The sequence below is a fragment of the Pelophylax lessonae genome, assembly GCF_965119305.1.
Source record: "Pelophylax lessonae genome assembly, chromosome: 4".
NCBI lineage: Eukaryota > Metazoa > Chordata > Amphibia > Anura > Ranidae > Pelophylax > Pelophylax lessonae.
This window is the reverse complement of record NC_138771.1, coordinates 123,854,168-123,998,346: the sequence shown is the minus strand read 5'-3', so window position 1 is coordinate 123,998,346 and position 144,179 is coordinate 123,854,168. Positions and strand designations below refer to the sequence as shown.

General features: G+C 44.2%; 1 protein-coding gene across 5 annotated transcripts; it reads left to right on the top strand.

Moving 5' to 3' along the window:
- Nucleotides 1–27,011: 27,011 nt before the first annotated feature.
- On the top strand, nt 27,012–140,713 carry CSNK1G1 (casein kinase 1 gamma 1). Of its 5 annotated transcripts, none has more exons than XM_082255645.1 (13): nt 27,012–27,398; nt 38,489–38,524; nt 49,442–49,511; nt 49,627–49,778; nt 50,556–50,790; nt 97,966–98,051; nt 98,531–98,615; nt 102,746–102,891; nt 103,386–103,493; nt 119,034–119,144; nt 124,484–124,590; nt 126,661–126,684; nt 138,723–140,713. In XM_082255645.1, the coding sequence occupies exons 1-13, from the start codon at nt 27,213–27,215 to the stop codon at nt 138,778–138,780; spliced, it is 1,404 nt and encodes a 467-aa protein (XP_082111771.1). In that variant the 5' UTR covers nt 27,012–27,212; the 3' UTR covers nt 138,781–140,713. The 5 variants fall into 5 exon arrangements, with proteins under 5 accessions (XP_082111771.1, XP_082111770.1, XP_082111773.1 ...); XM_082255644.1 differs by having other exon boundaries at nt 102,743–102,891; XM_082255647.1 differs by lacking the exon at nt 119,034–119,144 and having other exon boundaries at nt 102,743–102,891.
- The last annotated feature ends 3,466 nt before the right edge of the window (nt 140,714–144,179 follow it).

Genomic DNA, 144,179 nt, shown 5'->3' with positions numbered 1-144,179 from the left:
GGTTATGATTCGGAAGATTGGCTGCCTGTAGCAAGGTAATACCCTCTAGAACAGGGGTCTCCAAACTGCACCCTGTATGCCAAATGCTGCCCTTTGCTTGCCTTATCCAACCATTGAGGCACTATTCTTCCCACTCACTGAGTGGGTAAGAATTCCTGCCACTGACACCAGTGATGAGGCACTATTACTCCCATGATATCAATGATGGGGGCACTATTCCTTTTACTGACTAAAGGCACTGTGTAAATTCTATACTGCCACTGACCACAAGGCCTGAGGCATTATTTATTCCCACTAAATCCAGGATATTTTCTACACGCACTGGCCACAATCTGGGCCCCCTAAAGTCTGAAGGACAGTAAACTGGCCCTTTATTTAGAAAGTTTTGAGACCTTTGCTGTGGAGCAGGGCTTGTCAAAACCCAGGCGCCAGGTCACTATGGTGGCTAGAAGTTTCGATCTGGCACCTGGGCCCAAATGATTTCTGCACGTGCCCATCCTGCGATATATGCTAGGCTCAGTTTGCCTATCAGTGGGCCCGCGACCAGCATAGCGGGTGCCGCCGAGTAGAGAGGAGAAGCGGACGCACGTCTGCTCTCCTCCCCTTCTAGTTCTTGACCCAGAAGTGATGTGATTTCTGCATTCCAATTGACAGTTTCCATGGCCATCAAGGCTGGCAAAGAATGTAATGCAGTGCAATGTGCATTGCATTACATTACCCTGGATGTCTTAGTAAAGGGAATCTGTCACCTATGTGATGGGGGGGAAGGGAAAAAGTTAAGGAGAGAATTAATTATATATATATATATATATATATATATATATATATATATATATATATATATATATATATATATATATATATATATATATATAATATATTTTTTTTTAATTGTATAAAAAAAAAAATTAAGGCTGCACCCAAGCACGTAAAATCCTCCCAGCCCCACATTCGCACGTACAAACGTAAATGCCTATGCCTGATTTTCTGATTGCGATACATATGTTGCATATTGTCGCGCATGCCGGAATGAGAGCAATATTTCTAGCACCAGACCTCCTTGGTAACACTAAACTAATGACTTATAGGGGGCTTTTAAAGCATCGACTATGGAAAATATATGGTACTGAACATGTTTAAGATTTGACAAGTTGAGTATCTATTTATTTGGTGCAACCTCGGCTTTCATATTTTACCAAAAATTTGGGTTATTTATTGCGTTTTTTTTTTTTTGCGCACCCTAAAATGCACTTTTGCTGTGTTTTTTTTTTTTTTTTTTTTTTTTTTTTGCCTTTATCTCGTGTGACATAAAAAATTGGAACTACCACCATTTTGTTCCCTGAAGAGTCTGCTTTCAGAAAATGTATGTTTTGGTTTTATGTAATCTTCAGGCCTAAATTATTATTTTTCTTTTTTAAACGTGTGCAAAAAAGGCAGCTTTTAGCTGTGAAAGGGTTAAAGGATAAGTTCACCTTCGGGAACATGTTACTTGTTTCACCTGTAAGATTTATTAAGAAAAGCTCCTAAATTCAAAGCAAATTTGTTGAACCCTGCTCTACAGCAAGGATGGTCAGCTTACTTGGTAAGGGTGACAAAGGTCCACTTAGTGATTTAGTGAATGTAATGTTACAGATAGCGGCCAGAGACAGCAGACATGCAGCAAAGTCTGCAAGTATACTGGGGCAGTTTGAGAATAGGGACTTAGTTCAGGAGACAGCCAAAGATTGGAGATGCATGACATGAGATTGTTAGAGATCTCTGCTTTATCAGTCCCTTTTCAAATCTGTAATTCCACATTTAGGCTCCCAATACCCCCCCCCCCCCTTAAAATTACTTATGCCACCTGTGAGTACTTGGAAAGCTTTGTGTCCAGGGGGCCTTGGACTCTAAAAGAGTCCATATTTCCGATCAGTATTCTAGAACTCGTTATAAAGCTTTGCTTGAGTTACTGGACAAATCGTCTGCAGGGCTGTCCAGTTCAGATTCAATCAGACAATGCCACGGCTGTGGTTTATTTCAATAATCAAGGGGGCACCAAGAGTGTCCTGGTGGCCGAGACCTTAATATGGGCAGAAAATTTTGTTCCTGCCCTCTCTGCCATGCATATACCCGGAGTGGAGAACTGACAGGCGGATTACTTGATTTGTTAGGTGTTGGATCAGGGGGGAAGGTCCCTGCACCTGAAGGGGGTGTTTCACCTGTTGTGTGTCCAGTGGGGGAAACTCGATGTAGACCTGTTAGTTTCTCAGCTCAACAAGAAGGTACATAGGTTTGTAGCCAAGTCTCGGGATCCTCTGGCCGACACCACAGACACACTGGTGGCTCCTTGGGGTCAGCTCCGGCTGATCTATGTATTTCCTCCGCTGAAACTTCTGCGCTGAATAGTGGTTGGAAGGGATTACAGTCATTCTGGTGGCCCCAGACTGGCCTCGCCGGTCTTGGTATGCAGATCTGGTAAGGTTGGTCGCTGATGTTCCTTGGAGACTTCATCTCAGGGAAGATCTGCTCTCCCAAGGGCCAATCTTCCATCCTGCCTTACGGTCGCTGGTTGTAACGGCATGGCTGTTGGAAGCCAGGTATTGAAGGATAAGGTTCTTTCTGACTCAGTGATTCCTACACTGTTGAAGGCTAGAAAATCTACCTCCAGGAAGATTGATCAGTGTACGTGGAAATCGTGCATCCATGCTCCTTTTTAGGATGTTTGGCTTTCCTCCAAAGAGGGTTTGAGCAGTGGTTAGCCTTGGGTACTATTAAAGTCCAGGTGTCGGCTTTGTTGGTGTTTTTTCAATGCCCTTTATCTACGCAGTCTTTGATTCGCACTTTTATCCAGGGAGTTTGTCGTGGCTCCTCTGATAAGGTCCCCGTTACCTCCGTGGGATGTTAACTTGGTACTGTCCAACAACCTCCCTTTGAAAACTTAGGGAGATTCCTCTGCTTGCACTGTCACAGAAGGTAGCCTTTTTGGTGGCTATTACCTCTGCCCGCAGAGTGTCTGAATTGGTGGCGCTGTCCTGCCGTTCTTTTCTGGTGGTCCACAGAGATTAAGTGGTACTTTGACCTAATCCAGTCGTTCTTCCTAAGGTAGATTCTGATTTCCATTGACTGAAGACATTTTGCTGCCTTCACAGGAAAATGCCTTGCATTCTTTGGCTGTAGTTCGGGCAATAAAGGTTTGCCTGGCTCTCCTGAGTCTTTCAGGAAATCAGACTCCTTTTTGTCCTCACGGAAGGACCTCGGAAGGGATTGACTGTCTGCTGCAACCATATCCAGATGGATCAGGCAGACGGTGGCACAGGCGTATTCACTTAAGGTTCCACCTTTCCCTGTGAAGGATCATTCTGCTAGGGCGCTGAGTGCCTCTTGGGCCTTTCTCCATCAGGCGTCAGTAATACACGTTTGCAAGGCGGCAACTTGGTTGTCTCTGCACACGTTCATTAAATTCTACAAAGTAGATGTGTTTGGTATCCTCAGATGCTTCTTTTGGCCACAAGGTTTTTAAAAGAGCATTTTTTTTTTTCTCTTTGAGGGTGTATGTTTCTAGGTGAGCCCCAGTTGTTCCTGGTTGAGCTCCATTTTGCCTGTTTGGCTAAGTTTAGCCTTTGGGGTATGCTGTTCTTTCCCACCCCTCATGCAAATACTGCTTTGGGACGTCCCAGTGGTTAAGAATATAGAGCTGCGTCTGTCCTATAGCATAGTGAGTGATTGTATGCCTTCAGGGGCTGCCCCATAGGTGTGTGTGTGTGTGGTTTTTTTTTTTTTTTCTTCATTATTGCGGCGGACAAATTTTGACACTTAACATATTTTGCGGATCAGTGACACCAATACTCAGTGCTAGAGAAAAAAATGTACTGTTAATGTATAAATGACACTGGCAGGGAAGGGTTTAACACTAGGGGGATCAATGGGTTAAGTGTGCTCCTAGGGAATGCTTTCTAACTGTATGGGGGATGGATGTGCTAGAGGAAAAATTGAGATCTGTGTTTCAGTTTAGCTGAAACACAAGATCTCTCTGCCTCTGTGACAGGACAGCCGTCTGCCTTGTTTACATAGACAGATGGCCGTTCTGTCATTACCCTGCATGATCGCGGGCACAATTGCCTCCCACTGCGTCTGATCACAGCGGGAGCTGAACATACCCTCGAGAGTCCCTGCACAAAATCGCGTACCTATATGTGATTTTGTGCAGCTGGGCCGCCCTGCCGCAGTAATATATGCGGTGGGTGGTCCAGAAGTGGTAATGCATAACTTTACTAGTTCTTTTTTCCAGGGAGCAGGGTACCTATTTTTTTACAAGTACCCACTTCCTATTGCCTCTCGCCTGCAACCTCCTGGGGGAAATGTCCCCTGTCCTAGCAGACTGGAGGCCCATTCAGTCACAAAACGCACCAAGTCTAATATATGTGCAGTGGGTAGCTTGCTGTGAAACATCGGGAAGTCAGTCGGCTTTCGCCAGTCAGGATGGCGGCGCCAGGGACATGAAGGCCAGCCAACAATTGGCCCAGTTGCAGACAGCGCTAGATTCCTGCGCTGCTAAGTGTCTGTATATTAAAAGTCAGCAGCTAAACTATATTTGTAGCTGCTAACTTTTTATACTGTTGCTCTTGAAGTCCTTGCTGTCAGGTCTTGTGATCACAACTAAAGCGGTAAACCAGTTTTTAAAACATTTTTTTTTTTTTTTTTTTCTAATCACTTGTGTAGCTTTGGCCTATGTCAAAAGTATTAGAGTGGTTCCACACATCACAGATTTTGCCAATGGGCATGGCATCTGTAATTTTCTGTGGGTTGTGAAAGGTTTCGATGTTAGTCTTAAGGTGTTACTAAACCCACAACCGTAAAATCACTTTGTATATGCAGTAAAGCATGCTTGTTATACTCACTGGGGAACCTAAGGGGTTAATCCTTAGCTTTGTGTAAAAAGGCTGTTTGATCCTGTCTTCCCTGATCCTCCCCTTCCACTCTCCCCCTCTTCCACTGCCCCAATCTATCTTCCCTTCCCCCTGCTATGTGAAATAGAATTTCAGAGCTACCCTGATCCTCCCTTTTCTTGGGTCCCCGCCAGTGGTTCTGGCTCCTCCTCCTCTTGCTGATGCCCATGGGGGCACTTATGCGGGCTTGCTTTTTGCTCCATTGACACAGACAGCAGGACTCAGCCCTGCCCCCTTGTCATTGAAGTTGATTGACAGGCTCCCTCTTCTATTGATCTGCCCAGGGAGGAGGGACAAAGCCAGGAGAGCTGTAGCCCTCATGCACAGCCATTGATTGCGGTGGGGCTCAGGTAAGTATAAGGATCCATTGAAGGATAAGTCCAGGAAAAACCTAACTAACGCTAAACCTGCTCTATGCCACATCGCTCTAACCCTGTAAAGCAAAAATTACTGTGCGTAGCTTTTCTGCACCCAATCTGGGTCCGGTCCCACGCTGAGCTGTCAGCGGCGGCTTCATCTTGGTGGCGGTGCAAGAGAGGCACTCTTCAACGGAAGCCCCATAGTAAGTCTTTGGGCGATGTCATTTTCCATTCCTTTCACAGCTGTTGTTGGTCCTCTCATGTGCAGAGTTCCTGTCGCTGGAGACCAGACCGAATCGGGTGCACAAAAGGTAAGTACAGAGATTTTTTGCTTTACAGGGTTGGATAGATTAGGTTTAGAATGTGGCAAAGAGCAGGTTTAGCAGTAGTTGGGTTTTCCTGGACTTATCCTTTTAAGCTTTTTTTAAAAAAAAAAAAAACACCTTGAGGCTTTAGAACCACTTGAGGCAGATGTAACGGGTAACGATTAATGCAGCTCTATTTATTACTGCATCATTTGAACGCAGATAGCGGAATTCGGTTTGGTACCTCTACAAGTTGAGTTTAGGCTGGGGGAAGAAGAACCTACACAACAACCCAAAGTGGTGTACTCCACTGCTCATGTGATAAGAGAGAAGGTTCGAACAGATTGACATAGAAATGAGCCCAACGGTCTATTGGTTCTCTTTTTCTTATGCAGCCACAGGCTGGCAAACGAGCAAGGCCTGGAATTGCTACTTTAGTGCAGCACGTGAAAATTGGGTTTCCTGCCCTGCCGTGGAGGAATTGTGGTGTGGCAGGGCTGCGTAAATTTTAGGACTGGATGGATGGCAGTCCATATCTTTTGGCTGGTAATCCGCTTTGCTAATGGGTATTTAATCTGTGTATTTTAGCAGTTTGCCTGAAGTTGAGCTTTTAACAAAACACTGAAGCTTATACTTGATGCCCGTTCTAGCAGAAATACTGTACTGTTACAAGCTGCATAGTACCTGCCATATAAGCCTTTTTTTTTTTTTTTTTTTTTTTTTTTTTTCGTATGTCTGCATTAGATTTGTAGAAACTAATAGTAGTAATAGCATTTATGAATATTTTATAGCAGACTGTGTGTCTCCATGGAACTGAGTTAAACCTGTCCTTTGTAAGGAATTTCCCAAGATGGCCTTGCTTTTGGACTGGCTCTGGAGAAAAGTCACTGATGATGGCATCGGCAGTAATGGATTTTACTGGAAATTTGCATTGACCCCCCAGTTGGTATGAAATGCAGGCGGTCCCTGGGTTACAAACAAGATAGGGACTGTTGGTTGGTTCTCAAATTTGTTTGCAATTCAGAACCAGTACATTTAGTGTAGCCCCAGCCAAAAGAATAATTACGTTTTTTTGGATAGCATAGGGAAGGGTTAACACCCCTGTACCTTTTTGTTTTGCTGTCTGTACCCCTGTTCAGAAGATTTCACCTCACTTTCTGTCCCTATGACAACTGGATTTTGGAAATTTTGGGTGGTTGTGGAAACAAGGATTGGTGAAGCTCCAGTGGAGACACCTTTTTCCCATGAGAACTCTTACAGGAATGAATTTCCCTTCCTAGGGCTGGATTTCTCCTCGCATCCTGTTGTCTCCTTCCGTTTTGTAAGTAGGAGTCGTTTGTAAGTCGGACGTTTGGCTGGTAGGATTAGTTGCTTTGATTGCTTTGATTGCAAATGCCGTGTAATGCCATTATATGTAGATCTTTCCCCTGCTAATGTTAGCGGGTTTGTGTTTACAGGGGAGTTAGAGTGGCACAGGCTTTATGTGTGCGCCATTTTTTTTTCCTAAGCTGAGAAAATGGACAGATGCTGCTCATAAGTAACAAAGTAGCAAGCACCCTAATTAGGAGTGGTCTGTTACGGGTTCTTTGGCATTTCTGTCCCAGAATATGTCAGCAGCAACCGCATGCTCCCGTCCCTCTGCCAGCCTGCTAAGCAGAGTACAGGAGAATGGTAGGTAACTTTGCACTCTGCAGACCACTCGCATCATTCTCTCTGCTTTATATGAGCAGACATTTCACATCCTTATGCCTGCTCTCTATGCTTAAAACTGACACAATTCCTTTTGGAATTACTGCAAGGTCTGCTCCTAATTAACATCTTCTGTTTTAATAATAGAAACGGGTGTACAAATGGAACTTGCATAAGTCTAGAAGCTTAGTTAATGTAGTGCATACCACAAACGCAAGGTTGCTGCGCTGCTAAAATTGGCAATTCCCCTTTTAGGCCTCCTTCACACCTGAGTGTTCCAGAAATGCATGAAAAACGCAAACTGCGCTTGCAGTGCTATCAATTCCTAATAGCACCCCAAATGTGGCTAGCGGATACGTTTTTGTCGCATGAAAAATGGCATAATGCATGGTAAATAAAAAACACTCAACAATAGTGGTTGTTTGTCTCGCATAGGACAGCCCATTCTAGTAAATGAGCTGTATTCTGCTGTTGCACAAGAAAAAACGCATTAGCACGACTCGCAGATGTAAATGAGGCCTTATGTGTAACTTTTTTTTTTTTTTTTTTTTTTTTCTTTTTTTTGATTTTGCACAGGAAGTTTTTCTCAAGACATTTAAAGCATTTGCCCAAAAAAAAAAAAATCCTGTTTTCTTTAAAGCATGAATAACGGCACAGTGCTTGGGCTGTGTAATTTGGCCCCTTGTATCATATTAAAAAAAAAAAAAAACCTGGCTGATCCAGCCAGTTTCTGCCCTTCCCTCTGTAAACTGACCACGATTAATCATGACTGCTGAGCCCTGACACTGTGGTCAGTTTGCGTGCCTCCCTCTGCAGCTCTCCTATCTCTCCTTGGTTGTCCTCTTCCCCCCCCCTCCCTGCCTGTCAGCTCTGTGTGTGAGCCGCCCCTCCCCTCCCCTTGTAACGCCGTTCCAAGCGGTGAAAACATTACTGCTCACAATCTCTGCCAGCCCCGCTGCCAATATAACATGTATAACAGGCATCACTAAATGGCGGACCGAGGGCTGGATTTGGATCGAGTCACTGTCTCATCCGGACCTGCGGTTGCGCCATTTAGGAGCTGCTTCTATTACCCAGCCTCGGCAGCTGTAATTCTCCACATCTCGGGAGGCACGAATATTTCAGGTGAGGGAGGTACAGCTCTGCATTGGGGGCCAGGTAATAGGCTGAGTGCTGGTATTAAGCTTATTTCGGGAGTCATGGCTCTGCATTGGATGGGAGCGATAGCTTTTCATATTAACCAGCAAGTGATTGGTGGATAGGACCGCCCTGCATCCTAACCACCAGTCACTTGCTGGTTAATATGAAAAGCAGCAGCCATTGCTTCCGTCCAATGCAGAGCTGTGCCTCACGAAATAGGCTGAGTGCTGGTATTAAGCCAATTACCTGACCCCCAATGCAGAGCTGTGCCTCCCTTGCCCAGCATAATAGCAATGTGCCTTCCACCCTTTGCTCGATATAAGGTAGGAGAGTGAGGGCAGAGGACACTACAGGATGGAGGGAGGTGATGTGAGGGGAGGCTGTCCCGGAGGGGTGAGGCTGGCTGGATACCCAGAGCAGAGCGTGGGTGGGGGGGTGCTGTGAGGAGGAGGGGTTGTGATTTGAGAGGGGACAGTGCTGTAGGGGTGTTCAGAGGGCAGATCACACTACTGTGCGGGGGGGGGGATTTGTGCTGTGGGGGGGTTAATGTAAAAGGGGCCTGTGTGTGTGTGTGGGGGGGGGGGAGTTAATGTAAAGGGGGCCAGTGATGAGAAGAGGGGCAGTTCTGTAGGGGGAGGGTTGATGTGAAGGGTTTTGGGGGCAGGTGATATGAAGGGGGGCAATGCTGTGTGGGGGGAGGGGGTGATGTGGAGGGGGGTTGGGGCAGGGGCATGTGAAGGAGAGCAGTGCTCTGGGGGGGGGGGGCAAATGATGTGAAGGGGGCAGAGCACAGTACTGTGTAGAGGGGGGGCATTTGTGATGTGGGGGGGTCATGAAAGGAGGACAGTACGGTGGGGGGGTTGATGGTGCACACTACTCTGAAGGGGGTCTGAACGCTACATTGAAGGGAAAACTGTGATGTGAAGTGGGAGAATGTGATGTGCAAAGGACTGAGGACACTGATGTAAGAACGGGATTGTGATATAGGGGGGGGGGGGGATAAGGTTCTGTGATGTACAGGAGTCTTCGCACAAACGTCTGATTCGGACCTCTGCAAAATTGAATTCAATACCCTTGTTTTATAATATACTACATGCTGTTTTTTTTTTAAATTCATATTCTAAATACCTTATTTTTCCTCCCCAATCAGTGGTCACGTGACCACTCCTTGCTCTTTTCCTCTTAGGTTTACACTACCGAGAAAAGTTGCAGGGTCTACAATGCTTTGTGTTGAGATACTCCCTAAAGGTTATTAATTCCAAATTGAAATTTCTGTTGCAGCAGAGACCTAAAAATTTGACTTGTGTTTTTTAGTACTGACTTCTGGGGAAAGTCAGTGAGCAAATCACACAAGCATGGAATAACCAGTTTAGTTTCCATATTTCATAGAATTTTAAAGAAAATTACACCATTGCAGATTGAAATGGAAAAGTAATTTAGGGTAAATTTTCTTTATTTTCTATTAAAGTAGAATTACCCTTTAGGTGTTAAAGTGCCTCACTTTTTTTTTTTTTTTTTTTGCCTCCCCATTTTTGAAGCCTTTACCACACTATACACAATTTTGGTGGGAGCTGCTCTTTTAACACGGCATTCAGTGTCCCCTTTGTAGAAGAAAAAAAAAAGCATGAATTTATTTTTTTCCTTTTTAAGTAAATTGTTCCCTGGGTGAGCCTTTGCTTTTCTGTACTTGCACATCATTGTAGGTCATGGATTGGTAATTTTAGAATCCGTTTTTGGTTCAGCCACCCTGCCCTTTAGAAGCTTTTCAAAAGTTGGGCTTTAGTTTATTTTGCAGGTTTCTTTTTTGTCGGGGGGGGTCTGGTGATTACGCAAATTTTAAAACAGGATTTTCAAGAACTCCAGGATGTGTTTGTTGACCATGTGGTTTCATGTTAATCTGAGCTGTTCTTACTAGATGTTTCTCTTTCCTGTAGATTTTTTTTTTTTTTTTTTTTTTTTTTTTACACTGAATTTCTTTCTTTGCAATGTGTGATTTAGAATTGAAATAAACAGTAATAAATTCAGCGTTGGCACAATTACCCTTTTAAAAGTACAAATCTCTGGAAAGCAGATGAGACTGCTGATCTCCAGACAAATGTATATACAATGCAATTATATTGTCTTGAGTTAGGGATTCAAAAACTGTAGAGACCTGTGAGCATGTTCCAAACATGTAGGTAGTGATATTTCTGTTAAAATTACAGGTTGGTCCCAATGTCAAAAAGGGACAATAGAAAAAATTTCCTCAGCATGCGATTAAACCAATCGGTACGAATGACTATTTTAGACAGTTTTGAAATTAAAGAATATGTAAACCCAACATTTCATATTCCTGATATGTAGCTGCTGTACCATGTACTTGTATGAGAATGTATCTTGTTCTTGTATTACTTTGTGTAAAATCCCTGGTGTTCCTGCCAGTCCCTCTGCACTCCAGTAAAAACTGACCATACTAGGTCACACAGCATGGTCAGTTCTCTAGCTGTGCTGGGAAATAGGTATGCTCTCTTCCAATGATCAGTCTGGTGCTGACACGCCCTAAGCCAAATCCCTTCCCCCCCACATAACCATTCACTGGGAAGATCATTGTGCTGCTGATTTCCTCCCCCCAGGTTTCTGAGCTCCTTATGCAGCTAACGGGGCATTTGATCACACTTTTTTTTTTTTTTTGTACACAAAAATGTTTGCCTTTCATTTTTATTTTAAAGTGATTGTAAAGTCTCCTTTTGTTATGCTTACCTGCTATATACAGTTGGTTTTCCACAGAGCAGCCCGGATCCTCCTCCTCCTCCTCTTCTCAGAGCCCTCTTCGGCTCTCCTGACCCCTCCCTCCTATTGAGTGCCCCAACGGAAAGCAGCTTTCTCTGGGGGCACTCAAGCCGAATCACCGCTCCCAGTGTCCATTCAGACATGGGGCCGCGACCTGGCCCTGCCCCTCTCTCCCCTGATTGGTTGATTTTGATAGCAGCGATTGCCAGTTGCACTGAGCAGCTGTCTCGGCAAATGAGGGCAGTCCCGGGCAGCTTGGACACTCCTGCAACATCGCTGGATGAAGACGGGCTCTTGAAGGGGGGCTGCTGTACAGTTTTTTTTTTTGTTTTTTTTTTATCTTAATGCATAAAATGCATTAGGATAAAAAAAAATACACCTTCCTTTTTATAAACTTATAAATTAATGGGTTCACATAGAAGTTAATAAGTTCACCTAGGTTACATGTTACACTCAGGATGTAACATGTTACGGACAGATCAGCCCCTGAACCTCCCTGATACCCGCTGTGACGGCTCCCTCTCCGCAAGCTGTCACAATTTACTAAGCAGTAAACACTGATTGGTCGTCCGAAAGTTAGAGGCAGTAAAGTTACCTCTGTAACATGTACCTATAGGTAAGCCTATGATCAGGCTTACCTATAGGTAGTGTAAATCCTAAACATGTACAGTTTAGGAGATATTTACTTTGCATGCAGCCAATGACATCACTGGCACACGCGTCTGAACGGCTGTCCGTGCCGTTTAATTTTTATTTGTATTTTTTACCAAAAACGTAGCAGAATGCATATTGGTCCAAACTGATTAAGAAATTTGGTTTTCTTTTTCGTTCATTGATGGACACAGTTCTCCATTATGCAGAACCATAGGGTTATATTGCCCCCTACTGGAGTAGGACACGGCAGAAAAAAAGAGACTTGGCTACACCTATGGGCAGTCCTAGGTGGTATACATCCCCCTCTCTGCTATAGGCCTTCATTTTTTTTTTTTTTATGTCTAGTTAGGACCTAGTTCCCTGCTGCTTTTTTACTGGCCTTTTTTTCCTCCTGGTTTTTCCTGCGAGATCTACAATCAACTGCCGGACTGGGCGACGGGCTGAAAATCTAGATCCAGTGGTCCCCCCCCCCCCCCCCCAGTCTGGCCAGCGAGCACGCACAGACCAGAGCTCCGCGTTAGGCACCATCCTGGACCGGGGCGACCAGCGAGTTAAACGTCTCGCGGGGACACATGACCGGGCGCTTGTAGTCCATGTCAGTGTTATTTTGGCCGACAGCCCCCACTTCGGTGGTGAGGAGGTTCTGTCGTGGATTGCCCCTTCCCTCCTTCCTGGACGGTGTGGGGCGCGGGTTGTTAAATGTACTAGTGGATTTAGATGAACTAACAAACTGAAGCCCAACCTAGGCTTGCACTGCAGTTATCCAAATGGTTAAAGCAAACTGTTTTTCTTACGGTATGAAGATTTTACATAAAAGCTGATCGTTCAAAAACACCGCTAGGTGTTCCTGTTGAAAACACTCACTGGCCAGGTCACCAGGTGAAAATAATGGAAAGGGAGCCTAAAGAAAAACAAATGCAGCCATCACATTTTAAGATTTGGTAACCTGCAATATAATGTTTGCTTTTGGGATTAATACTGCTTTAATGTGCAGAACAACAATTGTTGATGCAGTGCACAGGAACCGAATGGACGAGTGTGAATGGGCCATCTCTGTGTTGTGGTTCCCAGAAGAGTGTGTTGGGCACAAGTAGATTAGGATATTGGAACTCAGTCTGGTGTTTGTTTGGTGGGTGGTAGGGCTAGGCATGGTGTCCCATGGTAGGATTGAAGTCCGTTACAGTCTGCATACTTGATAATGTATGTCATTGCATAGTGGTTTAAGATAGTGTGACTGCAATGCTTGAGATGGTTTCCAGATTCTTGGCTTGTGATCTGTACAAGCCAGAGAAAATTTGAGTAGTTGTAAAGGGCAGTTCTTCTATGAGACATAGAGGAAAGACCTAAAGCGCCGACTGCTTTGGGACAGAGGTTTAAGGTAAGTCTTTGAACACTGGGCCGGGGTCTCCAAATTTTGGCCCTCCAGTTGTTCAGGAACTACAATTCTCATCATGCCTAGTCATGTCTGTGAATGTCCGTTTTACAATGGCTCATGGGATGTGGAGTTCCGCAACAGCTGGAGGGCCGTGGTTTGGAGATCCCCAGACAAAACCAGGGTTCTATTGGGGAAGAGTGGTGTTCAACTCTCAAATACTCTTAGCTGCATGTGTGAATTTCAGCTTTAATATTGAGATTCTATGAAAAGACCAGTTGTATTTTGTTAGTGCAGGGATTAGCATATGTTATGTGACTGAATCGGTTTAGTTTTTTTTTGTTTTTTAAGGGTTTGTTCACACCACATGCGTTGGGACTATGCGGGCAGTTTTTTTTTTTTTACAGGCAGGCCCAACCCAAGGCAAACCCAAAACAAATTCTTTTGTTTCAGTTCATACCACGATGTTGCGGTGATGTGCATTGAGAAAACGTACTCTTTTTTTTTTTTTTTTTTATTTCTGTGGATTTTTTTACAAATTGAACCAGCAGATTGAAGCGCCGCTGCAGTGAATGCAACAGTTTTTTTGAAATGCCACTCGTGACATTTTAACCACTTGCCGACTGCCGCAAGTACATATACGTTCATATACTGCGGCGGTCAGCCCCTCACAGGCAAAGTGACGTGTGTGTATATATATATATATATATACACGTCACTAGCCTGTGAGACCCGGAGGTCACTCTGCGATAGTCGGTGGAGCGGATGAAAGGCAGGCGGCTAGTGTAAACAAGCCGCCTGTCATTCTCCCCTGTGTAGAAACAGTGATCATACGGTTCTACTATGTAGGACCGTTGATCACTGTTCCTACAGCTCAAGCCACAGCCAATCACAGTTAGAATCACGCCCCTAGGGACACACACCACCCCTCCCTCTCAAAGTTAACCCCTTCACTGCCAGTGTAATTTTACACTAACCGTGCATATGTATAGCACTGATTACCGTAGAAATGTCACTGGTAACCCCAAAAGTGTCCAATGTCAGTCAAGGGTCCGATCTGTCCGCCGCAATGTCGCAGTACTGCAAAAAAAATCGCGGATCGCCGCCATTACGCGTTAAAAAAACAAACCACAAAAATCTTTCCCTTTTTGTTAGTAAACGTGATAACTTTTGCGCAAACCAATCAAAATACGCTTTTTGCGTTTTTTTTTTTTTTTTTACCAAACATATGTAGCCTAAAACAAATTGGCCGAAAATGTTAAAAAAAATTTTGATTTTTACATTTTTTTGGGGGGGAATTTCATATAAAAAAAATGTGAAAAATATTATTTTTGCAAAATTGACGCTCTTTTTTTGTTTATAGCGCATGATCAAAAAATCGCACAGGTGATCAAATACCACCAATAGAAAGCTCTGTTTGTGGGGGAAAAAAGGACATCAAATTCGTTTAGGTACAGCGTTGCGCGACCGCGCAATTGTCCGTTAAAGTCACGCAGTGCTGAATCGCAAAATACGATGAAGGGGGTAAAATCTTCCGGGGCTTAAGTGGTTAATAAAGTTCTGTGAATAAAGTAAACCATGCAATATGCCATCATTGGCGCATTAAAAATATTTCCCAGTGGACATGCTTCCAATGTTGATTGCTGATGTGATGTGAATAAGTTTTATCTATTGCTTGTATAGACATATCAACATCTACTTTTAAAATCCTAAAGTTCATTCCAAAGTTGACGTCAAACAACCGTGTTTGTAAAATTCAATGACACAGCAGTATGTGCCTAATTATGGCATACACACATGATAATGTGTCCAAGTGTGGTTGGTTTATTGTCTTCTGTTATTTACAGTGGCAATATGTTCAATAGCTTACTTGGGATTTGAAAGCAACGTGTCATTGTATTGCATCTTGTTCATTATCTTAGCTCTGCATTTTAAATGAAGGATTTTATTAGATGTACTTGTTTATGTTCTCCTCACGGCTTTTGGTAATTTCAGAATAAATCCTTATATGGCTGCAAAAAAAAAAGTAATATGAAAGTGTGTGGGTTTTGTTGTTTTGAAGTCTGCTCATTGAATGATGGCGGCTGCTGCTGCTAGTTTGCAGGGCTGGGACAGCCATCAAGGAAACAGATAGATCTGGGAAACCACCACCCAGGTTAATAAGTGCTTTGATCTGTGGAATCAGTGAGCAGCCTGCAGGGGTAAGATGCAGTGGATATTTATAGCAACATGAATGGGAGGGATAAAGAGATTCTGGCTTGACTGCAGAAAGCTTATGAAAGTGAAAGCTGAATGTTCACACACCTTTCTCTGATCAGCAGACTGTTCGCCAAGGAAGACAATTGACACTTTTGCAAAGGCATTGACAGTACTCCTACTAAGAATCTGCAGTTAAAGGCTTACAGCAAAGGGGGGACACCCACTATAATTTAGGTCTATTATTTTAACAGCTTCTAGAATCTAGAACAATTCCTCCCTTATTAGACCAATTCAGTCTCGCTCACTTTTTTCCTCCTGTAATAATAATGCTGTACTTTTGTATAGATACAGCTTTTACATTTCTAATAAAATAGTAATGCCACCAATGTTCTAAAGGGAGGGAAAATGGTTCAATGGTCAGATGGCTTTTAATTATTTTTTCACCATTTGTAATCATGCCTCATTTTTTGCGCCATCACGTGTGCGTGTGTGCCATTTATATTTATCGGCTCTCCTCGCCACTGATCAGCTCTCCTCACACTGTTAGTGTGAGGCATCTCCTTGCAGGGGTGACTTGTACAGGTAATCAAGGCCCTGATAATCAGTGCAGCCCCAGCAGTGATGCCAATATGTGCCCTTCAGTGCTGGTTCACACTTCCGCGTGTGCGGCGATCGCATGTAATATCGGAGCGCACTGCTCCTTCATTACATGCGATCGGATGTGCAGTGCGAATTCAGCCATACACTTTGTATGGCTAAATTCGCACTGCACCCGCACAAAAGTCGCACATGAGGCATTTTTCAGCCGCATCAGGATCGGATCGCACAGTGGTTCACACTTGTGCGATCCGATCCTGTGTGAACTGTCAGATCGCACTGTGATATGCGATCAAACTGGGGGTGTCGTTAACATTTCATTGACACCCCCAGCGTATCGCATATGGCAGTGTGAACTGCCAGATGTGCGTTTGCGATGCGGGAACAGGCTGCGAATTCGCAGCCTTCCCGCATCGCACAAGTGTGACCCGGCACTTAGTGCTGCATTTCAGTGCTCAACAATGCCACCTATCATTGCCCATCAGTGCGGCATATTGGTACCCACCAGTGTGGCATATTAGTGCCACCTCATCAGTTCCTGTCAGTGCCCCCTCAACAGTGTCCATCCGTGCAGTTTATCAGCGCACATCAAAGAAGAAGAAATATGACTTATTTACAATTTTCTGACAAACTTTTTTTTTTAGAAGGAAAAAATAAAAAGCCCACTGGTGATTACCACCAAAAGAGAGGTCCTATTTGTGTGGGGGGAAAAAAATGATAAAAATTGAATTTGGGTACGGCGTTGCATGACCGCGCAATTTCCATTCAAATTGTGACGGCAATGAAAATTAACCTGTGCAGGAAGGGGGTGATAGTGCTCTGTATTGAAGTGGTTAAACTCTATTTTAGGCTAAAAACGTGGCACAGCTAAACACAAATAGCCAACCAGCGTAGAGATGTGAACAGCCACAATAGAACAGAATAGGGTTCTTGAAGTTGAGCATTTTCACATGTAGAGAAATCCATGAAAACGTGCCAGGTTCACTTTAACAAAGGATGGAAGAAAATATTAAACAACTGGTTGTGGATTTTATAAATGAGGATCTAACTGGAAGTTGTTTAGGTCGGAAATAATGCAGAAACATTTGGCTGGTTGTCGGTGTGCGTTCCAAACATTGTGCAGCTGCTTCTCACATCCCCTGGGTATGAAATGACTTGTAAAGTGAACCCTGTCTTCCTGTGTTTAAGTTCACGGTCACAGGCTACAAGTTTGGAATAGACAAATGGTATTCCTATTAGGTTAGTCTTTTTTTCTTTTTTGGTTTTAGCACTGTACTCAATGACCAGTACACAAATTTTGTTTGACTATTTTCAATGTTTGGCTATTAATGAATCTCTTTAGATTATCAAATACTAACTGCATAGTTCTTTGCTGTACCAATCCAGTGTCCACCATTATTTAGAGATCTTAATTTGTTCTGAATTGTATAGGTCTTGGAGACCAGCTACAAATGAAATTGTTTATCACTCATTTGCAACACTTGGGACTTGGTATTGCTGATGCGACACTTAACAAGGGGATAGTATTGTGTTACTAAGTGATTTCAGCTATTCTCTGTACAATAGTCTAGTTTAAAGTGAACGTATAGTCTTCTCTTACGTTCATTGAGGGACACAGCTTCTGATCTCCTTACCCGTTGCGTTATACTGCCAACCACAGGAGTAGGACACTAGGCAGAAAAAGTCTGACTACGCCCATGGGCAGTCCCAGGGGGGTATACTCACTCTTTCTGCTATAGGCACTCCTTTTTTTTTTTTTTTTTCTGCCTAGTCAGGAGTAAGGACCTAGTTCCTTGCTGGGATCTTTGGTCCTGGCACTTTTTTCTTTACTTTTTTTTTCCAATAAAAGTTTTATTTTATTTAAAATAAGTGCACAAGATACAGCGATGATCAACATTCATAGAAGTCGTGGTACATAAACTTTTGAAGTTATTAACAAAGGTTTATAAAACTTAAAGCGGAGTTCCACCCTGGGAATACTTTTTTAATAAAAATACCCCTGGGACAGTCAGGGCTAGTACATTCCACAATGGCTAGCCTCTGATCTGTCCCGGGTTGCACTTACCTTTTAGGACAAATACTTACCTTGAAAAAGTATTGTCCAGCGCCGTCACTTCCGGTGCGCGCGCGTCATCCCTCCACAGCTTCTGGGCATGCCCAGAACCTGTTTAGAAGGGAATGACGTGCGCGCCGCGGAACTGACGTCGGGGCCGGTGCAGGCGCAATGATTCCTGGGAGCAATGACGTTCAGCTCCCAGGAATCATTGCAAAGCCAGGAAGTGACGACGGGCCGTGGCCGCCGAGGGGAGGAAGAAGGAAGTAAGGTAAGTATATTTTCTTCTATACGAAATTATCCATTGTTTTTCAGGTGACCCGGAGCGAGAAGATGGAGGTAAGTATAAATTTAGGGTGGAACTCCACTTTAATACATGTTGGGAGGATGGGGGGGGGTAAAAGGGAAAAACATGTAGATGTACAGAATCAATTTAGACAATCGTTTATCGGTTAAAGGTACAACATATCTCTTTAGGAAACAACTTGGATCGAAGATGTTTATATCTGTATAGCCAATTTGAGGAGAGACCTCCCTTTTTTCTTTTTAAATGGAAATTTTTTTTTTTTTTCCTCCTGGGGATTTTTTTTTTTTTTTTCCTGTGAGATTTACAATCAATTGCCGGACTGGCCGACAAGCTGGATAAGCTAGATCCAGTCTGGCCAGTGAGCACGCGCAGACCTCAGCTTTGCGCTAGGTCGGCCGCGACATAGCCCCACCTGATGGGGGCTGGCCTGCGAGTTAAATGTTTCGCTAGGTCGCATATGACCAGGTCTCGGCCCCAGTCGCAGCGTTACTCCTGGCTGACAGACCCCCCATTTCGATGGAGAGGGGTTCTGTCTTTAGCGGTGCCAGCTTGTTTCCTGGCATGGTGAATAGCTGTCCCCCTCACCCCCGGGAGAGTTTGAGGTGGATGTGGGCCCTTCCTTGGGGCGGTTGGAAAGAGTAGCTTTCTTCCGCAAACTATTAAGGCCAAGGAACCTCATTGTTGTGGGCCCTCCTCCTTGGCTCATAGGTTTTTTGTTTTTTTTCGTCCCTCAGGCTCAACTGACAAGGGCTTGAAGCCTTTCAGGGCCTCCTCTGGAGGATCCAAATGAACCTGGTCTGGCAGGTTGAGAGCGGGCTTCCCTAGACCCGCAGACGAGGCTTTTTCAGCACGAAGGTTCGCCCTCACCCGTATCGGGGGTGGGCGGACGTCTTCGCTTGTTTCTGGACCCGTGGACTTCCCTGGTACAAGACAAGTGGGTACACAGTCATTCGGTTCGGCAACAAGATCGAGTTTCACTATTGTCCCTGGCAAGGTTTTTATCCTTCCAACTTGCACCTGTCCCGGGACAGCTTACAGCAGTGGTTCTCAACTCCGGTCCTCGGGACCCACCAACAGGCCAGGTTTGCAAGATAACTAAATTACATCACTGGTGATCTCATTTGCTGCTCAGTGAGTGCAGTATTTTAGTCTGCATCTCCCCAAAGTAATACTTAAAATCTGGCCTGTTAGTGGCTTCCGAGGACCGGAGTTGAGAACCACTGGCTTACAGGGTCTGTTTGGGGCGGTACAAGACCTGTTGCTTCAAGCGTTGATTGTCCCGGTTCCGACTTCTCAATTTTTTCAGGGTTTTTCCTCAAACCTGTCTACAATTCACAAGAAGGAAGGCAAACTGCATCCAATCCTGGACCTCAAGGCGCTGAACTGCTTTGTACGAGTGCAGAAGTTCAGAATAGAGGCCATTCGCACGGTGGTGACATCCCTGCGTTAGGTGGATTTTCTTGCCTCTATTGACCTCAAGGATGCTTACCTTCACATTCCTATATGTGCCAGTCACTAGCACTTCCTCTGCTTTACCGTGGAAGCATTATCAGTTTGTGGCAATACCTTTTGGTCTCGCCTCTGCTCCTCGGGTTTCCACAAAAGGGTTAATCCCCGGGTCTAGCTTTTACACCAATGGGGCATTGCGGTACTGGGCTACTTGGACTATCACCCTTCTGCGAGTGGACTCTCCTACTGCTCTGGTGGAAAACCTGGAGATCACCATATGAACTCTGCGGGAGTTCGGCTGGATTCTGAATTTTCAGAAGTCTGCTCTGGCTCCATCCACAAAGCTGGACTATCTGGGTCTGACTCGGGACTCTTCTTAGCCAGAGTGCTCCTTCCTCTGGACAAACTCCAGAAATTGCAGGCTGCAATTTGCCTCCTGCTGTCCAACAGATGGTCGTCCCTCCGGACTTGCATGCCAGTGCTGGGCCTGATGGTTTCTACCTTTTTTGAGGCGCTTCTGTTAGTCTAGCACCATATGAGGTCCCTGCAAAGGGAGATTCAGACAAAATGGGACAAGTTGCCTTCCCTGTGTCCCAGGCTGAAACATCTAAAGGAAATTGCCTTGGATGTGTTCCAAGCAATTAGGGGTGTACCTGGCAGCTACGGAGTCTATTAGGAAGTCAGACTCACTATTTGTGCTCACAGATTGGTCTCGGAAAGGGTTGTCCACTTCCTGTGACCATTTCCAGGTGGATCAGACAGTGTGTCAGGCCTTTTCCATCAAGGGTCAGGTTCCTCCTTTCCCTGTTAAGGCACGCTCTCTACTAGGGCGCTTAGTGCTTCCTGGGCCTTCCGTCCTCAGGCGCCAGTGATGCAGGTTTGCAAGGCGGCCACCTGGTCATCGGTGCACACTTTGACAAAGTTTTATAAAGTGGATGTGTTGGCATCTGCCGATGCTTTTTTGGCTGCAAGGTTTTGCAGGCTGCGGTTTAGAGGATGTGATCCTTTTTGAGGGTGTATTTTGTTTTTTCAGGTGGGCATCCATTTTTGGTTGTGCTCCTGTAGCCTGATTTGGTTATGGTTTAGCCTTGGGCATTTTTTTTTTTTTTTTTTTTGCTGTTCCTACCCCTTATGTTAAACACCGCTTCGGGATGGTTATGGAGATCAGAAGATGTGTCCGTCAATGAACGAAAGAGAAATAATGGATATTTTTCTTGGGGGACACAGAACCATAAATCATAACATATGGGTTATATAGCCACCTCCTATGTGAAGGACACTGGCAACCAATCAGAAAGTATGTCCCCCTATATAAGCCCTCCCATACATGAAGTTTAGTAGAACGCAATAAAGACCCATAGAAGAGGGGAGGGACGACCTCTGTGTCCAATGATGTACTTGAAGAAATGGATTTTACAGGTAAGTCTTTTTTAAAAAAATCTATTTTTCTCTTTGTACATCACTTGACAGAGCCATAAATCATAACATATGGGATGTCCCAAAGCAATGCATCTGAGGGGAGGGGACACCAAAAACTACTGCCATGTAATCACCAAAAGTATCACACAGCTGTCTGCAGAACTGTGGCCAATTGCAGATTCCTCCTGGGACCTAACATCCACTTGATAGACACGAGTAAATGTATGCTCCAACGACCAGGTCGCAGCCTTGCAAATCTGAGCAATAGAAGCTTGATGCCGATGTGCCCAAGAGGCACCTACTCCACTGATAGAATGTGCCCTTAAACGAAAATGTGGAACCTTCCCTACTATACGCCTGGGTAATAGCCTGGCGAATCTAAAGAGAAATCGTAGACTTGGATGCTGCCAACCCTTTCTTGGGCCTTCTGGCAGCACAAACAAGCTCTCGGTCTTACGAATCCAAGCTGATTCCTCCAAGTAAAACTTAAGTGCACGCATTACATCAAGGGAATGCAAATAACTTTCCTCAGTGGGGACCTGGAAAAAAGGAAGGTAGTACAATGTCCGGGTTCAAATGAAACGTGTACACCATCTTGGGCAATAAAACCTGTGTGTGGACATAGAAGCACCCTATCTATGGCTACAAGAAAGAGCTGCTAGTTCCGATACCCTTCTGGCCGAAGTTATCGCAATCCAAAAGACCAGTTTTCTGGTCAAAAGAACCAGGGGAACCTGTCCCAGAGGTTCAGAAGGCTGTTTTTGCAAAACTGCCAGCACCAAATTTATGTACCAAGGACACAATGGTGGCTTCACAGGTGGAAGCAAACCCAATATTACCCGGATGAAGGTCTGGACCTAGGAATCAGAAGAGATCTGTTCCTGGAAAAAAGATAAAGCTGAAATCTGCCCTTTAATAGTGCTCATGACTAATTTCATATCTACCCCTACTTGCAGGAAAGTTGGAATTCTCCCGATGATATATTTGCAGGGATGCTATTTCCTGGCTTCACACCCAGATGCTGAACCCGCTGTAATGCTGACTTTGCTAAGTTCAGTATCCAACCTAGACGTTCTAGAAATTGTACTGTCTGAAGGACATTCTGGCTTAGAGCCGGCGCAGATCAATCTACTAGTAATAGATCGTCCAGATATCCTATTACTGATATCCCTCGGAACCTTAGAACGGCCAATACTGGAGCTGGAATCTGTGTACACTCTTGGAGCTGTGGCAAACCTGAAGGGCAGGGCCACCAATGGTTTCCAAAACGTAGAAACCTTTGACGGGCCTGAAATATAGGCATGTGAAGATATGCATCTTTGATGTCTATGGATGCAAGAAATTCCTTTCCCTGCAGGGAGGCTATGACTTAACAAATTGACTCCACTCCATGCGGAAAGTACGAATGCTCAGAAACCGGTTTAAAGCTTTGAGATCCAGAATAGGTCTCGCATCCCTTCTTAGTTTGGGAATTATTATAAGGTTTGAGTAAAAACCCCTGAACCTTTTCGTTCTCTGGAACCACTGCTATCGCCTTTTGAGCCCTCAGCTGGTCAATGCCAGAAAGAGATGCCTTCTTTTTAGGGGATCTGTTGGTATACGTGACCTTACAAACCGAGGAAACGGGAACACACGAAACTCCACCCAAACCCCTGAGATCTGCCGCAGCCTTGCCCTCCACCCAAGTGAGTGGGAGCGCCCCTTCAGAGTGGGCTTAGAGGAAGACTTGGCTGATCTCTTGGCCCAGGGCTTTTTCTGACCCTGTCCTGAATGCTTGGTCCTGGCTCCTGGTGTTTGAGGCCGTCACCAATGTCTGGAATTCGAAGCACTGGTAGTATGAGTGCTGGGGTCTTAAAGGACACCTGCTCTTCCTTCTTTTTACAAGTAGCAACGTACTCTTGGAAACAGTTCCTTCAAAATCGCGCCTTTTTATGCTGTATGCTGTATGATGCATATGCGGTGTGGTACGTGGCATCCACGTGCACGCCAGTATTCAAACCCGCCTTCCATGCAACGTATGCCTGTTTTAAAATGCGAAGATTCTCGCATGCGTGAACGGCCCTTCGCCACAGACATGCCAGCAAGGCAGGAGATGAACATTCGGGCGCTTAAGTGCCAAAGCGAAAACCGCAACCACATGGGGTGAGAGCAACTTAGGCTGAATATTGTTTGTCACAGCTGATACCCTTTCAGGTGATCAGCCCAGGGTAAGAAACGGTGTAACATCAATAGGCAATTAGTGCTTTAAACTTACTTTTGCATAAAACCTGCCACATCAGATATATTCATAGTCCCAAGCAGAGACACACATTGCACTAGTCTCTGTAATCTTATTAAAGGGAACGGTGCATAAAATAGTTACAATTTGCAATTTTTTACATTTTTTTTTTTGGCTTGCTTGTATGTGTAAATTTTTTTTTAAAAAGGTCTCGTCACATGATTCTGCTTTAAAACTGGAATCCAATCTTCACCCATCATGGCGAGCTTGGTCTCGGCGACCTTAAAGGACTGGGTCCCCTTATTTTAGAGGGGCCATGGCCTTGGACCTGTAGAGCTTCTTTAGCACCTTTTGGGGTTTGGTATTCCAAGGGTCCGTATTCCAGGGTTCTGCTCCCCGAGGCTCAGGTACCATCTTTTTATTCTCTTGACTTTTTAGGATGGATCTGATAACTAAACCCTTAGATTCTTTGATCGGGGTATGTAGCATAATCTTCCTTCTTCTTTAAAACCTAAAAAATATGTGGAGTGACTATCACCTTTAGACACTGGCGAAAAAACTGAAGTACTGCCTGTATGGGAGGGGTTATATAGGGGGACATCCTTTCTGATTAGTTGCCAGTGTCCTTCACCTATAGGTGGCTATATAACCCATATGTTATGGCTCTGTGTGCCGTGATGTACGAAGAGAAATGGGATTTTGACTTACCGTAACAATCAGTTTCTCTTATCATTGAGGAACATAGCACCCACCCCTCTGTGGAGTTGTAATTCTTCTGACACTGCTTCTAACTAAACTGAGTGCCTATAGCAGAGAGAGGGAGTATACCCCCCCCCCCCCGAAACTGCCCATATACGTATTCAGACTTTTTTATTGCCTAGTGTCCTACTCCTGTATAACCCAGCGGTTATGGGGAGCGGAAGCTGTGTCCGTCAATGAACATGAGCGGAATTGATTTTGCGGTAAGTCAAAAATCTATTTTTTTTCCAGGTTTTTTTTTATTTTTTGTTATGTCTAAAATATTTTAAATTGGAATTCAAGGCTATTAAGCTTAAAACTGCTCCCACCTTTTTTTAATCCCTATACGAACTACCCTGTAGAAGGAAGATGCTTTTACTTGCCTATTTTTTAAGGCGCTCTGGACTGGTCATGTGATCGGTTCCCAGCAGCAACTTAAGGAGAGAGGGACAGCCCACAATGGGCACCCCAATGTAAGCCGATCAGTGACGAGTGTTTGTAGGCAGCCATATTTGGTCATACTGTATATTTACGCTCTGATCAGTGCAATGTAATGGTTTGTGCTTTACTGTTCCTTCTCGCAAGGTAATGCATTGGCTAATTCTTTGAAATCTTCCTATGTGGTTAAAACTGGTGTCCAGGTTTACTTTCACTCTAAATAGTTTGCTTGGGCCAAGCTGGCCCATACAAACCATTTCATTCTCTAACCTGCACCTGCTGGGCCTCCGCTGTATACATAGAGTATACAGCACTGTGTTAGTGAGTTGAGTTGAGACCTTTTTGGCTCACAACTGAAACAAAACAACATTGTTGGTCTGGGAGGCACTCAGCCATTCATAGGCGGCTTTGTTTTATATCAATGAATACAAACTTTTCTCTTATTGGCTGCTGTTCTGCGAGGAATCTGTCTGCTGATCCCCGCTGAGCAGGCGGATGGCTAGTCTGTCAGCTCCGCTTATGCTGAGCAGACAGAGACAGCCCACTTTCCTCTATGGGCGATCAGTCGTAAACGGATCGCCTGTCCATTGACACCAGACTGCCATGTGATCCAATCCACTAGACAGAAGGGAAACTGATCCCCTTCTGTTTTTTGTTGTTGCTGGATCGGATTGCGGATAGGTGGGTGTAGACGAACTCAAGTCCATTCATATCCTCTGCTCCATGGAGTAGAATGGAGGGTCTAATCTGGTCCACCTGCAGAGTCCCTAGTCCATTCTGGGAGTGTGTAAGAGAGGGACGCTATTTTCCTACATACAGTGAGACCATGTAGAAGAAACATAGCCACCCTAACAGGTAGTCAGATTACAGCAGCAAAAATAAGGAATTTTAGTTTTTGGAGGAGGCTGGAAGCATTAGAAGGTACTTTTTCGGGCTAAGAAAATCTGAGTTTAGTGTTTACTCTTTCAATACATAGTTTAGGTAAATCTGATATTGTAAAGCCAGTCTTCAGTGTTTGAATGCCTTGTGAGTGTAGTTGGCACGGTAGGGAGAGTACCCGGAGCAAAGTGTCAATATCTTATTGAAGTGTGTATTGTTGGTGTTTCTGGTAAAAAAGGACCACTAGATTTTTTTTTTTTTTCTGCATCTCACTTTGAAAATGAACTATGCAACTCCACTTTTAACCAACGTATGTGTGACTACTTTATAGATCTCATTGTTTACACTTGTCTTTTTATAAAGAAAGCCTAACCCAGTCTCTACAGTTGTTTAACTTGCTCTAGGCTACTGTATAACATCTGACATTTATTTAAATAATGCATAAGCCAAAGGAATGCCAGCACAAGGAAGGCAGAATTTATTACTAGTGCTTAAAGCAGAAGTAACCCATCACAGCAAAATTAAAAATGTTGAGCCTACATGAACGGTTTGCCATAATGTGCTAGCATGCACTTCATATTAGCACATAATGGGAAACTACATTGCAAGCTATCCTCCCCAATGCTGCTATATATTTTTATGCTTTAATTTTCTGTCTTTTGGATTTGAAGTAAATGGCCTCTGGATTGACCTTGATAACAAACCTCTTTTTTTTATTTATTTTTTTTAATGAAAAATGTGTCCTTGATCTTTTTGAATGCTGATGCCTTCATAAAACATTTAATAGTGGTATAAGACATTGAGTACCGATGGATAGATAGTATTCAAACTATGTAGAGTTTAAGACCCCATTCACACTAGCGTGACTTGTCAGGCTGACAAGTCGCTGTAGGTCGCCTGCCATTGATTAGCACAGGACCCGTTCTAATAGGAGCAACACAAGTCGCTCCGACTTAGAAAAAGGGTCCTGTACTACTTTGGGGCGACCTGGAGGCGACTTGCATTTACTTCAATTATATGAAGTCCGTGCATGTCGCGCAGCGTGCACCGCGACTTCACAGGTCGCCCCAGCAAGTCGTGTCGCCCCTGTGTGAATGGGCGTTAAGCTTCAACCGTAAACTATTTTTTTTTTTTTTTTTTTTGGTATGTAAGCAGATTTTACCAACATCCCAAAGTGAATGTTGGTAAATAAAGTAAAGCTGTGACTACCCAAGGTAGGTATATAGGAGGGATGGTAAAAAAAAATAAAAAATTAGGGTGTGGCTTCAAAGGTGAACCCAGCATCACCTAATTGATTAACATTAACTTGGCAAAGGGTAACAGCCTTTACTTTCATAAATTGCTTTTCTACAAGCCACTTGTGTAGAATGTGGATTATGTTCCACTTCTCACCTAGCATTTTCTGTTGTGCTGGTATTGTGTCTAGCATTCATTAACACTCGCCTAACTTTTTTTTTTTTTTTTACCTTTCTATCTCTGCTTTAGGAACCTTTCTGGATACCATGGGAAAACTTCATCATGGACTTGCCAATTGGTGGTGAAATGGTACCTTGGCAGCACTGTGCGGTGATGTGATCCGTCGTTTTGGCCCCTGAGGATACTCGGCTGGATATTAAGGCCCCGTTGTTTTTGTGGGTTTGTTGATTGGGAATCCCTTAGCATCTGCTGGGATCCCTAGGCCTGGCTCTTATGGTATAGGAACATGGACCATAGCAACAGGGAGAAGGATGACAGGCCACGAGCAGCCAAAGCTTTGCCAGTGCGGACCGGCCATAGCTCCCGGCCATCCAGCTCGACCACCTCCTCAGGGGTCCTTATGGTGGGACCCAACTTTAGGGTGGGAAAGAAGATTGGCTGTGGCAACTTTGGGGAGCTACGGTTAGGTAAGGTTAATAACTTTTATTTTTTTTGCCCCTGTTGAACAGATAATCTGGGTTTTGAGAGGCTGCAAATGTGATACATAATATATATCCCTACACACCTTTGCACTGGCATATTCTATTCTCTCCTCACCCATCACAGCAGCTGTACATGTACAGTGCTCAGCATAAATGAGTACACTTTTTTTTTTAATTTTTTAAAAGATTTTAATCAATATCTTAATGAACACAAGAACAATTTCCAAAATTTTGAAAAATTTGTTTTATAGAACATTTGTTTCTCATTACATTAAAGTAAGTTTAATAATATAACCTGGATTCCAAAATCTTCAGTTTTCCTCAAATTAGTTGATGCAAAAAATGAATACACCCCATAAAAAAAAGACTACATCTAGTATTTTGTATGACTTCTGATTTGTAAAGACAGCACAAAGTTTTCTAGGCATGAAATAACAAGTTGGCGACCTATTGCAACATCTATCTTTTTCCATTCTTCAAGAACGACCCCCTTTTTTTTTTTTTTTTTTTTTTAATTAGCTGGATGCAGAGTGATGCTCATTTTGTTTATTCACCCATGGGTGTTCAACTGGTTTCAGATCAGGAGACGTGCAGTACTTGGCCACTGAATCACTTTCACCCTGTTCCGATTCAGAAATGCAACAGTGGCCTTAGATGTGTGTTTTGGATCATTGTCATGTTGGAAAAGTGCACGAAGACCAAGAACACGGAGTGATAGTAGCACCTTTACTATTGATATTGAGCAGTACATCTGTGAATTCATGGTACCATCAATAAAATGCAGCTCCCCGACACCAGCAGCACTCATGCAGCCCCACAGAAGCACACTGCCACCACAATGCTTCGCTGTAGGCACCATGCATTTTTCTTTGTACTCCTCACCTTTGTGATTCCATACAATTTTGAAGCCATCAGTTCCAAAAACATTGATCTTGGTATCATCAGTACAGAGTCCTAGTAGTATTCTTTTTCAAAAACGACAAACAAACACAAGGGCGCACCGGCCTAGTGCATTATCCTTTAAAAGGTTTATTTAAAATAATAAAATAAAAATACTCACAAACGAGTTCTTGACAAAAGCATATCAGACAAGATACAAAGTCCTCAGCATCGAGATCGGGAATGAATGGTCTCCCCCAAGCTGTATAGACTTGCGCGTTTCGAGGCTGCGCCGCCTCTTCATATCTTGTCTGATATGCTTTTATCAAGAACTCGTTTGTGAGTATTTTTATTCTATTATTTTAAATAAACCTTTTAAAGGATAATGCACTAGGCCGGTGCGCCCTTGTGTGTGTTTGTCGTTTTTAGTGGTCCCAGACTACCCTGGTCTTGTAAGGGGCTGCAATGCTGAAGCTTTTCAGAGTTGCCGTGTCAATAGTTCTCAACATCTGCAAGTTTGCAGCTGAGGTGGATAGAGGATTGCACCACTCAGAGCGCAGGGGACAGGTGTTTTGCACCAACATTTTACTTGTTAGTATTCTTTTTCAGCATGGGCCCTGGCAAATTCTAGGTTGGCTTTTCTGTGTATGGGCTTTAGGAGAGGCTTCCTTCGTGGTTGGCACCCATGCATGGCATTCCTCTGCAGTGTACGCTGTATTGTCACGGGAAACAATCACCCCAGTTTGACTTTCTACTACTTTAGCTAACTTCATTGAACTTGCATGGCAATTGTTTTTTTTTTTTTTTTTTTTTTTTATAACCCTTATCAAAAGACGCTCCTGTCGAGGAGATAACTTCCGTGGACGTCTGTGCGATGGTTGCAGTTCCATCTTTGTTAAATTTTTGTGTCCATTTTTCTACAGTATTCTGATGGACAAGTAAAGCTTTGCTGATCATCTTGTAACCTTCACCTTTCTTGTGTAAAGAAAGGATTTTCTGGATTTTCCTTCTCAGGCCTTGTGACATTTCTCTTCTTCCATGTGGTGCCATTGCTGACAGCGTGAAATGGCAAGGGCATTTTTTTTATGTAATGCCCTGTTATAATCAACTGTCTGCTGGACACCGGTTCAATGAATAACTAGACTCACCTGCAGTTGAATGCTTGTGAATTAGGATTTTGTTGTCTAAAATTTTAGCTTTGCTCCTAAGACTTTCATTGGGGTGTATTCATTTTTGCAACATGGTCTTAAATCAATTTGTTAGGGGGCAAAAAAATTGTTAAAAATAAATGTTTCTCATTCATATTTCCTAAATATGAAGCGTTACCCAATTTCTTTGAACCATATGATTAAAAAATGACCTGTGCTAACCAACTTCTGTAAATCCTAGTAGCCTGTCTAGGAAAATTGGAGTATGTTCCATAGCAATGTGACCCATGGGGAGTGAAGTAAAGCTCTCTGTGTATATTGGCTCTCATGCACATCATGAAGTACAGCTGCATGCCACAAACATCTGTGGTGTATACAGTCAGTAATGCATATGTAGATACTGTCCTGCGTAGGCCACTCCACATCAAAGCACCAGGTGTAAAGCCGCCCCCCCCCCCCCTTCTTGACTCGGTACGCATGAGTGATTACTTGTAAGCTTACTGTTTGAAATCGCTAAAAGTATCAGAGATGAGACACTAACAGATTTTCCAAACTAGATCTCTTTTCAGACCTAAATGCAATTACTGTACATTAAAGAAGTCTGGAGCGTCTCACACCTCCTTTTTTTGTTTTTCTATAGAACTATGCAAAGGGCAACCTTCAAGTTTTTTTTGAAAAATTAATATTTCTGCCCTAAACCTTAAGGCTCCATTCACACCTGATCGTAACATTTTTTTTATGGGCTTTTTTTCAGGCCTTTTTTTTTTTTTTATTTTTTTTTTTTTTTTAGGGGGGGTGGGGGTTTTTTATTAGGCCTTTTTTGGGGCCATGTTAAAAACTGTTATATAAACTGTTATTAATGTTGCAGAAATGTTAGGTTACCTTCATCATTATGAGCTAGTGTAGTGCCGAACAGGTTAGTTTCTCAAGACTGGTATTGCCATTTAGATGTCGACAGCCATCAAATATTTGTTCTAGCGCTTAAGGAACCAGCCCAGATTTCAAAACATTATCTTTGCCGATAGCTGCAGTTATCATAGAGCAGGATCCCAGCTTGATCACGGTTATGCAGTGGAAGAGTTTGCTCTTCATATACTGGCTGATTATCAGCAGATTCTGTTTACAGCAAACTTACTAATTAGAATATGAACTCATGCATTTATAGCCAGAGGCAGCGTCAAAGGTACACTCCAGTCCAAATTGAGCAGCCTAACTGCTTGCCTACTGGGCAATTTTTTTAGTTTTCATAATTAATGTTAATCTGCATTTTTTTACTAAAAATAGAAGCCCCAAATATTATCTATTTCATGAAAGCAGAGGCTCTGGAGAATAAAATGGTGGCTGTTGCAGTTGGTCATTGTATCAAATTTGGGAACAACAAAATTTATAATGAAGGTATACTGGACAGCCACTGGAAAATCTAGTGAATATTTAAAATGAACAAAGACCCCAAGAACAGTTTTGATAAAAAGCATGAAACAAAACTTTACTTTACATAAAAATACATAAGGTTTCTTACACCTAAGTTACCATAAACATTACACCAAATAACGAGACTTCAACATATACTCCTAGTCTCAATATCCCAAAGATAGGTCAAATATTTAACTCTGGAAACCGCTTACACTGGAACAGGACAATGTGGAGTTTTTGCTGCATGCTTTCCTTCCACAGCTCTAAAGTGAACCTTCCTCCCCCATTCTAGTGACTCTTTTCAAGTCGTCTATACCAGAGACCACCTGGTGGTATTAAGGGATTCCTATTGACCACTCAAAGGTAGTTTTGTGAGTGATGTCTGCAACACATGGTCAATTGGATATGCAGGAGCCATCTTTACACACCATCCGTTTGCGGATGATAAACGGAGATAATGTATGTCAATGGGATTGCGGATGTTAGCGGATGACACCCCTGACATCCGTTTTTGCGTCCATTCCTTTTTTTAAACGGAAGAAAAATGGGGTTCTCTTCCGTTCAAAAAAACTGATCGGAAAGGACGCTAATCGGATGTCAGCGGATGGTCATCCGCTGACATCCGCAATCCCATTGACATGCATTATGTCCGTTTTTCATCTGCAAAAAAATGGGATGAAATACGGACATACGGAGCTCCGCCTGTGTGAAAGGACCCTTATGCAGAAATACAATTTTTTGAAAAAAAAAAATAGTTTTTTTTTAGCGCACACAAAAACAATGTTACTTAATTTTTGGTACACTATAAAATCTGATGTTGCATTGAGTGAATAGATACCAAACACAGAGCAGCACAGTGGCTAAGTGGTTAGCACTTTCCTATAGCAGCACGAGGGTCGTCAATTTGAATCCCAGCTACAGCACTGCCTGCCTGGAGTTTGCATGTTTTCCCTGTGCCTGTGTGGGTTTCCTCCTGGGTACACTGGTTTCCTCTCACACTCCTAAAGAATAATCCTGTGTAAATTTGTCTTATGTGTATGTATGAATGTAAGTTAGGAACCTTATATCAGAAGCTCCTTGAGGGCATGGACTGATGTAAATGTACTATATATTCAAGATTTATAATTGCACACCCTTTGAAATGACAACTACATTACTAAAGATGTCCATAGGTGATCCTCTCAGCCTTTTAAAGGTTTATCAGTTTAGAATTAAACATGAGTCATAGTGCTAGAATTAGGCCCCTTTCACACGATTGGATAGATCCGGTCCACATGTCTGTTTTTCAGGCGGACCTGATCAGGCCACCCATTCTCCTCTATGGATTGGTGGATGTCAGTGGAAATGTGTCTGGTGACACCCGTAATCCAATCCGACAAGATCTGCTTAAAACAATGAGTTCGCTATCCATCCAGCAGAAGGGATCGGATGTGAACAGACATGCTGTCTGTCTTCATCCGATCTCCCTATAGAGGAGAGCAGGACTCTTGACAGGTCAGAGCAATGTGGTTTTTTTTTTTTTTTTTCTTTTAATTTAATCTTCATTGAAAACAAATTCTTTGCAAAAACATGGATGGCATAAGATAGATGGAGTAAGAGAATCATTAACTGTAGCTTACCTGACTGGCTTTCTTCTGCGCTGGTACTAAGAATGGATCCAGTGGGTTAACTCATGTCACCTAAACTTTCTAGAGTATTTCCTCAGATGATTCTCTTCTTATCCGGTTCTAAGCTTCCTTCAGAGGTGTGAACAGTCTGTCAATTTGAAATTTGAGCTGTGTCGCTAAATTAGTTATAAACACACACACACTTGGCAAAGACTCCGAAGAATAAAATGGCGTTGCAATATTTTGTGTCGCGCGGTATTTGCGCAGCAGTCTTTCAAATGCAATTTATTTTATTTTTTTTAAATACATTGCACTACATTTAAAAAAACTAAACAGGAAAGTTAGCCCATTTTTTTGTATAGTGTGAAAGATGTCACGCCAAGTAAATAGATACTGAACATCTTACTGTTTAAAATTGCGCACTCATTACTTAAATTTTTTTTTAATGGTTACAAATTTAGAGTTACAGAGGAGGTATTTTTCTAGAACTATTGCTCTCCCTTTTGGCAATCGCGGCGATGCCTCACGTGTGATTTGAACACCGGTTTCATTTGCGGGCACCAGTTACGTATGCGTTTTCTTTCGTGCGGTAGCTCACGGGGAATTTTTTCCCTTTTTTATCTTTAACACTTTTTATTTTTAACACTTTTTTTAAGAAAAAAAAAAAAAAAAAATCTGATCATTTTAATTGCTGTCACAAGGAATGTAAACATCCCTTGTGACAGGTACTCTTTACCTAAAAGACCCCTCCACTGCACTTCAAAGTATGCCTAAATCTGCTTTTTTGAATACTGAATTTTTTTTTTTTTTTTTTTTTAAATCACCACCATTAGCAGCCAAGTAAACAAAGTGACATTGTGACGTCGCTTCCGGGTTACATGATCGGAAACGTGATCAGAGCTGAATCTGGCTTTGTTCCAGACTCCAACCAGCCATTGCTTCCGGACTCCAACCCGCTGGGTGCTTGGGTCTCCCAGTGGGACAGGAGACCCAGGCAGATCCGCTGAAGGGGGCCGGATGGGGGGGGGCATCCCCTCCTGCTAGCTGGAATAACGGCTGGGCAGCAGTTATCTCCTTAAAGCCGACCACCGGATCTAAAAGGGGAAAAAATTTTTTTTTATCTGGTTGATGCCTGAAGCTGCAAGCATCCTCCCGGTACAACCACTTCTGCAAGCCGACGTACAGGTACGTCGGTTTGCGGGAAATTGTTAAACAAACCAACACACTACTTTTTTAATTTCTCTGTCGCTCATTGACAGACGTAGTCCTCGTTGATTCATAACAACTCGGTTATGCTGCCCTCTACAGGAGTAGGACTAGACAGGAAAGAAAACATTCTGGCCACACCTTAGGGGCAGTCCCAGAGGGTATATCCTCTCTCTCTGCTACAGCAAATCAGTTTTTTTCTGTCTAGTTAGGAGTAAGGACCTAGATGCCTTGCTAGGATCTTCGGTCCTGGCAGGATTTTTTTCTTAGATTTTTTAGACAGCTTTTTTCTCCAGTGTTCCTGTGAGATCTTAAAGCAAGAAAGCTGGAACTGGGCGACGGGCTGGATGTTGAGATCCAGTGGTCACCCCAGTTCAGCCTACGAGCGCGTGCAGGCCATAGCTCCGTGCTGGGTCGGCCGCGACATAGTCCCACTGGACGGGGACTGACCCTGCGAGTTGAACGTCTCGCTTAAACGCCAATGACCATGAGTCACGGCGTCCGTATTGGTCGACAGCCCTCCCACCCCGGTGGAGAGGGGTACTGTCAGGAGTTGGCGCCCGCCTGGTTCCGGTAGGGTGAGTAGTATGTTCCCCCTTTCCCCCTGACAGGTCTTGTGGTGAACGCGGGCCCCTCTCTGTAATGGTAAGGATGGGTCTCCCCTCTATCCTATAACATGTCACAGATCCCCCTATTGGAGTGTGATTTTTGTGAACCAGAAACCAGGAGGCTTGGTTTGGGAGCTGACAATCTAATTGCAAAAATGTTTAAATGATTGTAGTCAGTGGCAGTATTAGAACATTACTGTGATAGTATAAGGTATCCTACCTGTCAGAAGCCACAGGGCGATGTCTATACATGTATACTGCATTCCAGATCATATTCCTCCAGCTAAGCAGATGCCTCCCGACTGCCACGGACCGCATACGGCCCGCCAGGGTCCGGTACCGCCGGCCACGCTGATCACCATGAGGGTGAAGGTTTGTGAGGCCGAGATACTCCCGCAAACATGCCGTTATTCTGTACAGGCCGCCGCCATTGTCTGGTAGATCGCACGAGGCCGCCATTTTGGCGTAGCCTCGTGTCTCCAGCATGGGGCGGCCATGTTTGAGGTGACCCAAACACCTCGTGGAGCTAGGGGAGGCGCCGGAAGGCGTACAGAGGGGCGGAGCCGCCTCCTTTTTTCCCGGGAAGCCAGCCAAAAGACTTCCTGTCTGTTCTAGACAGCGCTGAGACAAGTTGCATTTGAAACTCTGAGCATCAAGTGGTGAGCCTTGGGGTCTATCTCTCTCTCTCGCTCTGTAGGGGTCCCTAAGCAGGTAACACTGAGGGGCTTTGTGGCGCTGGGGGTCGGGAAAAAAAGTTTTATTTTTTGGCAAATTGAATTTTTCCGGGTAGTATCTGGAATTATCATGGACCCTGCCACACAGGTACCCCCACCTGTTTCCCTCGAGGGGGCCGCGGGACCCGCCAGTGCACAGAGTATGGATGCATTTACAGCAGTTTTGGAGTCTTTGGTGGCTCGGGTGGAGACGGCCTGTCAGGAACGGGGGTCAAGAAAGCGACCCCCGCCTACCCCTATATCATCTGATACTTCAGATTCAGATTCTGAGATAGTCATTGCAGCTGCAGGTCCCTCTGCAGGGGCTGTTGTCTCAGGTAAAGTTCCCTCAGACAGTGAGGAGGACGTTCATGCTTCCGCCATAATTCAGGAAGAAGCATTGGTGGACGCACTAGTTGTGGCGGTTCGGGAAACCTTAAGACTTGAGGTTTTACCGGCAGAGGCAACTGAAATAGAGATTCCCTTTGGTACTAGCAAACCCACCAAGACGGTGAAGGTTTTTCCTTTACCCAAGTGTTTTGGTAATAAGATTAAAGAGGAATGGGAGCATTCTAAGCGTACCTTTACTATTTCCAAGCGCATTGCTAGACGCTATCCGTTTGAGGAATCCCTCATTAAGAAATGGACGGTACCACCAGTGGTGGATCCACCTATTTCCAGACTGAATAAAGCCACCGTTATTCCAGTGGAGGACGCTTCGTCCTTTAAGGATTCGGTGGATCGGAAGGTAGAAGCGGAGTCCCGCACTATCCTTTCCCTGATAGGGTCAGCCTTTAGACCAGTAATTGTCATTGGTCTAGTTTCTCAGACATTAACGGAATGGGCGAGATTGGTGCGCCAGGACCTGAAGGGGAAAGATATCCCCCAGGCAACATCTGATTTGATGGAACAGATTATACAATGACTACAGTTTGTCTGTGACGCAGCCTTGGATGCTACCCCCCTATTAGGGCATGCATCTATGTCAGCGGTAATCCTCAGACGTGTGCTGTGGTTAAAATGCTGGTCAGCGGAGCTAGGTTCCAAAAAGACCTTGGCGAATCTCCCCTTTCAGGGGAATCGCCTATTTGGGGCCACCCTAGATGAGATCATTAAGGATGCCACTGGGGGCAAAAGCACTTTTTTGCCACAGGCTGCTAAAGCTAAAGGACCTCGTAACAAGCGGGGACCTTTCTTTACCGCCCATAAAGGGTTCGTTCGCTCTGCTGGAGCAAGCGGGAAGGGCAAAACTCCTCTAGGAGGGTTCAAGAAGGGCTGGTCGGACAAACAAGACAGACTCAGCCAAACCTGAAGCAAAGGATTACACAGCCTGAAGGTGCGCCCCCACTCGGCTTGAGGGTGGGGGGACGTCTTCACCGGTATTCAGAGCATTAGATCGAGCATCGACCACTGCTACCGGTGCGATTCTTCCCTTCCAACATTTAAGTACTACAGGGAGCGGTAGTTACCGTTCCCTGAACAGATCTTTTTCTTTACCTTTTCCAAAGATTAGCCTCAGTTCCCCACAAGAATCTGATCCGGTTGAACAGACAGACCAAGGAGCCTCTAGCCGGGTGACTTCGGTCCCTAATGTTCAACCAGGAGAAATCACCACTCCTGATAGGAATCAGGTGTCTGATAAATGTGTGGGAACAGAGAACGATCAGACTTTGTCGGATTGCCGGGGCCAGATAGCTCTAGGGCAGCCTGGTTCGGATCCAGTCAGCTCCAGTTGTCCTGGAAATTCTAGGCTGGCCTCGTCAAGCCGGTCTGGCCGACTTGGACATGCTGGTCGCGAACGCTCCTTGGGAACTTCTTCTCAGGGAGTGTCTGCGGTCTCAAGGACCGATCTTCCATTGTGCTTTACAGTCGCTGGGTTTAATGGCCTGCCCATTGAGACCCAGGTACTGAAGGACAGAGGGTTGTCAGCTTCAGTTATTCCTACGCTAATTAAGGCAAGGAAAGCGACTTCCAGCAAGGTCTATTATCGCACATGGAAGACGTATATGGTGCGTGGTGCAAATCTTTAGGATTTCCTCCACGTACCTATTCGGTGACCCGAATATTGGCCTTTCTGCAAAAGGGGGTTGAGCAGAAACTAGCCTTGAGCACCATCAAGGGTCAGGTTTCAGCATTAGCAATCTTCTTTCAGAAGCCTTTGGCTACTAAGTCCTTGGTGCGGAATTTTATCCAGGGGGTGCGGCACCTGGCTCCACCAGTCTGCGCGCCCTTACCGCCCTGGGATCTTAATTTGGTTTTGTCGGTTCTGCAGAAACCTCCCTTTGAAAACATCAGGGAGATTCCCTTGCTTACTTTATCCCAGAAGGTGGCCTTCTTGGTGGCTATCACTTCTGCACGCAGGGTGTCAGAACTGGCTGCATTGTCATGCCAGTCCCCATATTTAGTGATTCATAGGGATAAGGTAGTTCTTCATCCTAAGCCATCCTTTCTTCCAAAGGTGGTTTCAGACTTTCATCTGAATGAAGATATTGTATTACCTTCCTTGTGTCCTCAGCCCAATCATCATCGGGAACATGCGTTGCATTCCTTGGATGTGGTTCGGGCAATCGGGGTATACCTGAAGGCTACGGAATCGTTCCGTAAGACGGATTCACTTTTTGTGATCACGGCTGGCCCCAGAAAGGGGTTGCCTGCATCTGCCGCGACTATTGCCAAATGGATTAGACAGACGGTGGTACAGGCTTATTCTATTAAGGGTCGGAATCCTCCGTTCCCTGTTAAGGCGCACTCCACTCGAGCGCTCAGTACTTCCTGGGCCTTTCGCCATCAGGCGTCAGTGGTCCAGGTATGTAAGGCGGCCACCTGGTCGTCGGTACATACCTTTACAAAATTTTATAAGATTGATGTGATGGCATGGGCGGATGCCTCATTTGGCCGCAAGGTTTTGCAGGCCGCAATTTGGGGAGACCGGTGGTCTACCTCGAGGGTTTTTTTCTGTTGGAATTTTCTGTTGAGTCTCATCTTTGATTGATGAGCATTGAAAACTTCTAGTTGGCACCGGTTGGGCCTTCTAGATTGGATTTGATTTCCATTTCCCCACCCCTCATTTGTGGTACTGCTTTGGGACGTCCCGAGTTATGAATCAACGAGGACTACGTCTGTCAATGAGCGACAGAGAAAAATGGATTTTTGTAAAATCTTACCGTAAAATAGATCATTTGCCCTAGTTGCTTCATAGTTATCGCAAGCTCAGAGCAGTACTTAATTACTGCATGCATTTATTTATCGATTTTTCTTTTTAGTGAATTGACTTTAATTGCCTTTTTATTCGTTATTTACGAACCGTTTTTGGCGTTTCCTTTTAAATACTGCATACAAGCGATTAGTAAATTGACATTTTTGTTATCGTTTGTGTTACGATCACGTGACGGACATAATGCATGCGATAAGCTTTAGTGAATTGTGTGTGTGTGTGTGTGTGAGATTAGACCTAATTAGATGCTGGATTTTCATTTTTTTTTTTTTCCATCCCTGCTACAGGTAAGAATCTCTACACCAATGAATATGTGGCTATTAAACTGGTGAGTATTGATCAACCATGTTGGGTTTCTTACAGGATTACCGTTTTTGTCTATTGCTTCCTGACCTCAACTTTTGCTGGCTTCCTTTTTCCTGCTGTGTGTGTGTGTGTGTCTAAACTAGCTCATTTCCCGGTTCAAGATGTCAGAGTTCCTAGGTTCTTTGGAAATAGAGAAATGAGTATGGCGTATAACAACATTTGTGCATTTGTCTTTAAAGGAGAAGTATAGCCAAAACTCATTTGGCTGTACTTCTCCTATGGATCACAGCAGTGCAATTCGTTTTGCATTCCTGGGATCCATTTTCTTTTATTGTGGTAGGGAAACCCCCCTCCAATCCTGCTATTGCTAATGCGTGGCATCCTGCATTGAATACCCTGAAAAAAAATTATGATTAGGAATCTGCCAGTGTAAATGCCATCAACCTGCCGCTTGCATATTTACAGTGTATATGGGCAGCTTTGAAAGAATGCTTTTGTCCTTTTGCTAGTTCCACTTGCTTAGACACTTTAGATTTGCTGGTGTCACATGTGTCTTGAAGTGATCTCTGTATTGGTAGCCCCCATTTCCCACTAATTCATTTTCTCTTTCGTTCATTGATGGACACAGCTGTCATTCTTGACCATTGGGTTATGCTGCCCCCTACAGGAGTAGGACACTAGGCAGGAAAAAACTTCTGGCTACACCCATGGACAGAGTCCCAGGGGGTACAAGTCCCTCTTCTTGCTATAGTCGCTCAGTTTTTTTTTTTTTGTTGCCTAGTCAGGAGTAAGGACCTAGTTCCTTGCTGGGATCCTTGGTCCTGGCAACATTTTTTAGATAGAAAATCAACTGTCGGACTGGGCGATGGGCTGGATAATCTAGATCCAGTGGTCGCCCCAGTCTGGCCAGTGAGCACGCGCAGGCCTCAGCGCTAGGTGAGCTGTGACATAGATCCACTGGACAGGGGCTGGCCCTGCGAGTTAAGTCTCGCGAGGTCGCATACGACCGGGCCTCGGCATGAGTCGCAGTGTTCCTCCTGGTCGACAGCCCTCCATTTCAATGGAGAGGAGGATCTGTCTGGAGCAGTGCCCACCTGGTTCCTGGTATGGTAAGTAGCTCCCCCTCTACCCCTGGAGGATTTTGGGGTGGACGTGGGTCCCTCCTTGCGATTGGGTTCCCACTGTCCTACCTGAATCTGTCTTGAGGCCTGGTCTCCTAAATTTCCAAGTCCCTGTAGGCCTTGTGGTGTTGCCATTTTGTTGTAGCCTTGTGTATTCCTATACACGGTGGCCATGTTTGTGTAGTCTGGTGGCCATTTTCTTGTGGTTTGCATTGCAATTACCCCCTGGTGCTGGCTCCTGGATCATTTCCCTTCCTGATCGATGCACGTGTAGTTCAGATTCTCCTGGTGATTTCAGGTGCCTGTGTGTGTGTTGAGACTGGCGAGGTCCTCTCTCTTTGCTGAGGATCGCTCTGTGCCTTGTGCTTGGCAACCTGGTGGTGGTGCCAGCACGGTGGTGGTCTTCCTTTAGCAGTATTACACTTTTTTGTGGGGTCCCCCTGGTGACTCACGGGAGTCTTTGGAGCACGTTTCCCTACCTGATCCCCTGCCTGAGGCTGACCATCTATCATGCTCTGGCGGTGGCCCTGGAGTCCCTTGTGTCCTGGGTGGAGGTGACTTGTGGGCAACAGGCTAGCAAAAAGTGCCCCCTGCCTTCCCCTGCCTCATCTGTCTCAGATGCTGAATTTGATTCGGCGGACTTGGGTCACCCTGCTGGGTCTGCCACCACCCGCCCCGGAATCCTCTGATGGTGAGGATAATCCCTCACGTCTTTGACCGCGCACGAAAAGGCGCTGGTAGATGCACTGATTGTATCAGTGTGAGACCCTAAAGAAGGAGGACGCAGCTGAAGCTGCGACGGAGGCGCAGGTACCCTTTGGCACTCGCAAGCCATCCAGAGCAGCAAAGGTGTTTCCTTTCCCCGCCTATTTTGACAGAATTTTCGCAAAAGAGTGGGGACGTCCTAAGTGTTTTACTAGACGTTACCCCTATGAGGAGTCCCTTCTTAAGAAGTGGACTGTGCCACCAGTGATGGACCCTCCAATTTCCAGATTAAATAAGGAAACCATGACTCCGGGGGAAGAGTCCCGGCCTTGAACTTAAAGATCCAAGACTTTTTCTATTTACACAAAAAGCCTCAACTATTGTTCGCAAATCTGTATTAGTGAGCCCTTTCTCCTTTACCGAGATAATTCAGCCATCTCCACAGGTGTGGCAAATCAAGATGCTGATTAGACAGCATGATTACTACACAGGGCTGCCTTTGGCTGGCCATACACTATACAATTTTCTTGTTCAACTTTCCTTTAGATTTACCAAAACCATGTAATATAGGGTCAAACGTAAACACTTTAAATTTGTATGCAGTCAGGCAGGCCCTTGCACTACATAGTTTAAGGTAAATCTAAAGGAAATTGAATAAGAAAATTGTATAGTGTATGGCCAGCCTTTGGCTGACCACAATAAAAGGCCACTCTAAAATGTGCATTTTTATCACAGCACAATGCCACAGATGTTGCAAGTTTTGAGGGAGCGTTCTATTGGCATGCTGACTGCGGGAATGTCCACCAGAGCTGTTGCCTGTCAATTAAATGTTCACTTCTCTACCATAAGCCATTTCCAAAGATGTTTCAGGCAGGCTCAGAACCGCAGACCACGTGTAACCACACCAGCCCAGGACCTCCACATCCAGCATCTTCACCTCCAAGATCGTCTGAAACCAGCCACCCGGACAGCAGTTGCAACTATCGGTTTGCATACCCAAAGAATTTCTGCACAAACTGTCAGAAACCGTCTCGGGAAAAGCTTGTCTGTATACTCGTCGTCCTCCATCGTCGTCGTAACCGACTTGAGTGGGCAAATGCTCACATTCTGGCACTGTGGAGAAGTGTTATTTTGCCGGATGAAGCCCGGATTTCACTGTACAGGGCAGATGGCAGACCGCGTGTATGGCGTTGTGTGGGTGTGTGGTTTGCTGATGTCAACGTTGTGGATCTAGTGGCTCATGGTGGCGGTGGTGTTATGTTATGGACAACGAACACAGGTGCATTTTATTGATGGCATTTTGAATGCACAAATACCGTGACGAGATCCTGAGGCCCATTGTTGTGCCATTCATCCACGTCCATTACTTTTTGTTGCAGCATGATAATGCATGGCCCCATGTTGCAGGGATGTGTACACAATTCCTGGAAGCTGAAAACGTCCCAGTTCTTGCATGGCTAGCATACATTCTCACTGGACATGTCACCCATTGAGCATGTTTGGGATGCTCTGAATCGGCGTATACGACAGCGTGTTCAGCTCCTGCCAATATCCAGCAACTTTGCACAGCCATTGAAGTGGAGTGGACCAACACTCCACAGGCCACAATCAACAACCTGATCAGCTCTATGCGAAGGAGATGTGTTGCACTGCTTGAGGAAAATGGTGGTCACACCAGATACTGACTGATTTCCAGACCCCCCCCCCCCCCCCCAATACAGTAAAACTGCAAATTTTAGAGTGGCCTTTATTGTGGCCAGCCTAGGTCACACCAGTGCAATAATCATGCTGTCTAATCAGCATCTTGATATGCCACACCTGTGAGGTGGACGGATTATCTCGGCTAAAGTGGGGTACACACTAGTAGAAAATCTGCCGAAAATTCCCATCCGAGGTAAAATCGTACGATTTTCAGCTAGTGTGTACACAACTTTCAGCAGCCGATGCCGACCTTTTCAACGAAAAAAAAACGGAGGGACAAACGCCAAAATTTTTATTCTCCGTCCCCAGACGACCAATTGTCTAATGTGTATGCAGTACGTCCGTGAAAAATCGGATACGAAAGACCGCGCATGATCTGAAGTTGCTGACAACCCGGAAGTCTGGGAACAAATGTCCCAAAAAAAAAAATCTGACGAGAAATTTTGTGAATATTTATGCACTGTCAACTAAAAACGGTAATGACCGCTGAGCAAGAGAGAAAAATCGGAGGCTATTTAGTCCGATTTCCGTCAAGTGTGTACGGGCCTTAAGGAGAAATGCTCACTAGACAGTTTTGTGAACAATATTTGAGAGAAATAAACCTTTTGTGTAAGTCTTAGATCTGTGAGTTCAGCTCATGAAAAATGGGGGCAAAAACAAAAGTTTCTCTGTCGCTCATTGACAGACGTAGTCTTCTTGATTCACAAGAACTGGGTTATGTTGTCTCCGCAGGAGCAGGACTAGGCAGAAAGAAAAAACGTTCTGGCTCCACCTTAGGGGCAGTCCCTGAGGGTATATCCTCCCTCTCTCTGCTACAAGGCATCAGTTTTTTTCTGTCTAGTCAGGAGTAAGGACCTAAGTTCCTTGCTGGGATCTTTTTGGTCCTGGCAAGATTTTTTCTTTAGAAAAAATATTTTTTAGGTAGTTTTCTCCAGTGTTTTTTCCTGTGAGATCTTCAAGCAAATACGCCGGACTGGGCGACACTAGTGGTCACCCCAGCCGGCTTACGAGCGCGCGCAGACCATTGCATTGCGCTTGGTCGGCCGCGACACATTCAAGTAAGTATGCGGGGCCGGGCGACGGGCTGGATGTTGAGATCCAGTGGTCACCCCGGTTTCTGCCTACGAGCGCGTGCAGACCAGAGCTCCGCGCTGGGTCGGCCCCGACTGAGTCCCATTGGAGGGACTGACCTTGCGAGTTAAGTCTCGCTTGGACGCCAGGAACCAGAGAGTCGAGGCGTCCGGAATGGTCCACAACCCCCCACCCCGGTGGAGAGGGTATTGTGAAGAGAGGGTGCCTGTCGGTTCGGTATGGTGAGTAAACGTTCCCTTTTTTCCTCGTTATGAGGCAGTATGAATTATGGGCCCCTCCATACATGGTCAGTATATATCTGACACTAAAAGTCCCCCTTGTAAATACAGTATGTGTTTGGTGGGAAGTGGACTTGGTTTGAGAGCTAACACTCTACCCAGCAGACTGTAGTATTACAGCAGACATAGGAGGTATAATCCTAACTTAATTGTAGTGTACCTCCTGCAGATCAATAAACCGCCACTTAGCAGAGATGCAGGTGGATGTGCTGGGAAAAACGATTTCGGCAGTCCGCCGCCATTTTGCCGTAGACCGGGTGCATGAATGTCCTCAGGTCACGCCGGCCGCCATGTTTTTTGAAGTCTGTCTCCCGTATGGGGGCGGCCATGTTTGATGAGCCCAGCTACCTCGTGGAATGCCGGAAGGCGTACACAGGGGGCGGAGCCACGTCCTTCTACCCGGGAAAACGAACACAGCTCTTTCCAGTCTGTAAAAGACAGACGCTGACTGCAGTTGGTTGGAAACTTCTCTGCATCGGGTGGTGAGCCTTGGGGGTCCCTCTCTCTCTCTGTGGGGATCGAGAAGCAGGTACTCTGAGGGGCGCTATTGCGCTAGGGGGAGACACATAAAAAAAAAAAAAAAAAAAAAAGAGGTATTTTTTTATTTTATTTAAAAAAAAAAAAAAAGTTTTTTTTGTTTTTTCTGGCAGAGGTGTCCTGAATTAACATGGACCCTGCCACTCATGTATCTCCACCGGATCCCCTCGAGGTGTCTGCAGGATCCTCCAGCACCCCACTGACGGTTGAATCATTGTCAGCTATTATGGAAACTTTTGTGTCCCGGGTGGAAGTGGCTTGTCAGTGACAGGGCGCAAGAAAGCGACCCCCGCCTAACCCCTTATTATCTGAAACTTCGGATTCAGAATCCGAGCCTATTTCTGCAGTTGCAGGTACTTCATCTGGGATTGGTGTCTCGGGTACTGTCTCTTCAGACAGTGAGGAGGATGTTTCGGCATCAGCCATAGCCCGAGAGGAAGCGTTGGTAAACGCACTCATTGTATCTGTTCAAGAAACCTTAAGATTACAGGGTATTCCGTCGGAAATAGCTGAAACTGAAATCCCTTTTGGGACTAAAAAACGCATCAAAGTGGCGAAGGTTTTTCCATTGCCCAAATGTTTTGGCAATCCAATCAAAGAAGAATGGAGTCTGCCAAAACGCACCTCTGCTATTTCTAAACGCATTAACAGGCGTTATCCGTTTGAGGAAACCCTCATTAAGAAATGGACAGAACCACCTGTGGTGGATTCACCAATTGCTAGATTGAATAAAGCCACGATTATTCCTTTAGAAGACGCTCCGTCTTTTAAAGATCCAGTGGATCGCAAGATAGAAGCTATGTCTCGCACCATGTTTTCCTTGATTGGATCAGCTTTCAGACCAATAATTGCTATTGGTCTGGTTTCGCAGACTGTAACTGAATGGACCAAGTGGTTACGCCGGGACTTAGAAGAAGTCCCTCAGGCGGTATCAGATTTGTTGGAACAAATGATACAGGGGTTACAGTTTGTGTGTGATGTGGCGTTAGACGCCACTCCATTATTGGCGCGAGCATCAGTTTCAGCAGTGGTTCTCAGGCGTACACTGTGGCTAAAAGGTTGGTTAGCCGACCAAGGTTCCAAAAAAGCATTGGCTAATATCCCCTTTTTAGGAGAGCGTCTATTTGGAGCCAACTTAGATGAGATCATTAAGGATCTCACGGGTGGAAAGGGCACCTTTTTACCGCAAAATGTTAAGGGTAAAGGAACTCGTCAAAAACGAGGGCCTTCTTTCTCTGCTCACAAAGTTTTTTCGTCCCGCGGGTGAAAAAATTAAGTCCTCCAAAGCTCCTTCAGGAGGCTTCAGGGGACGTTGGTCGGGCAAGCAAAAGCCCGCCCCCTCCAGACCTGAAGATAAATCGTCCAAAGCCTGAAGGTGCGCCCCCACCCATAACTGGGGTGGGGGGACGTCTTCGCCGGTTCCCGGATCCATGGCTTTCCAGAATCCCGGACAAGTGGGTTTGCGAAGTCATAAGGTCGGGGTACAAGATCGAGTTTCGATCTCTCCCACCGGCGCGATTCTTCCCTTCCAATATCCGACTATCCCCGGATCGTTTAGAAGATCTGCGGAGAGCAGTCACGGATTTACTACAACAAGGAGTGGTAGTCCACGTTCCTTGGACAGAACATTTTCAAGGGTTTTATTCAAACCTATTTACAATACCCAGGAAAGAGGGCAAAGTGCGTCCAATTCTGGACTTAAGGGCACTCCATTCCTTTCTCAACATAAGGAAATTCAAGATGGAATCCATTCGCACAGTAGCAGCCTTCCTGCATCCAGGGGATGTCCTAGCGTCCATAGACATCAAGGACGCCTATCTTCACATTCCCATTTTCGCAGGACATCAGCGGTTTCTACGCTTTTCCGTAGAAGAGAACCACTATCAGTTTGTGGCGTTACCTTTCGGTCTCGCCACGGCTCCTCGGGTCTTCACGAAGGTGTTGGCCCCAATGTTGGCACTACTGCGCCAAAGAGGCGCATCGATTCTAGGTTACCTAGACGATCTCCTGCTTCATGCAGAGTCTCCTCAGACCCTGCTACAAAACATAGAAATTACTATAATTTCTTTACAGGAATTCGGGTGGCTGGTGAACCAGCAAAAGTCATTTCTGGTTCCCACCCAGAGGCTCGAATATCTAGGTCTAATTCTAGACACAGTCAGGTCAGAGTTTTCCTTCCGGTAGGGAAACTCCGGAAGATTCAATCAGCAGTCCAGTTGTTACTATCCAACAGCTGGTCTTCTCTTCGAACTTGCATGAGGGTTCTGGGGTTGATGGTGGCTTCCTTCGAAGCAGTCCCATTTGCCCAGTCCCATACCCAAATTCTTCAGCAAGAGATTCTTCTCAGATGGAATCGGAATCCGGAATCCCTGGACAATCGGATCCGATTGAGCAAACAGACCAGAGAGTCTCTGGTCTGGTGGCTTCGGTCTCCGATGCTCAGCCAGGGAAAGTCATTTCTGCCAATATATTGGACGATAGTGACCACGGATGCCAGTCTATCCGGATGGGGAGGAATTCTCGGTCAGTTATCTGTCCAGGGACTTTGGTCCCTGGAAGAATCCAGGTTGCCGATAAATGTATTGGAACTGAGTGCGATCAGACTTTGTCTGATTCACTGGACCGAGCAGCTCCAGGGCAGCCCGGTTCGGATCCAGTCGGACAAGGCCACGGCCGTGGCTTATGTCAATCACCAGGGGGGCACCAAGAGTGTCCGAGCGGCCAAAGAAGTGGCTTGCATTCTTCGCTGGGCGGAACGATTTGTTCCAGCTATCTCTGCGGTGTTCATTCCGGGGGTGGAGAATTGGCAGGCAGATTATCTCAGCCGTCAGACTCTGGATCAGGGGGAATGGTCCCTCCATCCAGAAATTTTCCACCAGTTGTGCCTACGGTGGGGCACCCCGGATGTGGATCTGTTGGCATCACGATTCAACAGGAAAGTACAGAGATTCGTGGCTCGCTCCCACGATCCTCTAGCAGAGACCGCAGACGCACTGATCGCCCCGTGGGGGCAATACCAGCTAATGTATGCCTTCCCTCCTCTCGGGTTACTGCCAAGACTTCTTCGCAGGATAGAGGAGGAAGGAATTCCAGTAATCCTAGTAGCTCCGGACTGGCCTCGCCGAGCTTGGTACGCCGACGTGGTCAGACTGGTGGCGGACGTCCCGTGGAGACTTCCTCTCAGGGAGGACCTATTGTCTCAGGGACCGATCTTCCATCCTGCTTTACGATCGCTGGCTTTAACGGCCTGGCTATTGAGACCCAGGTGCTGAAGGACAAGGGATTGTCAGCTTCAGTTATTCCTACTCTAGTTAAAGCAAGGAAAGCGACTTCCAGAAAGATTTATCATCGTACATTGAAGTCCTACATTGCATGGTGTGAACCTCTGGGGTTCCGTCCATGGTCTTATTCGGTTAGTCAAATATTAGCTTTTCTGCAACAAGGGGTTGAGCAGAAACTGGCCTTGAGCACTATCAAGGGTCAGGTCTCAGCATTAGCTATCTTCTTTCAGAAGCCTTTGGCTACTCATTCCTTGGTGCGGAATTTCATCCAGGGGGTGCGACATCTGGCTCCGCCAGTGCGCGCGCCGTTACCACCCTGGGATCTTAATTTAGTATTGTCGGTTCTTCAGAAACCTCCCTTTGAAGATATTAGGGAGATTCATCTACCTACGTTGTCCCAGAAGGTGGCCTTCTTGGTGGCTATCACTTCTGCACGCAGGGTGTCAGAACTGGCCGCATTATCTTGTCGTTCCCCATATCTGGTGGTTCATAGAGATAAGGTGGTTCTTCGTCCGAATCCATCCTTCCTACCAAAAGTGGTTTCAGAATTTCATCTGAATGAAGAAATTGTATTACCTTCCCTGTGTCCTAAGCCCAGTCATCCTCGGGAGTTTGTTTTGCACTCCTTGGATGTGGTCCGGGCGATCAGGGTATACTTGAAAACGACAGACTCGTTTCGCAAGACGGATTCACTTTTTGTGATCCCGGATGGACCCAAAAAGGGGTTGCCTGCATCTGCCGCGACTATTTCCAAATGGATCAGACAGACGGTGGTACAGGCTTATTCTATTAAGGGTCGGGAGCCCCCGTTCCCTGTTAAGGCGCACTCCACTCGGGCACTTAGTGGGTCATGGGCCTTTCGCCATCAGGCGTCAGTGGTCCAGGTGTGCAAGGCGGCTACCTGGTCGTCGGTGCATACCTTTACAAAACATTATAAAGTTAATGTAATGGCATCGTCTGATGCCTCGTTTGGCCGCAAGGTTTTGCAGGCTGCCATTTGAGGAGACCAGTGGTCTGCCTCGAGGGTTTTTTTCCGTTGGAAATTTTCATTTGAGTCTCATTCTTTGTTTATAATGAGCCTTTAAAACTTCTAGTTTGGCACCGGTTGGGCCTTCTAGATTGGATTTTGATTTCGGTCAATCCCACCCCTCATTTGTGGCACTGCTTCTGGATGTCCCAGTTCTTTTGAATCAAGAAGACTACGTCTGTCAATGAGCGACAGAGAAAATCGGATTTTTGTAAGATCTTACCGTAAAATCTTTTTCTCTTAGCTCATTGACAGACGTAGTACCCGCCCCTCTATCATTGAGTTGGGTTGGGTTAAATTCTCTGTTGCTGCTTTGTGACAGAACTGATGCCTTGTAGCAGAGAGAGGGAGGATATACCCTCAGGGACTGCCCCTAGGGTGGAGCCAGAACGTTTTGTCATTCTGCCTAGTCCTGCTCCTGCGGAGACAACATAACCCAGTTCTTGTGAATCAAGAAGACTACGTCTGTCAATGAGCTAAGAGAAAAGGATTTTACGGTAAGATCTTACAAAAATCCGATTATTGCATTTATAACTTTGTGTGTGTGTATACACAGTATCTTACAAAAGTGAGTACACCCCTCAAATTTTTGTAAATATTTTATTATATCTTTTCATGTGACAACACTGAAGAAATGACACTCCCACCACCATGCTTGCCTGTAGGCAAGACACACTTGTCTTTGTACTCCTCACCTGGTTGCAGCCTCACGCTTGACACCATCTGAACCAAATAAGTTTATCTTGGTCTCCTCAGACCACAGGACATGGTTCAAGTAATCCATCCATGTCCTTAGTCTGCTCGTCTTCAGCAAACTGTTTGCGGGCTTTCTTGTGCATCATCTTTCGAAGAGGCTTCCTTCTGGGATGACAGCCTTGCAGACCAATTTGATGCAGTGTGCGGCGTATGGTCTGAGCACTGACAGGCTAGCGTTTGCTAGCGGTTTAGACGTTAATGGCTGTGGTTTTTTTTTTTTTTTTATACAAGCTGTACACTCACTACTTTACATTGTAGCAAAGTGTCATTTCTTTAGTGTTGTCACATGAAAAGATATAATATTTTTACGAAAATGAGGGGTGTACTCACTTTTGTGAGATACTGTGTGTGTGAGTGAGTGAATATGTAAAGTATTTTTTTTTTTTTCTCACAATTTTTAAAGTAAGTTGAAAGTCCAATATATTTTTTTTTTTTTTTCAGGAACCAATCAAATCTCGTGCACCCCAACTTCATCTGGAATATCGATTTTACAAGCAACTTGGAAGTACAGGTATAAGATTTAAATGTGCCTTTTTCCATGTCTGTGAAGTTAGACTCATAGATATAGCAGTTAAAGATTCTGATGTCATGTTATTACATTTCTTACTATATTGTTTGTTTTACAGCGGATGGTCTTCCTCAGGTCTTCTACTTTGGCCCATGTGGAAAGTACAATGCCATGGTACTTGAGCTCCTAGGTCCAAGTTTGGAGGACTTGTTTGACCTTTGTGATCGGACATTCACTTTAAAGACTGTGCTAATGATAGCCATTCAGCTGGTAGGATTTTTTTTTTTTTTTTTCGAACTTTGCTAAAATGTGTTTTCTCTGAATATTTTTTTTTTTTTTTTTTTTTCCTTTAACACAGCTGTGATCTCCTCTTCATATATGTAAGGTCTGGAAATGGCTGAGATTCAAACCATGTATAGGCAGGTTGAATGTACCAAGTTGATTGATCAACTTGGGTACAACCAGCCTGCCAGATTTTACGTGCGACTGCTAGCGGCTAGTAATAATTACAATCTTCTCCTAATGAGGGAGACTTCCTGTGCCCCTGCCAGGGGATGGCTCTTTCTTTTTTCTTTTTTCTTTTTCTTTTTTCTTTCTCTTTCTTTCTTTCTTCATCTGTCATAGCATGTTTTCTCTAGCAGAAAAACAATGAACTTTCAGGTTCACTCTTTGGTTTTACATGCGGTCACAATCACCTGAAATTTTGTAGACTTCCTCTAGCACTGAAGAGTTTTTCAGACTAAGGCTCCATTCACACTACCGCGGCACGACTTCGGGGGCGACCTGTGAAGTCCCATGCACCGCGACTTCGGCGCGACTTGCACGGACTTCATATAATGAATGTCTATGCAAGTCGCTCCGAGGTCGCCCCGAAGTAGTACAGGACCCTTTTTCTAAGTCAGAGTGACTTGTGTCGCTCCTATTAGAACGGGTCCTATAGCACTGCAGGGACCGCGACTTCTCAGACTGACAAGTCGCCTGACAAGTCGCGGTAGTGTGAATGGAGCCTAATAGGTATCAATTTTGACAGTATTTTCGTATCTCTAGATAACAAGGATGGAATATGTTCACTCCAAGAACCTCATTTACAGAGATGTAAAACCAGAGAACTTTCTTATTGGTCGTCAAGGGAATAAGAAGGAGCATATTATCCACATCATTGACTTTGGACTGGCCAAGGAGTACATAGACCCAGAAACCAAAAAGCACATACCTTATCGGGAACACAAGAGCCTGACTGGAACAGCCAGATATATGTCCATAAACACCCACCTGGGAAAAGGTTTGTCCCTTTTTCATCTACATGAATTGATTTAATCGCACGCAAATTAAAGTTGTCAGAGTTGTAATAGGTTACAAAAATATTGTAGTGAACGACTTTATATTTAGAATGGAGTTGCAAGTAATAGCATGCTTATCACTGGTTTTTAATGTGTCTGTGTTTTTATGAAATACTGTATTACTTTAAATAGAAGACAAAGGTGACCAGCGCTATGGAGTATAAAGTGAACAGTGACAGAATGGTGGGTGTAAGCAGCCAACAACCAAACCCCGAAGGGTTAAGAATAGGGTGAATGTGCAAAGGGGTTGAGACGGCGCTACCCACAACAAGTGATCCAGTGCTATACAAGTGCAATCAGTGCAAAAAACCTCTCATATATTGAGGGAAAGTGGTATACACAAAATTATAAGATATGGATAAAATAGGACACTGTGGTGTCAAACCAAAAACGACCAATGTGATCTGTTAGTGTATGGTGAAAATGGTCCCAACCAAATAGTGCCGGAGGTGTAACAAATAAAACAAATTTCTATGTATCAGTGAAATTTATTCCATTATTCAATTACAGTGTGAAATAAATATATAAAAAAGATAAATAAATTGGTACAAATATATTGGTGATAAAAGGATTCCTGGTAGTGCAGTGATAAAAATAAGATGGTACAAATATAATGGTGGTAAAAGGATTCCTGGTGGTGCAGTGATAAAGGTGAAAAAAATATAATTCCGAAAGTGATATATCCCACAAAGGCTGGAGCGGCAGCAGACGTCCTCTGACGAAACGCGTAGGGCGGGTCCATTGCGTCACAGCGTCACTTCCGGTTTTCGGACCTCGCAGCCGTGGAACGCGGAAGCTTCCCGGCTCGACTCAACACTGATCCGAGGCAGCTTCACCGTGAGTTTTTACTATCTTTTGGCTGACATTCCTACTGTATATTGCTTCATGGGGCTCCCCTCTCTCTCCCCTATGTGAGACCGCCAGCCTGTGCCTTTGCTGGATTGTGGAGAGGGACCCCCGGAATCTTACTTCAGCCAGGACCATTTCATCCATCAGGTTGTATACGCTACACCCTAGTGGTCTTTTTGGGGACTGCAGCACAAGCAACCTTTGTGGGATAGATCACTTTCGGAATTATATTTTTTTCACCTTTTATCACTGCACCACTAGGAATCCTTTTACCACCATTATATTTGTACCATCTTATTTTTATCACTGCACTACCAGGAATCCTTCTATCACCAATATATTTGTACCATTTTATTTATCCTTTTTATATATTTATTTCACACTGTAATTGAATAATGGAATAAATTTCACTGATACATAGAAATTTGTTTTATTTGTTACACCTCCGGCACTATTTGGTTGGGACCATTTTCACCATACACTAACAGATCACATTGGTCGTTTTTGGTTTGACACCACAGTGTCCTATTTTATCCATATCTTCTAATTTTGTGTATACCACTTTCCCTCAATATATGAGAGGTTTTTTGCACTGATTGCACTTGTATAGCACTGGATCACTTGTTGTGGGTAGCGCCGTCTCAACCCCTTTGCACATTCACTGTATTACTTTGTTTATACCTGTGAGAACAGAAATTTCAGGGAAACGTTTTGTAATAAGAGAAACTTAGACTGCCATTGCAGACTTTCTCTTGAAAGTGATAGTTGCCTGGCTGTTAGACTTGGCCTCTTGTTTTTCACCTTTTGTAAAAGAAATGCTTATGCAATCAAGAAGCCCCAGCAGGCCACAGTGACAGGAGAGAAGGCACACTATGTGCATGCATGATACTGGGTGTGAAAACCCAATGGCTGCCTCTTCCTAGCAAAAGGACAGCTATGCAGAATATTGGGAGTTTTTTTTGTCTAGCAGTGCACAGGAGTAGATTACATGAACCGAACAAAGGGGGGTCATGGCAACTGTGCTCTGCTGCTGCCCAGCTACAGTACCAACCACAAAGAAAGTTTGAGTGGAAGAGCAGAGATGATGCCATTGATGGAAAAAAATATTTGGTTTGGGGGGGGGGGGGGGGCGTCTTTCACGAACTCTGAAAACTGTGAAAGTGATAAATGAAAACCTAAAAATTTCTCAATCTGGAGTTTTGTTCGAATTTCACCATTTTGCAAAAATACAATTTTAAAAGTTTTACAAATATTTGTTATTTATTAACTCAATACAGGTTAAGCTTTAATATTTAGTAAGAATTTTGTAAAAATTGCTGTTTTTATCTGTCAATGATTTTAGTGTATTTTTAGCAAAAGTATTGTTTTGATAAACATTTACGCAAATATGGGGGCCTTAAAAATCAGTAGCACCTTTTTTTTTATTTTTTTTTTTTTTATTCTACTGGTTCTGTGCTTTCAGAAAATGTGATTTTTGTACTTGGTAAAATCCATTTCACTTTAATTCATCGATGGACACCACTCTACATAAATCATAATTAGTGGGTTATACTGCCTCCTCCAGAAGTAGGACTAGGCAGAACAAAAAACACCTGGCTATGCCCATAGGCTGTCCTCCACTTGGTATAGAACACCCCTGCTCTAGGTAATCAGTTTAGTAGCAAGCAGTATTAGATATATCGGAACTCCATAGAGGGGTGGGTGCTGTGTCCGTCGAACACAAGAGCAATGGATTTTACAGTAAGTGCAAAAATCCAATTTTTTTCTTTCGTTCATCGACTGACACAGCACTTCATAAATCATAACTACTGAGATGTCCAAAAGCAGTGCCAAAAGGAAAATAAGGGGTAGGGAAAATAACCCAAGGCTAAACATAAGAGCCCTGAACCAGGGCACATGAGCCCTGTCTGAAAAATAAAATTTTAAAGAAAAACAACCCTCAAGAGGGAACAGCCCCTCTTAAACAGCAGCCTGCAAAACTTTGTGGCCAAAAGAAGCATCCGCAGATGCCAAAGTACTTTATAGAATTTTGTGAAGTGGCCACCTTGCAAACTTGCGATATTGATGCCTGATGACGGAAGGCCCAAGAAAGTCTCCGTGCCTGAGTAGAATGCGCCGTGACAGGGAAACGTGGAACCTGACCCTTAATAGGCCTGAGTCACCGTCTGATCCATCTAGAGATGGTAGCCGAAGAAGTGGCCAGCCCTTTTCTTGGTCCGTCGTAACCAAAAAAGCTAGTCTGACCTCCTAAAGGACTCGGTAGCTGCCAGATACACCCGAATCGCTTGAACCACATCCAAGGTTTGCAAAGCAAATTCCTTGGGATGAGCCAACTTGGGACACAAGGAAGGCAAAACAATGTCCTCATTCAAATGGACAACTTTGGGAAGGAATGATGGATAGGGACGAAGAACCACTTTATCGCTATGGACCACCAAATGGGGCTTGCAACAGAATAATGCCGTCAATTCAGATACCCTGAGGTAATAGCCACCAAGAATGTCACCTTCTGAGATGACGTTGACAAGGGAATGTTCCAAATATTCTCGAGGTTTCTGGATAGCCGAAAGCATTAAATTTAAATTCCATAGTAGTAAAAGAGACCTTACAGGTGGAGCCACATGTCGAACCCTCTGAATGAAGGCACGAACTAAAGAGTGCGTGGCTAGGGGTCGCTGAAAGAAGATTGCCAAGGCAGACACCTGGCCCTTGATGGTACCTAAGGCCAGCTTCTGATCAATGCCCTGTTTAAGAAAGGCTAAGATCCGAGCCACAGAAAAGGATCGAGTATGAGCGCCAACTGACTCAAACCAAGAAATGTAAGCTTTCCACATACAATGGTATATCTTGTGATCTCCTCGTCTTCACCATAGTAGGGATTACTGATCCAGACAAACATCTATCCCTCAGTACCTGACTTTCAATAGCTAAGCCTATAAAACCAGCGACTGTAAACCAGGATGGTAGATTAGCCCTTGGAACAACTGGTCTCTGAGAGGAAGCCCCCAAGGAACGTTTACAGCCACCAGGATGATTGGAAGATCTTAGCTTTTGATTCCTCGCAGAAACTGCAGAAGAATCCTGAGCCAAGGATGATACAGGCTTACCGTGGCCCTTGGACATCTGTCAGAGCACCCCGTAACATCGTCACGAACTTCGGTATCCTCCTGTGGAGCTGAATCTGCTAAAGGAGCTGCATGTAGGACTGTGCAAACAGAATTGTCTTGAAGGTGAATACCACCTGACTCAGAACCTGTTTGCAAATCAGTAGAGAGAACTGTCTGTGTGACAGCAGTCGGTGAATCGCAGCCTGTGGTTCATAAAATTTGTCCAGAGGAAAGGCCACCCTGGCCAGAATTTAAAAACCGACCTAGGTAAATCAATTCCCATGACATGGGGGACCTTGGGTAGTTCGGACATCATCTGTACTTCTGCAGGAATTAAATCCGCATGAGCAGACTCAGTACCTGAAAAGAATTAACTTCGTCCCCCTTTCTGGGTATCTCACAAAAGTCTGCGGGGCCGGAAACCAGCGATGATGTCCCCTCCCCCCCCACCCCAATAACTGGTGAGGGCAGACCTTCATGCTGAAGGGGTCTTGTCTGCTGGTCCAAAAATGCTAGCTCTAAGCTTGCCAGACCAAGGTTGCTTGGAACCTCCCGGGGAAGATTTCAAAGATCTATTTCCTTTTTATCTCCGTTCCAGAAGCACAGAATATTTTTATATGGTCTAAGGAGGGCCCCTGTCTGCGACGAGGCTCCTTCCATTTCCTTTGCTGTGGTAGGAAGGTACTCTTTCTCCCCCCTGCGATACTTTTAATGATGCTATCCAGGGTAGCCCCATACAGACAACCCCCTTGAAAGGGCAGATCAATGAAAGCTTTCTTAGAGGCTTGGTCTGCGGACCAATTCATAAGCCACACCACACACCTAATCACCACAGCTGAAACAGTTTGGACAGCTGCAACACAAACTGCAGCCCATGGACCAACTGGTCCGCTAAATCCACATAAGCAGCGGGGACCTGCTCGCTCCCCAGGCCCTGGCACAAAAGCTTGGCCCATTCAGTTAGGGGCTGAGGCAAAGACTTACCAAAATGCCAAACCAGCCATAGTAAACTTGCTGCATGCCACAGCCTCCGCTTTCCTGTCAGCCTGGCCCTTAAAGGACAGTGATTCCTGGACCAGGCTTATAGTTGCTTTATTCAACCTCCAAAACAGGAAGGTCCACCACTGGTGAACTAGTCAACGTTTCTAAAAGGGTAACATGTAGCAAAATGTTTGGGGAACAGTGTAATTTTGGTGGTTCCTGAAAACCTGTCAAAATAAGGCACATAAGGAAACCCTTTTGGAGTATGAGGCGACTTATGAATGCCAAAAGACAGAGCCACATCCATGGCTACATCAGCCGCATCCTCCATTTTTAAAGTCACGCACTGAAGTGATAAGTGCGTCTACCAGTTCTTTTTCATTCGCTGCTGTGACCATGGAGGAATCATCCTCACTATCAGGTGGATCTGGGGGTGTGATATTAAATCCCCCTGGGCGGGCTGTGTCCACTGCAGCATTTAATCTCAATATCCGATGAGACAGGCTGAGCAGGGGATGGCGGGGAACGTTTCCTTCTGGGCCTTTGCCCACACGCTACTTCCACCTGGGACACTAAGGACTGCAGGATCGCCGTCAGTGCAACCATGGGAAGCTGGGGTTCCAAGGGTCCTGCCACCTCCATGAGGGGGTCAGTTGGGGAGATGTGACCCTGAGACTCCATAAGGAAAGGAAGACCTTGCAGTACAAAAAAGATCTTTTGGCACCACTAAAGGATCCCCTCAAGGCTCAGGGTACCTATCAGCAGAGAAAGATAACAGGGATCCCAAGGACTCACCCTACTGACCAGAGGAGCGCCAAGAATTCAAACCCAGCATCCTGTTCATATGTCTAGGGCACAGGAAGAGGAAACTGAAGAGGAGGATCTTCGGCATTCCCACGAGGCTTCAGTTACCTCCAGCATTTCCCAGACGAAGGCAAAATGGCCCCCTCTGACATCATTAGGCTACACAAACGTGGCCGCCAACTGGAGACCAGCCAGACTAGGGGAAAATGGCCCTGCTGCATTCTCTGCCCTGGGACCCCCCACCAGACTCCAGGTCCAGACAGGGGGGAAAGGGAGTGGGGGAAGCCCAGCTCACTGAGGGATTTTGGGATGGGAGGAGGGAACCTACAGGCAGGTCTGGCCGTCCCCTGAAGGTTGCCTGCGTCCAGGCAAAAGGGTAGAGGGGGGACACTCTGGACAGAATCCTCGCCACCGAAGTAGGAGAGCTGTCAGCCAAGGAACCGCCAAGGACCTAAGCCTGGTCGTGTGCGAGACGTTTAGCTCGCGGGCCAGCCTCTGTCCCTGGGGCTATGTTGCGGCTGACCTAGTGCGTAGCTGCGGTCGGGCACGCGCTCGCTGGCTGGGCTGATGGGGACCACTGGATCGAAATTATCCAGCCCATCGTCAAGCCCGGCAGTTGATTAAACCCGGCAGTTGATTATAGATCTCCCAAGAAAAACAAAGATGTAAGAAAAGAGAAAAAATTGCTAGGACCAGAGATCTCAGCCAGGAGCCTAGGTCCTCAATCCTTAGTGGACTGCTTAAAACTGATTACCAAGAGCAGGGGGGGGGGGGAGTTTATGTACCGAGCTAAGAGCGGCCCATGGGTGTAGCCTGGTGTGGGTGTGCGTGTTTTTTTTTTTTTTTGCCTAGTCCTACTCCTGGAGGAGGCAATATAACCCAGTAGTTATGATTTATGGAGCGCTGCATCCGTTGATGAACGAAAGGGAAATATGATTTTTTTTTTTTTTTGGGGGGGGGGAGGGGTCTTTTACGAACTCTGAAAGCTATGGTCTTGCCAGCTAAGTTCAAAAGTGGAACGCAGGGTCTGGCAGAGATGTTTTTAAGGCCCCATTGACACGGGCCGAATCCGGGTTTTCTCAACAAAGGATCTGTCCGCCAATCGCAGCGGCTACATAAGTCTGTATCCGCTTCACTTCTGCGGAGCAGACACACAAGTCAGTTTAAATCAGACTGCCCACAGAGGAGAATGGAGAGTCTGATTGGGTTTGCATGCCTCTTTTTTCAGATTGCACCTCTCATGTGAAAGGGACCTAAAAACTTACCTTTACTTCAATGATCCACATCCCTCACTGATATCTTCTCCTGGGATAACTAACCATCTTCCATTTGCCAGCACGGGACATCACTCCTGTGTGTCTTCTTGGAGAAGACATCGGGCAAGTGGGTAGGTGTATTTTGTGCATGTCCCTTCTGCAATAACACGCTTGCCTGTTTGCAACGGTGAAACTTCTGTTCCACTTCAAGTGTACGAGCTGGTGTTTGTTTTGCTAGGAAGTGAGGGAAGGGATTATGCATTGTTTCAATGCTTTGCATCATTTTGCATTAAAGTTTACTGAGAGTACACAGTTATATTCCAATAAAGTGTAGCGAGTTGTACTTGATGACCTCTGGTGCCATTCGATGTGCTGTGGAAAAAAAACCCATGTCTGCAGTTTTCCACACCCAACATTTCTCACCAGCGTTTTGTTGTGACTGGGGCACAAATTTTCTATGTGCTTCTGCATTGTCTTGATCAAGTGCAGAACACCCCATTCAAAATCCCACTTTTTACTAATCCTTCAAAGTGAGACAAATAATGAAGTGTAAAGCCAGCCAGACATCTTTAATCTTGGCCAGTTCAGCAGGAACCAGCCGGGATGCAAATCATGTATGGGCAGGCTGAATGTGCAACCAGCTTGTCGGAGTTTACATGCATCTATTGCTAGCAGCTATTATAGCCGCTAGCAAGAATCGTGTTCTCCTGGCAGACGGCTTTCCCCACTGTGAGTACACAATGGCTCCATGGGAGGAATTCCCCAACCAACACTGACTGTGTATTGATGGGGTTATCAAGCAATTTTCTTTCCTGCAACCTGTGGTTGCAGGAAAGAAAAATGCTCCATCTGGCTAAGAATTCAAGTGGGGTAAGCCAGTTTGAAATTTTTTATGCCAAAGTCTGTGTTTAATAACCCTGGTTTCAAGGAATGCAAAGAGCTAAAGCAGAATACAGATGCTGTTAGTCACCTATGAATATCCGAGATTGGACATATCCAGGAATTTGAATATTCAGTCTGTATATGCGCAGGCTTAAAGAACCTATACACAGCTTTAAAAATACAATAGTGGTCTCTAAAATTATTCAATACCCTGTAGTATTTGCTTTAAAAACAGCATTATTTGTTTGAAAATCTATTTTTCTAAAAGTGTGTAGATGCATGGACCCAAACACTGACTGAATTCAGGGACATGCACTCGCATGGATGTCAAGTGTCCTTGCAGCTGCTGCATCTCAATTGACATGAATGGGACTGCCTGCAAAGGAATGCTTGAAACACCTGTACGTTTCCATGCAGCTGCTGTGTTCCAATTGACATCAACAGGACTGTCTACATGGGCAGTGCAGCTTAACATGGCCATGTTGTAGTATGTCCCACATGAACCAGGCCTTAGGATTTGTTAATACTTACAGTTGGGGGGGGGCAAAATGCACGATTGAGCTGCGTTGCTGTCACCCGCCAACCACACCCCCTCAAGCCGCATTAGGTAGCGGATGGGGGTGTTTACATGCTGGGGCACAATGCTTTCTGCGTCAGTGGCAAAATTGACTTGACTTGTAGCGATGCTGCCTGCCGAATGCTACACCTTCAAATAAATTGGGAAGCGCTGCAAAAATGGGGATATAAAAGGCAGTGAAGAGGCATTGCATCATTTCCTCACCGCCTGTTAGTAGCCTTTGGATGGCTGGTGGTCCTATTTTTTATTTTTTGTGGTGGTGCTTTGGAGAGACATCAGTGGTCTACTCTAAACCAGACCTCTAACGTACCCTTCTTTTTTTTTTTTTTTTTTTTTAGAACGAAAGGGACTGAAGAGATTTCAGTCCCTTTTTTTTTTTTTCTCTGCAGGCTACGCTGCAATAACATGTGCTCCCTTCTTTTTCTTATGGATGAAAGTCTCTCACTATGTTCACCTAGAAAAGGAAGGGAGCACATGTTTACCAGCTCCCCCTCTCCATCCTGACAGCCAGCGATCCAGAATCCCTCCCGAGCATCATCTGCAGCTGGCAGGAGGGAAAGCCAGCCGGCTGCAGTGCGGGGAGAGGTTCGGGAGATGCAGTGAAGTACCAGGGGGGTGTCGGGATCAGTTCAGGGGTGGTGGTTAGTGTAGAGCAGTGGTCCTCAACCCTGGCCTACAGACCCACTAACAGGCCAGATTTTCAAGATAACTGAAATACATCCCAGGTGATGTCATTTGCTGCTCAGTGATTGCAGTACTCTAGTCTGCATCTCCCCAAGGTAATACCTAAAATCTGGCCTGTTAGTGGGCCCTGTAGGCCAGGCTTGAGGACCACTGGTGTAGAGGGATATAGAGAGGTGCTGCAAAGATTTGTTAGGTAGGGGAGGGGTGTGCTTTGGGGTAAAGCAGGGACACCTCAGTGTAGCAGTGGTGGGAGGGTGGCACCTTTTTGGGGTAATGGCTCTAATCAGCAGAATGTGATCCTCTGATCAGAGCTATGGTTTTGTAAAATAGTCTGCTGAACCGTTTTAATCTAAGCTCATAACACAACACAAGGAGGAATGTAAGGTACATACGGACCTGGCCGGCTGAAAGCCGTTCTGTAGGGCCGTATAGACCTGTCAGTGAAAGGGTTAAACGGAGCATTCATTGTGCATCTCGTGTGTGAAGGAGGCCTTAATATAGTGTCTGGTAGGTCAATTTAGGAAGTGATGACAGATGATTTGAAACATTCTAATATACCAGAAACCCCTTTTACCACTTCGACAAATCTGTGATCGAAGTATAGTTCACTTCCACTAGACCAAATCGGTAAAATCTGAACTCCAACAAGGGAAGATCAAAGATTGTTTTTCTGTTGAGGATCTTGCAGATATTTTTGCTCAAGCATAAGCATGTATTGGGCCTCATGCACACATGGTGTTAGAAATAAACTGCAAAGCCACTACCTCCACCAGAAAAAAGCAGCTGTAAAAAACGTGCTTTTGGTAGCTTTTTCCATTGGCGTTAATGCGCATTTAGCCACGTTTTGCTTTTAGCAGCGTTTGTCTCTTTTCAAAATCAATAGTTGCCTATGAGAGCCGACTTTCAGCCCATTGATTTGAATAGAAGTCGCATCCAAGTCAGATCATAATGATCCGACTTGTGGTGCAAATTGTGCTCTGGGGATCTTGAAGGAGAACTCCATGGGGTTCCCTTTCAAGAACCACACCAGACTGTTATCCGAGCATGCAGCCCGGCAGGTCAGGAAAGGGGAGTGACCCCCCCCCCCCCCAAAGTACCTTGTCCCTATGTTGAGGACAAGGGCCTCTTCCCGACCAACCCTGGGCAGAGGTTGCCCCCAGATCCCCCCCCCCCCCCATGTAAAATGAGTAAGGGGTACATTGTACTGTTAACCATTCACCACAAAAAAGACAGTGTAGTGTAAATGACAACAGACAGTTTGGAGAAGTCTTTTTTTTTTTTTTTTTAAATCTTTTTTGAGTTTTCAACATAGAAAATAAAACAAAAACAAACTACGGTGCCAGGGTCCACACTGACCCGAACTACTAGGCATTACAGGCATTAAGGCACAGTACCCACGCAGAGGTCCAAATGGAAAACATTAGCAGCAAAGACATCATAAAGGGCAAACACTTCCCTCCCGTGAAACCCGACTTCTGCTCATGGGGCCATCTCGTGACAAGACATAGTGCAGAGGCACAAGAGGGCAATACCTCAAATAAGACCGACGCGAGCATCCCCGGCCGCCCTAGGATGACGGGACGAGGCCCGCATCAGCCGCTCGCAGCCGTAGAGGGATCGGCGAGCCACTTCTTCCACACCCTGTTATGCTTCTTTGGGCAGCCTCTATGTGTATACGTGTCCTTATAAAGAGGAAGTACCGAGTTCACCAGTATCTTCCATTGCAGTACCGTGGGTGGTGATCGTCGTCGCCAATGCAAAACAATGGCTTTCCTGGCATAATAAAGCAGAAGACCCAGCAACGTCCGATCAGCCACCCGGGGCACCAGGTCGTCCAGCAAACCCAGGATGCAGATTCTGGGGCTGGGGTCAAGTTTAACCTGGGAAACTTTGTCAATCAATTGCAGCACCCCGGACCAAAAGTCAGAGAGATGGGGGCAGGTCCAGAATATGTGGAAGAAATCACCCGGAGACTGGCCACACCGCCAGCACTCCGGGGAATGAGACGCATGCACCTTGTGGAGACGGTATGGGGTGAGAGAGGCTCTATGGACTATCTTAAATTGGATGAGTCTGTCCCTGAGAGAGACCAGCATTTTAAAGGGGACCTCCAACACATTAATCCAATCCTCCGAGTCCAAGTCCGGAACATCCCGGGCCCAGCGATCATGGAGGCCAGAGAGCTCCGGGGAGCGGACTCGGAGAAGGTGGGCATACAGAGCAGACGCCGCTCGTTCCGAGCAGTCGTGTCGCAGAACCCGTTCCAGGTCCGATTGCACCAGCTGAGCACCACCGGGCGGGAACTGGGCTTTGAAGGCATGAGAGAACTGCAGGTATCTGAACACTAGGGATGGCGGGACATTAAACGTATCGACAAAATGGCACAATAGAGGGAATGTGAGATCATGCGACACATCCGAGAGTTTCTTTATGTTAAATTTAGTCCACACCACCGGGTCAGGAAGGGAATAGAGATGCGGCAAATCAGGATTGTGCCTCAAAGGCGCGTTGGGGGGAGACCGCCGTGCCCGGATAACCCTCGAGCCGCAGCCCGAGTTTCCAGGCTCGCAGCACCGTGGACATGGAGGTAGTGAGCCCGTGCGGGGCCCCTAAACGGCATGTGAGTGAGTGCCTCCACAGAACCGAGCACCGCTGCCTCCACCGCAACTGCCGAGTTGTATAGGTCAGGATTTAGCCACCAAACGGCAGTGACTAGTTGAGATGCTAGGAAGTATTTGTGGCAATCCGGGAATGCCAGTCCCCCCTGGGAAAGGGGGTGCATAAGGGTGGAAAATTTATACCTAGGCGGGCGCGACCCCCACAAGAAAGAGGAAAATAGTCTATTTAGTGCCGTGAAAAAGGACTTAGGTATCCACTGCGGGGAGTGGCGAAAGAGGTACGTAAATTTAGGCAATACCTTCATCTTCACTAGATTAATGCGACCTAAAAGGGAAAGGGGTAGGTTCTCCCATGCCTTCAATCTTGCCCTAACTGCGTTGACCACCAGGTCCAGATTAAGTGAAATAAAGGCGTCAACATCCCGGGACACCCGCACACCCAGGTACACCATGTCCTCCACCCATTGCAACTGAACATCCGGCGGTGCCGAGTGCTTGGCCCCCTGGTCAATCGCCAACAGTTGCGACTTAGACCAGTTGACCCTCAACCCGTTCACCTTGGAGAAGGTGTCCAGAACGTGCAGCGCCCCCCGGAGGGAAGAGTCAGCATCATTCAAGAACAGTAGGAGGTCGTCTGCATACAGGGCTACCCGCTCCTCCAACCCGGCAATCCGCAGGCCCCTGACTTGTGGGGAAATGCGGAGGGCCTCCGCCACCGGCTCCATGGCGATGGCAAACAAGGCCGGAGAGAGGGGGCAGCCCTGTCGCGTGCCCCTAGATAGGTTGAACCTAGAGGACAACTGTCCACCCAAGCGAATAGCCGCTACAGGTGCACTGTAAATGGTTTGTAACCAACGGATGAAGATTAGGGGGAACCCCATTCTCCGGAGAGTCTCCCACAGGAAAGGCCACTCCACCGAATCAAATGCCTTTTTCTATGTCAAGTGAGGCCACCACCCTAGTCCCTACGTTAAGATGTTGTGCTTGTAGGTTGGTATACAGTCTGCGAAGGTTAACATCCATGGACCTATGAGCCATGAAACCTGTTTGGTCTTGATCCACTATCGAGGGAAGTAAGGGCTGGAGTCTAGTAGCTAGCAACTTAGTCAGAATTTTCAGGTCATTGTTGAGTAGCGCGATAGGCCTGTAAGAGGCGCAGAGCTTGGGGTCCTTAGGGGGCTTGTAAATAAGGATGACATGTGCTTCCGCCATCGAGGGGGGCAAGGACTCCTCCTCGAGGCACCTGGTAAAGGTCGCTGCCAGCAGCGGGGCCAGAAGTCCCGAGTGTGTCTTATAAAATTCTATGGGCAGACCGTCCGGGCCCGGGGGCTTGCTTGGAGAAGTCTTTGATTAAAAATCTTCCTCAGGTCTTCTCCCTTGGGTCTTCTGTGCCTCTGGTCTTCTCTGCTGCCACCTTGGTCCTCCTCAGACGCTGTCTCCTGTGATTTTGCCAGCTCCGCTCTTTGGGGCTTCTGATATAGCCATGGGGCGTGGCCACCTGATGACGTCACCTGGAGACCCCGCTCCGTGTTGTAACACAAGGGGCGGGGTCTCTAGTTGACGTCACCTGGTGGAAACGCCCCATGGCTATATAGGAAGCAAAGAGCGGAGCTGGCATAATCACAGGGGACAGCAGCGGAGAAGACCTGAGGCACAGAAGACCCGAGGGAGAAGACCGGAGGGAGATTTAAAAAAAAAGGACTTCTCAAAACTGTCTCTTGTCATTATTTACACTACACTGCCTTTTTTTAGGGTGAATGGGTAGTGGTACAATGTACCCCATACTCATTCACATGGTGAGGCGGGATCTGGGGGCCCCTTTTCTTAAAGGGGGCTTGCAGATTCTGATAAGCCACCTGCCCACAGACCCCTACAACCCCTGCCCCAGGGTTGTCAGGTAGAGGTCCCTGTTCCTATCATCATGGGAACAAGGTGGTTTGGGGTGGGGGGGTGCGGAGCCCCCCCTGCTCCAAAGCACCTCCCTACAATGTTGAGGACGTGTAGCCTGGTATGATCGGGGAGGGGGCGCTCGCTCATCTCCTTTCCTAACCTGCCATGCTGCATGCTCGGGTAAGGGTCTGGTATGGATTTTGGGGGGCGCTCCATGCTTTTTTCATTTTGGCGTGGAGTTCCCTTCAAGATCCTCCAGAGCTCAAGTTACACCACAAGTTGGGTCTTCATGATCCGACTTGGAATGAAACTTCCATTCAAATGAATGGGCTCTCATAGTAAACCATTGATTTTGACATGTCCAAAAAAAAAGATTGACGCAGAGTAAAGCTGTATGCGACGTTAAGCAGCATTTAGCAGCGTCAGAGGTTTTTACAGCTGTATTGCCGGTCCTCCGAATGCCTTGGCCTTGGGTTTTCTTGCAGCTTGACAACGCCTATGCCACTTACAGGTGTGTGTGCGTGCATGAGGCCATAGAATAACATTGAGGGACATTTTTAAACTGTAAAAAAAAAAAAATAAACTGTTTTTGTTAAAAGCGGCTATAAAAACGCTCTGTGTGCATGAGGACTAAAGCCTCGCACACACAATCGGATTATCGGACAAATTTTCGTCTTTTTTTTTTTTTTTTTTTTTTTGCATGCTAGTCTCAGATCGAAGGTGAGGAGGTTAGTCAACATACGAAAATTCTTGTATGACAGAATTCAACTTCAGAAGGCATGTCAGGTGTTGAATTGTTTTGTATTCATTTTTTCGTTTCCGAGCATGTGTATTCTTCTACGATATTTTTTTCGGACAACCTGTACTAATTAAATGAAAATTGGACGTTGTGTTCACGTACGAAAAATATTTTTTTAGCCTGCACATTCAGCTTTTGTCATAAGAGAATTCATATTCGGCTGTCGAAAGCACTATACGAACGATCCGAAAATCGGTACATCATTCATTGGACTAAATTTTACTTCCGATTTTTTTCTTATCGTGTGTAGGGAAATCCATCAACAGACTTGATGGTTAATACTTCCTGGCATTTAGACTTTGTGTTCAAATTTTAAAGACTTTCTCATTGTTGTTTTTTTATTATCATACAAGATGTATATAGTGCCAACAGTTTGTGCAGTGCTTTACAACATAAGGGCAGACTTTACAGTTACAATACAATTGAATACAGTAGAAATTGGAGAGCCCCGCTCATTAGAGCTTACAATTGAAGAGTTCATAGAATTTGTATTCCTTTGAGTAGTTTACATTCCTTCCCCTCTGTTCATCCAACCTTGTTCCTAGTGTTTGTTTATACCTTTCATTTGACTGTTGCATGCACATTAGAATGCAAGTTTCTTCAGGGTGGGCTTTTTGTAGTTTGTGGAGTAATGTTGGTTCTCCATATGAGAACAAATAAACACTACTATGCACATCCGTAAAGGCATCCACTCTGAAAATGTAAGGTGTTGGTCACAGATTCGGATGTCTGTGTTGGTAAGTGCTCCCTCTAGTGGCTATCTTCCCCAAATGAAAATGAAAATGTGTAAGGCGAAGTTTACCTTTTTTTTTTTTTTTTTTTTTTCCCCCTCTCCTCTCTGAAATTCCAGCTTCCCTATGTACCAATAATGTACCTCTGAAGAACAAGGAACCTCTAAGTGCAATATAGACCATTTATTGGATTAAAACAATTTAAAAGAAATTTGAAATCAAAACAGCATGTCTTAGAAGCCGGAGGAGCCAATGCTCAGTAATCCAGTGTCCGGGAGACTGCTTTATATGTCGGCGTGCACACAGCGTGGTAGGGCTTCCTGAAACCACGCTGGAACGCACGCAGCTGATGGTCAAAAGCGGGTGGGCGGTAACATTTTTCGGAGCATTAGTAGCTCCTTCATCAGACCTCTGCCCACTGAGGATCCATCGAAAATATAAAGACAAATGGGCCTGGAGATGGGAGTGGCTGGATGATTACTTCATGCCTGCTCGACAAGACAACAAGGGGAGGAAGGACGGGGGAAGGGAATGAGCAGGCATACATGTCTGCATCGTATCTGTATCTATCATGATCGATCGTATATGGACAATTTAAATAGAGGGAAAAATTCTACAATTAAAAGAAAGGAATAAAATTAAGGGATTAAAGCCAAAAATAAGAGGCAAAAAAAATTTAAAAAGGGGGGTAGAAACTATGATGGTCCTATAATGGCTCTGTATTGGTGTTAATCATACACAAGCTAAAAATATCTATAAAAGTGACTTCTGGGAGTGGGAAGAATTATAATAAACTATTTCTAATTCTTCGTTTATCCCTCCTGGCGATAGAACATCAAGAGCGTATATCCAGTAGCTTTCTCTGCGGCAGAGGTGTAGAAACCTTTCTGCCTCAGGGATGGATTCAATAACCTATACTTTTAGATCGGTTGTAGGTTTTCTGTGATGTTTGGCGAATTGTCTGGGAACACTGTTTGTCCTTGCCAATCTCAATGGACCGGCGGTGTTCTCCAAAATGCTTTCTTGGAATACGTATTGTGCGGCCTACATAATGGAGGCCACAAGAATGGGACAGACGATATACCACATATTCAGTGGAGCAAGTATAGAATTATTTCATGGGATACGTTTTTTTTTTTTTTCCCCTTTTTTATAACTAACTTTTTGTCCATGGCGGACGAAATTACACGTGAGACGGGTTTTTTACATTGATATAGCCCAATGATGGAAAATAATTTTAGTGATGGTGATATGTTTATTGGATTTTAATTAGCTTGGCGCCATTTTCCCTTTGCTATTAGGAGCTTTTTTTATATGAGAATCTGGGTGTCATTGGTAAACTGTTTTTTAGGTGTGGATCGTTTTGTAATATAGGCCAGTGCTTTCACATATGTTCCATATTTGTATATGGATTGTGAAACGGATTGTATTAGCCCAATTTTTAGCTTGCGATTTGTGGAGATTAGGGGTTGCGTGTGTAACCTATGCTTCCTCTATTAAGGGAGTTGGCTAAACCCTTTTTCACAAATTTTCTCTGAGGGATTTGCGTTGGGCTTGATAGTCAGTAACTTTGGTGCAATTATGTCGCAGCCTGCAGAATTGGCTCTTGGGTATGTTATTTAACCAGCTTGGATGACAGCTGTTGTAATGCAGGAAGGAATTTCCAGAGGTAGGTTTGCTGTAGTTTTTTGCATGAATCTGGCAATTGTCATGATACTATCTTGGATGAAAGTAAAAAAGGCCTATGTTATTGCAATGAGAAACAAAACTAGATCTATCGTTAGTGTCCCCATCCCAGATAATATCATGTGACGGGTATGGATTGTTGGTCCATATATGTTGAGTTTCCCAGTGACCCAATTTTGACCCAGTGGGACAAAATTAGTTCCCATGGCAGTGCCATTTATTTGTAAGTAATTGTCCTGAAACTGACAATAAATGATGTGTTAGACAAAACAAATGTTGCATCTAGAATGAATTGAATTTGATTTGAGGGGACAATTTGATAATCCAGCTGAAAGGTTTGTACAGCTCGCATGCCAATTTCATGTGGAATGGATGTTTACAAGGATTGGACATTCAGGGAGAGCCAAGAATAGGTGGGTTCCCATTGGTAGGGGTTTAGTAATTCTAGAAGGTGTAAGCCATCTCGGATGTAAGACTTTAAGTCCTGTACCAGTGGCTGTAAAAAAAAGTCCACATATTGGGAAAACCCACTAGTAATGCTATTCATAGAGACAACTATAGGCCTGCCTGGGGGCGTGATGGCATCTTTGACTTTTAGGCAGGTAGTAAAAATATATTGGTATTTTGTAACTAAAAATGATGCCTCGTTGGAAGTGATGATCTGTTCTTTTTGCGCCTGGCGTACCAACGTACTAGCTTCTGTGGTAAACGCCGGCAAGTGGTCTAGAGGTAATCTAACGTGTGTGTATGTATCCTAGTAGTCTAGTGGCTTCCTTGATATAGTCATTTTTGTCCTGTATTAGAATACTTCCGCCCTTATCTGCAGGTTTTATGATGATATTTGCATTTGGTTTTAAGAGAATCGAGTGCTGACCTTTCTGCCGGTGTGAGATTGTGCTTGAAATGTGAATGATGTTCTTTGTTACACATTTCCAGAAACTCCGCATATACAACTTGATAGAATGTTTCTCTAGGCATGGGCTTTTGGATTGGGTAGGGTAAAAATTAGATGGCTTAAGAGAGGTTTGTTTTAATAGGGTGGGAATTTAATGAGATTTTGTGTAAAGATAAATGCCTCCAATTCTTTATCAGAATCTTAATCCCTCAGTTTTATTCCTTTTAATTGTAGAATTTATTCCTCTGTTTAAATTGTTCATATGCGATCGATCATGATAGATACAGATACGATGCCAACATGTATGCCTTCTCCTTCCCTTCCCCCGTCCTTCCTCCCCTTGTTGTCTTTTGACGAGCAGGCATGAAGTAATCATCCAGCCCCTCCCATCTCCAGGCCCATTTGTCTTTATATTTTGATGGATTCTCAGTGGGCGGAGGTCTGATGAAGGAGCTACTAATGCTCCGAAACATGTTACCGCCCACCAGCTTTTGACCATCAGCTGCGTGCATTCTAGTGTGGTTCCCGGAAGCCCTACCTCCCTGTGTGTACGCCGACATATGAAGCAGTCTCCCGCACACTGGATTACTGACAATCGGCTCCTCCAGCTTCTAAGACATGCTGTTTTGATTTCAACTTCTTGTAAGTTTTAATCCTTCTATGCTCTAATAAATGATCTATATTGTTACATAGTTACATAGTAGGTGAGGTTGAATAAAGACAATAGTCCATCCAGTTCAATCTGTGTAGGTGTGTGTGACTGTAATCATCTAACATAGCCTTTAATCTCCTGATCATTGAGATGCAAGTCTAAGAGTCTTTTGAAAGTCACCATACTACCCGCAGAAACCACCTCTTGTGGTAGACAATTCCACAATCTTGTAGCCCTAACAGTAAAGAACCCCCCACGTTGCCTGAGGTTAAAACGCTTCTCCTCTAATCGCATTGTATGTCCTCGAGTCCTCATGCAATTCCTTCGAATGAACAGCTTTTTTTCTAAGCTGAGATCCCCATTAAGATATTTATAAATTGCTATCCTGTCCCCTCTCAGACATCTCTTCTCCAGGGAGAATAAATGGAGCGATTGCAGCCGCTCTTCATAGTTAAGGTCCTCCAACCCCCTAATCAGTTTAGTTGCCCTTCCCTGGACTTTCTCCAGCTCCAACACATCCCTCCTGAGGACTGGCGACCAGAACTGGACAGAATACTCCAGATGCGGTCGGACCAGAGTTTTTTATAAAGTGGAAGGATTATAGTCTTATCTCTGGAATACATCCCTTTCTTTATGTATGCTAATATTCTGTTGGCTTTGGAAGCTGCCGCTTGACATTGCATGCTGTTGCCTAATCTATCATCAACCAAGACTCCCAGATCTTTCTCCATTTTTGATTCCCCCAAGGGTTCCCCTACTAACGTGTATTTTGTGTTTTTATGTTTTTAGTCCCCAAGTGCAAAACCTTACACTTCTCCACATTAAACCTCATTTGCCATGTCGTTGCCCACTCCGTAATTTTGTCCAGGTCATTCTGTAGGATATCTGCTTCATGCTGTATAGTTATTGCCCTGGCCAATTTTGTGTCATCTGCAAAAACTGATAACGAACTACTGATCCCATCCTCAATGCTGTTTATGAATAAATTGAACAAGGTTGGTCCCAAGACTGAGCCTTGGGGGACCCCACTTACCACCTCAGACCAGTCTGAGTATGCGCTGTTTATTACCACCCTTTGGACTCGGCCTTTTAGCCAGTTCCGTATCCAAGAGCAAACCCTGCTGTCGATACCTGCAGACCTTATTTTATAAATTAAGCGCTTGTGGGGAACTGTATCAAACGCCTTAGCGAAATCCAAGTACACCACATCCACTGGTCTGCCCCTATCTAGCTCACAGCTCACCTCCTCGTAGAATGCTAAGAGATTGGTTTGACAAGAACGCCCATTTGTAAACCCGTGCTGGTTACTACTGATGATGTTGTTGTCTTTAGCATATTCTACGATATAGTCCCTTATCATCCCCTCCAAAAGTTTACAAATTATTGATGTCAAGCTGACAGGCCTATAATTTCCTGGGATATGCCTCTGGCCCTTTTTGAATATCGGAATCACGTTAGCCTTCCTCCAATCCCCTGGTACATCTCCTGTCCTAATACTGTCAGCAAAGATCAGGAACAGTGGTCAAGATATAACCATACTGAGTTCCTTGAGCACTCTCGGATGTACGCCATCCGGGCCTGGTGATTTGTTTGTGTTAAGTTTATCCAGTCATTCCCTGATTTCACCCTCTGTTAGCCATAGAGGCAAGTCCTGTGTATTACTACTAACCAAACAGTCGTGGTCAGTGTACCCCTCCTTTTCCTGCGTAAAGACTGACGAGAAAAAAGCATTCAGCACGGTTGCTTTTTCAGTGTCCTCTGTAACCATCCTCCCATCATCGTTAATTATGTGTGCAATATGCTCTGCCCTAGTTTTTTTGCTGTTGATATATTTAAAGAATTTCTTTGGGTTTTTTTTACTATCCTCTGCTATTTGTCTCTCAAAGTTGATTTTAGCCATCTTGATTTCGTGTTTACACTTCTTATTTGCCTCCTTGTATTGCTGGAAGGCCGATACTGTGCCCTCTGATTTATATTTCTTGAAGGCCAATTTTTTTCCCCTAATAAGTTTTTTAACGCTACGGTTTAGCCAGCCAGGTTTGGCTCGGTCTCTTCTAAATTTATTCCCCATAGGAATGCACTGCAAGATGCCTTTGCTTAATATATTCCTAAAGCATTCCCATTTTTCCTCTGTGGTCAGGGATCCTAGGGTTTGGTCCCAGTTTACCCTTTCCATCAATGAGTACAATTTTGGAAAGTTTGCCCGTCTGAAGTTTAGGGTTCTTATGTTCCCCACTTGCCTTTTTATATTGTTATTTATACTAAATGTGATCATCCTGTGATCGCTAGAGCCCAGGTTGTCCTGGACTCCTACCTCCGAGATTATGTCTGGGTCATTAGTGATCAATAGATCCAGGATTGCGTTTTCTCTGGTAGGGGAATCCACCAATTGTGACATGTAGTTGTCCTGTAAGGTTTCTGTGAATAGACGGGCCTTATGTGAGTGTGCAGTCCCCTCTTCCCAGTCAATGTCGGGATAATTGAAGTCCCCCAATACGATGACTGATCCCAGTTTTGCCACTTTACCCATTAGTGCTAAAAATTCCTGCTCTACCTCCTCCCCTTGGTTAGGTGGCCTATAGCAAACCCCCACAACTACTTTTCCCTTTATCTTCTTCCCTATCGAGTTCAACCCACACAGATTCTAAATCCATACTCATCCCATCCGTAATGTCACTCCTTTCTAGCACCTTTATATTGTTCTTGACATAGAGACATACCCCTCCCCCTCTTTTTCCTACCCTGTCCTTCCGGTACACCGAATACCCTTGGATATTGGCCAGCCAGTCATGTGAGGGGTCGAACCAAGTTTCTGTTATTCCCACAAGATCTATGTCCTCCTCATGTACTAACATTTCCAATTCTTCCATTTTATTAGCTAGGCTCCTGGCATTAGCATATACCCCTCTTAGTTTTACGGAAGTTAAACGTGATTGGCGGTTATGTTTATTTCTGTTTGGTCTGCGGTTTTCCCGCACAGACCTGCCAATTGACGTTGTTGACCTACTGTCGCTGCTGACCCTACAACTGCCTTCAGTCCTCTGCTCCCTCCTGACTGATTCTACTTCTGAGCCCTCCCCCCCCCCCCCCGTCTCCTAGTTTAAAAGCCCCTCCAACTTGGTGGCCATCTTTCTCCCCAAAAGAGCTGTACCGTCCCCATTAAGGTGCAGCCCATCCTTACTAAAGAGCCGGTAGCTGACTGAGAAGTCAGCCCAGTTCTCCAGGAACCCAAACCCCTCCTTCCTACACCAATTCCTCAGCCACTTGTTAAGTTCCCTAATCTCCTTCTGCCTCTCCTGTGTGGCTCGAGGCACAGGCAGTATTTCAGAGAAAACCACCTTGGAGGTCCTTTTCCTCAATCTATTACCTAAGCCCCTGAAATCGTTCTTAAGGATCCTCCACCTACCTTGCACTTGGAGGCACCTTGTTCTTCTTATTTCTACAGAGCTGCTTTTCCTCTCAGGTGCTGCCCGAGTTCATGCAGATCTACGTAACCCATTGGATCCAGGGCTCTACCCCACGGAACCACCACATATAGACTATTTTACCAATAATGTACCTCTGTTGCAGAAAAAAAAAATCTTTCTATATTCTAGGGGGGGGGGGGGGGCTTTACCTCACTCCCCAGTCTCTTCTATATAAAACTCCATTACTGCCTACAATCTGTCCGTTAGTACTTGAAAACTGTTAGTAGTGTGAGTACTTCAGCAGCTCACCTCACCAACCAAGACCTTGCACCTGCCCTCCCCTTCCAGAAGATTGCTCCCACCCACCTCTGTAGTTACATGCAGTCATTCTCAGAGTACCATTCTCACTGATTTACATACCTTTTTATATTTTCCCACCTTAACACAGATTGTTCATTTGGCAGAGTGTCATGAGCTGAGCGATCACATAACTGCCTATGTGGACCAGAGTTGTAGTTTTAAAAACAGGAGAAGTGTGTCTCTGGAAGTCTGTGAAACCTGCCATACGTTATACAGTTTAATTGTACAATATCCTTTAGATCCACATCAACTATGTAGTGCAAGGGCCTGTCTGATTGGATACAGGGGTTTGGATAGATGGGTGCAACCTCTTATTATATTATTTTGATAAAGGATCTAAAGGAGGTTGTACAGAAAAAGTACTGTCGATTGTATAGTGCATGGCCCCCTTTTTTACACCTGAAATGAACTAGTCGCACTTTCGGTGTCATTAATTAATGGCACCTTAAAGCGGAGTTCCAGGCACAGATGTCATTTTTCAATAAGCATACCCCTGGGACAGTCAGGGCTAGCACATTCCACAATGGCTAGCCTCTGATCTGTCCCGGTTCGCACTTACCTTTTACAAGAAATACTTATAAAATTTCTTCCACAGCTTTTCCATCTCTCTTGTGGGCAGCTGAAGCCGGCGCGGTCCTCTTCTGCGTCTTCTTCCGCGTCGTCTTCTCCCAGAATGCGCCGCACCGGCCCCTCTCGTCACTTCCGGTGCGGCGCCGCATTCCTAAACAGCTTCTGGGCATGCCCAGAAGCTGTTTAGCAGGGGAATGCGGCGTCGCCCGGAAATGACGTGCGGGGCCGGTGCCGTCGCATTGATTCCTGGGAGCTATGACGTTCAGCTCCCAGGAATCATCGCGAGGCAGGAAGTGACGGGGTGAGCCGCGGCTCCGAGGGAGGAAGTACCCTGAGGTGAGTATGTACGATCTACAATTACAAGGTGAGTTTTAAAAAAAAAAAAAACCTAACTATCCAATTCCTTTTTCAGGTTATCCAGAACTAGCGGACGGGCACAAAAAAAAAGACATCGATTTTGTGCCCGGAACTCCGCTTTAAACGCAGAAGAGAACACTCTTGCTTGTCGCTTGCAGAAATATTCAATGAACCGGGCAAAGCGTGCAATAACCAGGCAAACCCAACACACCAAAATGCCACATGAACTACTTTGCATACTTTACATAGGGCAGCCTATTGAAATCAGTGGGCTGCCCTATGCGTGTCAAGGGGAAAACACACCAAAAAATGCACTACAACACTAGATGTTAACGGGGGCCTGAAAGTGAAATTGGTGTGTTTTACACAATAACTACAGCGGAGTGTCCCTTCCACTCCTTCCCATGTAATGTAAAAGGCTTCCATTTATTATGAAAAGTGAAATTCTTCCTGAAAAGATGAACTTGGCCCTTAAAGGGTACCTCCACCTTTTGTGGGGGGAAAAATAGCAAAAAAAGAAAAAATAATATAGTATATACAATTGTGACACAAGTCATGTTATTTAATACCTTTCCTTTGCAATCTGCAGCCGCTAACATTTTCTGAAAATGCAATATGGCTACCTGGAGGGTTCTGTATACAGAATGTGTACATAACTTCCCCCAGAAACCCAATTTCCTGCTTGTGTGATTGGCTCACTGATTTTCCTAGAAGTCTGCACTAAGATGCAAGTCAGATTTCAGGCATCCCCTGCAACAAAATGTAATTTCTCTATCGTTCATTGACAGACGCAGCTCCATTTTCTTTGTAACCATTGGGTTATGCTGCCCCCTACAGGAGTAGGAAACTAGGCAGGAAAAATCTTTACCACGCCTATGATGCAGTCCCTGAGGGTATACACCCACTCACTCTGCTAGAGGCATTCAGTTTTTTCTTTTGTCAATTTTTTTTTCGCTAGTTATATTCTTGAGAACTACAATCAACAGCCAGACTGAACGTCGGAGTGGATAGTTATGGTCTTCCAGTCTGGCCAGTGAGCGTGTACAGGTCGCAGCTCCGCGCTAGGCCTCCCAACGACATAGCCCCACTGGATTGGGGCTGGCCCGCGAGTGAAAACACCTCGCCAGGACGCACACGACCTGGTTTTGGCTTAAGTCGCAGCGTATTACTTGGCTGTCAGCACCCCCCACCCCGGGGGGAGAGGTGGTCTGTCCAGAGTGGCGCCCACCCGAATATTGTTGGTATGGTGAGTAGTGTCCCCCCCCCATATCTCTTGCGATCTCAGGGTGGCCGTGGGCCCCGCTCTGGGACAGTTGGACTCTTGGGGTTACCCCCCCTTGTATGTGGGGTCCCTAGGGACCATCCCTTGGCCACCCCACCGCTATTTCATAGGGGGTCCCTATCTTAGTCGTGTACGGTGCAGGGGCTGTAGCAGGCGATGGGGGGCCCTCGGGGGGAAGGGGGGAGCTGATTGCGCAATCCGCCGGGGAGGGGCTTAATCCTAGTGGGGGTCCCTGCTAGGGCCTCCCTATGCCTGATTGATCGCTGGACCCCTCAGGGGATCCTGTAGACCACATGGCATACCGAGGATACCGCCATTTTCTTGTAGATCAGCTGTTCAAGGCTTGCCAGCCATTTTTTATTAGTTCCTATTGAAATGCATTGAGCGGCCATGTTGTTGTGGCCTCCCAATGAAATGCATTTGGGTGGCCATTTTCTCTGAGCCCGAGAAATGCTGTACAGCAGTGAATGGCAGGGCTTTAACTCTGGTGCTGACCCCGGTACTTCCTCTTCCTGTGAGGATCCTTTTTCTGCACATTTCAGCCGGCTCTGCTCTGCTCTACCTAATATCAGGTGGTAGTGAGTCTGTAGGGGTCCTTTGTTGGTTGCTCTCACTCTGCTATATTGCAGTTTAGTGTGCTGGGACTTGTAGTACCGCTGGTGCGGTGGTGTGGGGCCATTTTTTGCAGATTTCTTAAAGTGACACTGCGCTGTCCCGGGGTTAACATGGAGTCCCAGTAGCAAGTATCACCTACTGATCCCCTCCTTGGTGTTGCGGGGACCTCCGGGTCCCAACGCTTGTCTGCCTTAACAGCGGTTTTGGAAACTCCGGTGTCAAAATTTGATTTGGTCCTAAAAAAGAGGACTAGTAAAAAGTGCCCACTGCCCTCACCTGCCTCATCTGTATCCTCCGATTTTGAGGTTGATATGGCCGCCAAAGATGCAAGTCACCCTGAGGGATCTGCGTCATCGCACTCTGATGGCGAGGATGAAATATCCTCATCTACAGCAGCGCGGTAGCTGCGCTGGTGGAGGCACTTAGTGTCAGTGCGGGAAACTCTAAAAGTGGCGGATGATTCTACAGCGTCAGGGACACAGGTGTCCTTTGGCACACGCAAATCTTTGAGGTCGTGCAAGGTTTTCCCTTGTCCGGAACTTTTTGGCAAAATTGTCACTGAACAGTGGGGGCACCTTAAACACATATTAGTGGTGCCGAATCGCTTTAAGAGGAGCTACCCCTTTGCAGACGCTGTAGTCAATAAATGGACCTTTCCACCGAAGGTGGACCATCCGGTCTCCAGACTGAACAAATCTACTGTGGGTCCCGGTGGAGGAGTCTCCAGTCTTTAAAGACCGTGTTGATAGGATTCAGACTGTCCCGCCACTTGCATGTAATAGCGGGCTCAATACTTAGACCAGTCTTCGCTATCCTAGACCATAATGGAATGGGCAAAGTTACTAAAGTGATTTGGAAGCAGAACAGCTCCCCCCCCCCCCCCCCGGGCCTTGCAGAGCCATTGGACCAGATGGTCCAAACCTCACTATTTATATGTGATGCGTCTTTAGATGCGGTCCCCTTTGGGGCTAGAGTTTATGTGGTAAAGCCCCGTACACACGTACGGATCGTCGTCATACAAACGTTCGTCTTTTCTCCCCAGGATGTCGGTGTCTGTTGAAAAGTGCAAAGACAGCACAAGGACAGCACAAGAATTTTGTCCGCAGACTTCAGCTCACTGCAGAAGTGATGTCATGTAATGGTTAACTTTCCCTGTGTGTTTTATTTTCTGAGCATGCCCAGTCTTGCAAATCTGCGGTCTGTCGGCTGATTTCTGTACTGACAGGTGAACAATCGTCCGTTCTGGTGTCCGCAGACAAAAATTTTCATGTTTGCAAGAAAGACTCTTGTCCGCGGATTGTGCGCAGACAGCTGTCGGAGGCACCATACTAACACACGTACAATCGGCAGATCTTTCGTCCGCCGACGTTTGTATGACGACGATCCGTACGTGTGTACGGGCCTTAAGGGTAACCATTAGACGCATTTTGTGGCTAAAAAAACTGGTCTGCGGAACAGGCTTCGAAAAAAGGCTGTGTCAGATCTCCCCTTTACAGGGGACCGCCTATTTTGGTTCTTTGTTGGATGAACTTATCAAAGGGCTTACAGGTGGGAAGAGTACTCTTCTTCCTTAATCCGCTAAGGGCAAGTCTCCGTGTCAGACAGGGCCCTTATTTTTCAGCACACAAGCAGCCCTTTCGTACCTTCGGCATGCAGGAGAAAGGATCTAAGCCATTTGTGGGTTCCAAGGAGTCGTGGTCAGGTAAGCGGAGAGCAGGTCCCTCCAGATCTGCAGACAAGTCCCCTTCTGCATGAAGGGGCACTCTCACCCCTAAGTGGGATAGGGGAACGTCTTTGTTTCTTTCCGGAACCATGGACCACCTTGATTTAGGACAAATGGGTCCACGAACTGATCCCATCGGGTTACAAGATCGAATTCAGGTCTCGACCGTCGGACAGATTCTTCCGGTCCAATCTACACTTATCTCCAGATTGGTTAAGGGATCTACAAGTGGTGGTACAAGATCTGTTATCGCAAAGGGTGATTGTGCTGGTTCCCTCTCTGGAACGCCTTCAGTAGTTCTATTCAAACCTGTTCACTGTTCCCAGGAAAGAAAGCAAAGTGCAACCTTGGTCCTTGGGGCTCTAAACCGCTTTGTGCGGGTACAGAATTTTTGAATGGAGTCCATTCGCACAGTAGTGGCGTCCCTACACCAAGGGAACTTTTTGGCCTCTATTGATATCGAGGACGCATATCTGCATCCCTATTTATGCTGGACACCAGCCTTTTCTTCGCTTCATTGTAGGAGAGGAGCATTATCAATATGTGGCGTTACCCTTTTGGTCTCGCATGCGCTCCCGGGTCTTCACCAAAGTGTTGGCTCCGGTATTGGCATTACTACGACAGCGGGGGATTGTGGTACTGGGGTACCTGGAATATATCCTCTTAAGAGCAGACTCCCATTCAGTACTGTTGGGCGACTTGTCAATCACTGTACAGACTCTGCAAGAGTTTGGTTGGAACATCAATTTTAAAAAAATCTTCTCTGGTCCCAGCTTCCAAAATGGATTATCTGGGAGTGAGTCTGAACTCAGCCTCAGCGAGTGTTTCTCCCTCTGGAAAAGCTGCAAAAGTTGCAGAGGGCGAGTCGCTTGCTTTTATCCAGCAATCTTCCCTGTCTGCGGACTTGCATGAGAGTGCTAGGCCTGATTATTGTCTACCTTTTGAGGCGGTTCGGTTTACTCAGTTCCACACGAGACCTCTGCAAAGAGAATTTCTTGTCAAGTGGAACAAGGATCCAAAATCTTTAATGCTCTACTGTGGTGGCTCAGTTTCTTGGCTCTGAGTCAGGGCAAGTCCTTCCTTCCCTTGTATTGGACCATGGTAACCACAGATGCCAGCCTGTCCGGTTGGGGTGGAGTGCTTAGAAAGATGTGTGTCCAGGGAACCTGGACTCTGGAAGAGTCCAGACTACCTATCAATATTCTGGAACGATAAAGCTTTGCTTGAGTAACTGGACAAATCGTCGGCAAGGATGTCCAGTTCGGATTCAATCGGACAATGCCACGGCCGTGGCTTACGTCAATCAAGGGGGCACAAAGAGTGTCCTGGTGGCTGAGATCCTAAAATGGGTAGAGAACTTTGCTCCAGCCCTCTCCGCTGTGCATATCCCTGGAGTGGAGAATTGGCAGGTGGATTACTTGAGTCATCCGGTGTTGGATCAAGGGGAATGAAGCCCCCTCACCCGGAGGTGTATCACCTGTTGTGTGTGTCCAGTGGGGGACACCCGATGTGGACCTGTTAGCCTCTTGGCTCAACAAGAAGGTGCAGAGGTTTGTAGCTAGGTCTCATGATCTTCTGGCCGACACCACATATGCACTGGTGGCTCCTTGGCGCCAGTATCGTCTGATCTATGCGTTTCCTCTGCTAAAACTTCTGCCGAGGCTTCTGCGCAGAATAGAGGTGTTAGGGATTCCAGTCATTCTGGTGGCTCCAGTCTGGCCTCGCCGGTCTTGGTACGCCAATCTGGTAAGGTTGGCCTGCTGATGTTCCTTGGAGACTTCCTCTAAGGGAAGATCTGCTGTCTCAAGGGCTGATCTTCCATCCTGCTTTACAGTTGCTGGCTTTAACGGCGTGGCTGTTGCCAGGTATTGAAGGATAGGGGTCTTTCTGACTCCGTGATTCAGACACTGTTGAAGGCTAGAAAATCTACCTCCCAGATTTATCATCTTGCATGGAAAATGTACATTGCATGATGTGAATCGATTAAGGTGCATCCACGTTCATTTTCAATGGCTAGGATGTTGACTTTCCTCCAAAGAGGGGCTGAGCAGCGGTTGGCCTTGGGTACTATTAAAGGGCAGGTGTTGGCCTTGGCGGTGTTTTTTGAACGTCCTTTAGCTATACACTTTCTTTGATTTGCACCTTTTAGCCAGGGAATTTGCCATATGGCTCATCCGATGCCGTTCCCATTACCTACGTGTCAGTCCTTCAGAAACCTCCATAAAAGAAAAGAAAATGGAGGCGCAAACGCCTAGTGCATTATCCGTGGTCACGGTTTAAAATTTTTTAATAAAATGCCAAATGCATACTCTGACATGAAGATATTAAAATCGTGTTACAAATTCCTGACTCCCGAAACGCGTTAGCGGTCTTATCTTCAAGGACATGTTCCAGTATATGTGTGAGGGGAATTTGTAACACGTTTTTAATATCTTCATGTCCGAGTATGCATTTGACATTTTGTTAAAATTTTTAAACCGTGACCACGGGTAATGCACTAGGTGTTTGCGCCTCCTTTTTGTTTTGTTTTCTTTTTTTCTTTAACCGTTTTTGGAGTTCCCTGCCTGAGGAGAGCAGCACGCCAGTCTTCCCCTTTTGAGTGAGCGCTTGGCTGAATTGTTTCTTCAGAAACCTCCCTTTTGAAAGATTCCTCAACTTACACTGTCACAGAAGGTAGCCTTTTTAGTGGCTATTACCTCTGCTCGCAGTGTGTCCGAATTGGCAGTTCACCTTTTCTGGTGTTCCACAGAGATAAAGTGGCACTTTGACCTAATCAGTCATTTCTTCCTAAGGTGGTCTCTGATTTCCATTTAAATGAAGACATTGTGCTGACTTTTGTCCTAAGCCCAAGCATCCTAAAGAAATTGCTTTGCATTCCTTGGCTGTGGTTCGGGTTCTTGGCGTTTACTTGGCGGCATCTTGGTCTTTTAGGAAATCAGACACTTTGTCCTTACGGAAGGGATTGGCTGCGTTTGCTGCGACCATATCCAAATGGATCAGGCAGATGGCGGTACAGGCTTATTCACTTAAGGGTCAGGTTCCACCTTTACCTGTGAAGGCGCATTCTACTATGGCGCTGAGTGCTTCTTGGGCTTTTCGCCATTAGGCGTCAGTAATATAAGTTTGCAAGGCGGCAACTTAGTCGCCTGTGCACGTGTTCACAAAATTCTACAAAGTAGATGTGTTGGCATCCTCGGATGCTTCTTATGGCTGCAAGGTTTTGCTGGCTGCGGTTTAAAAGAATCCTCTTTTGAGGGTGTATGTTTTTGCTAGGTGAGCTCCAGTTGTTCCTAGTTGAGCTACATGTTACCTGGTTGACTGACTAAGTTTAGCCTTTGGGAATTGCATTCTTTTCTGCATTGTTTTCCCACCCCTCATGCTAATACTGCTTTGGGATGTCCCAATGGTTAAGAAGAATATGGAGCTGCGTCGGTCAATGAACAATAGAGAGAACTAGATTTTTGACTTACTGTAAAATCCTTTTCTCTGAAGTTCATTGACAGACGCAGCACCCTCCCCTCTATATACGAGTTGGGTTTTTTTTCTTACGCTGCTTGCAACAAACTGAATGCCTATAGCAGAGTGAGTGGGTGTAAACCCTCAGGGACTGCCCCATAGGTGTGGTAAAGATTTTTCTTACTTAGTGTCCTACTCCGGGAGTAGGCAGCATAACACAATGGTTAAAAGGAATATGGAGCTGTGTCTGCCAATCAACTTCAGAGAGATTTTACAGTAATTCAAAAATCCCATTTTTTGGTGAGATACTCCCAATAGAAACACATCTAAAGGGATGCAGGCCCAGCACCTTTCCTCATTAGAGCTCTGCAGCTGATTGATAATTATGAGACCACTCCCATTAGACTCACTCAGAGCATGGCACAGAGGAACACGGGGAATTCTTCAGAATAACAAAAGGTAGGAATCTGCAACAAAGTTTGTTAAAATCCTTGCAATGTACATAGATCACCCAAAGGGGAATGTGTTTTTTTTTTTTTTTCTCTCAACAAAAGTAGAGTTACGCTTCTAAAGAGTTGTTAAGTTAGGAAGGTTTTTTCTTAATGCATTCTATTAATTAAGATAAAAAGCCTTCTTTTTGTGGTAGTCCCCCCAGCACCCCTAATACTTACCTGTGCCCCCTCTCTGTCCAACGATGTCCACGAGTCCCTTGCCAATCTTGAGACTCTCCCTCCTGATTAGCTGGGATACAGTTGCGGCGCCTTTGGCTCCTGCGGCTTTCAATCCATCAGTGAACTAATTAGAGAAAGGGGGTGGGCCTGAGCTGCAGCTCCCTGTCTAAATGGACACAGAGCTGCAGCTCAGCTTGGGTGCCCCCATGGCAAGCACTCGATAGAAGGGAGGCTCCAATAGCAGGAACGAGGGACCCGGGAAGAGGAGGATCTGGGCTTCTCTGTGCAAAAAACTGCAGAAGAGGTAAGTAAGGAGGTTCTTGTTTTAAAAAAAAAAAAACGCAGCGAGACTTTACAATCATCAATGTATGCTTTTCTGAACAAAACTAGGTAATCCACTTCTTTTTTTTTTTTTCCTCTTGAGAAAAAACTTGGAATTTTTCAAGTTAAATATATTTCTAAAGGTGCTATTGACATTAAATTTTCACCACATGTCGGTAACAACCTATGCTATCCATATATACAAAAAAAAGTAATTTGTAAAAATAAGTTGTTGAGATTAGGATGTACAATAAAATGTTTACATATTGTGGCTATAAGACTTTAATTTTTTTTTTTTTCTCCGGAAACCTTTTTGATGACTGTTAGAAGCTGATTTTAGCTTTAGCATTAATCCAAATTGGTATAGGAGAAGGTTTCAGTCATGGTTGTCCAACCTTTTGGCTTCTCTGGGCCACATTGAGTGCAAAAATAGTTTTCTCGGGCTGCATAAAAAATATATACTATAGTTAAGGTATATAAGTAATAAAACATAATTTATTTTTTTCTATTTTTCATTATAAATTGTAAAAAAAAAAAAAAAGGCAACCTCAAACTATTGGGATATTTTTATTTTTTATGTCAATCTCTTTATTGAGGCAAGTATATTGACCTAAAATGTAATACATGGATCAAAAACACATAGTACAGGTATGTTACTACAATTGAAAGATAATAGTAATACCTCTTCCTTTTTCTTCCTTTATTTCTTCTTTTCAAGTGAAAACAGGCATGTCTGGAACAGATACTATATTCGTAGATGAGAAAGTCTAGCTAGTCATGGAGATTGTAAGAGGACTAGCTTACAATACAAGGTTATAGTATTGAAAAACAAGCTAGAAAACCATAGCTAGATATAACCGAGCATAGGTTCACCTTCACATAAAACTTTCCAGACATTAGGCTTTTTGTACCACTGGGTGACTAGAACATCATAGTAATGCAGCACTCAAACGAATCATAACCACACTCGAGAGTGAAAATAATTTTAAACAAGATAAGACCTAGAAAATATAAAATGGTGGCTACAGAGGCCTGGGGGGTTGTAAGCCTTCATAGATCAGGGCACCAACAGTCAACCGACTCCCATTGCTGATAGACTCAAGGTAAAACAACAGGAAAGTCCACTAAATAGCTTATTTGTACAGCGCCAGGGAGTAGCATCCCTCCAGCCCAGGCTCTTAGAAAGGCCCACATCTCTGCCACAGACCCAGTATCTCACTAAGGCCAAGTGGCAAATAACTAAGAATCCATATGGTCTAACAACAATGCTGGCTAGCGGTTCTCCGTTGAGGTGGACGGTGTGGTGGCAAACCCTAGCTGGCCTTCATCCCAGGAGGACAGGTAAGTAGATTAAGGCTTGGATTGAGCCTGTAAAGGTGATTTACCTGTAGAAGACTCTCCAGACTTCTGTTCACACTGACACTGTGGAGAGTGTTGCTGCACACCGCTCCTTCAACTGGGTCCAGAATCGCTCAATTAGTGCTTCTAGCCTTGTCAGGATGCTACTGGCAAAGGCTTGGTTTTCTGAGCCATGTTGCGTCAGGCTCTGTGGCCCAGTATTTGCTTCTGCTATTTTATTTAGGGTAGTAACGTCTTCTCAGTAAGTAGGATAAGTGCGGAGTGGCAAAAAGAGTTGTGCTTGGTAGCCCAGTGGGCTCACAAATGTACGTGCAGCCAAAAAGATGTCACGAGGAAGGTCTGATTGTGAAGTGAGGGATACTTTTCTTTGGGAAGATAGGCCTTCTAAAAGTCCAGCAGAGAGACATGATCAAATTTTTCTTTGAGTTGAATGTCTGACCGCAACTCTATGCATCCAATTTAAAAATTCGGAGGCAATGCAGTTATGTCGACTGAAAATGGAGTCGAAAATATTGCTGATTTTTTCGGAAATCTTTAAACCTGTTCTCAAATTCCTGTATCAAATCGAAAAGCAAGGATGCATACTTGTCACTGTTCACAGGACTGTGTTTAACCAACGTATTAAAATATATAAAATTATTTTCCAGAACGTGAGTTTGCTTACTTTAGATTTCATTTCAAACTCTGTTATGGTTTGAAACATTGGAGTAATAAGTTGGTTTTTACCTTGAAGACGCATGTTTAACTCATTTAAATGAGCAGTCAAATCCACCAAAAATGCTAAATCTGTGAGCCATTTTTCATCTTCGAGTTCCGGCACAATTTTGCTTTTTGATTCCATAAATTACTTGATTTCATTTCGCAAATCATAAAATCTTTTTTGCATTTTTACCTCGACTTAGCCACCTTCAGAAAAATAAATGAGGTCCCCATAATTTGCATCCATACTTTTAAGGAACTCGTGGAATTGGTGATGATTCAATCCCTTGGCCCCTATGAAATTCACTGTTTAGTTGACAATTTGCATGACATTATGCATTTTTAATGCCTTTGCACATAATGCCTTTTCTTGACGTACAATGCAGTGATAATTCATCAAATGTGAGTTGCAATTCTTTATCCACAATCGCTGGGGCGCCATCAGTAGATATACCGGGTATGTTGACAAGGGTTACCGAGAATCGGTTTAATGTCATTTTTACCGCTTTGTACAAATCAAGAGATTTAGTTGTGTCTTTTAATGGCACCAAAGAAGCCATTTCTTCAGTGAAATTATATTAGTTATCAATACCTCTAATAAAAATGGCAAGTTCAGCTGTGTCTGTAGCATCGGTACTTTCATGTATCGCCAAAGAATAAAATTTAAAATCTGCAGCTTTAGTCTTCAAAGCTCTTTCAATAGATTTTCTATTTCTTCAGTTCGCTTGGCTATAGTCTGGTGAGATCAATTGAAAAGCAAGATGGGATAAATGAAGGTGTGTGAAAAACAGCCGGTCCCTAGTTTGAAATCCTTACCCACCAGTCTGCTAACAAACCAAAATAAACCTGTCTAACAATATAAGTTAAAAGCAGGAGTTTAGTTAACACATATTTGCAAATGCATGCGGAAGCTGCAAGGCCAACGACAAAGCATCCTGCGTTTCTTGCAGAACATAACACTACTCAACCTGAGTGTCCAAGTGTCTTCACAAAAGGAAGTACATGCTTGCTAATAGATGGATGGGAAACAGATGGGATTGGAGACCGCCCAATCCTCCCCCACCTGCTCCAATCCATGACTGGCAATGAAAAACGCATGGCTGTATAAAAAACCATGGGGTGCAAACTAAATGTGATCAGCTCGGAAACACACACCCCCATCCCTTTAGTAAAGATAGTCTGGTGAGATAAACTGATTTTTGAAAAATATTTTTGGCTTCTTTCACACGGGCGCTCAGTTTATTTCGTCTGTTCAGTCACTTTTTTTTTTTTTTACCGACACGGATGACACTTGTGTCATCCTGTCCGTATGTCCGTATATCATCCCATCCGTTTGCGGATGATATACGGACATAATGTATGTCTATGGGATTGCGGATGTCAGCGGATGACACCGCTGACATCCGATTTTGTGTCCTTTCTGTTTTTTAAACGGAAGAAAAATAGGATTCTGTTCAGTTCCAAAAAACGGTACAGAACTGAAAGGACGCAAATCGGATGTCAGCGGATGGTCATCCGCAATCCCATTGACATGCATTATGTCCGTATATATCACCCGCAAACGGATGGGGTGATATACGGACATACGGAACGCCCGTGTGAAAGAGGCCTTTATCAGGGCAAATATCTGCCATGCTTTCCATACATTGCTTAACAAACTCGCCATCAGTAAAAGGTTTAGATTTTTTGGCGATCAGACTTTCTACCACATAACTAGCTTTTATAATCATTTTCAGTTGTAACTTTTTTAAATAAAACTTGTTGGGACACCAGACTTTTTTTCAATTCCACAAATTTGTCTTTACGACACCTTCCTTGATGAGCTTTGAATTTTGCAGCATGGTTTTCTGTATGCCTCTTCAAATTGTTTTCTTTGAAAACAGACACATTTTCCCTACAAATTAGACATCGTGTCTTAGTATTTGTCTTGACAAAGTATTCATCCATCCATTTTTCGTTGTATACTCTTTTAATCTGCTATTTTACGCTTCTTGTTTTCTTTTTTGGGTTCTGTTTTTTGTTGAAACGAGGTTGAAGCCATGCTTGAATCAATGTATTAAGAAATTTTTAGAAAAGCCCTAAGCAAGCTTGTTGTCATAAATGGTTAGGTACACAAATAAAGCAAAGTTATAATCCAAAAAAAAGAAACTTACATGGCTACTTGATAACAAACGCCTCTAATGGCACTGTATTTACACTGATGGGGCACTGTGATGGCACTGAGATCGCGTTTTGATGGCACTGTAGGAGCACAGATGGCACAAAGGATCGTGCCAGCTCAGGCTGCTGCAGGGGGTTTATCTCTCCTCTCACACAGATGCAGCGCAAGAGGAGAGAGAGACACCGCAGCAATGTGAGCTAAACCAGCAATGACGCCGTTTGGTTGAAAAGTGATCGCCCCATCATTGGACGGAGCGATCACGCGGTAAGGGGCTGCTGTGATCACTTGTCAGCAAACCGGTGTCATTGCCGGTTCAGCTCACGCTGCTGCGGTGTCTCTCTCCTCTCCTGCTGCATCGGTAATAAAGGGCCGCTGTCATTGCCCCTTACCCGTATCTGTGATGCGCTAGGTCCTGTGGAGCCAGCCATCATGGACGCTTCCACGCGTTCAAACTGGGGGCCGCTATATGAGGGCCTCCCAGAACTAGCCGACTGTGCTGTCGGAACATGGGAGGGACTTGCCCTGAGGCCCCGAGAAAACGTACATTAAGAAGATGTGTAAAAGTGCCGATGTGCAAGTGAGTGGTGGCGCTGCCTAGATTAATAAATACATAAAATTAGTGATCTAAAGTAAAAAAAAAAATTAAATGGAAAAGATCTTTGATATGTTTGCCTTGGGTGATATTAAAACCTTATTTTAGTAGTGATAAACCTGTGCTAATTTGTAATGAACTAGGTAAAATATATAATGAACATTATATGTAATAAAAACCTGTGCTAATTAATCAATGAGGTGGTTGCGATAATTGCCAATAATTTAGAACGTATATTTCATAAAAATATGGTATGCATACTATTCACATTGGAAAACTCTCAAAAAGGTGCAACGTGCAAAAAAAGAGCAAAAACCAGTGTGCTCGACCTGTCCTCCAGCCTGGAAACCTGCTCCGCTCTCTAACCCATGTGAAGCTCTGGCTCCGCCCCACATGCCATGCCCACAGCCTGCCCACCCAGGCTGCTCCAAACCAATGCAGTTGGCGCTCGTCTTGCTCGGCCACTCCCCAGCCAGCAGCATCGTAGGACTCGGCACACTGACACTGAGACATATACCAGTGTGCCAAATACTTTGTACATTCCCGGCCGTCGCCGCAACAACAGACTGGTATGGTTGGGTACCGCCGGCAATTTAGCTTTTCTTTTGCTATTCGGCCGACAGGCTGCATTGCCTGCAGTTCTGGGCCGCGGGTTGGACATGCCTGGTTTAAGTAGAAAGTGGTTTAACCACTTACTCACTGGGCACTTAATAAACCCCCTTCCTAACCAGACCAATTTTCAGCTTTCAGTGCTCTCACATTTTGAATGAGAATTACTCATGCAACACTGTACCCATATGAGCTTTTTGTCCTTTTTTTTTTTTTTTTTTTCTGCGCACAAACGGCTTTCTTTTGGTGGTATTTAATCATCATTGGTTTTTTTTTATTTTTTGCTCTATAAATAAAAAAAAGACCGAAAATTTGTTAAAAAAAATAAATTTTTCTTTTGTTTTTCGGTTTTAAAGTTTTTGCAAATTTAGTAATCTTTCTTCAAAAATTTTGGCCAAAATTTATACTGCTACATATCTTTGGTAAAAATAACCCAAAAAAGTATATATTTGGTCTTTGTGAAGGTTTTAGTCTGCAAGTTATGATGCCAATCATAGAAAATTGATCGCACCTTATGTACTGACGGCCTATATCATTTGAGAGCCTAACAAGCCAGTATAGTATAAATACCCCCCAAATGACCCCTTTTTTGGCAGATATTCCAATGTATTAAAGGCATGGTGAGATTTGTAAATTTATTCCACAGTTTTTTTTTTTTTTCAAAATGAAGATTTTTTTTTCTTTTTTTCACAAAATGGTCATATTACCAAGTTATTTCTCCCACACTGTATAGGCATACTTCCATCTGTACCCCAAAATACATTATGCTACTTCTGAGTATGGTGATACCACTTGTGTGGGACTTTTCCACAGCCTGACCACATACAGAGGCCCAACATCCAAGTAGCACCTCCAGGTGTTCTAGGAGCAAAAGTTACACAGCCAATTTCCTAGCAACTTATCACAGTTCTATAAAGGCCTTGGAGCACCAGGACAATGGAAACGCCCACAAAATGACCCTATTTTGGAATACAAACACCCCAACACATAATCTAGGAGCCATAATGTGCCTTTTGAACATGTCTTTTTTTTTTTTCACAAGTTTTTGGAAAATGTGGAAAGAAAGTTAAAAACTTTTCATTGTTGCACAAAGTTTGCCATTTATAAGATGTTTCTAACACATAGCACCTACATGGCAAAAATGACACCCCAAAATACATTCCGCTACTCCTGAGTATGACGATACCACATGTGAGACTTTTACACAGCCTAGCCACATACAGAGGCCCAATATGCAGGGAGTACCATAATTTCCTGACTTCCCATTACAATTTTGTGAGGCACTGTAGGGCAGTGATGAGCACTGACGTGGCACAATTAAGGTATGGAAGAGGCAGAGGATGGGTGCAGTTGCATTTCCTCTCCTCTCCTCGCTTGCTGTACCGATCGCTGTGTACAGCGTGCAGGGAGAGTAGAGAACTGAACCGGACATGTGCTGGTTTGACAAGAGATCGCTCTGTCATTGGACGGAGCGATGAAATAGTAATGGGCCGCTGTCATTGGCCTTTTACCGGAATCCGTGATGCGCCGGATCCACGGACACTTCCGTGGGCGCGTGGGAAGCGCGATTCTGGGAGGACGTACTAATGATGCCTAAGCTGACCGCGCTGTAGCTGTCATTCGGCTATGGCCCGGTCGGCAAGTGGTTACAACTCTCAGGTGCCTTTTTTTTTTTTTTTTTTTTCCTTTGGGAAATTTCCCTTTTCTTTCAACTATCCAAGGCACACAAACTGAAGTGAAAAGAAAGCTCTCCAAAGTGTCAGGGAAATTCCCTCTTAGACAGCTGTCTCCATTGGAAAATTCTCCCTTACCTAAATGTTCCAGTAACAACTGTAAAATTTTGGATCTTGCAATGGTCACCAAGGCAAGAATACGTTCATTGTTTATAAATATCTGTGGGATAATGCTGTAGTCCAGGGGTCTCTAAACTTTCAAAAGAAAAGGGCAGTTTACTGTCCTTCGGACTTTAGGGGGGGCTGGACTTTGCCCAGTGGGAGTAAACCATGCCCAATATTTGGTACTAGGGGAATAAATAGATGGTGTCAGTGGAAGGAATAGTGCCCCATTGTTGGTGTCATTGGCTGGAATTATGCCTCAAGGACCGGATGAAGGCAAGTTAAGGGCCGCATCCTGCCCTAGAGCAACAGTTTGGAGACCACTACTGCGCACTGTTGACAGAGAAGTTTAAAATTTATTTAGGGGTTTTCTTAAAGGAATATCCAATATGTGATTGTGAACTTTTCTAGACGCAGGTTTTTCCTGCTTGTACTACAGAGGTGGCATAAAGTACATCTAAAGGCCCATTTATGATAGTCTAAACAGGTACCATAATCCAAGTTGCTATCTGATGCGCAATCCACATAAATGGAAAAATAAAATAAAAAATCTGAACCATGCCCCCCACCTTTTTCCCTCTTGCATACACCCCAGCCCAGACACTACCACTGTTAACTGGGGAGGTTTTAGCAGCAAAGGTAGTGCTTTCTATTTAGAAACCAGTGGGCAAGATTAGTTGTGGCTATATGCTGATTTACAAGCTACTGGCTTGGGGAGCAATATTTTAAAATGCTGATAAACTTTTCGCCCGCAACATTTTCTCATCTCCCTTTACTGCTTAACAATATATATATGCACAACCTACATCAGGGTGACAATGCTGTTGTGCATTCAGGAGCAGTACAGCAGCATTGTCACCCTATCATTGAAATATGCATGAGGGTGACGTCACTGGCAGGATCAGCAGACCTCCCTTCTGATGCATGGGGTTTTCCAAATAGTTTTTATTAATGCTATAAAATTATCAAAACTATTTGGTATGTTTTGACGTTGTTGTGTATTTTTTTTATTTTTTTTTTTAAAACCCAGTAGAAATTGGTGAAACTTGGCATAATGCATAGCCAGCATGCCTCTGGCAGGAACATCAGTTAGCAGTAACTGATGACAAAGTTTATCATTTCATGTATGAATGCACATGAAAAGCAATCTGTTGGTAGGGGCTGTCTTGTCTTGTACTACTAATCTCTATTTGGGGAATAAAAAGGTTTAAAAAAGAGTCTATTATGCAGAGGTGTTTGCCTTGTCTTCACAGAATAATGATCCTGTAATGACTAAGCTTAATGTGGCAGAAGCTACTAATCCTATTGTCTTGGATAAATCTTATTTTATCTTTATTTTTTTATATTTTATTGCATGCCTTGTACTAAGCTTGCGATACATAATTTATCAGTCTTTGGAAACCCACAGCAAGAATATGCGTTTAAATGCTATGATTTGCAGTATGGAGGTTTGATTGGCTGTCAGTTCCAGAGTTGGTATCACTAAACGTCTTATTATCCTCTGTTGCTTGCTGCTTTGACAATCTCTAAAGCAAAGAGTATAATGGTATGATTTCTATGGCAACTAAAGTGTAAAATGTTATAGCATTACTGTAACCTTCTGCTTTAGTCTCACCTCCGCATTTTCTATGCTTAATACCTGTAGACTATTTTTAAGACCCAGTTGAACCTTCCTAATAGCTATTTTAAAAGGTTTTTCACCTTTTTCCTCTTTTAGAATCCTTGAGAAAAAAAATGTTACAAACACCGCATAGTTCACAAATATTCCTTTGTCACCTACACACAGCCATATGTTAAGTATCTTACAACTCTAATACAGTGCTAAAGTAACCTCTGTACATTTACACTTCCTGGGGGGAAAAAAAAACCCATAATATGCAGAAATAGTGTGTGTATATGTGTGTGTGTGTGTGTGTATATGTATGTATGTGTGTGTGTGTGTGTGTGTGTGTGTGTGTGTGTGTGTGTGTGTGTAAGTGTAAGCTCTAACGAGCAGGGCCCTCTGATTCCTCCTGTTTTGAATTGTACTGTAACTGTATTGTCTTCCCCCACACTGTAAAGCGATGCGCAAACTGTTGGCGCTATATAAATCCTGTATAATAATAATATATGTGTGTGTGTGTGTATGTAATATATATATATATATATATATATATATATATATATATATATTTATATATATATATTATACACACACTAATTGAATATGTGGCAAACTGTATAACCAACCTAGCGCTCATGAATTCTAAACAGTGAAGCAGCAGCTATTATAGATTTACACAAATTCCATAACAAATGCTGAATAAACAGAAGTTAATCCAGTATTAGCAGCGCTTAACGTTTTATATAGGGAAAAGTCCATACAATCCAAATCCTTCCACCAGGTGATATACAGTGGTGAGGGCACTGTGTTGTCTGAAGGTACTCTGGGTAATCACATCTATTGACTCAATCACCACACCTCGTGAAGTACACCCTTTTGGATGACAAACTTTCCAAATATAAATAGGTAAAATAATCCACGATTAGTAAGTTGAAGCTCATAAATGAAGAGATAAAGATAGGGCACATAGTGCGATACTGCAAAGAATTCTATTGTCCCAAGAACATCCATCCCTCTTTAAAATTACACTCACAAAAGTAAAATCCATCACAGCTTTTAGACATCACACGAGTCACCAGTGCATTCAGTATCGCTCATTGTTCCCTGCACAAGATCGAGTTTGGTGATTCCGAGGAATATACGAAAGTTGCTGTCACTCAGAATGGTCACATGGTCACCCCCGAACACCCCTGAGCAGAATTTGGCTGTTCCTCACCCAGTTTTAAGCCTCCTTCACAGCTGCTTCTGTTTCAATTAATGACTGTTTCAGCCGCGCTGGTATTCACGCAACGCCAGTTGTGCCTCACTGCAGATGACATGCTCACATAGTTTCCTGTCGCCGTATGGTCATGACCTGACATGTTTTGTCATTATGACTTCCTTTGAAATGTATTTGGGGGGGGGGGGGTGCTTTTTGAAAAAAAATGACTTGTATTCACCCTAAACCTTGCCACTTTTCCTGGACAGCTTAACCAGTGATGCTGCCTAGAGGGGAACATATATTCAATCCTCCATCAACCATATGACAATGATGGAGGCTGGCCTCTTCTTCCTGGGAGTGAAGAATTATTGGTTGTACAGAGACATAGGATGCAGGGTTTCTGAGTGACAGCAATTTTCGTATCTTCCTGGGAACTCGAACTTGATCTTGTGCAGGGAACGGTGAGATACTGAATGCACTGGTGACTCGTGTGATGTCTAAAATCTGTGATTGATTTTACTTTTGTGAGTGTAATTTTAAAGAGGGATGTTCTTCGGGCAATAAGATACTTTGTAGTATCACGCTTTGTGCCCTATGTTTTAATCTCTATTTATTAGACTCAATTTACTGATCGTGGATTATTTAAGGATCATTGCAAGGCGTTTTACCTATTTATATTTGGTGAGTTTGTCATCCGAAGGGGTGCACTTCACGAGGTGTGGGGATTGGGTCAATAGATGTGATTACCCAGAGTACCTTCAGACAACACAGTGCCCTCATCACTGTATATGACCTGGTGGAAGGATTTGGATTGTACGGAATTTTCACTATATAAAACGTTAGGTGCTGCTAATTCTGGATTAACTTCTGTTTATCCAGCATTTGCTATGATATTCACACATGCACTGATTTTAAAAAGGGTTCATTTTTTCGAGTAGTATAGCATTAAGTCAATTAGTCTCCTGGGTTTTTGATCTGGTCCGTTAAGTAGCCGAGGGGTTTGGTATTCAGTTTCAGCTTCTTTGGTGTTAATGAAATTAACAGGTGCATTAAATGGGCAACAATAAGACGACCGCAACAGGAATAGTTTTACAAGTGGAGGACACTGACATTTTTTTCCCCTACTCATCTTTTACCCTTTCACTAGGTTTGCTGTGTCTTAAAGTCTCAAAGAGCATGGAGGAGATTCCAGGAGAAGGGCAGTTACTCTAGGATAACTGAACAGGGCCAAAGAAGGTCCTTAACCCATCAGCAGGGCTGTTATCTGCTCCTTTGTGAAAGGGGGTACAGGATGAGCACTGCCAGAGCCCAACAAAACTCTGTGTGTGTGTGTGTACACGTGTACTCTCAAATTTTTGTAAATATTTTATTGTATCTTTTCATGTGACAACACTGAAGAAATGACACTTTGCTACAATGTAAAGTAGTGGGTGTGCAGCTTCTATAACAGTGTAAATTTGCTGTCCCCTCAAAATAACTCCACACACAGCCATTCATGCCTAAACCACTGGCAACTAAAAGTGAGTACACCCATAAATTAAAATGTCCAAATTGGGCCCAATTAGCCATTTTCGCTTCAAAGTGTCATGTGACTTAGTGTTACAAGGTCTCAGGTGTGAATGGGGAGCAGGTGTGTTAAATTTGCTGTTATCGCTCTCTCTCTCTCATACTGGTCACTGGAAGTTCAACATGGCATCTCATGGCAAAGAACTCTCTCAGGATCTGAAAAAAAGATTTGTGGCTCTACATAAAGTTGTCCTTGGCTATAAGATTGCGAAGACCCTGAAATTGAGCTGCAGTGTGGTGGCCAAGACCTTACAGCAGTTTAACAGGACAGGTTCCACTCAGAGCAGGCATCGCCATCGTCGACCAAAGAGATTGAGTGCACATGCTCAGTGTCATATCCAGAGGTTGTCTTTGGGGAATAGATCTATGAGTGCTGCCAGCATTGCTGCAGAGTTTGAAGGGGTGTGGGGGGGGGGGGGGGGTTAGCCTGTCAGTGCTCAGACCATTCTCTGCATACTGCATCAAATTGGTCTGCATGGCTGTCGTCCCAGAAGGAAGCCTCTTCTAAAGATGATGCACACGAAAGCCTGCAAACAGTTTGCTGAAGACAAGCAGACTAAGGACATGGATTACTGGAACCACAGGAATTACATTTCCTGTGGTCTGATGAGACCAAGATAAACTTTATTTGGTTCAGATGGTGTATTTGGTTCTCCCGCTATAATTCAGGAAGAAGCATTGGTGGACGCACTAGTTGTGGCAGTGCAGGAAACCTTAAAACTTGAGGTTTTACTGGCAGAAGCAACTGATACAGAGATTCCTGTATCGTCTATTTGGGGCCACCCTAGATGAAATCATTAAGGATGCCACTGGGGGCAAGAGCACTTTTTTGCCACAGGCTGCTAAAGCTAAAGGACCTCGCAACAAGCGAGGACCTTTCTTTACCGCCCATAAAGGGTTCGCACGCCCGGCTGGAACAAGCGGGAAAGGCAAGACTCCTCCAGGAGGGTTCAAGAAAGGCTGGTCGGACAAACAGAGGACCAACTCAGCCAAACCCGAAGCAAAGGAGTACACAGCCTGAAGGTGCGCCCCCACCCGGTTTGAGGGTGGGGGGACGTTTTCACCGGTATTCAGGACATTAGATCGAGCATCACCTACTACTACCGGTGCGATTCTTCCCTTCCAACATTTAAGTACTACAGGGAGCGGTAGTCACCGTTCCCTGAATAGATCTTTTCCTTTACCTTTTCCTAAGATTAGTCTCAATTTCCCACAGGAATCGGATCTGGTTGACCAGACAGGCCAAGAAGCCTCTAGCCGGGTGACTTCGGTCCCTGAGGTTCAACCAGAAAAGATCACCCTTCCTGATAGCAATCAGGTATCTGATAAATGTGTGGGAACAGAAAACGACCAGACTTTCTCGGATGGTCGGGGCCAGATAGCTCTAGGGACGCCTGGTTCAGATCCAGTCAGCACCAGTGGTCCTAGAAATTCTAGGCTGGCCTCGTCAAGCCGGCCTGGCCGACTTGGACAGGCTAGTCGCAGACGTTCCGTGGGAACTTCGTCTCAGGGAGTGTCTGTGGTCTCGAGGACCAATTTACCATCGTGCTTTACAGTCGCTGGTTTTAATGGCCTGGCCATTGAGACCCAAGTACTGAAGGACAGAGGTTTGTCAGCTTCAGTCATTCCTACCCTTATTAAAGCAAGGAAAGCGACTTCCAGCAAGGTCTATTATCACACATGGAAGACTTATATTGCGTGGTGCGAATCTTTAGGATTTCCTCCACGTACCTATTCGGTGACTCGAATATTGGCTTTTTTGCAAAAAGGGGTTGAGCAGAAACTAGCCTTGAGCACCATCAAGGGTCAAGTTTTTCAGCATTAGCAATCTTCTTTCAGAAACCTTTAGCTACCAAGTCCTTGGTGCGGAATTTCATCCAGGGGGTGCGGCACCTGGCTCCACCAGTCCGCGCGCCCTTACCGCCCTGGGATCTTAATTTAGTTTTGTCGGTTCTACAGAAACCTCCCTTTGAAAACATCAGGGAGATTCCCTTGTTTACTTTATCCCAGAAGGTGGCCTTCTTGGTGGCTATCACTTCTGCTCGCAGGGTGTCAGAACTGGCTGCATTATCATGCCAGTCCCCATACCTAGTGATTCATAGGGATAAGGTAGTACTTCATCCTAAGCCATCCTTTCTTCCTAAGGTGGTTTCAGATTTTCATCTGAATGAAGATATTGTACTACCTTCCTTGTGTCCTCAGCCCAAGCATCATCGGGAACATGCGTTGCATTCCTTGGATGTGGTTCGGGCAATCGGAGTATACCTGAAAGCTACGGAATCATTCCGTAAGACGGATTCACTTTTTGTGATCACGGATTGCCCCAGAAAGGGTTTGCCTGCATCTGCCGCGACCATTGCCAAATGGATTAGACCAGTGGTTCTCAACTCCGGTCCTCGGGACCCACCAACAGGCCATGTTTGCAAGATAACTAAATTACATCACAGGTGATCTCATTTGCTGCTCAGTGATTGTGGTATTCTAGTCTGCATCCCCCAAGGTAATACTTAAAATCTGGCCTGTTAGTGGGTCCCGAGGACCGGAATTGAGAACCACTGGATTAGACAGACGGTGGTACAGGCTTATTCTATTAAGGGTCAGAGTCCTCCGTTCCCTGTTAGGGCGCACTCCACTCGAGCGCTCAGTACTTCCTGGGCCTTTCGCCATCAGGCGTCAGTGGTCCAGGTATGTAAGGCGGCCACCTGGTCGTCGGTACATACCTTTACAAAATTCTATAAAATTGATGTGACGGCATCGGCGGATGCCTCATTTGGCCGCAAGGTTTTGCAGGCCGCAATTTGAGGAGACCGGTGGTCTACCTCGAGTTTTTTTCTGTTTGAAAAATTTATTTTTTGTTGAGTCTCATCATTTAAGGATGAGCATTGTAAACTTCTAGTTGGCACCGGTTGGGCCTTCTAGATTGGGATTTGATTTCCATTTTCCCACCCCTCATTTGTGATACTGCTCTGGGACGTCCCGAAGGTGCTGTATCACCGAGGACTACGTCTGTCAATGAGCGATAGAGAAAAATGGATTTTTGTAAAATCTTACCGTAAAATCCTTTTCTCTTAGCTCATTGACAGACGTAGTCCCCGCCCCTCTGTTTTGGAGTTGGGTTAAAATCTCTAAAGACTGCTTTTTGACATAACTGATTTGCTGAGGCAGAGAGAGAGAGGATATACCCTCGGGGACTGCCCCTAGGCTGTGGCCAGAGCATTTTAATTTCCTGTCTAGTCCTGCTCCTGTGGAGGCAACATAACCCGAAGGTGCTGTATCACCGAGGACTACGTCTGTCAATGAGCTAAGAGAAAAGGATTTTACGGTAAGATTTTACAAAAATCCATTTTTAACTAGTTCCCGACCACCCTATAGCAGATTGAATGCTACAGGGCAGCCACTCTGCGCAGAGTCATATATATAATCACATGATTCCGCACTTCCTGGTTTCAGGCACGAATGCACGCTTCCAACTGCGCCTTCACAGCGGGTACCGTGGACCCGCCAATCATTCGGTACTCTGGCAGAATGACAATCTGCCTGTGTAAACAAGACAGGCTGTCATTCTGCAAGTACAGAAGAAAGGCATGGTTCCTGTGGAGCAGGAACACACCGATCCAGGTCTTCAAGCAGTAAAAGCACCTACACCACAATGAACACTACCTAGGCACACAGTTAACCCTTTTATTGCATCTGATGTTCACCCCTTCCCTGCCAGTGACCATGCATATTTTAAGCACTGATCACTGTAGTAATGTCACTGGCCCCCAAAAAAGTGCCAGGTGTCTGTTTTTGTCCCCGCAGTATTGCAGTCACACTGTAAGTCGCTGAATGCTGCCATTACTAATATAAAAATGAATAAAAATATCCCATAGTTTGTAAACGCTGTAACTTTTGCGCAAACCAATCACTATACGCTTATTGGGATATTTCTTTTTACCAAAAATATGTAGCAGAATACATAGTAGCCTAACTGAAGAAACTTGATTTTTTTTTTTTTGAGTATGTGTTAACAATATTGTCAGTCTTTTTTTTTTTTTTTTTTGTTTCTAGTGCTAAGAATAAAAACCGCAGAGGTGATCAAATACACCAAAAGAAAGCTCTATTTGTAGGGAAAAAAACTATTTTTATTTTGGTACAGCGTCGCATGACTGGGCAATTGTCAGTTAAAGCAACACAGTGCTGTATCGCAAAAAATGGCCTGGTCGAGTGGTTCAATTTCTTATTGTATGCATAATTCGCCTGATATAATCATCATTCGTATTAATAGAAGGCTTTGCTCCCTTTCTTCACAATTTTTTTATTTTTATTTCTTTCTTTAGAGCAAAGTCGGAGAGATGACTTGGAAGCCTTGGGACACATGTTCATGTATTTTTTGCGAGGAAGCCTTCCGTGGCAAGGCCTTAAGGTAAGAATTTTTTTCCTCCCAGTTTGAGAATACTTTTTAGATCTAAAGCGTAGATTGTGTACTCCCTATTTTTGTAAAACGAAAGTTACCATTTTTCACCAAATATTTTGTATTTTCCCTGGGAACATGAACCATCCGCCCTATATATATATATATATAATATATATAGAGATATATAGAGATATATATATATATATAGAGATAGCAGAGAGAGCAAATTGTAGAAAGGTAATGTTAGATATGGTTGTTTGAAAAAGATAAAGGTAAACAGGTACAGTAATCGTGCAGTAATGTGTGTTTACTAGGCCAGATGATAACTAGTCTTGTGCTGGCTCTTTACATTATGTTCATCACAGTTGTCCTTTATATAATATAAGAATAATTGAGCTAAAGAACAATGTCATTGTGCGACTTTCATGTTGCTTTTAGCTCCTTATAAATGGAATTCTGTCATGTTATCCCATGTGTTGACCACACAGGCAGATACCCTTAAGGAACGCTATCAGAAGATTGGAGATACAAAGCGCAACACTCCTGTAGAAGTCCTTTGTGAGAATTTCCCAGGTAAGGACTTATCAGTGTAAAACATTTAAAGTGTTTATAACCCTAAAAAAAAAAGTCCTGTTCCATTGTAGCAGGTTAAACCGCACAGTGCTTGTGCTATCTAACCTGTCCCTCTGGAAGCTGTAAAAAAAAAAAAAAAAAAAAAGACCTGGCTGATCCTACCAGTTTCTGCCCTCCCCTCTGTAAATGGACGTACGGTGTATCATGGCTGCTGAGCCCTGACACCATGGTCCTCTCTCCCCTGCCTGTGAGCTCATGTGTCTGTGCATGCTAAGCCCCCAATCCCCCCCCCCCCCCCCACCCAAACTGTGCGATAACACACTCGGTATGTTTTTGTTTTTTGTCTAACAAAGACTCTATATACCCTTTTTCACATATCTTCAGGCCGGTCACGTGACTCCCAGGCCACCCTTCTACTCCGATCCAGGTATACAGCAGGTGGGGCTGAGCAGCCAGTACGGCGGTCACGTGACCTCCCCGGCTGACCTCAGAGGGAGATCTCGGCGCCTCCCTCTGTAGCCCTGAATTGGATTAGCAGAGTGGCCGGGAGTTGCGAGACCGGCCTGAAGAGATGTGAAAAAAGGTATTTAGAGGCATGGTTTAAAAAAAAAGTATGCTGTGTTATTGCCGCATACAGGAGAGGGGCTGCCAGTGAATCACTTCTTTGGGTTAAACACTTTAATAGTGTAACCAGCATGGCTAACTAATATGGTCTAGGTCAGCCTTTTTTAACCAGGGTGCCTTGAGGTTTCCTTAGGGCTGCCTTGGTAAAATGCCTAATAATTGCCCAACAACGTATACAAGCCAGCAGGTGGATGAAGCCTGCCTTTTAGTAACACAAAGCCACAGGTTTTTATTGTGCATCATTTCAACCTTCCAGCCACTGACATCCTAACAACCAGTGATTTTATCCGTGTTGATATGAAGCGTGTTGATCGCCTGCACAGCATCCTTGTTTGACCCTCCCCTGCCCCGCTCTGTCAACACTGGGGTCACATTAGCTGAGTGATGGAGAGAAACTGAGGGAGAGGAGAAACACTGGAATACTAGTCGGTACTAGTATGCAAAAGTATATTTGTGTTGTAAGAATTAATCACCTCTAATGTTGGGTGTCCTACGTTTGTCAATGCTGCCGCATTATGTGAAACTATTAGAACATTTTTTTACATTTTAAAATGGGATGCCTTGAGACTGTCTTGACTGAAAAAAGGTTGATAAACACTGGTCTAGCTTGGCTCCACACACTTCAAATTACAAAGACTTACTGAGTTGTTAAATCAGCCCAGTTCCTGTAGAGTTCCAGGTCTGTTGACTGTGAATTATGTAATTCAGCCCATTAATCTTGGCCAAGCTTCAGCGTGGTTTCCAATCTGTCTGAAGTCTTCCGAAAACTTTATGGATATTGAAGGAATAGAAGCTTTTTTTTAATATTCAAATATAGCAATTCCTTAGGAATTCCTTGTGTAGTATACAGAGTACACCAAGAAGTCATTGAATATATGGACCAGACAGTGGCAAAAACAGCATTAGTAAGTATATTTTAAAGTAACACAAGGGTGAGCTACCAAGAGCGTGCCATAATCTGGAAAGACTGTCAGGCACAAGATCTTATTAGGATGTACTAAACCCCTTTGTTTAGATTGAGGTTCATCACCTCCGGTTTTCATAATTTGTTTTAAAGTGTTCTCAATAAAATATTTTATTTTTATCAATTGTTTCTTGTGTCTATCTTATGATGTGCCCTTAAAGTCCAATTTTTTGTCTGGTTGGTTTTCCATCAGACATTTTCCTTGTTTTCTATATTTTAAAGTAACACTACCGTCTAGCTTAAGAAAATTGCATATAAACTTGATGTAGGACTCCTATTCTCCCTTCTTGGTAGCTTTTAAATTTTATCCTAATCTTTAGTTTGTGTATTTACTTACCCTGCTTTGTAAATTTACTTTTGTTTTTGAGTCTTTGAAAATCATGAACCGTTTAATTGGTCAGTACTGACCATTCTTGGAGCCTTTTGATGCCTTACCCACATACGTGAAGCTGTATGAGGGGTGTTAAACAGCAAAGTTCTTCCGATTCCTCATAGAGAATTCTTCAATGCATTTGGTTGTCGGCATTAGTGCACATTCACATGTTACCATGAGTTTTGCAGTTTCCAGGTATTACAACGGAAAATGCATCTGCCAAAAAGCGACTGACAAGTGTGATTTCACCCCAGTGAAAATGAGACAGAACTTTCAGGCCCCTTTCACACAGGTGGACCGTTGAGATCCGCCTGTCCGTTTTTTTTGGTGGATCTGAGCGGTCCCCCCATGCATCGGATGTCACCGGAGACATGTCCGCTGACATCCGATCTGTCAAATCTGGACGGATGGAAACCCTATTTTCCATCTGTCCAGTGGACGGTCTGTTCTCATCCGATTCCCCCATAGAGATGTATGGGGTTCTGACAGCTGTGTCTCCGCAGCTGTCATTCTGCTCAGCGGGGGATCGGTGGAAAAACTGAGTCCGTCAGACAGACATCCTGTGTGAAAGAGCCCTTTTGTCCCAAATGTAATAATAAAAATTTGGAAACTACATGGAAGCTTTTTTTTTTTTTTTTTTTTAAGAAGGGGGGGGGTAAATCAGCAGAGATTGTTTTACCGCTTTACCCGCAGGCTTATTTCTACCATTTTTTTGTTTGTTTTTTTCCCTCCTATCAGTCTTTCACTGGGTGGCATTCAGTTGCCAAAGAGAATTGGGCCCAAAACTGCTGCACTGAACTGACATGTAACAGAAAATTCTGTTTTTGTTTTTAAAAAAAAATGTCGTTTGTAAAATTGACACATAAGCCATTTTGTGCAGTGGCCCCACATATGTAGTTTTTCTTCTGTGATTGCCTGGCTGATTGATAATTCTCAGAACATTTGATTGGTTCACCAATGTGGTTGAAAGTAGTTCAAAATTGAATGTTAAAAGCAAACTAAATGAAATTAATTCACTGTTAAAAATCTTGTTCAAGAAAAGCTTTCTACCTTGCTCCTTGAATTTTCTCATCACTGCGGTTGAAAACAAATATCAGTTTGACCCTGTTAATGATTAGAAAATCATGCAAATGCTCTTAAAACAAAATGTTTTATATAACATTCTTCTAGTGTATAGCTTAGAGTTAAATTTTGGGGGAGAACTCAGGTGATAATTAATAAAAACCCACCCTATTCTGAGGGCATGAGTACTTAAAGAGCATTTTTCCTCCTGTCATTAAAAGTGGCATTGCACTTTAGGAAGAACCCTCCGTGTGCCCCCCCTCCCAATAAATAACTAAGAGTATAATCTAGCTGACCCTATAAGCTATACACTGCTGTTTCATATCAACAGGAGTCTTTGCGGTGTCTGTGGCTTCCTCCAGCATTTCATCATTTGGAATGACTGAATGGGCAGCAGGAGGAGAAGCGATTGGTTTGGAGCAACTGAGCTTTTTAGATTTCTTTAGATTCAAATCTGTCCAGCTAAGCTAAAAACTATACATAATTTACAATATAGTATCTTATCAGAAGATCTGATGTAAGGTGGAATATGGCATTAAAGGGTCATACACACATCGGGCGGTTCATTAGAAACCCGCTGTCATTCGGCCCATGTGTACTGCAGCCGGTCCGACAGAAGCCAGCCGAACATCTTGCTTCTGTTGAAGGGGCATGAGCGAAAAAGGTCTGCTGATCAGCGCCATGATGGCTGAGAGTGCTGATAGGTGTTTTTTGGTTTTGGGGGGGAGGGGGGTTCCCCTGTGAGACCACAATAGCTCAGCAGGGAGATAGCTGTACTAACATTGCATAGTTAGTACAGCGGCTCCTCCCAAGCTCCTTCAGGTTTTTTTCGTTCAGCCCGCTGGGTTGAACAAAAGAAAAACATGGTGTGTACCAGGCTTTAGACATGGCTACCTAAACAATCGATTCACTTTATTTCCAATTAGGCAGCCCCTTCAATTACATATTGGTTTGATCTGTAGAAGTGTGTAATCAAATTAAATCAAATGTGACCACTTTATCAAGAATATCCTATTTATCATATATAGCGGAGTGTGATGCCTATTGTATGTGTTTATAGAAACTGTTTTGAATCCTCTTTGATTTTGTATTCGTTTATTCCAGAAGAAATGGCAACTTACCTGAGATATGTAAGGCGTTTGGATTTCTTTGAGAAGCCGGACTATGACTATCTCAGAACGCTGTTCTCTGAACTCTTTGAACGAAAAGGATACACTTTTGACTATGTATATGATTGGGTTGGCAGGCCAATTGTGAGTAGCTTTTCATTTTAAGGGTTGACTGTTTATTTCCTAATTCAGTCTTCTGGAACCAACTGTAGTCAAACAGTTGCAGTTTAAATTCTAATTTTCTGTTTAAAAATTGTGTAAAACATATACTGTCCTTACAAATGGCAGTATGTTTAATTTGTGCAAAATGTTTTTGTCCCAGAGCTGAACTGAACTAAACCCATGCATGTCCTGGATAACAACTGTCACATCTGCTTTTTCTCAACTGAACTTACGAGCCATCAAATGGCTGGTGTCATTACTGATTTCATGTGCAGCCCCATGGAAAATGCCAATCAAAAGCGGTTATGATAGCCGCTTCCTAGCTGTAAAGCCTTTATCCTAGCATTTAGTTCCTAATGTACTCTTAACATGTATGTAATCTGAATGTTGTTTTTGCTGATTAGCTTCTTTGATTGCAAATGTCTGCCCACACAAAGACTGCTTCATGTAATGTGTGTTTTTTTTTTTTTTCCCAGCCTACCCCTGTGGGATCTGTCCACGTTGATTCTGGAACTTCTGCGATAACCAGAGACAGTCATGTACACCGAGAGCGCCCATCACAAACTCAACCACTCAGAAACCAGGTTAGGTTTTTTCCTGTAAAATTGCTAGATTAAGTTTTTGTGTGAAATGTAAACATCCTACTTTAGAGCTGGTTTAGCGTGCTGCTGCTTTTTTTTTTTTTTTTTTTTTTTTTTTATATTTAATTACCAAATAAAACTGTCTTAGATAATTGTTCTGGAGTAGTGAATAATATTCAAGCTGTACTCCTAAAAATGTATTTTATTTTTTGTTCAGTGATATTATTTAAATTATTTCATAAGCACCAAAGAATCAGTCCAGAGGTAATCTTGTACGAAGTTGTTTAGACCAAAGGCAATACCTTTTTTTTTTTTTTTTTTTTTTTTTTTTTTTTTTTTTTTAATTTCTTTTTTTCTTTTGTATATTTATTTTTTTTTGTCAACTGAATGTAAAGATGTGGTGATTGTTCTTTAAAATTTAATAAAGCTTGATTAGTTAGGATGCATTCACACGGGATTTTGTATGTGGATACTTGGCTAAATGTCACCTCTGGATGCAGCAATAGTCTTTGCTATGGCTGCAAACTGGGCGATGACCTGTGGTCATTTGGCATCTGGCCAATACTCAGCAGAAATGCCAGCCTTGGACACACACTGGCTGTGCCAAGGTGACGGTTTCGATGTAACCGCTGAGATGAGTGGGTATAATCGACCAACTGCGGTGCCTGCCATTGATTTGTACAAAGTACATATCTGACAGCCACCACTTAGATACCACAGCAAGAATATACTGATCCTTGCTAGTGGCCGCACATAAGATCTCGTGTGAATGGCTCATTCACAGCTCTAAGCTTTTTGTCTTTTTGCTTTGTTTCCTTTTGCTATGTGTTTTTGCATTTTAACATGATTATATCCTTATTCCCTGTGGATAATACCGGTTTAAAAAAAAAAAAATGCTGCAAGCAGAACACAAAGTGCTAAATTGCATAGATGCACTAAACCTGATAAGATACAGTCATTCTCAATTCTTTTGCTGTAAATTTCCCACCATGCTTTCATCTTCTGTCTCACCGGGTTAGTTACTGTACTGATCCAATAAGGAAAATTTTGTCTTTTAGGTTAATGAAACAATTTTTGGCAACCTGTACCATGTTAACTTTTAGGCCTCTGATTGGAGATCCCTTCCAAATTACTAGTTCACTGCCACTGGCTAGCATGTTGCTGTTCCTTTAGCTTCAGTATTATTTTATCACTCTGAACAAATATGTGGATTAGGACTTCAGACTTCATGCTGATTTTGCTAATGTGCATGATGTGATAGAGTAGGTACTCTTTTATTGGTTATGAAAGATGCAAGCTTTCGGGATAACTTGAATCCCTTTGTCAGGCTTCATACATTTCATTTCTGCAATGTGCATGCTGAAAGTATTTTAAGTGATAGTAAAGTTGTCTTTTTTTTTTTTTTTTTCTATTAAAATAACAAACCTGTTATACTTGCCTCCTCTGTGCAGTGTTTTTGCACATGGCAGCCCAAATCCTCCTCTTCTCTGGTCCTTGGCTGGAGCTCTTGGCTCCTCCCTCTTGTTGAGTGCCCCCACAGCAAGCAGCTTGCTATGGGGGGGGGGACCTAAACCAAGCTGCAGCTTTAGAGTATCCATTCAGACACGGAGCTTCTTTTCGGCCCCACCAATTGCACCACTGATGTCTAAGCCAATCAGGAGAGGTTCCTGCTTGGCTGAAGCACTCGTGGACATCGTTGGATAGAGGGGTCTCAGGTAAGTATTGGGGGGGGGGGGGGCTGCTGCACACAGAATTCTTATTATCTTCATGCATAGAATTTGTGTTCCTAAGAGGTTTGTAATGATGGCACAGTATTCTTCTATAGCCGTTTTTCTTTAATGCTGTGCTTGGGACACAAGCCCAATAATAGGATTCTTTCTCCTATGAAGTATTTTGGGTGTAACCTGTTTCTAATCTGCTTCCTACCCACTGACTAAACCCCCCCCCCCCCTCAATGCAGCCGCTGTCGCATTTAAAATCCACCCCCACCGCCACAGCATTTGTTTTACAGTGATCTGTGAATGAAACTACAAGGCGCACCCACAGACAGACTTTCAGCTCTCAATAGACTACAAGTGCGGTAATCAGCGCGCTAATAGTCCTTTTACAAACATGTTGTTTTTTAGGTTTTTCAGTAGTTTTCCACAGCCCAATATAATTCAAAATATTCTGATTACAAATGTAGGAGCAAAAATAGGCACGCAAGTAGGCAGCAGGCTCCTACTGAAAGCCTGTATTGAGGTATAGGCAGAGAGCTAAAGGGAGAATTTGAAGAAGCCTGACATTACAGCCTTGATCCCCTGATCACAGGTGCTTTGCTGTAAATGCACTTTTTTTTTTTTTTCTGACTTTTAAACACATGTGCATGTGTGTGTTTTTTTTTGCAAGGGGGGACTTGGTTTTAAGTTGCTTGCCGCTTCACAGCTATATTCTATTTCCAGCTATAAGAATATTTCCACCATGTCCTTAACCACAACTCTGGCCATGCCTTGGTTACTGGGTTTATTAGACATTCATCAGGCCTCCACTTCATGGCTGTCTAGATCCTGCACTGGTGACTACTTCTAAACTAGACCAAATCTTTAGGGCTGGTGTAGACTGTTGTTTAATAATTTGACTGAGCCATGCCTATAGCTGGACCATCCTCCACCCCTACTAAATAGTTATGTTTGAGGGCTGTAAACATATGCAAAAAATCTCAATAGGACTGTCTTTTTTAGGTCCTCTGCACTTTACTTGGTGAATAACAAGCACCTCCTGATGCACATGAGGCCCTGTGGTCTCTTAAGCAACAATCTACACATGATTTTTAATCTGCTAAGCTTTTCCTAAAGTGGAATTCCAGTCACAACCTAGCAAACGCTAAACCCACATTCTAAGCCTAATCTTTCTTGCCCTGTAAAGCAAAAATCAATGTACTTACCGGTTTTGCAGTTGCTCCGGTCCAGACCCGTCTCACTGAGCTGTCAGTGGCGGCTTCAATTTGTAGGCGGGTGCAGGAAAGGCAACCAACAACGGAAGCCCAATAGATTATGGGTGATATCACTTCTCAGGCATTTCCCGACCGTTGAAAAGTTAATACATAAATTTCTCTTTCGTTCATCGACGGACATAAATCCTTACTAGTGGGTTATATTGCCTCAAGGAGTGGGACTAGGCGGAACAAAAAACACCTGGCTACGCCCATGGGCTGCCCTTAGCTGGTATAAAACCCCCTTCTCTGCTCTAGGTAATCAGTTTTATTCTGTCTAGTCAGGAGTAAGGAACTAATCTCCCTGCTGGGATCTCTCGTCCTTGCAATTTTCTCCTTCCTTAAATCTATTATGTTTTCTCTCGGGAGATCTACAATCAACTGCCGGGCTGAATAATCTAGATCCAGTGGTCCGCCCCGCCAGCAAGCATTTGCAGACCGTAGCTATGCGCTAGGTTTGCCGCAACATACCCTCACGGACAGAGGCTGGCCCACAAGTTAAACGTCTGGCAGGGTCGCATACGACCGGGCTTGGGTCTGAGTCGCAGCGGTCCCTTAGCTGCTTTTTCGGCTAACATCTCCAGATGGATCAGATGGTGACTCAGGCCTATTCCAATAAAGGTCAGGTTCCACCTTTCCCTGTCACGGCGCATTCTACTCAGGCTCTGAGTGCTTCTTTGGCCTTCTGTCGTCAGGCTTTAATATCGCAAGTTTGCAAGGCGGCCACCTGGTCATCCGTGCATACCTTTACAATATTCTATAGGTAGATACTTTGGCATCTGTGGATGCTTCTTTTGGTCACAAAGTTTTGCAGGCTTCTGTTTAAAAGGTGCTGTTCCCTCTTGAGGGGTGTTTTTTCTTTAAACTTTTTTTTTCTTTTTTCAGATGGGGCTCCTGTGACCCGGTTAAGGCTCATGTGACCTGGTTAAGGGCTCTTATGTTTAGCCTTGGGTTATTTTCCCCACCCCTTATTTTCCTTTTTGGCACTGCTTTTGGACGTCCCGCTAGTTATGATTTATGGAGCGCTGTGTCTGTCGATAAACGAAAGAGAAAATGGAATTATTGTGCTTACTGTAACATCCATTTCTCTGAGTTCAAAGGACACAGCACACACCCTTCTATGGAGCGGAGGATGGCCCATGGGCGTAGCCAGGTGTTTTTTGTTCTGTCCGGTGCTACTCCTTGAGGAGGCAATTTAACCCACTAGTTATGGTTTATGGAGCACTGTGTCCTGTCAAACTCCGAGAAATGGATTTTACGGTAAGTACAAAAATCCAGTTTTTTGCTTTACAGGGTTAGATTTGGCTTAGAATGTGGCAGAGAGTAGGTTTAGCGTTTAGGTTTTAACTGGAATTTAACACTTTAAGGCTGCTTTCATCAGTCTGAAAGTAGCCTAAAGGTTAGAAATATTATTTTCTTTCATCGATACCCGTTTTTTCTAGTCAATAATAGGCTTTACACCTTTTAGGTGCATTTTGGTAATGGTGCTTACACATTCTCTCCTGTATCTGTCACTAAGTCTGTTTTATGTAATATGCCCCTCTACTTCAGCAGCCTCCCTTACTATCTCAGATGAAGAATTTTGGGTTGATGTCTCCAGTGATTAGACAGAGGGAAGTGAATGGAGCTAGAGCAGGGGGGACTATTCCTGACCTCTCTTATGCCTTCTATAAACTGCTTATCCACAGTCCTTTGTAGTGGTTTGAGGAATCTTTCCCACATCTTCATTAAAGGAGAACTTATGTCAGTCCACACACATTGCCTGTAAGATGCTGTTAGTGGAAGGATTTTGAAGTTATGATGATAAACTGTGTTTTTAAATTGGCATTTATCCCAAAGCAAAGCAGACACAGATTACATTATTTTATTCATACACGGTCTGGTCAACTTCTAGCTATGTACTGCCTATGCATAGTATTTAGCAGAAACAAACCTCCCACCTACAGCTGGTTCTTCCCAGCTATTAAAATCTGAAGTACAAAATACTGCGCTTAGGCAACAATGGTTAAAATGTACAATATAATATAAAAAATGAATTGAAGATAGCAGTGAACACAAAATCTTGACTGTTGTGAAAAGATAAAATTTCAATGGTAAGTCAGGTGTAGCGCTAATCAGTTTTACAAAAAATACCAAATCCAAGAGAGGGACACAAGTGCAATTTTCTGATGATGTGATTTGGGAGACCAACACCCAATATCCCAGCCTCTTACCAATCAACAACCTCACTACAAAGGTCTTAAGGAAGCAGTGGATCATTGTTGGGTACAGGCGGCTTTGGAATCATATCCGCTTTATACCACAGCATTCCTCTCCATTGTTCTCCTTTGGGGAGGCGAAACGCCAATGCAGCCCGATTTCCCCCCCCCCCCCCCCTCTATTTAGGAACCAATCATTAGATGTGGCAGCTGTATCAGCCTTCTGGTGAGACTTTTTTCCCCTCTGTTTTCACCTGGTGATCTGGCCAGTAACACACCTCCTGTATTGCAGTGCCTCCACATTCCTCTTCTGTGAAGCTGCCAGATCCAGACCAAAATGAACTCTGCCTTTTGTGTTAAGCGGAGTATATTTTGATAAGAATAAGAAGTTTATTTTGTTAAGATTATTGGAAATGGAATGTATTCCACAATACTATGCGACTGCAGTTCCACTCTAAAGAGAGAGCACACCCAAAACAAATATTTCAGTTGATGGTCAATGTTGGAAAGATACCCTGAAAGTTTCTCAAATTACTTAGGGACTGTTGGTGAGACCCACACTCAGGTTCCTGCTTTGGCAATTTTATTTTATTTGGTGTTATTTGGCATGTCGCAGGATGTGCAGGAACCCCTAAATTGATAAGAGCAGCATCGAAAATTATGGCCAGGAGATCTTTGTTTGGGTGTCTAAGATAGGAAATGAATGGCTTGCTTGGCCAGGCTTTACTAAAGTTTTATGGAATCTGTTACGGATGGACTGCTTTAAAAAATCTCTGATTATAATGTAAATACTGTGCTTTGAATTACTAACTTTTCAGACAATTGATGAAGCACTGATAAACTATTTACTTATCCAAATTAAATCCTTTAAATTGTATTTGATCATACAAACTATGCTTATCACCTATGGCCCCGTTCACACTGGGGCGACGCTACTTGCCGGGGCGACCTCATAGGTCGCGGCGCGCTGCTCGCACCGCGACCTCGGATCGGCTGGCACGGACTTCATAACATTGAAGTCTATACAGGTCGCTCCGGGTCGCCCCAAAGAAGCTCCGGACCCTTTTTCTAAGTCGGAGCGACTTGTGTCGCTCCTATTAGAACGGGTCCGCAGCTTCTCTATGGAAGGCAACCTATGGCGACCTGTCAGGCGACCCGGTCGCCTGACAGGTCGCCCCAGTGTGAACGGGGACTAATTGTGTTCTTCCTTCCTCAATAGCAATAAGTTTCTAAATTTGACAATTTTTTGGAGAGAGTGCTGCATGAGAGAAAATTTGTGATATTAACACTAATGGTAATATATAGTGCCTTAATACTCCCATTTCAGAAAGTAGTTTTCCTTTTAGTGTAAATAGTAAAAAAAAAAAAAAAAAAAAAGACCTAAAAGTAAAAATAAAAAACTTGCCTGCCAAAGACTTTTAATACTCCCCCTTTCCCCCCACAGTCTCCACGTTATCTTAACCGAATGTGTAGAATGCCTGACCCTCTACTGTTTTGTGTTTCTTTCCAATAGCCCCAACCTCACTATTTTGTCCTGTAGTGAAGTAGGGGAGAACAGACGGAACCACATACAACTTCTATCATTTGTGCCTAGGTCCTCCCTGGGGATTTTTAACATACGTTCTATCGAAGAGACACAACAGCAATATTAAATTAACACTATTTTAGTCGACTAAAACAGTTCAGATACCTAAAATATGCCTAAAACTAGCATGTTTAGTCAAAAGGCTATGACTAATCAAACTAAATCAAAATGTGACATCAAAATTTAACACTGGTTATTTGTATCTGTAGTGCATGTTCAAACCTTAATACCATAAATAACGTTAGATTTTTACTCCAGGAGTTTATAATGAGTTTGGAAATTCTAGAGAAATGCTTAAAATAATGCGTTCTCATTTAAACCCGTTATATTTTATTTGACCTAAACAATTCAAATGTTTAAAATATGACTAAAATGGCATTTTAGTCAAGGCTATGACTAAAACCAAATCGAAATTTGACGTCAACATTAACACTGATAGGAAGGCAGAGGAAGTCTTCTTTGGGAGATTTTCTGTCTACTCGTGTTACGACTGCTCTAAAATTTTGGATTTGCCCCTCTTTCTGTCTCTGTGACATCAGTTGTAACCCTTCCACCATTCTATTTTGGGGGGGGGGGGGCTGGCTGGGCCCAATATGGACATTTGCACTTAGGGGTGTACTCACTTTTGTTTCCAGTGGTTTAGACCTTAATGGCTGTGTGTTATTTTGAGGGGACACCAAATTTACACTGTTATGCAAGCTGTACACTCACTACTTTACATTGTAACAAAGTCTCATTTGTTGGCACATGAAAAGCTATAAAAAAATATTTACAAAAATGTGTGTGGGGGGGGGGTGCTTTTGTGGGATACGGTGTATGATTTTTTTTTTTAAATATGGTGCTTTTTCTGAATTTTGCTTGACAAAGAAAAACTGTTGCACTGTAAGATACTTGCTGTTAACAAAGGAATGATGAGGCCAGAAGATGTGGGTTTGGGGTTTTGTACCAATAATTTTGTAAACTCTCATACCATTTGTCATGATGGTAACTATATCCAGCTTGTTAGCAGGCTCTGACCTTCTGAATTTTCAGGTATGAGACAAACCCGTTCCTGGGCCAAGCACCCACACTTGAGTGTTCATGGGAACGATTAGTTATCAACTACACATGCTCAACTTTCCCAGAGTGCTGATTTTACAGTATATGATCATGAAATAGGACTACTGAATGCCTTATAGACATTCAGCTTTTTGTTTTTGTTTTTTAAAGCCTGTAAAAGCACCTTTGCACACACAGGCATTTACAGGTGTATTTGAAGAGTTGCGTTTCCAGGCAGATTAAAAAAAAATGCATCAAAGGCACATTGCGAGAGGAGCTTTTGATCAGAATGAACATGTCTAAACACTTTAAAATGCACATAAATACTTTCCATTGGTCAGAATAAATGTATTCAGTATAATGCATTTACACTTAAAACGCCATGCACAAATAAATGTGAATAAGCGCACATATATATATTGTAACCAAAGCGTTTTTTCTGCACAATTCTTGCAGAAAAAAAGGCTGCTTTATTTTCATAAGCCTATGGGCAAGAGGTCTTAGTGCTGCTGTTCTTTAGTCCCTTCTCTGTGACATATATCAACTTTGCGCTCACATGCTTACCTAGTGTCAGTTGAGTTTTGGTTGTCAAACTTTAGCAACCAAAATCATCAGTATATTCCTGAGATGGGAGATGGCTCAACAGTAATTGGATATTGACAGGAGCTTGCACACCACTGTCGGTGACTATTGGGGGTTTGTCTCATGTGGAAAGGGCCTTTAAACAATGGTCTACAGTTTTGGTTTTATCCAGGCTAATATTGGCTAATCAAAATCACATGACTGGTATTTGAAGTAGAACTAAAGGCAAAATGTTTTTCATGTTTGACAGAGTAAAGGAGGGTTTTAACCTCCCTGAGTTTTTTTTTTTTTTTTTTTTTTGCCATTTATGTCCTATTAGCGAGATTTCCTTATACTTCCTGTCCCATAGCAAGTACAGGAAGTTGGAAGCCAAACAAGAAGTGATGGAATTCCCAGTTATCATCAGAATCAGCAGCACTAGTATCTGGATCAGAAGATAACCTCTCTATCATGTTCTGGTGACACTTATGCAGGTTGTTGGTGCCTTTTTTGTGGAGGCAATGTGCGTGTTTTCATATGTTTTTGATGCATTTAGTGTTTTTGCGATGTCTGTTGTCATACAGGAGAAACCTGCAAAAACGCATCAAAAATACAAGCAGTGCATTTTTGGTGCATTTCTAGTGTGTTTTCTATTGAAGTGTATGGAACCATAAATGCAACCTGCTGCGGGCAAAAAAAGTTCCTGAACCTTTCCAAAAACTGCATTGGTTGATAATTCACATGTGAATGTGACCTATAGAAAACTATGTTAAATGGACTGTAGTGCGTTTCTGCAAAACTCCTATACCTAGCCTAACGGATAGCAGATACAGCAGGTAAAACTTTCCCAGTGTTGTAATCCTAACCTGCTCTATTTAAAGCTCAAAAAAACATTTTCTCTTTCGCTCCTGATATTCTTAAACATTGGGTTATTCTGCCCCCTACAGGAGTAGGACACTAGGCAGAAAAAAGGTCTGGCTATGCCTATGGGCAGTCCCAGGGGATATACTCCCTCTCTCTGCTGTAGGTACTCTGCCTTGTCAGGAATAAGGACCTAGTTCCTTGCTGGGATATCTGGTCCTGGCAATTTTTTTTTTCCCTTTTGTAGCTCTCGCAGGAAAAATCCAGGAGAAAAATAAAATCTAAAATCAACTGCCGGACTTGGCAACAGGCTGGATAATCTAGATCCAGTGGTCACCCCAGTCTGGCCAGAGAGCACGCGCATACCTCAGCTCCCCGCTAGGCCAGCTGCGACATAGCCCCACTGGATGGGGGCTGGCCTGTGAGTTAAACTCCTTGCAAGGTCGTATACGAGTCGCAGCATTCCTCCTGGTCGACAGCCCCCCATTTAGATGGAGAGGTTCTATCTGGAGCGGTGCCCACCTGATTCTTGGTATGGTAAGTAGCTGTTGTCCCCCTGGAGGGTTTTGGGGTGTACGTGAGGCCCCCCTTTGGACGGTTGGACCCCCAGGTTCCCCTCCTTCCCGTCAGGCACCCCCTTTTCATCTGTCCCCCATCCTACCCCCCTTCCTCTTATCCTGGGGCTGTTTGGGTGGTTGGTCCACCTCCTGGGGTGAGGGCAGGGCGCTATACTGACGATGGGGGCTGGAGGGGTGCGCCACTGGCCACGGAATAACCGGCTGTGGGGGGTCGTACCTGGTGGGTGCTCCAGCCAGGGCCCCCTGTCCTGCTTGGGTCTGTCCTTGAGGCTTGGGGTCCCTCCTGGGTCCCTGTAAGCCTCATGGTGTCACCATTTTGTTGTAGCCTGTGTGATTCTATCCACAGCGGCCATGTTTGTGTAGTGTGGTGGTTTGCCATTGAAAATAACGCCGGCCATGATAGTGGAGCCCTGTGGGTGCCGATTTCATCGGTGGGAGCCCCTCCTCATTCCCTGGTGCAGGTTATGCTGGTGGCTGCAGGTGTCTGTTTCTGCTAGGTGGTGACTCTGATGGGGTTCCTCTCTCCCTTCTGAGGATCGCTTGGTGCTCTGTGCCTGGCGACTGGGTGCTGCTGCCAGCGCGGTGGGGGGGTGTCCCTTGCAGTGTTTTTTACACCTTTTTTTGTGGGGTTCCCCTGGTTACTCATGAAGTCTTTGGAGCACCTCTCCCCACCTGATCCCCTCTTTGGCTGTGGGGCCCTCCGGGTCCCAGCCATCCTTCGATGCACTGATGGCAGTCCTGGAGTCCTTGTGTTCTGGGTGGAGGTGGCTTTCTGGCGACAGGCTAGCAAAAAGCATCCACCACCTTCCCCTGCCTCATCTGTCTTAACAGATCCTGAATCTGATGCGGCGGACATGGGTCACCCTGCTTGGTCTGCAACCCTGCACCCGGAATCCTCTGATAGGCTGCTTCCTCTATCTGCAATCGCGCAGGAAAAGGCACTGGTGGAAGCATTGATTGTATCTGCGCATGAGACCTTGAAGATTGCAGGCTCAGCTGCAACGGGGGTGCAGGTTCCCTTTTGGCACTCACAAGCCATCCAGAGCGGCAAAGGTGTTTCCTTTCCCTGCCTATTTTGACAAATTGTTACTAAATTGTTACTAAAGAGTGGGGATGACCAAAGCCTCCCCTTGGGGTCCTTAAGCGCTTTACTAGGCGTTACCCATATGAGAAGTGCCTTATTAAGAATTGACTGTGGTGGACCCTCTGGTTTCCAGATTGAACAAGGCAACCATGATTCTGGTTGAAGAGTCCCTGGCCTTTAAGGATCCAGCTGACAGGAAGGCAGAGGCTGTGGCCCGCAATATGTACACTCTGGCTGGTTCGGCACTGAGGCCTGTATTCACCATTGCCCTGGTGTCGCAAACAGACCGAGTGGGCTAAGCTTTTAGGCTGTGACCTGGAGGGAGAATTGCACCCCCCCCCCCGCCTTTGCTGAGCTTGCTGACCAACTGGTCATACATAGTTTCTGTGATGCTTCTTAGAGTGTGGCTTCCCTAGTGGCATGGCTTTGTTTCAGCAGTGGTCCTTTGGCATGTCTTTTGGCTCAAATGCTGGTCTGCGGACCAGACTTCTAAAAAGGCCTTGACTGATTTTCCCTTTCCAGGGATCTCCTGTTTTATAGCTACCCTGGATGACTTAAAAAGTCTCGCAGAGGGGAAGAGTACAATTTCTTCCACAGGCTACAAAGGGCAACGAACCTCGTCGTAGACGTGGGCCTTCCTTCTCGGCTCATAAGAAGTTTTTTCGTCCCTCAGTCAACTGACAAGGGCTTGAAGCCTTTCAGGGCTGCCTCTGGAGGATCCAAACGAACCTGGTCTGGCAAACTGCAAGCAGCTTCTCCAGACCCGTGGTCAAGGGTCCTTCAGCATGAAGGTGCGCCCTCACCGTTTCAGGAGTGGGTGGATGTTTTCTCTGGTTTCCGGACCTGTGGACTTCCCTGGTACAAGACAAAGTGGGTCCATGTAGTAATTTTGGTCCGGCTACAAGATCATGTTTCGCTCTTGTTCCCCGGCAAGGTTCTTTCCTTCCAACTTGCGCCTGTCCCCGGACCGCATACAGGGTCTTTTTGGGGCGGTACAAGACCTGTTGCTTCAAGGGGTGATTGTGCTGGTTCCGACTTTGGAAGGTTTTCAGGGTTTTACTCAAATCTGTTTACAGTTCCCAGAAAGGAAGGTAAAGTGTGTCCAATCCTGAATGTCAAGGCGCTGAACTGCTTTGTGCGGGTGCAGAAGTTCAGAATGGAGTCCATTCGCACAGTGGTGGCATCCCTGCGTTGGGGAGATTTCCTTGCTTCTATCGACCATCAAAGATGCCTACCTTCACATTCAAATATGTGCCAGTCACCAGCGCTTCGCTTTGCCGTGGAAGAGGAGCATTATCAGTTTGTAGCATTACCCTTTGGTCTCGCCTCCGCTCCTTGGGTCTCCTCAAATGTGTTAGCCGAGGTGCTAGCTATGCTACGCCAAAGGGGGATCGCGGTGCTGGGCTACTTGGACAATCTCCATCTGAGCGGAGTCTTCTTCTTCTGCTCTGGTGGAAAACCTGGAGATCACAATAAGCGAGAGTTCAGCTGCATTCTGAATTTTCAAAAATCTGCCCTTGACCCGTCCACAGAGCTGGACTATCTGGGCCTGACTCTGGACTCTGCCTTAGCCAGAGTGCTCCTTCCTTTAGATAAACTCCAGAAACTGCAGGCTGCAATTCGTCTTCTGCTGTCCAGCAGGTGGTCATCCTTCCAGACTTTCATACGGGTGCTGGGCTTGATGGTGTCTAACTTCGAGGCAGTTCCGTTTGCACAGTCTCATACGAGGTCCTTGCACAGGGAGCTTCTGGCCAAATAGGACAAGACTCCACAGTCTCTGGACATTCCGATCCGGCTGAGTCGGAACAAAGGAATCTGATATGGTGGCTTTGTTCTCCGGTGCTTCATCTGGGCAAATCCTTCCTCCCTTGTATTGAACAGTGGTCACCACGGATGCCAGCCTGTCCGGCTGGGGAGGCGTCCTCGGCAAGCATTCTGCTGAGGGGATCTGGACCATTTGGACGGATCGTCTTAAGGGTCGTCCAGTGCGCATTTAATCAGACAATGCAATGGCTGTGGCTTATGTCAATCACCAAGGGGGCACAAGAAGTGTTCGGGAGGTAGCTGGCATTCTAAGGTGGGCATCATGAAATGCTCCAGCCCTCTGCCTGGGGTAGAAAACATTCCTGGGGTAGAAAACTGGCAGGCGGATGACCTCAGTCAGCAGGCATTGGACCAAGGCAAGTGGTCCCTTCATCCGGAGGTGTTCTATCAGTTGTCTACGGTTGGGAATCCCTGAAGTGGATCTGTTGGCATCTCAGCTCAACCAAAAGGTGCAGAGGTTTGTGGCTCGGTCAAAGGATCCTCTGGTGGACGCCACAGATGCCCTGGTTGCTCCGTGGGGTCAATATGGTCTGATTTACACCTTCCCTTTATCAAGCTTCTGCCAAGACTTCTACGCAGAATCGAGGCAGAAGGGATTCCAGTCGTCTTTAACAGCTTGGCTGTTGAACACCAGCTGCTGAAGGATAGAGGTTTAGCTGAGTTGGTGATTCCTACACTGTTAAAAGCTAGGAAATCTACTTCTAGGAAGATCTACCATTGTACGTGGAAGACGTATATTGCGTGGTGGGAGTCTCTTGGGGTTCATCCTCGCTCCTTCTCGGTGGTGCTCTGATCTTGACCTTCCTTCAATGGTGGGTTGAACCGACCTTTGGCCACACTCTGGTGCGTACCTTTCTTCAGGGTGTCCGACATTTGGTTCCTCCAGTGCAGTCTCCGTTGCTGCCTTAAAAACTCAATTTGGTGCTTTCTGCCCTCCAGAAGCCTCCCTTTGAGAATTTTCAGGAGATTACCCTGCTTACGCTGTCCCAGGAGGTGGCCTTTTTGGTGACTATCACCTCTGTGTGCAGGGTGTCACAACTGGCGGCATTATCCTGTCGTTGAACTTACCTGGTGATTCACAGAGATAAGGTGGTTCTTCGCCCCTGTCCATCGTCCCTTCCAAAGATTGTCTCTGATTTTTCATTTGAATGATGACATTGTTGCCTTCCCTGTGTCCCATGTGTAAACATCCCAAGGAAAATGCCTTGGATGTGGTTTGGGCAATTAGGGTGTACCTGGCAGCTACGGGGTCTTTCAGGAAGTCAGACTTTGTGCTCACGGATGGGCCTTGTAAAGGGTTGTCCGCTTCCTCTGTGACCATTTCCAGATGGATCAGACAGATTCAGGCCTATTACATCAAGGGGCAGGTTCCTCCTTTCCCTGTTGTTTTTCTTTTTTCCAAAAACATTTTATTGACAAAGAGGCATTACAAGAAACAATAACCACATGCAAGTATACAGGCATGAACATTGAGTAACAATAAACAAACATTGTAATTTGGAGACAACCCTACAATCACATATAGGTATATAAAGGTCAAAAAGAGCAAGGACCAACCAAGGGCAATGTGAACCTCAATGTACACAGAATGGTCAAGGCACATCGCGCTTCTTTCCCTGTTGAGGTGCACTCTACTTGGGCGCTTAGTGCCTCCTGGGCCTTCTGTTATCGGGCGTCAGTGACGCAGGTTTGCAAGGCGGCCACCTGGTCATCGGTGCACACCTTCACGAAGTTTTATAAATTGGATGTGTTGGCATCTGCGGATGCTTTTTTTTTTTTTTGGCCGCAAGGTTTTGCAGGCTGCTGTTGAGAGGACCTGATCCTCTTCGAGTGTTTTGTTTTTTTTCAGTTGGGCTCCAGTTGTTTTAGTTGCGCTCCAGTTGCCTGGTTGGCTGCTGTTTAGCCTTGGGGAATATTTTTGCTGTTCCCACCCCTCACTGCATTGGGACGTCCCAACAGTTATGAAGATCTGAAGCTGTGTCCGTAAATGAACGAAATAGAAAATGGGATTTTTTACTTGCCTTAAAATCCATTTCTCTGCTGTTCATTGATAGACACAGCACCTACTCCTCTGTTTAGTGGTACTGTTTAGTGGTATTCTTCTGACACTGTAACAAAACAGAGCACCTATAGCAGAGAGGGAGTATATCCCCCTGGGACTGCCGATAGGCGTAGCCAGACTTTTTTTTTTTTTTATTTTTTTTTCTTCTGCCTATCCTCCTACTTCTGTAGAGGGCAGTATAACCCAATCGTTAGGAATATCAGGAGCTGTGTCCGTCAATGAACATCCGAGAAATTGATTTTACGTAAGTTACAAATACCATTTTTGCCTTTTTTAGTTCTGTTTATTATAACCTCAGACTCAAATCTATCTCTCTAGATTGGGGAAATTGTCTTTACATCTTTATCACCAAAAGTGGTGTGTGAATTCTAATGTATAGATTACCTTCCCCTAAATGGACTCCACACAGTTTTTGCCTGATTTTGTTGCTTTTCAATTATATTTATAACAAAGTAGTATTGCATTTGGACTGATGCTTTGGAGGATTGTGAAATTAATGCATAACATGAGGGTTCCATTTCTTTAGTGTGTTTATAACTTGCTTGCACTGCTTTTCCAGCCCTCTCTTGCTGAATTAAAAGCATAATGTACACCCTGCTTTTTTTCCAGCAAAAAGAGGGCCTTGAGTATTTTGTTCTGCTTGCAGCACGCAGTCATAGCTTGGCTTTCTACTCACCTTCACTAACACAGTGATCTGTTTCCATTGCTTTGGCCTGGCTTCTCCCCAAACACCCTGTCCTCTACACCTTGCAATCGCATGCTTCCTAACGCCTCTGCGCAGACGGGCGCCCCAGACCGCCGAGGAGCTTGGGAGTTACAAGCCAGCCGACAGGCTCACCCCGCTTACCTGGCACCTCATCTGGCATCAGATCGGCTTGGGGGATCCGTGCAGGTATTAGAGCATGTTGGGTTTCTTTTTTAAACACTTGAATAATAACCTGTTACACTGCATTTAATTCTTATAACATGTTTTGCATATGTCCTTGTTTCAGTTATGCGCTATCAATGTTACTTCTAAATCTTTCTGCTGTCTTTAACCAATTCCATTTACCTGACTGAATTTGAAGTGGAACTCCAGCTTAACCTTAACTACTCCTAAAACTGTCCACACTACCCCCCCCCCCTTCCTCCTAACACCTAGCTAACTAGCCTGTGTTTGCAAAAATAAAAGCTATGTGTGTGTGTGTGTGTGTGTGTGTGTGTATATATATATATATATATATATATATATATATTATATACAGGACTCAACAAACCCTGGCGCCTGGGGTGCACTGCAGGAGGTGTCCTGTCCCTTTTGCGCCCCTCCCCGAGTGCGCGGACTACCGCGCCATCCGATAATTGAGGCCGCGGCTTTTCAGCCTTCTTCAGTGAGAGACACTTCAAACGGGGAACAGGCGCCCTCTTGTGGTGGCCGGGAGTTTGACAAGCAGTCACTAATGGCTCTGTTTCCCCTGCCTGTTCTCAATGCCTGCCCATCTCCTTCCCAAGAGGAGATGAGACGGAAGTTCTTGCAGGCTTCATCTCCCTGTCATTTACCTTTGCTTAAAGGTAAGTGGACAGGGAGTGTGGTTATTTATTTTTTTAATTTTTTTTTAAAAAAAAATATATATATTTTTCCTCATCTTTCTGCCATGCCACAGCCACACAGCTGAAGGCCCCTTTCACACGGGCTGTCTGATCAGGTCCGCCTGTCAGTTTTTCAAGCAGACCTGATCAGACCCTTTAGTCTCCTCCTATGGAGCGGTAATCTGCCACCATCTGATCCTGTCTACCAAAAACAGACGGATGGTGGTTCTATTTTTATCTATCCCGTGGATTGGATCAGATGGCATCGGATGCAAACAGACAGACGGTCTGTTTCCATCCAATTGCCCTAAAGAGTGCGGGGTTCTAGTTGTCTTTATGTGTAAATTTAGTATCAGTTATTTTTTTTAAAATAAAGCTTGGTTGTTAGTAAAAAAAAAAAAAAAAAAACTGTCTCCTAACTTTTTTAGCTGGCTCCTAGATTTCAGGCAAATTTATCAAGCCCTGTGTGTATGTATATGTGTATGTGTTGTGTGTATGTGTATGTATATGTGTTTGTGTGTGTGTACGTGTTTCCTACACCGGTTGGTAAGCATGTGTTATGAGGGTAAATGAGACCGTTTTAAAGTGATTGTAAAGTCTCTTATTTTTTATACAAAAACAAACCTGAAATACTTGTACCTGCACTGTGAAGTAGTTTTGCACAGAGCAGCCCAGATCCTCCTCTTTTCAGGTCCCTTCTTGGTGCTTCTGGCTCTTCCCTCCTGTTAAGTGCCCTGCAGCAAGCAGCTTGCTATAGGGGCAACCGAGCCGAGCCACCGCTCCCTGTGTTTGTTCAGACAGGGAGCCGTGGCCCTGCCCCCTTTCTCTCCTCATTGGCTGGCGTACTGACTTTGAAAGCAGTGGGAGCCAAATAGCCAGGTAAGGATTGGTGGGGGGGGGGGGGGGGGGGGTTTACTGCTGCTGCTGCACACAGAAGGCTTTTTATCTTATCTTTTATGCATAGAATGTATGAAGATAAAAAGCCTTTTATAATAACCTTATAGTAGTTGGGGTTAAGCTGACATTCCTCTTTAATATTTTTGTTTCCCTGGGATCAATACCTTTGATCAATGTTTGGAGATCAGAAGAGCATTTTGGTTGCTCAAAGCTAGGAACAACACTGCATGCTTTTCTTTAAAGAATATGTAAACCCAACATTTTATATTCCTGATATGTGCCTGCCTTACCATATACTTGTATGAAAAAGTATCCTATTCTCTTCATATTCCTTTGTGGAGTCCCAGGTGTTTCTGCCAGTCTCTCTGCTTTCCTACCAAAAACTGACCATGCTAGGCTTGAGAGCACAGTTTTTCTAGCTGTGCTGAGAACTCAGCTTGCTCTCCTCCAATGATCAGACTTGTCCTGACATGCACCCCACCCCCTTCCCTGCACAGCTGTTCCCTGGGCAGACCAGTGTCCTGCTGTTTGCCCTCCCCTAGCTCTCTGAGCTCCTTATTTAACTGAGAACAGAGGGTATGTGATCACTTCTAAAAATATTTTACAGTGAGGAAAATAATTATTTAATCCCCTGCAGATTTTATAAGTTTGCCAACTTACAAAGAAATGAAGGGTCTATCATTTTTATCATAGGTGTATTTTAAATGATACAGAGACAGACAGAATATCAACAAAAAAATCCAGAAAAAACAGATACAAATGTTAGAAATTCAGTTGCAGTTTAGGGAGTAAAATAAATTTGACCTCTACCAACCAACAATTCTGGTTCCTTCAGACTGACTAAAGTATGTGCTCATGTGATACACAATTAGTCTTGTCAATTTAAGCAGATGCTCCTAACCACTCATGTGTCTAAAAGACCCCTGTCTACAGAATCTTTCTTCCATTCAAAGCGCCTCATCATAAGCAAGATCAAAGAGCTGTCAAAGGACGGCAGGGACAAGTGCAACCTGCACAAGGCTGGAATGGGCTACAAGACCATCAGCAAGAAGCTTGGTGAGGAGACAACTGTTGGAGCAATTTATTTGCAAATGGAATAAATACAAAATAACCATCAATCCCCCTCGGTCTGGGACTTTGCAAGATTTCGCCTCATTTGGTAAGGATGATTATGAGAGAAGTGAGAGATCAGCCCAGAACTACACGGAAGTAGCTTTTGTATGATCTCAAGGCAGTTGGGACCACAGTCGCCAAACAAACCATTGGTAACACAGTACGCTGCCATGGATTGAAATTCTGCAGCATCCGCAAGGTTCCCCTCAAGATGGCACATGCATACAGTTTGCTAATGAACATCTAAATGATTGGGAGAAAGTGCTTTGGTCAGAGGAGACCAAAATTTAGCTCTTTGGCATTCTCAATTCGTCATGTTTGGAGAAGGAAAAATGCTGACTGACCCTAGGAATACAAGCCCTACAGTTCAGTACTGAGGTGTAAACATGCTTTGGGTCAGTTTCTCTGCTAAAGGTACAGGGTGACTTTGCCTTATTGAGGGGCCAATTGATGGGGCCATGTATTGTAAAATCTTGGATGAGAACTATCGTCCCTCAGCCAGAATAACCACTGAAGATGGGTTGTGGATGGGTGTGCCAGCATGACAATGACCCAAAACATATACCGCCAAGGCAACAAAGGAGTGGTTCAAGAAGCACATTAAGGTCCTAGAGTGGCCTAGCCAGTCTCCGGACTTTATTTCAATTGAAAATTTATGGAGGAAGCTGAAACTTCAAGTTGCCAAGCGACAGCCAAGCAACCTTTAAGGATTTAGAAAAGATCTGAAAAGAACAGTGGACCAAAATCCCTCCTGAGATGTGTGCAAACCTGGTAACTAGAGATTGGCTCAGGCATGTTCGGGATTGTAGTTCCTACCTACCTGCCCGATACTCCCCAGGAAGCAGACACTGCACCCTGCTTATCTGTGCAGCTGCCGACTAGGAAATGTCTCACTGCCTGTGATTAGCGGTGTGAAGTGTTTGCTTCCTGGCGGAATCTGACAGGTGCGTTGGGACTAGGATGCCGAACACGCCTAAGCCCATCTCTATTGTGAACCATCTACAATATACGTCTTACCACTGTGCTTGGCAGCAAGGGTTTCTCAACCAAGTACTAGGTCATGTTTTCCTTGGGGATTAAATACTTATTTTACTCACTGAACTGCAACTCCATTTAGAACATTTGTATCATGTGTTTTTTCTGGATTTTGGTTATTCTGTCATTTAAAATACACCTTTGATAACAATTCTAGACCCTTGATATCTTTTTAAGTGGGAAATCTTCAAGATCTGCAGGGGATCAAATTTATTTTTTTTGTATAGAAAAATGTTTTTCCTTTTTTTAATTTCTGTTTTTAACTGGGTTGTTTACAAGGTGAAGGTTTACATATACTTTAATACCCATTGCTAGAGGGCATATGCAAGTTAATAAATTGTAGGTAATTTTAAGATAGACTCTTACCGAATACTGTGTACTGTTTTTTAAGACCATAATGCCTCGTACACACGCATCGATTATTGGCCGGGGAATTTTCGGCTAACGTCTGATCGGCCGGTTTTCGGCTTGTTAGTATGATGCTTTCGACAACCGACTCCGACTTTTCGGCCGAATAAAATCTGGTGTGCAGGCTATAAAATTTTTGTTGGCCGTCAACACAACGGCCGATTTTCCGTCAGTCAGTACAGATTTCGGCAGACAAAAATCTGATGAGCAAGACTGGGCATGCTCAGAGAAGAAAAAACACACGGAAAGTAAACCAGCACGTGACATCATTTCTGAAGTAGATTTTTGTTGGCCGAGAAAATTTGTGTGCAGTCTAGGCACATTCCAACCAACAAAACACCACTCTGGACAAAAGTCGGACAATCGGTCGGCCGATAATCGTTGCGTGTGTACGAGGCTTTAATTTGTGGTATAGGCTGGATGCACCTGTTGAAATCCCTCTCCCATGTACTAAGTTTACTTACTGAGATGAAGCTAATTCAATGAAATAGTTTAGAAGATTCTGAAATATTTAAATGTTAACTAAACACAAGCACAAAATTCTAATCTATACTAAATATGCACGTTCAAGCGTGTGTGACATCACCCTAACAGTGCATATTGTGCCAATCTGAATTTACAATGAACCTGTGCTTTGCCCATGCTGGGATGATCAACAGGTTCACTTTGTCGGCCACTCCATACCTACCTTCACTACCTATGCTCATCTCATGACTGGGAATGGAGCGCTGATGCCCTCTAAGCTCCAAGTTGTGACTTGCAGCACAAGCAGGACTGAGAACTCTCTCCATGCTTCCAATTTGATAGTGCTGATTCACTTGCTATCAAACACCCAGAAGTATTGAGGGTTTCTTTCATTCCAGCAGACAACCATAAAAAAATGGGTGGGAGAACAAAGTTATGTGCTGCTTTTGGGGCCACTATTATTGTACACTTGTAGTTTTGGCCTGTATCAACACCACCATCAGGTTCACTGCCAAGTAATCATGTATCTTATTTATTGATTTTACCAGTGGCATACTGGGGTAATTAAGTCTTCTTACAGTATGAGATGATTTATTCATGCAAGATTGTAAACCTTACTGTAAAGGGCTATAAGGTGTATATGCTGCTAGCAATAAGAGCTTTAGGATGCAAAATTATATGCATGGCCACTTGCTTTACCTTTTGAGTCACCTGTTATTTTTGTTCTTTTAATTTGTGGCACAGGTTATGAGTTCAACAAATGGGCAGCTGAATGCTGATGACCAAACAGGAGGTCACTCCAACGCACCGATCACAGCGCAGGCCGAGGTGGAGGTTGTGGAGGAAGCTAAGTATGTGCCTTCTAATTCATTACAACATAGTCTGCTATGCTTGCACGTGTCTCCATTGGTACCTTTACCCATGTGCCTCATCTTCCTTTCCGTTTGCCACCATGTGCTGTTACGATTTTTTTCTTCTTTTATAAACACTCCTAACATATACAGCCACATCCTTATATGCAGCCGCTTCTGCATGCGGTCGCTCAATTTTCTAAAGGGTGCAGACTACACAGCTATCCTTTCCAGAAAGTCACCACTCTGAATCATATCATCCCTTGTAAACAAAGCTTGCCATCTTTATAGTTGGGTGGTATTTTCAGGCCTGTACAGATTACGTTTTTACTGCATACACTGACCAGGTTGTATAATAATGCCTACGCTATCAGTCCCTGGTGTGTGTGGAAGATTGGAAGAGGTGTAACTCTTTTCAGTATATCTTTACTTCAAAACCTTTTAAATTGATGTGCTTCTTTTGGTTTTATTTATTCTGTATCATTTGGAAAAGGCGCAGGTAAAGAAAAGTCCACTCTTAGCACTGATGGATTTTTTTTTTTATGTAATTTGGCCCTGGATACATCCTACCTTGGATTGGGACATGGCCTGTCTCCTCAAGGCTGTAGCTAATAAGATTGTAGTGTTGTGTTTTATTTTGTTTTTTTCATGTCAATCTAATATTGCTTACATTAGTGACAAGAAATTGACAGATGGCTGGTCTCATACATGGATGAAAGGAGCAATGCAATGAATGTTCTGCTTCTTTCAAGCTAAATACTGTGGTTGGTCCCCCTGTCAGTACAGTGATCTCCCCCGCTAATCTTTTGTGTTCCAACATTGGATAGTTAGTACAGCAGCTCTTCCCGAGCTCTTCAGTTTATTTTCATTCAGCCCACTGGGTTGAATGAAAAAAAAAAAATCTAATAGTGCCAGACAGAAGTGTGGTTTCTCTCTGCAGCCTCATTCCTCTGCTGTCAGCATGAGTCACTTCTGACAAGTGTTCCTGACACCAAGATGTAAAAAGGTGACTGGAGAAAGCTCCAGCGCGCAGCCTGTGGTTGGCTCTGTTCCTGTGTGCTGTTTCAAGAGGGATTGTCTGTTCCCTCCTATCGGCTTTCAGATCTTCTCACTGAGCTCTGCAGAGTGTTACTTTAGCTCTCTGCCTCTTGATTTCTGAAAGCTCAGACAAGCTTTTTTAAATTCTGCATTTTGAACAGCTGTAGAGAAGGGGCCGCATTCAAGCATGTACAACTTATGTAGAAGGATTTGTTTCATATCAATCACCTAAGGTCAGTCACTTCATTGGTTGCATGTAAGAGTTTACAACCAATTTAAGTCTATATTTAAGGGTATTGAACATCCGGTCCTAGACCAAAGATATACCTTTCAGAATATTTATAATATTCTAAGTTTGATACTTTTTGCTACTTTTCCCTTCACGATTTAAAAGCAAGCATAATGGTAGGTTTCGTTTTAGCTCTTTGCCAGCCCTGCAAATTTAATATTTCAGAGAGAAAACAAGAACAGAGCTCAATGAGCCCTAGATCTGTCAACCATGTCAACTCCCCACTGCCTGTTTCCACTCAGAGACCCCTGCATTGTGCTTACCAGTATGATACGGCAGCAGAATAGTGGCAATGATTGGCATTAGCAGAGGGAAAATTGGGGACCTTGTCATTTGCCTGGCCTCGCTTATAGATGCTCTGTTTCCTTTTACTGTTACACTTATGTGAGCCCACAATACAAAAGGCCTTGAAATACCACATAATATACAATGATTCAGGTCCCAGGAAAGCATTTCCAACAATCTGCCATACTTAGACTTGAGGATGTATGAACGGATTATAGTTTTATATATGTCCCCTTTATTATCCAAAAAAAATTGAAGATCATTTTTCCTATGTGAAATTTAGTTGATATTTTTTTTAAGTGTCTGGACAGTCACAACCTCTCCTGTCCTTAATGTACTCTCCTTTCCTGTGACCTGCAAGGCATGTTGTCTGCATGGCTGCAACCCCATCCTCTCCCTAGTGTCTCTTGGGTGTATTAATTCTTCTCTTTCTCTCTGTCTTTTTTAACATTCTGTAGCTGCGTGAAAATGCTCAACTTGTGGTGAGTCTCTCTCTGCGGAATGCATACCAGGGAGAGGTCCCCCTTCTAATTAGGAAAATACCCTTTTGGTTAATTTTATGTAATTGTTCAGTGTCTAATCAAGTCAGCTAAGCAATAATTAGGAAAAAGAAAGTAGTAGATTATGACTGTGTTTACAAGAGCAGATTTTTGAAGGATCTCTGCATATTTGGTATGTAAAAAAAAAAAGCGTTTGCTTGTAAGGCATTTACAAGTCTAAGGACTTAAAATGCCAGATTTCAATATATTTTTGCTTTAATGAATAGTATTGGTTGTAGAAATCCATTATGCATACTATTATCCAATGTCCAAAGTAGAAGTCTTAGATAGAATAGATCTAAATTGAGCTCTTAAAGATATAAAAAACCTTGAGCAGCAGTTTGGGGTGATTTTTGGGTCTGGTTGGATGCTTTACAATTCCTTCTGTTATCTACATAATTACTAAGGCACACTAGAGTTGAAGTCCTAAGCTATGCATACACTAATCATTTTGTTTCTCACTCAGCCTCTGACCTGGACAGATTCCTCCATCCACCCTATACTGCGTTGATCAATGAGTCTCCCACTGTGGATATTGTATTTTGACAGCTGGCCCCATTTGTATTGTCCTGGCATTTTAGGTCCTCAAATGAAATTGGCCGTCAGTACTTAAGGATTGATCAATCTTCAAGTATTTATCCCATACATTATAGACTCTAACTTTCACATACAATAAATATACACTGATTTGGGTTATTTTTTTAACCAGAGAAATGTAGCAAAATAGGTTTTGGCTTAATCTATGAAATATTTACTTGCAAAAGTTTATAACCGAAAATTTTGAAAAATGTGGGATTGTATATTTTTTTCATTAATATAGCAAAAAAAATAACAGTGGTGATTAAAGCGGAGCTCCACCCAAAAGTGAAGCTCCGCTTGTTCACATCCTCCACTCGCCCATGTGCAGAAGGAAACCCGCTGTGAAACCTGTAGGCTTCACTGCCAGTTTCCCTTGCAGTGCTGGCGCCTGCAACCGAAGCCAATGGACAAATCGGCTTGGGGTGCTCACATCGTAGGATCCCTGGATAAATAAGTGTCCTTTTATTAAAAGTCAGCAGCTGCAGTATTTGTAGCTGCTGACTTTTAATTTTTCAAAATGCTTTAAATGCCATCAAAGGAAAGCTCATTAAAAGTGTGACAGTGCCGATATCTAAAAATTGGCCTGGGCAGGAAGGAAATGAAAAGCGTCTGGTACTGAAGTAGGTAAAAACAGCGCGGCCCACACAGCCCTGTAATTTATTCACAGGAACCTTTGAATGCATGAACTCTGTCATATCTGCCACTGCGACAGACGGCGTGAAGTTCTCAATGTACTTCCAGAGCAGTTAAATTTTGACTCTTTTTCTATAGCTTTTAAACTGAATGCTCATACAGAAGGTCAGAAAGATGTAAGCAGTGTCTGCAGGAGCTGGACATTACGCCTCGTGATCTGCTTATTGTGGGTGCAATGCTCTGCATGCTCCTGCATAAACATGTGTATTTATTTATTTATTTTTAAGGTGAACTAATCCTTTAATATGCAAGTTCACGTTTACAGAAAATCTGTAAGGTGGCCTTACACTGGACCCAATCCCCACCTTAGTCCTGCTGTACTGTAGTCCCGCGACCCTCCTTGTCAGGGACCGCAACACCGCTTTACTGGTCCAGGGATTTGAAATCCCCACGGCTTAATGTCCTTTCTGTATTTCTCAGTGTGTACGGACAAGAAACATTCTAATTGGTCAAAAAAGAGATGGAAGGCCGAGCTTAGTCACATGGATGTAATGAGCCACTAGGGCTATCAACATCAACTAAAGTTTTGTTGGCTGCCAGCACAAAAGATTTGATTAATCCTAAAGTATAAATAAACAGAAAAGTGCAGCGCCAACAAATATTAGCACTGGTTGCGCTAATAAATAAACATACACTTCAAGAACCCATCATCACAATGTAGCTCAAAAACACTTTATGCAAATATTCCCCGGTGAATATCCTTAGGAAAAGGAAAATTTCAGTTCATCCCCAAGTCCAAACACCATAGCCAAACACAGCATATGTCCATTGGTGAATAGATCACAGAAATGATGAAATTGGAGATGTAAGGAGAGGTCCCACTCCCAGGATCAGGTCTAAAATCCACCGCCGTGCTCCACACAGATGCAACCCTTACCAGAATGAATAGACCTCCAAACAATTGAGTGGTCAGACAACCGTCCCCCTCCTGAGTCCTCCTGGAGAGGTTTTCCTGGCTCTTTGATGGTTTCAGTCCGGTAGTGTGACGGAGTAGGCAGCCCGGGATCGGTGAGAAGGAAGTTTCTATCTGATACTGATTGGTGAGGCTCAGGAGGGGGACACTTCCCATTGCCATTCATAACTGGAGATAAGGGAGGAGTTGGAGGACCGCCACATACAGGCTGTGGACTCTACACTGACCACATACATCATACGCTTCTCTGACCACTCATTTGTTTGGGGGGGTCTATTCATTCTGGTAAGGGTTACATCTGTGTGGAGCGCGGCGTTGGATTTTGGATCTGATCCTGGGAGTGGGACCTCTCCTTACATCTCCCATTTCATAATTTCTGTGATCTATTCATCAATGGACATATGCTGTGTTTGGCTATGTTTGGACTTGGGGATGAACTGAAATTTTCCTTTTCCTAAGGATATTCACTGGGGAATGATTTGCATGCAGTGTTTTTGAGCTACAGTGTGATGATGGGTTCTTGAAGTGGATGTTTATTAGCGCAACCAGTGCTAATATTTGTTGGCGCTGCACTTTTCTGTTTGTTTTTATTGGTCAGCACTGTCACCATCTAGCCCGCCCTGTCAGCGCTGCCAGGGGAGAGCAAGCCAGGAGGATTTCAAATCTCTTGACCGGTGAAGCAGCATTCTGGTCCCTGACAGAGCAGAATCATGGGACTACAGTACAGCAGGAATGGGGAGGGGTCCAGTGAAAGATTACTTTACAGTGGTTTTTTTTTTTATTGTATAAGTGAACTTGCACTTTAATCTGTTGTTCATGGTCCGGTGGCTTTCAGGTAAAAGTTTGTTCTGCAGAGGCTGATTCTGGATGATTTCGAGCAGGTGACCTGTAATTCCTTATTAGCTCAATATTTTAAATAAATGGGAGTGTGGTTTTGGACAATGGCTTTTGCCGCACTTTTTTTTTTCCATAAACGCTGCCTTGTTGCAGTGTATTTTATGTGTTCCAAAGTTAATGCTATGAATCCTCATTAACACAGTCAACTTGCGATTTAGATGAAGTTTAACTGCATAAAACCAGACAAACCAGCCCCAGGTTATACATATCCCAATTTATATAAGCACTTGCTAAATGTCGAATGCTGAACGTTTAGAAGTGCACTGAGCTATGAAAAAAAGCATTATGAGCTTCGGGATACAGTACGTTTTAAAAATTTGCTTCATATGCAACTGGACACGTGTTTTTACACCTGTGTGCATAATGGGGGGCTTAAGAACACTGTGTGTTCCACATATTTTTGTGATGCTCCGAGTAATGCTGTAGAAATTGCCTGACCTTCTCTCATAAGGCATGTAATACACTATTTAGTTTACAGCACTGCACCCACTAGTTAAATGCAATTTAAATGCAGTGGCATTTGTATTTTTAGGTGCCACAGGGGTTCTGTACTCTAGACTGTTCTCTTTGAAAAAATTTTAGGACACGTCTAATTTATTTCCTATTTGTAGCACTGGTGATTTTTTAGTCAACAGCTATTCAGACCTATAAAATCAACATTTCTCTTTCGTTCATTGACTGACACAGCTTTTCATCTTTTTGACAGTAGGGTTATACTGCCTCCTATAGGAGTAGGACACTAGGAAGAGAAAAAGCTTGAACACGCCTATGGTGCAGTCCCTGGGGGGTATAATCCCACTTCCTGCTATAGGATTTCTATTTTTTTTTTACTGCCTAGTCTGGAGTAAGGACCTAGTTCCTTGCTGGGATCTCTGGTCCTGGCAATTTTTTCTTTTTACATATAATTTTTTCCTCCTTTTTATTTTGTTCCTGTGAGAGCTACAATCAAGTGCTGGATTGGGTAATGAACTGGATAATATAGATCCTTAAGGTCCCCCCAGTTTGGCAAACGAGCGCATGCAGACCACAGCCCCACGCTAGGTCGGCCGCGACATAGCCCCCACTGGATTGGGGCTGCCCTGCGAGTTAAATGTCTTGCGAGGGCGCATACGAACTGGCTTTGGCCTGAGTCGCGGTGTTTCCTCCTGGCCGACAGCACCCACATTAGGATGGAGCGTTGTCCTGTCCCATCCTGTTCCTGGTGTGGTCAGTAGCTGCCCCCATTCCCCCAATTACCCCTGGAGGGTTTTGGGGTGAGCGTGGGCCCCTCCCTGGGATGGTCAGACCCCTGGGTTCCCATACTCCAACCGCCCGCTCTCTAAAATTTTGGTTACTGAGGGTCTTTGGGCACTTCATCCCCCGGAATAAGGGTATGAGCTGGCTGTTGATCTTAAGGGGGGCTTATTCTGTTAAGGGTCAGGTTCCTACTTTCCCTGTCAAGGCAAACTCTTCTCGGGTGCTTAGTGCCTCTTAGGCCTTCCGTCATCAGGGGTCTGTGATGCAGGTTTGCAGGTGGCTACCTGGTTGTCTGTACACAAAATCACAAAGTTTTATAAAGTGAATGTGTTGGCATCTGTGGATGCTTCTTTTGGCCACAACGTTTTGCAGGCTGCTGTTTAGAGGCCTTGTCCTCTTTGAGGATGTTTTTTCAGGTGAGCTCTAGTTGTTGACAGTTGAACTTCAAGATACCTGGTTGGCTATGTTTAGCCTTGGGGAAGTTCGTTTTTTCTGCTGTTCCCACCCCTCATGTTTGACACTGCTTTTGGACGTCCCTACGGTTAATAGGAAGAAGCTGTGTCTGTTAATGAATGAAAGAGAAAATGGTATTTTTGTCTTACCGTAAAATCCATTTCTCTAAAGTTCATTGACGGACACAGCACCCGCCCCTCTATGGAGTTGTTTTTTTTTTTTTTTTTCTTCTGACACTGCTTGTTACAAAACTGAATACCTATGGCAGGAAGTGGGAGTATCCCCCCCAGGCATTGCCCCATGTTTAAGCTTTTTCTCTGCCTAGTGCCCTACTCATGTAGGGTAGTATAACCCTGCGGTCAAGAAGATGAAGAGCTTTGTCCGTCAATGAACATCAGAGAAATGGATTTTACAGTAAGACAAAAATCAATTTTCTCTTTCGTTCATTGACGAACACAGCTCCATATCTTCTTTGACCCTTGGGTTATGCTGCTCTCCATAGGAGTAGGACTAGGCAGAAAAAAATTTGACTACGCCCCTAGGGCAGTCTGAGAGCCTAGTCAGGAGTAAGGACCTAGTTCCTTGCTGGGATCTCTGGTCCTTGAATTTTTTCCTTTTTTTTAAGTAAACATGTCGCCCGTCATAGAGGTGAGTGGGCGGCATGGCGGGGGCTCATTCTAAGGTAAGTATTGCATCATGAGCTAGTATGCGATGCATACTAGCTCATTATGTGTTTCTCTTTCAGGGTGAAAAAGAAAAAAAAATGAGTTTACAACCTCTTTAATACTACTTTAATCATATATTACAGGCTCTAAGATGAAGTAAGTATTCTGTAACCATGGGTTATGCATCTGCTTTCTGGAGACTGGACACTGGCAAGCAAAGGACACCCACTCCCAGTTTTTGACAGTGTCCCTAGAAGAACCAATGGCTTCTGTGCTTTGTGAGGGCAAAGCATTTTCCCTCTTTTCTTTTTTGCATAATTTTCCTAGTTCCTCTACCATAATGTTTCTTCAGCTCACTTTTGTAGCTTCAAGATTGGCTGCTACTCCGCTTTTACCTGGGACCATACCTAGACCAAACCATACCAGACCAAAGATGAGGATGTGTGGCTAACTGCCCTCTGGGGGGGTTAGGCACTCACCTAAGCACATGTGCATTAGCCATGTACAGCACCCCGCGCTATTCTAAGACTGTAGAATGTGCTGTTTTAGAGGTTCCTTGATGCTAGTAAAAACTGCTTGCTTTTAAAATGAGGGTTTGCTTTGTTTACGAATTGATTTACATATTTTAAAATGACAAATTGAGAAAGGGGACAAAGTAACAGGAATATGGAGAGGGGGGGAAGGGGGTCCTCTAGGCTAAGACCATAACCATTATGACCAAATCTTTCACACCAGGGCTTCATGTCAAGTTATGTGACACCCTCAGTTAGGTCCCAGCAAATGGCATCCTTTATCATTGAAGAAATCTTGCACCAGAGGTCACAAAATTAATTCTTGTCCCAGGCTCCAGATGACCATACAGGTCCCTCTCAAAAAATTAGCATATTGTGATAAATTTCATTATTTTCTGTAATGTACTGATAAACATTAGACTTTCATATATTTTAGATTCATTACACACAACTGAAGTAGTGCAAGCCTTTTATTGTTTTAATATTGATGATTTTGGCATACAGCTCATGAAAAACCAAAATTCCTATCTCAAAAAATTAGCATATTTCATCCGACCAATAAAAAAAAGTGTTTTTAATACAAAAAAAGTCAACCTTCAAATAATTATGTTCAGTTATGCACTCAATACTTGGTCGGGAATCCTTTTGCAGAAATGACTGCTTCAATGCGGCGTGGCATGGAGGCAATCAGCCTGTGGCACTGCTGAGGTGTTATGGAGGCCCAGGATGCTTCGTTAGCGGCCTTGAGCTCATCCAGAGTGTTGGGTCTTGCTTCTCTCAACTTTCTCTTCACAACATCCCACAGATTCTCTATGGGGTTCAGGTCAGGAGAGTTGGCAGGCCAATTGAGCACAGTAATACCATGGTCAGTAAACCATTTACCAGTGGTTTTGGCACTGTGAGCAGGTGCCAGGTCGTACTGAAAAATGAAATCTTCATCTCCATAAAGCTTTTAAGCAGATGGAAGCATGAAGTGCTCCAAAATCTCCTGATAGCTAGCTGCATTGACCCTGCCCTTGATAAAACACAGTCGACCAACACCAGCAGCTGACATGGCACCCCAGACCATCACTGACTGTGGGTACTTGACACTGGACTTCAGGCATTTTGGCATTTCCCTCTCCCCAGTCTTCCTCCAGACTCTGGCACCTTGATTTCCGAATGACATGCAAAATTTGCTTTCATCCGAAAAAAGTACTTTGGACCACTGAGCAACAGTCCAGTGCTGCTTCTCTGTAGCCCAGGTCAGGCGCTTCTGCCGCTGTTTCTGGTTCAAAAGTGGCTTGACCTGGGGAATGCGGCACCTGTAGCCCATTTCCTGCACACGCCTGTACATGGTGGCTCTAGATGTTTCTACTCCAGACTCAGTCCACTGCTTCCGCAGTTCCCCCATGGTCTGGAATCAGTCCTTCTCCACAATTTTCCTCAGGGTCCGGTCACCTCTTCTCGTTGTGCAGCATTTTCTGCCACACTTTTTTTCCTTCCCACAGACTTCCCTTGATACAGCACTCTGGGAACAGCCTATTCGTTCAGAAATTTCTTTCTGTGTCTTACCCTCTTGCTTGAGGGTGTCAATGATGGCCTTCTGGACAGCAGTCAGGTCGGCAGTCTTACCCATGATTGCGGTTTTGAGTAATGAACCAGGCTGGGAGTTTTTAAAAACCTCAGGAATCTTTTGCAGGTGTTTAGAGTTAATTAGTTGATTCAGATGATTAGGTTAATAGCTCGTTTAGAGAACCTTTTCATGATATGCTAATTTTTTGAGATAGGAATTTTGGTTTTTCATGAGGTGTATGCCAAAATCATCAATATTAAAACAATAAAAGGCTTGCACTTCAGTTGTGTGTAATGAATCTAAAATATATGAAAGTCTAATGTTTATCAGTACATTACAGAAAATAATGAACTTTATCACAATATGCTAATTTTTTGAGAGGGACCTGTATAATCCTTCCCTCAGGAAGCATGCAGCAATACTGAACCAGTGTGGACAGTAACTATCCCCATGTGCTTCTGTTGCCAGTTGGCTTTTCATCTGCCTTAATACAACAAATCAAATTGCTTCTGGAGAACGCATATTTTCATATCAAAGCTGCACGGATATCCATTATTATCAATGTAAATTTAAGGATCAAGCTACCACCTGTGGTGTAATTTTGTCCCTAAAGACTCTTTTGGGAGTTTGGCCACCAGGAGGGTGAAGACCACTGGATGGGGTTGTTCCCTGCTATCGCGTCTATCTGCTGGAAAATTGCAAGAGGATACAAAAACTGCAGTAAGTCGGGGCCTTTGCCCTTCCTCGGAGCCTTGATGTGCTGTTGTCTGGGGGTCTATTAGGGGCTAATTTTGAGAGCAGCAGCTGTGACTTGCTGAGTTTCAGACAGGCAACAGGAGAGAATACCTTTTTCGTTCATTTTTTGAATTTGGCACCTTTTTTTGGATTTTGGCCTGGGGTGCTTTACGGAGTCTGTGCAGAGCCGCTTTCCATTTTAGCCTTTAGTTCAGTATACAGCACATTGAACCTTTGGCACATTCTTTGTCACCCTACTGCCTACAGTGACTGGTCATATTGGGCTTGACTCTTCCTGCTCTACAGTTCATGGTTGGGAGTACCCCAGTGGGAATATCCGTCATATTTTATGGCGGATCCTAGGAAAGGGGATGCTGGTTTATGCCCAACTAATACTTAGGAGGGCCTGCCTATAGTATCACCCTTAAATGTCCTGATATTTGAGCCTGGACTGCTGTCTCCAAGGAAGTCTAGAAGGGCAATGGCTAAGCTTGAAGTGCTTGTAAAGCTTTCCTTTTTAAAAAAGAATTAACCTGGTATACTTGCTCTGTGCTATGGTTTTCACAGAGCAGCCCCGATCCTCCTCTACTGGGGTCCCCACCGGCTCTCCTAGCTCCACCCCCTTCTGTTTGCCCCTATAGGAAGGTTCTTTCTGTGGGAGCACTTGTGTGTGTTCGATCCTAAGCCAGGCTGTTTTCTTGAAGAGTACCCTTTTGTCCCAGAAAAAGAAGGCAGAAACTTCAGCAGATTGGCCCAGGAGTACATGGAAGTCAGACATTGTATGTGTTCATGGATTGTCGTGATCTTGTGTCCCAGAGTCAGAGCTATCCTGCTGCTTCTCAATCCCCGGCTTTACAGACTTTGCTGTTGAAGCCCAGGTCTTGACATAGACAGGGCTGACCTTGCAGCTTTGTTTGCCAGTGTTCAATCTCCCGAAGGCAGCTGCATAATTCATGGTTCCAGAGTCCTTCCTTCATCGTCGGAGCTGTAATGTATTCCAAGTAAAAGATTTTACAGGTAAGACAAAATTCTATTTTCATAGCATGCCTGGAAAGTCCCCTTTTTGCCCTGCCTGCCCTATTCTAAATGGCATTTCCCAGGACCTGATTGACCTTACAGCACTCCAGATTGGTTATAAAAAGGAAGCATAAACCGAGTGAACTGAAAAAAGGTATAAGTAGTAGTCTTGCTAACATCTATATGCTGCACCATTTGGTTTACAGGTTAGCCCCCAGACCGAGTGCGCAAATGGTTCTGGTTCAAAGCCGCTTTACATTATAGCTCTTTCTAGGTCTGTAGTACACATCTATTGATCTAAGGCAATGATGGCGAACCTTGGCACCCCAGATGTTTTGGAACTACATTTGCCATGATGCTCAACTACACTGCAGAGTGCATGAGCATCATGGGAAATGTAGTTACAAAACATCTGGGGTGCCAAGGTTCGCCATCACTGATCTAAGGGAAAGGGACATGTCAAATTTTCAACTTGGTGTTAATTGCATTGGGTTTTTGGTGCTGTCTTTATTTTTAATTTGACCCTCACATTTGACCCTGCTGTTCCCTCAAACCCTAATACCTAAAGGATTTGAGTAGGCAAGGCCTAGACTTATCTGCCATCCTCCCTTTCCCCCCTCTAGAGTATATCCCAACATTACTTTTCTCACATTTTTCCTGTAGCAAGAAACCGCTATTAATGTAATAATCAGGCTTGTAAAAGCAGGTGCTAGCAGGAAAGATCAGCAGGGTGTCCTTGATTCATTCCTTTTTTATGTAGGCACATGTCCCAGAACAGGCATGTCCAACCCGCGGCCCGGAATCGTAGGCAATGCGGCCCACTGCCCTCTGACAATTTTTTTTTTTTTTTGCTGGGGAGGAAGGAAGTCGAGTCGGGGGCACGGCCACAGAGGCTGCCTCAGAGGGGATCATCCACTAGATGTGTTAAATTAGTGCTGGCGGGGGCGTGGGAGGGCGCGGAAGCATTTTATTATATACCTTAACTATAGTATATATTTTATATGCGGCCCGAGAAAATTTCTCTACACTCAATGTGGCCCAGAGAAGCCAAAAGGTTGGACACCACCCATATCCTAGAACTAGATCTCCCAAGACTTCTTTCCCTACACATAGTGTGTGCAGGCTCTTCAGAGTTATGGCAGCTGGATTGTTTTGCACACAGAGAAAGGATATAGAGAGGGGCATGAATAGGGGACGTTCTGTAATCAAGCAGAGCAGAACTCATGAAGGCTGACCGCACCATGTGGCATTTTAGTCGAGCTTAATCTTCACCTAAACCTTAAAGTCAACTCTTAACGTAAATCCTAACTTTTCATTTACAATTACGCTATGGAGATAGTCGAATGTTAAGTGACAAGGTAACACGTAATTTTAGAGTAGCCCCTAAACCCGAACACTAACCAAGCATTCTCCCTCAGAGACTATATTTATCTCATTAGGCACCTGAAGTATACTTTCTAATGCTACCAGTTCCACACTGAGAACTTCGGAACCAAAATCCACTGATCTTTACATCTGAAGTTCATATTTACGCACTCCTGTGGTTTTCAGGAGAAAAATGTACAAGGATGTGTGCATCTTGTGCTTGCATTGTTCTTCTTAGGCTGCCACCATATAGCTCTATAGACAGTCAATGACGTGATCAGGCAGTTCTCAATCCATTTTACATTGACTTGAATGATGTTTTTCATCTCAGGTCATTAATCTGCAAGTCTAAATTGAATTTGTGCCAGGAAAAGCCAAGTGTGTATAAATAACATACAGAGTAGACTTGTATAGGTTTTTCTATGCTGTATGCTCAAACAAAGTCTGAGAATAGATTATCATTTTATGTCAGAATTGTTCCTTAATCGTTGAAGACCACATAACTCCTGGGGTCATATGCTTTCACCAAAATCCCACTATGTCTGGCTAATTTGTTGTTTAATCTTTTTCCCTTTCTCTCCATGTATTGTCTGCATGCAACATACTGGTCTTTTTCTTGCCCCCCCCCCTCATTTTCCCATTGTCTCTAACCACTATGATGCATTTGGTTCCAACTTGTGTTGTCTTGTGGTATAGTCAGGTTGACCTATAAACCCACAAATTATCTATCCCTTTGGCAGAAAAGTGGTTTCTGTTTATAATGTTGTTTCTAATATCTGTTGATTCTTTTGTAAAAATAACAACTAGTCCTATGCATAGCTAATATACCTGTGCTGCAATGTTGTTTTTTTTACATTTTAGACAGAAATGCACTCCTTGTGCTGCTGATTTGTGGGAATCTTCCTGCTTCAACCCCCTACATCTGAACATCCTAGCCTACCACAACTTGGAGCAGCTCGACATTTCAAAATGCTGCTAATCTTCAAAATGATTTGTCTTTCAGTACATTTTTAAGTTTTTATTTTATTTTTTATTTATTTTTTTACAATGTGTATGTAAAGTGCTGCTTAAAATTGACGGCACTATATAACTACCTGAAATAAACAAACCAAGCATCTTTCCAAACAGTAGTGGCCTCAGATCTTCTTGATGGTGCTGTTGGTACAGCTGAACTGCAGGGTGTTTAAATAAAGCCTGTCCCACCAGTCTGCATCATGGGAGCTCTGGATAGATTTTCCACTTTCATTGTTGTGGGGGAAGGTTACTTCAAATTAGTAACTGTAGCACATTTAAAAATTTGTCTGCATGAAGGTTTAAGACCTATTTCAGTCACTGACAGATACTGTCTCTTTTCTTAATAGGTGCTGCTGTTTCTTTAAAAGGAAAAGAAAGAACCACTCTCAGAGACACCACAAGTGAAATCCCATAATCCTTTGGGGAGGAAATTGTGAGAATGGCATCTACAGTGTCGCTGTGTCAGTGACTTCAGGGCATTGGGGAAGGATGTAGTTTCTACTTGGTGTAAAACTTGAGGCAAAACAAACACCGGAAAAAACGAATGTCATCGGCTATAATGGAAGGCCGCCCCACAAATGGTTCCTGAGACAAGGTGCAATAATGCTGATCCCATAGAGCTGAGAACCCTAAAAGAAGGGGCATGTCTGAGGCTCGAATTAGGGACAGCCAGGGACCATCCTGTTATGTTCATTTGTATTAAATGCATCAGTTACTGCACTCCCTTATTGCTTGAATTCAGCAAAGTTCCTTCCTCCTCCTTTATAGCCATGGTTGGGGGTTGCATCTCAGCTCCCTCTTTTACCCCCACCTTGTTACTTGGGACTGGAGGGAACAGAAACTTGACTACTTTATATTTTAAGAACACCCCGCCCCCAACAGACTAAAAGGGTTTTGTTTTTGTTTTTTTTAATACTTTTCTACATTTTTTTTCCCCCCCCTCCTCTTCTTAGAAATAAAGTATAGACAATTGAAAGCATTCCACAGTAGACAGGCCGCTTCCTGCATGGGTAAATGCCTCACAGAGTCTGTGTTGCACTACTGGCTTTAAACTAAATATACCTTTTTATAAGACGTGTACATTCTCTTGCTGTGCTGCACGTTCACCTCAGAGCGAGGCTTGGGCTCAGGTTTTAGGATGATGAAGCCTTGTCTCCCTGCTTAGCTTTATGTAAACAGCAGATCACAGCTGATAAACTGAGGATGAGTATTTAGTATTGCTGCTTTCAGGTGAAAAGAAATCGATAAATGGACTAATGAATATGGGAATACCTCTCTATGCTTGAATTCTTACTGTAGATCATCTTGCAATGTTTTACTTTTTCATAGGAACCATCTAAATCCTCGCATCTGTTTCGCTTGGTCTTGGCAGACAGTACTTGTCCTACAAAACAGTACTTTGATTTGTTTTCCAAATACTGTGGAGGGTAACAGTTGTACCCGTTTTCTAGCATACACTGAGTTTGGCTGCAGAAACTGTGAATTCATTATCTTTTATATATTTGATCATTGTACGCTGTCATAGCTGGTTCTATCATGTGGGGTTTTTTTTTTTTTGTTTTTTTTTTTGAGGGGCAGGTTTGGTTTTACTCATTCAGATGTCTGTTTTTCCTCTTTGTGTCATAAAATTAAAAAAAATGGGCATACATAAGAATGCACTAATATGGCTAATATAATGACACGGCCATCAGCCAACCACTCCTAATTTTAACTTGCCAGAATTCTATAAATGACTTTGATCTCATTTCAAGTTCAGCCAGTCTGATTTCTCCATCACATTTCTAACCATGTGCTTAGAACCAGCCATGATGGCCCATCTTTTTTTTTTTTTTCTCCATATGATGAGGGAATACTGATGATATAGCATCATGTAATCTGTACTGCAGCTTTTCTGATCATTTGTGAGCCTTTGATTGCCAGATGTGATATCTCCTGATGCACTGATGAGACTGGGATACCCAAAAGTGGTGTGATGAAGAGGTTTCCCTACTGCTCCCAGTGCCTTTTTATTTTACTCTGAGTCTTCAATTTGAACTTCCAGACACTGAAAATCAATTGCCACATGGATATGCCTCATAAGATGCTTCACTTGCTTTTGGAGGTAAACCTAGGACTCATGTAATTCCTCCTGTTTCCTACTCTTCTACATGGATGGATCACCCCCTCAGGAAAATTCCCACCTATCTGCAATGTACAAAGATCACTTTTTTTGTATTTTGTTTTAAAGGTATATTTAATTTAGAGTATTGCATTGCACTGTAGCTATAAGGGGATTTTTTAAACCAGTTGTGTTTTCTTTTAAAGACTTCAATAAATGTTTGTCTGTTTAATGTTTCAAGTAGAGGTATATGAGGTCTCTATAAATGAATGAATGAATAAATGGGCAAGTGATTGCATTCTACTTTATCAAAACTAGGTGGGGGGGTTTCTGTATACCAGTGCTGCAGAAAGAAATATGGTAAACTACACCAAATAAAGCTGTTGCCACATGGAAGAGCAAGTTGATGATAAAATGCATTTCAACACATATTGTGAATGAACATATTTGCAATGGTATTTTATATTTTAGCAGCTATTTTATACCCTTTGGGCCTAAAAAAAAAAAAAAAAGCTGGAAGCTCTGCCTAAAAGATGGATGCAAAGGACTAGTCCCAGTACTGCCGACAATAGTTAGCAGTTTTGCAGCTGATCTTTCCCCATAACTTGTTCTGCGCTTTGTCCCTCTGTGGAGGTGGCCATCTTGGCTAGAGGCAGGGTTTTGCTTCCTTATGTCAGATCCTACAGCATGGAAAACAGCACTGTAATGACATCACCAGTTCTTGCTTCAGATCACATTAGATCTCACACTGCATATATACAGCTCAGAGGCTGTAGGCACACTTACAACAGGAAGTGCACTGCTATTTTTCACAAACTGTTCCAGACAGCAGGTATGTTTCCAAATCATCCTAGAGCGGTCACTTGGTAGTCTCCACCTACCTACCTGAACCACAAGCACAGACAGGGTAAAAACTGTACTGTACCTGTCAGGGATACCGCGTCCAGGCATTCAGCAGGGGTGATCAGATCAGTTGGCTGCACTTAAGGAACCAGGACCCAGAATGAAAAAGGTTGAAATCAGGTAAATAAGCCAAATTAACACACATCAAAAACACCAGTAAAGCATGAACAAAGTAAGTGAAAATAAATGTGACTCTGCGAAACCCAAATAATAACCTAACTTACTATATACAAAATGGAGGGAGCGCTCTTTAACCACTTTAGCCCCGGAGGATTTGGCTGCTCAATGACCAGGCCCTATTTTGCGATTCGGCACTGCGTGATTTTAACGGACAATTGCGCGGTCGTGCGACGCTGTACCCAATTTTAATTGACGTCTTTTTTTTTTTTCCCCCCACAAACAGAGCTTTCTTTGGTATTTGATCACCTGTGCGACTTTTTTTTTTAGCTATAAACAAAAGAGCGACAATTTTGAAAAAATTACAATATTTTTCACATTTTATTTATATGAAATTCTCAAAAAAACTTTTTTAAAAAATCAAAATTTTTTTTAACATTTTAGGACAATTTGTTTTCTGCTACATATTGTTGGTAAAAAAAATTGCAATAAGCGTATTTTGATTTGTTTGTTTTTTTATTGCAATTACTAACGACAGGAAACGTTTGTCATTTTATTGTGTGTTTTTCTCTATCGCTCATTGACAGACGTAGTCTTCTTGATTCTCAAGAGCTGGGTTATGTTGTCTCCGCAGGAGTAGGACTAGGCAGAATGACAAAACGTTCTGGCTCCACCCTAGGGGCAGTCCCTGAGGGTATATCCTCCCTCTCTCTGCTACAGGGAATCAGTTTTTTTCTGTCTAGTCAGGAGTAAGGACCTAAGTTCCTTGCTGGGATCTTTTGGTCCTGGCAAGACTTTTTTTCTTTAAGAAAAGACATTTTTTAGGTAGTTTTCTCCAGTGTTTTTTTCCTGTGAGATCTTCAAGCAAAAATGCCGGACTGGGCGACACTTGTGGTCACCCCAGCCGGCCTACGAGCGCGCGCAGACCATGGCATTGCGCTTGGTCGGCCGCGACATATTCAAGTAAGTATGCGGGGCCGGGCGACGGGCTGGATGTTGAGATCCAGTGGTCACCCCGGTTTCTGCCTAAGAGCGCGTGCAGACCAGTGCGCTGAGTCGGCCGCGACGGAGTCCCAGTAAAGGGACTGACTTTGCGAGTTAAAAGCTCGCTTGGACGCCAGGTACCAGAGAGTCGAGGCGTCCTCAAACCCCCACCCCGGTGGAGAGGGTATTGTGAAGAGAGGGTGCCTGTCGGTTCGGTATGGTGAGTAAACGTTCCCTTTTTTCCTCATTATGAGGCAGTATATATTATGGGCCCCTCCATATATGGTCAGTATATATCTGATACTTACAAGTCCCCCTTGTAATACAGCATGTGTTTGTGGGAAGTGGACTTGGTTCAAGAGCTAACACTCTACCCAGCAGACTGTAACATTACAGCAGACATAGGAGGTATAATCCTACCTTATGTGCAGTGTATCTCTGTAGATCCATATGTCACCTCTTAGCAGAGTGCAGGTGGATGTGCTGGGAAGACGATATCGGCGGTCCGCCGCCATTTTGCCGTAGACCGAATGCATGTATGTCTTCAGGTCACGCCGGCCGCCATGTTTTTGGAGTCTTATGTCTCTTCTATGGGGGCGGCCATGTTTTGTGAGCCCAGCTACCTCGTGGAGGGCTGGGAACGCCGGAAGGCGTACACAGGGGGCGGAGCCACGCCTTCTGCCCGGGAAAAAGCAAACAGCTCCTTCCAGTCTGTGTAAGACAGACGCTGACTGCAGTTTGTTGGAAACTGCACTGCATCGGTTGGTGAGCCTTGGGGGTCCCTCTCTCTCTCTCTCTCTGGGATCGAGAAGCAGGTACTCTGAGGGGCGCTATTGCGCTAGGGGGAGACACACAAAAAAAAAAAAAAGAAAAAGTTTTTTTGTTTTTGCTGGCAAAGGTGTCCTGTATTAACATGGACCCTGCCACTCATGTATCTCCTCCGGATCCCCTCGAGGGGTCTGCGGGATCCTCCAGCACCCCATTGACAATTGAATCTTTGTCAGCTATTATGGAAACTTTTGTGTCCCGGGTGGAAGTGGCTTGTCAGGGACAGGGCGCAAGAAAGCGACCCCCGCCTAACCCCTTATTATCTGAAACTTCGGATTCAGACTCTGAGCCTATTTCTGCAGTTGCAGGTACTTCATCTGGTATTGGTGTCTCGGGTCCTGTCTCTTCAGACAGTGAGGAGGATGTTTCGGCATCCGCCATAGCCCGAGAGGAAGCGTTGGTAAACGCACTCATTGTATCTGTTCAAGAGACTTTAAGGTTACAGGGTATTCCATCAGAAATAGCTGAAACTGAGATCCCTTTTGGGACTAAAAAGCGCATCAAAGTGGCGAAGGTTTTTCCATTGCCCAAATGTTTTGGCAATCCAATCGAAGAAGAATGGCGTCTGCCAAAACGCACTTTTAATATTTCTAAACGCATTGACAGGCGTTATCCGTTTGAGGAAACCCTTATTAAGAAATGGACAGAACCACCTGTGGTGGATTCACCAATTGCTAGATTTAATAAAGCCACGGTTATTCCTTTAGAAGACGCTCCGTCTTTTAAAGATCCAGTGGATCGCAAGATAGAAGCTATGTCTCGCACCATGTTTTCCTTGATTGGATCAGCTTTCAGACCAATAATTGCTATTGGTCTGGTCTCGCAGGCTGTAACTGAATGGACCAAGTGGTTACGCCGGGATTTAGAAGAAGTC

What these genes read in the sequence shown, in the direction of transcription:
- CSNK1G1 (XM_082255644.1), top strand. Translation starts at nt 27,213, where the DNA reads ATGGACCATAGCAACAGGGAGAAGGATGACAGGCCACGAGCAGCCAAA. An exon ending in AATATGTGGCTATTAAACTG is followed by an intron (nt 38,525 to 49,441) that starts GTGAGTATTGAT and finishes TTTTTTTTTCAG; the next exon opens with GAACCAATCAAATCTCGTGC. An exon ending in AAACACCCACCTGGGAAAAG is followed by an intron (nt 50,791 to 97,965) that starts GTTTGTCCCTTT and finishes TTCTTTCTTTAG; the next exon opens with AGCAAAGTCGGAGAGATGAC.